This window comes from Pinus tabuliformis, chromosome 9 (genome assembly GCF_031772625.1).
Source record: "Pinus tabuliformis cultivar Carrire ecotype Pingquan chromosome 9, CPIR1, whole genome shotgun sequence".
In the NCBI taxonomy this organism is placed as follows: domain Eukaryota; kingdom Viridiplantae; phylum Streptophyta; class Pinopsida; order Pinales; family Pinaceae; genus Pinus; species Pinus tabuliformis.
The window spans coordinates 1332858338-1333002516 of NC_142307.1; the positions used below are offsets into that span (position 1 = coordinate 1332858338).

The 144179-nt window shown below is 37.1% G+C and overlaps 1 pseudogene; it reads right to left on the bottom strand.

Annotated features, from left to right (window-relative positions):
• Window positions 1-11603: 11603 nt before the first annotated feature.
• LOC149153437 (protein NODULATION SIGNALING PATHWAY 1-like) lies at window positions 11604-111853 on the bottom strand (annotated as a pseudogene).
• Between the last annotated feature and the right edge of the window lie 32326 nt (window positions 111854-144179).

Consider the following 144179-nt stretch of genomic DNA (forward strand, 5'->3'; position numbering starts at 1 on the left):
TGCTTCTATATAGGTTATGTTATCCTTATTTGAAACTGTGGGTGATGGAGTTTTTGTATTCTGATCATCTTCATCATCCAAGAACTGTTGCTCACATGATTGCCATTGTTTTGGTTTTGTTTTGTGCCTTTGAAGTGTCATCTTGTCTAAAAGACACAATGATGGTGTTAATCTAATGACTCAAGCATATGTGAAAAAACCAAACTTAATATGCTCAAGAATTTTTTTTTTTCCCAAGGTATTGACAACATCTTCAAAGACTAATAAATTCCAAACTAGTATTGGAAAATTAGGACATGAAACCAAATCTGCACACTTAGATTGGGTTACTTGTTACATGGATGCATTTAGTTTGATCTATAAATATTTTTATTTTCCCCAAATTGTCACAACTTCATTGTGATTTTAACAATTTTCATTATAGAATAGGACCATTAGCTGAAAGTCCTACCCAGTTGATGCTTGAAGAAATAATTTAGTTTGCCTGGATGTACTTGGTTGAAAGTCTTGCCATGTAAATTAGTGCATGATTACGTAATAAAAGGCATGCAAGTCCTCAACTGCTTAAGATACTAAACAAGAGAACTAAAGAAAATGTTATGAAGAACAAAGAGGAAAATAATCCTTGATCCTACCTTTTTTTCCCTTTCTTCCTTTAAACCTCAATCCACCCTCTTGGAAAAGGATCCACAAGGACTAATTGTAAATAAAAAATCAAATTTCCAGGATTTGTCTGCAGTAGCAACTCTGTATCCAAATCAAAATCATTAGATTCATAAATTCTCTTCATTCCTCGTGATGGGGTTTGATTGAAAATTATCAGTCTATCACCCTCGAAGGGAAAATATTGGTATTCATATATTTTCCTCTATCCACTAAAGGAATATTTGATTCCTCAATCTATGCTTCTATATAGGTTATGTTATCCTTATTTGAAATTGTGGGTGATGGATCTTTTGTATTCTAATCATCTTCATCATCCAAGAACTGTTGCTTACATGATTTCCATTGTTTTGGTTTTGGTTTGTGCCTTTGAAGTGTCATCTTGTCTAGAAGACACAATGGTGATGTTAATCTAATTACTCAAGCATATGTGAAAAAACCAAACTTAATATGCTCAAGATTTTCTTTTAATTTGTTCCCAAGGTATTGACAACATCTTCAAAGACAAATAAATTCCAAACTAGTATTGGAAAAGTAAGACATGAAACCAAACTGCCATTTTGGTGATAGACATAGTGATTAGGTTGAAGTGTGGAAACCATGGGATAACAAAAGGATATGCTCTGCCCTAGAACCAAGGATCCTCTTCAAAACCTTTCGGACAATCATTCAGTTATGAAAATTGAATAATAAAGAAACCTTCGGAATATAGATACACTTCATAGTACATAACACTTTAGTAAAGTTTAATCATTTTTATTTTTATTTTTCTCAGTTTGAATAGATCCACCTATATAGTTCTGATATAGGTGTTGTGAATCACTGCATGTGATTGAACAAAGAATGAGGAATATTTGATTCCTCAATCTATGCTTCTATATAGGTTATGTTATCCTTATTTGAAACTGTGGGTGATGGATCTTTTGTATTCTGATCATCTTCATCATCCAAGAATTGTTGCTTACATGATTTCCATTGTTTTGGTTTTGGTTTGTGCCTTTGAAGTGTCATCTTGTCTAGAAGACACAATGGTGATGTTAATCTAATTACTCAAGCATATGTGAAAAAACCAAACTTAATATGTTCAAGATTTTTTTTTAAATTGTTCCCAAGGTATTGACAACATCTTCAAATACTGATAAATTCCAAACTAGTATTGGAAAATTAAGACATGAAACCAAACTGCCATTTTGGTGATAGACATAGTGATTGGGTTGAAGTGTGGAAACCATGGGATAACAAAAGGATATGCTCTGCCCTAGAACCAAGGATCCTCTTCAAAACCTTTTGGACAATCATTCAGATATGAAAATTGAATAATAAAGAAACCTTCGGAATATAGATACACTTCATAGTACATAACTCTTTAGTCAAGTTTAATAATTTTTATTTTTATTTTTCTTAGTTTGAATAGATCCTCCTGTATAGTTCTGATATAGGTGTTGTGAATCACTACATGTGATTGAACACAGAATGAGAGAAGGTTTGTGACCTGTTTCTCATATAACTATAAATTGTGACCTCTGTGGCTTGGGTTCATCAGGCAACATGCACAAATAAAGTGCATGCTAATAGAGGGCATTGCTCTACAACAAGTTTTGTGTTTTTTTCTTAATCCCTTTATTAATGACACTTATGATTAATAACTCTTTAGTAAAATTTAATATATTGTAAACTTGATGACAAATTATAGTAGCTGAAGTGGAGGGGTTTATTTGAGACGTTATCCTTGAAAGAAATAGTCTATGAGGATGAAAACACACATTTTCCCATCACTCCTTTTGTCTAGGCACAACACCAAAATTAGAAATTTGTCTTTGCATATGTCAGACAATAGATAATGGTCATCAAGTTGGTTTCCTGCAAACAAAAGTTGTTGTTGGTCCACAAGGATCCTATGCGTGAGCTCTAGTTTTTTCTTTGTATTTACTATAAAATCAAGAAAGTTCACCCAAAATATTAATGTTTTCCATATGATAGACTTGCCCATAATTTGAAAGCTTTCTTTTATTTCAAAACCCTCTCGAATTAAGTTCCCCTAACAGTTACATTGTTAGCAATGTTTTTGTCAAATACTTTTTATTCGGATATTTTGTTGAAAACTTGGCATGCAACCTTAGGTTCAAAAGAAATCCTTTGTTTTTGGCCTAAGTGACCTTGATTGAAACGTGTTAACTACCAATCTACCTATGATTACATCTAGGAATATTACTTTACCATATCCTTAAGCACACATCTAAGCCATTAATTTTTTTTCTTGGACTATCATGTTAGTCCCTAAAGAACAGTTTGGGTTTTTCCATTTCTAATAGAAATAGTCACAGAGCTCTTGCCATATGAGCCATGTTGTCAAATTTTCAAGTTTATTTGTGTCTGTCAGTTCCTTTGAGTAGACTCAAACCACCAACAACCTAGGCGCCTTTGTTTGCACTACCTTTAATCTCTGACACTTTATGATTGTCACTTCAAGGCATTCCTTCATTGTGCAAGGAAAGGGTTGTGTTGATTAGTCAGTGACCAATAAACACCCCAATATCTATGGTGTTCTTGGCCTTAATAGATTTAGTAGAAGGCTTAGAAATTGACCTTCGCCTAGAGGAATGACCATAAAGCTCTAAGAAAGTTTTGCATACACTCACAAAGTTCCCTCTATGGCTTGGGCTCATAAGGAAAAATGCTCATTTAAAATGCATGCTAATAGAGTGCATTTCTTTGTAGCAAGTTCTGTGGTTTTATCTTGACCTCTTAATTAATGACACTTACGATTAATAACTATTTAGTAAAGTTTAATCTATTGTAAACTTGATTACATTAAATTATAGTATTGGAGTGTTAATACTCTAAGAATTTGCACTTGAAGGCTTCATTATATTAGAAGGTCCCCTTATATGGTCTTTTAGGGATGTCTTTTAGAAATTGGCATTCATGGGACACCTACCCTAGTGGTCAAGATGTGTCCTTCATCCACATGTGTTTGTATGTGAATGTGTGTGTTAAAGGGATTTCCAATATGCGATGAGTTGCATTACCCTTGAGATGCATTATCCAGTCACTTCTAGATATGCACACTTAGATTGGGTTAATTGTTACATGGATACATTTAGTTTGATATGTAAACATTTTTATTTTCCCCCAATTTTCACAACTTCATTGTGACTTTAACATTTTTCATTATAAAATAGGACCAATTTGTATTGTTAAATTGTATTGCACACACATAGTTTTCATTTCCTCTGAAGGAGCCAAATTTCTTGGATAATGCTACAAAGGACTGAATTAGAAATTTAAATAGAAAACATAAACTCGCATCATTTAGACATAGCTAACATAAGTTTTTCTGAGACATGTTAGGATTTGCAAAGAAAAAGAAGCAAGTGCCAAACATGCCATGTGTTATGTTATTTGTTATAACTTATTTTGTAGATTTCTTGAATATTGATACATTTTGGCATTTTTTTGTGGCTTGTATTAGTTAGAAATTGTAAGTAAAATATTATCTTAATCTTCCTTGCCTGCCACATGAAAGACAAGACTAGTCTAGGTACGACTCCAAAGATGTTTCATAGAATTTATAATCTATTATTTCTTTAGTATTTACATGAACTATCAATGGTATTAAATTAATCTAATAAGGTATTATTTTACTTCTGTCCTCAACATGTCTATTAAGAGTTATCTTTGATAGCTAAACAATTTCATTTTTGTCATGGTGTTCAATGTTCCTTTTCATGATTGAAGGTTGTATTCATTGATGAAAGGAGAGTGGGTTAAGGGGTTGTTACCACAAAGTAGTGCTCGTGCAGATTACACAATACAACGGATTAAAGGTAAAAACATATTTAAGTATGATTTTGAGTAATATCAACCTGGATTTCTAACTTTCTCAATCAAGTGGTAACTTCCAAAGTACAGTTCTAATTTATATGGGGAAATGTGCAGAACTTGTAGAAGGAATATGTGTGTGAGTTTAAGGGAAGATGGGAAATTTATAACAAGTAAACAAAAGATGGTCTGTGAAACTACCCACAGATTCACATCTTCTTATGTATCTTTTATGTTCACTTTTGGAGCATCCACAGTGGATGTTGCATGTGGAAACTACTTCTTATCCAAATACACAGTCAAGCACTGATCATTTATTTGTTAGTATCCTGCTGCCTAAAGAAATATTTCTAGAGAAGTATCTTGCAGTTTTGTCCTAGGTTCCTATTATTTTTCATCATGTAGAATGTGTGCTATTAGTGGGAAAGTAAAGTCATCGTGTTTTTCACTATACTGGGATAAAAAGTTGCAGTTCTCTCTTTAGGTACATTGACCAAAGCTAAATTATCTAGGGCCTCGTCAATATCAATGGCCTAGATTGGAGAGGCAAGATGTGGGTGTTAACAACATTTTGCCATTCACTACTCCAGTTGCAAATAGATCACCAGGATCTCAAAGTACTCGATCCCTTCTAGCATCGCAAGTACCATGCCAAAGCACATTCTCTTGGGAGAGACAATTTTCAACACCATGGTCTGAACCAAGGCCTAGTCTTACAAAGGAGGAAATACTTACGAAAGAAAAGTTTGAAGAGTTTTTGGAAAATGTGGAAGAAAAATTGTTAGAGTCTGTTTCAAAAACAACAACACCTTCAAACAGAGGTCTTACAATGCCATCACCAAGCCTTCATGAAATAGGTGGAAGCACTCCAAGTCATGTTCCAAATTTAGGATATTTCTCTGGCACTCCAAGAAATGCCTCCCTGAGGACAGTTAGGATGTATCCAATATCACAAATGTTTAATGCACCACCTAAACAAGGATATGGAAACCTACCCCCTTCGATGTCATTAGAGAAATCCATGGAAGCCTTTCAAAACTTGGGTGCTTAACCTCATAATGAGTAATGGAGAAATCAGATAAGTTAGTCGTTATCTCAAGTTTTGCTTAATCCTCTTGTTCGAAAAATTGAAATAAGTCATATCCAAGTAACATATTGCTCAAAATATACTTACTCTCAAATGTATGATTTTAATTTTTTACATATCAAATTTGATTTTGAATACATGATATTTCTCTCGCACTCCAAGAAACACCTCCCTAAGGATAGTTAGGATGTCTCCAATCTCACAAAATTTTAATGCACCACCTAAACAAGGAGATGGAAACCTCCCCCCTTCATTGTCATTGGAGAAATCAATGGAATCCTTTCAAAACTTGGGTGCTTCATTTTCATTTTGTGTTTTCTAGTAATTCCATATTACCATGGCATTATATATTCATCTTATGATTCTATTTCTAGAAACAATTCATGATAAACTACTTTAAATTTTAGTTGGGTCGAAATAATCCAATGAACAAGGACCATACTACTGTAGGATTCAATATCTACTTCTTACACATGCGCCCAAACCACCTAAGTGAGAAAATTATGTTCTATTTTTACTTCCTAGATTATGTCCAAGGAGAAATATACATATGAACAAAGCTCTTGTTACCTATGGACTATTCTTCAAGGTTAGTAAGTTTTCAAGTGTTTATGTGACAAAGTGATTTTCATAAATTGTTGCAGGGAACAAATGGTTGTTGAATTGATAGTAACTGTAGGCATCCTACAATACATTTCTTGTGATTTCATTGTTCTAGCTTCCTATCTTATAGATTTTAAACGTTTTCAGGGTGAAAAGAATGGATTGTAAATTAGAATATGACTAGTATTGTTCATTTTTCTAATTGTAGATGGGGTTTTCAGGGTGCTACAGATAATAGTAGGGTTGTTGTTCCTTGCAGGTATTGTGGCTATCTTAAAAGCATTTTTGTTGTAGTGAATGGAAAATTCAAATGGTTATGATGTTTTTCAAACCCCTTCCTCAAGATTTAGCAACAAGATCAACATCAAACAAACCTACACAACCATTTGGTTTCGTAGAACATCAACAAGAACTTCAGGGGTTAAGGAAGAGGAATATTGAGGAGGGAAATACATACTTCCCTTGAAATATTGGTAGTAGAAAATAGCCACAAAGATCAAAGAAATCATCAACTCCATCCCCCTCATCTCTATTAGCACCTGTACAACAATCGCCTTCTAAAAGTTCTCGTGGACTAGGGCCTGGTCAATATCAATGTTCTAGATTGGAGAGGCGAGATGTGAGTGTTGGAAACAATTCTCCATTCACTACTACACTTGCAAATAGGTCATCGTGATCTCAAGGTACTCAATCCCTTCCAGGATCGCAAGTACCATGCCAAAGCACATCCCCTTGGGACAGACAATTTTCAATACCATGGTCTAAACCAAGGCCTAGTCTTACAAAGGAGGAAATACTAACAGAAGAAAAGATTGAAGATTTTTTGGAAAATGTGGAAGAAAAATTGTGAGAGTCTGTGTCAAAGGCAGCAACACCTTCAAACCAAGGTCTTACAACGCCATCACCAAGCCTTCATGGAATAGGTGGCAGCACTCCAAGTTTCCAAATTCAGGATCTTTCTCTGGAACTCCAAGAAACACCTCTTGAGGATAGTTAGGATGTCTCCAATCTCACAAAATTTTAATGCACCACCTAAACAAGGAGATGGCGACCTCTACCCTTCGATGTCATTGGAGAAATCCATGGAAGCCTTTCAAAACTTGGGTGCTTAACCTCATATTGAGTAATGGAGCAATCAGATAAGGCAGTGGTTATCTCAAGTTTTGCTTAATCCTCTTGTTCAAAAAATTGAAACCAGTCATAGCCAAGTAATATATTGCTCAAAATATACTTACTCTCAAATGTATGATTTTAATTTTTTATATATCAAATTTTATTTTGAATACATGACCTTTCTCTCGCACTCCAAGAAACACCTCCCTAAGGACAGTTAGGATGTCTCCAATCTCACAAAAGTTTAATGCACCACCTAATCAATGGAAGCCTTTCAAAACTTGGGTGCATCATTTTCATTTTGTGTTTTCTAGTAATTCCAGCTTACCATGGCATTATATATTAATCTTGTGCTTCTATTTCGAGAAACAATTCATGATAAAGTACTTTAAATTTTAGATTGGTAGCAATAATCCAATGACAAAGGACCATACTACTGTAGGATTCAATATCTACTTCTTACACATGAGCCCAAACCACCTAAGTGAGAAAATTATCTTCTATTTTTACTTCCTAGATTATGTCTAGGGAGAACTCTGCATATGAACAAAGCTCTTGTTACCTATGGATTGTTCTTAAAGGTTAGTAAGTTTTCAAGTGTTTCTGTGACAAAGTGCTTTTCATAAATTGTTGCAGGGAACAAACGGTTGTTGAATTGATAGCAGTTGTAGGCATCCTACAATACATTGCTTGTGAGTTCATTGTTTTGGCTTCCTATCTTATAGATTTTAAACTTTTTTAGGGTTAATAGAATGGATTGTAAGTTGGAATATGACTAGTATTGTTCATTTTTCTAATTGTAGATGGGGTTGTCAAGGTGCTATAGATAATAGTAGGGTTATTGTTCCTCGTAGGTATTTTGGCTATCTTAAAAGATTTTTTATTGCAGTGAATGGAAAATTCAAATGGTTATGATGTTTTTCAAACCCCTCCTCGAGATTCAATAACAAGATCAACATCAAACAAACCTACACCAACATTTGGTTTCATATAAGATCAAGAAGGACTTCAAGGGTTAAGGAACAAGAATATTGAGGAGGGGAATACATACTTCCCTTGAAATATTGATAGTAGAAAATTGCCACAAAGATCAAAGAAATCATCAACTCCATCCCCCTGATCTCTGTTAGCACCTGTACAACAATCGCCTTCTCAAAGTTCTCGTGGACTAGGGCTGGTCAATATCAATGGTCTAGATTGGAGAGGCAATATGTGAGTGTTGGCAACATTTCTCCATTCACTACCCCAGTTGCAAATAGATAGCCATGATCTTAAGTTACTAGATCCCTTCCAGGATCACAAGTACCATGCCAAAGCACATCCCCTTGGGACAGACAATTTTCAACGCCATGGTCTAAACAAATGCCTAGTCTTACATAGCAGGAAATACTAATGGAAGAAAAGCTTGAAGAGTTTCTGGAAAATGTGGAAGAAAAACTATCAGAGTTTGTGTCAAAGGCAGCAACACCTTCAAACCAAGGTCTTACAACGCCTTCACCAAGCCTTCATGGAATAGGTGGCAACACTCCAAGTCATGTTCCAAATTCAGGATCTTTCTATGGAACTCCTAGAAACACCTCCCCGAGGATATTTAGGATGTCTCCAATCTCACAAAATTTTAATGCACCACCTAAACAAGGAGATGGATACCTCTGCCCTTCGATGTCATTAGAGAAATCCATGGAAGCCTTTCAAAACTTGGGTGCTTAACCTCATATTGAGTACCTCATTTTGAGTAATCGAGCAATTAGATATGGCAGTGGTTATCTCAAGTTTTTCTTAATCCTCTTGTTCAAAAAATTGAAACCAGTCATAACCAAGTAATATATTGCTCAAAATATACTTACTCTCAAATGTATGATTTTCATTTTTTACATATCAAATTTTATTTTGAATATTTATTTGTGTTATTTCCAAGATAGGTTATGAAAACAACAAAATAGCTTGGGATTTCTATCACCTTAACATAAGTAGGTAGTAATGTACCAAATTTTGGAGTCTCTTCTGCTGCTTCATCTGATAATGTTGCTAATGAGTGGCAGACAATATTTACCATTGATGAGGATGGAGTTCTTCATCAATTGCATGCTACTCTCATACAAGCACAAGATGCTCCTCCTAGTAAGTTACATTACTTAAAAGTGTTGGGTGCGTATTTTATGTTGTTAAAAGGTTGAGCACTACGTTATAAGTCACTCTAAAACCTCAATGTTTCTATCTCTGATGAGTTCTCTGCAAGCTCAATGTTTAAGTCCTTGATGTTGGGTCACTTTTAGGCTTGAAATGTTTAGGTTTCAAAGAAATAATGCAGTTCTCCACCTTTTAACATGTTTTTTGTTTAACATATTTGAAGAATTTCTATTCAAATTGTATACTTTGTATCTATAATTATTGTGTGTTGCATTCTATCTTGAATGTAGCTCCACAACCATCTTTACTGGGCCTTCAACCTCCAAAAGAGAAACCTTTCAATCCTCTTATTCAAGAATGTTTGGATGTTGTGACTGAGCATCAAAGGTTGTGTGCATTAATGAAAGGAGAGTGGGTTAAGGGGTTGTTACCATAAAGTAGTGTTCGTGCAGATTACACAGTACAACGGATTAAATGTAAAAACATATTTAAGTGTGATTTTGAGTAATACCAGTCTGGCTTGCTGACTTGCTCAATCAAGTGGTAACTTCCAAAGTACAGTTCTAATTTGTATGGGGAAATGTGCAGAACTTGCAAAAGGAACATGTGTGCGAGTTTGAGGGAAGAGGGGAATTTTATAACAAAGTAAACAAAAGATGGACTCTGGAACTACCCACAGATTCACATCTTCTTATGTATCTTTTTTGTTCACTTTTGGAGCATCCATAGTGGATGTTGCATGTGGAAACTAATTCTTATCCAAATACACAGTCAAGCAATAATCATTTATTTGTCAGTGTCCTACTGCCCAAAGAAATATTTCCAGAGAAGTATGTTACAATTTTGTCCTTTGTTCATATTATTTTTCATCCTGGAGCATGTGTGCTAGTAGTGGGAACGTAGATTCGTTGCGTTTTTTCACTATATTGGGATAAAAAGTTTCATTTCTCTCTTCAAGTACATTGACCAAAGCTAAATTATCTAGCGCCTAGTCAATATCAATGGTCTAGATTGGAGAGGCGAGATGTGGGTGTCAATAACATTTCCCCATTCACTACTCCAGTTGCAAATAGATCACCAGGATCTCAAATTACTCGATCCCTTCCAGGATTGCAAGTACCATGTCAAAGCACATACTCTTGGGACAAACAATTTTCAGCACCATGTTCTAAACCAAGGCCTAGTCTTACAAAGGAGGAAATACTAATAGAAGAAAAGCTTGAAGAGTTTCTGGAAAATGTGGAAGAAAAATTGTCACAGTCTGTGTCAAAGGCAACAACACCTTCAAACCAAGGTCTTACAACACCATCACCAAGCCTTCATGGAATACCAGTATGGCTTGTTTATTTTCTCAATCAAGTGGTAACTTCCAAAGTACAGTTCTAATTTGTATGGAAAAATGTGCAAAACTTGCAGAAGGAACATGTGTATGAGTTTGAGGGAAGAGGGGAATTTTATAAAAAAGTAAACAAAATATGGACTCTGGAACTGCCCACAGATTCACATCTTCTTATGTATCTTTTCTATTCACTTTTGGAGCATCCGCAGTGGATGTTTCATGTGGAAACTACTTCTTATCCAAATACACAGTCAAGCAATAATCCTTTATTTTTTAGTATCCTGCCACCCAAAGAAATATTTCCAGAGAAGTATGTTGCAGTTTTGTCCTTTGTTCCTATTATTTTTCATCCTGGAGCATGTGTGCTAGTAGTGGGAAAGCAGAGTCGCTTGTTTTTGCACTATACTGGGATAAAAAGTTGCAGTTCTCTCTTCAGGTACATTGACCAAAGCTAAATTATCTAGTTTGAATGAGATCAATTCTCTCACATATAATTGGAATAAATCCCTGTTGGATTATGTGTAAATTCTACTAGAAAATATGCCCAAAAAAGCTCCAAAACATATAACAGGTAGACTACCACTTGTATATATAGGGTGAAGGTAAAACAATTGACAATGATGTTAAGGTTCTTATGTGAAACTACAACACAATGATTTTAATTGAGCATCAAATGATAAATAGATGAAATTTTCATTTTTTCTTTATTATTTGTATCCTTTTTGTTATCAATTAAATATAAGCATTGAATTTGAGCCAAAGTACAAATTCATGGGGCCAAAGTTTATGTACATTTCTATGTATGATATGTATGAAACTAATACGTATGAAACAATAATATAGAAGTTAAAGGAAGAAAATATGGATAATATTTGCAAAATGACTCTTCCAACACAGAGAAATATACCCATCCTCCAAATGCATATCCCAATTTGAATCGTGTTTATGAAAAATGGCTCTTGCACAATGAATTATTTTTTCGCTAGGGATATGACACACAAATCCCCCTTCCCTAACTCTAGTGACCCACTTCAATTAGCTCTCTTTTCTCTCCATACGAGAAGCACCATCATATCCTACATTATTAACTAACCCTTGCCAGCCTCACCTTCAACCATACACCTCTCCTTGCACTCTTTCCCCTTCAAACATATGGCGTTGGAATCCAATAATCTCCATAGGTGATCTACAAAGTTCTTATAACTTTCTATGAAATGAAGAGATGAATGGTCTATATCATTATCAATCAAGAAAAACACTTGGAGACTTAGGTCCTTTATGAATTTGATGAAATTGTCACGAGGGTGAACTGATGTTAACTAATTGTCTTTTACTTCATTTTTGTCCAAGCCCTCTCCTAAGAGTTGATGAAGATGAAATTGTGCACAAATAGCTAATGCCTTGTCTTCTTTAACCTCGAGGGATTTCATTGGTAAGGGAATCTAGGGGTTGTGCAATGACATTAAATTTCATATCAAGATTTAAAGTCTTTGCATACCTCTTTAAATGGTTAGGGAAGTCATTAGAAGGATCACCAGCTAAAAAGGGTTCCCCAACAGTGTCTAATATGATAGTTAGCCTTTGGAGACTAGGAGGCCCAAGTGGTCTTCTATCCAATGCCTCCATGAATGTGGGCCATTGTATTCCATGAGAAACACCAATATCTATTAAATGAAGATATTTATTGGTCTTGTCTTCAAAGTCTTCGAGCAAATATTTATTAGCTATGGTTTACAACAACTAATACCATGGACTTACCTCATGAAACTTGATGAGAGCCCTATGAAAAAACTTTGGATCTACAGAGAGGAATTCCGAGCAAGGAAGAGACGTATCATGATGCATGATCTCAACAATGAAAGCTCTCAGCCCATGTGTTGCAAGTATATGGTTCATATCACCTGATACTAATGCAAGATCATGGAAGACCCATATGAGATGTTGAATGTGAACAATGTTATTGTTGGCTATAGCTACTACATAAGATTTTAGTAGTTGTTCAACCCATCTCGATTCCTTGGGAAGATTAGGTGGATTACTCTAGCATCCACCTGATCTGCCTTTGTTGTTGCTATTGCTACCGTTGTTATTATTGTTGTTGTCGTTTCCTTTGGTGCCCAAATATAATTGATTTTTTTATTCTTCTCCATGCATATAACCTAGTTTATGGAGCCAGGTAGTGGTTTCCATGACCCAAACTCTCTCCTGTGTCCACATTGCACAAGAACTTTTAAGGTGGGGAATTTAATAAAGTACATGTTTTTTTAGCTTTTGTAATTAATATTGATGAATGCACTATGCTAGATGAGATTTTGTACACATTATATTCTGCAAAAATTATTATTGATTTCACTTACTTCACAGGGTGGTATGAGTCAAGTGCGATTTCAAATAGGAGTTGGCATATTTCTTGCAGCCACTACAAAAAATGTTGTACCATTTTTTTATGTTGAGACTGAGCACTATTTGCATACTTTACAGGTATGTTTGTGTTATCATGCATTCACATTCAGTCTTTTGTTATGCACACTAAACTTCTAAGTAATATTGGATGAATATTATGAGTTTGTTGATTCTCTTAGTTTTGCTTAAATTGGTTTACTTAAGGTATCTGCAGTTTCCACATGTGATGCTTGTATCTTCTAAATTTTTAAATATATTTTGGAAATATCTTCAGTGGTTGTAAACATTTATCAGATTTAGATAAATAAAGGCTTGGAAATGATTAGTATTTTTAATATATTTATTATTTTAGGAGCATACAAAGCTCGTGCAGTCTGATTGTTGGGATACAAGTGGAGAATATTTTGCAGCTATAGTATGGTCTTTTGTTCTAGAAAACAAGGTGAACGTGTACATGAACTAAGATATAGTGGAAATAAATTCCATTCATTGTTCTTTCATCCAAGCTATCCAAAACTTTTGGTAATTGGATGTCAAGTATTGTTTTACCTTTAAAAATTAAGAGATGGTTCAATTATCCCCTCTCAAATAATGCTCGTTAAGGGACTTGCAAGATAGGTTTGCTTCAGATCTTAGCAACACATTTGATATATTGTTGCATCTGTTTAATGATCAAGGGCCTTGCATGATAGGTTTTCTTGAGATCTTAGAAGCATATTTGATATATTGTTGCAGCTTTCCAATACTATTGTCCTCTTAAGACAAACAATTCATCCTCTCACAAAATGATGCTTGGCTTTTTCATTTTCTCTTGTACTTTTGTGACATAATGGGCTTATAATTTTGTTTTCCTCTAGATCTTAGCATTGCTTTTGTTATAAATTCAAGAAAATTATTCCATTCAATGTGAAAATACATTTTTCTTGATTAACCATTTCATAAATACTAACCTTGGTTTAAATAAATTCTAAGTACTCTAGTTTCTAGATGATAACCATCTAGCACCTGTTGTTGCTTGCATTGATTGGGCTGCTTTGGTACCTTCTTGGCACATGCAAGCATTTGAATTTTATTTTATTTTAATTTTTGATAATATATTTGGGTGGATCTGGATGGCCATTATAAGTTGATGTCATCCAAGCATTTACTCAATGGGCATTCTCTCTTAAAGAGTGGCATTGATAATGTTTACTGGTCATTTAGGAACTGTTGTCTCTTGATTTCCATCCAAACAATGATTTGCTCTACTCTTGTGATGGAGAAAATGAAATATTTTATTGTAGTGTTAATTAGGGCATTTGCACAAGAACATTTAAGGTGGAAAATTTATAAAGTATATGTTTTTTAGCTCTATGTAATTAATCACGATGAATGCACTATGCTAGTTGAGATGTTGTACACATTAAATTCTGAAATAATTATTCTTGATTTCAATTACTTCACAGGGTGGTATGAGTCAAGTGTGATTTCAAACAGGTGTTGGCAGACTTCTTGCAGCCATTGCAGAAAATCTTGTATCAATTTTTGATGTTGAGACTGAGCACAATTTGCATTTTTTACAGGTATGTTTTGTGTTATCTTGCATTCACATTCAGTGTTTTGTTATGCACACTAAACTTCTAAGTAATATTGGATGAAGATTCTGAGTTTGTTGATTAAATTGGTTTACATAAGGTATTTGCAGTTTCCACATGTGATGCTTGTATCTTCTAATTTTTTAAATATGTTATGGAAATATCTTCAGTGGTTGTAAACATTGATCAAATTTAGATAAAGAAAGGCTTGGAAATGATTAGTATATTTAATATATTTATTATTTCAAAGGCATACAAAACCTGTGCACTCAGTTTGTTGGGACACAAGTGGAGAATATTTTGTGGTTGTAAGTGAGGATTTTGTTAGGGTATGGTCTTTTCGTTCTGGAAAAGAAGGTGAATGTGTGCATGAACTGAGTTGTAGTGGAAATAAATTCCATTCATGTGTCTTTCATCCAAGCTATCCAAAACTTTTGGTAATTGGATGTCAAGTATTGTTTTACCTTTAAAATTAAAAGATGGTTCAATTATCCCCTCTCAAATAATGCCCATTAAGGGACTTGCAAGATACGTTTGCTTCAGGTCTTAGCAACACATTTGATATATTGTTGTGTCTTTCTAATGATCAAGGGCCTTGCATGATAGGTTTGCTTGAGATCTTAGCGACATATTTGATATATTGTTGCAATTTTCTAATATTGTTATCCTCTTAAACTTTGAAGACGAACAATTCATCCTCTCACTAAATGATGCTTGACTTTTTTCATTTTCTCTTGTATTTTTGTGACATAATGGGCTTAGAATTTTGTTTTCCTCCAGATCTTAGCACTTATTTTGTTATAAATCAAGCAAAATCTTCCATTCAATATGAAAATGCATGTCTTGCTTGATTTACCATTTCAGAAATACTAACCTTGGTTTTAATAAATTCTAAGTACACTAGTTTTTAGATGATAGCCAGCTAGCTAATGAAGAAATTGGATGTCCCTCAACTTGATTTTATCATGATGAGCCTGAAGCTCAAGGAGTAGATTGTTGATGGAAGAAAAGTTATTATGCTTCTCTCAACCAATTCCATGAATCTCACAGGGTGGGTGAGATAATGGGACAAGTTGTCTGTCGTTTTACGCCCTAATGTCAGGTAACTGATTAAGATAGAATTTACAGGCTTTTATATCATAAATAAATTTATTTACATCAAATATAAAACAACAATTAAAACAAATCTATACAGAAATATGATAAAATTTTTTGTAAAATTGTACAAATAACAATGTACATAGCAGTATCAGCAAACAAAATTAAAAAAACAGACTTTAATTAGCAGCAAACTAATCAGTATTCGAAGCCTTACAACCCCAAAGAACTGTAGAGCCTCAACTACAATTTAATTTTGTAAAAATCAAGAGAACAAATTGCAAATAATTATGAGTAATTCTGAGAGAAATATGCACAATAAATGGGGTAGAAAATGGTTGATTTTATTAAAAAAATATGTTTGTGAGTACAACGGGTCGCAATCGCAGATTCCTATGAAGTATATTTGGCCAAACTAAATTCTAGAATATCTGCAATGTAACGAAGATCATATACAAATATTATGTAAAGTAATAAATTATAAGTTAACTTTCAAACACCCTCAAGCAATTTGATATAACTTCGGATACCACGTTTCTCTGCAATATTGATAGTTGTTACCATGGGTTGATGACAAACTAGACCTTCTACCAGCAAATAAATTATAGGAAATTCAAGTTACCTAAAAAATGTACTTATAAATTTAAGTGGAGTTGCCTTCACATTGTGTCTCCCCTTCAGATATAGCCTGCTACCACCTTTGGATCAGCCTCTTAAAATTCATAGAAAAATGAAATTAAAAATAAAGAATGATAACTAGAAATTGTTTAATGCATACCTCTCCTCATGGTGTTCTCTCCCTCTCCTTCAACTGTCACAAGTATTCCCAGTGAAGTAACCAAAAATGATCGGGAAAATGGCGAGATTCTGTTGTGCCCTTATATTATTATTGTTATGTCGACTTTGATTATATTGTGACCCCTTAGACTCTTATGTATAGAAAGTAGGTTTTGTCATTTGTATCATCCAAGAATTGTTCTTTTGTGTAATGTAAATGAGGTTTCCCCCTCGAAGAGGCTTATTCGGAAGTCGTTGATTTGTCTTTTCTATCTTTTTGTGAGCTGGTTTCTTAACATTTGGTATCAGAGCTTTGGATTCTTGGGTTTCGCTACTCCAAACAAGCCATCGTGGAATTTTCACTATTACTTTTTCTCTACAAATTTTCAGAATCTAACAAAAAAACCCATTTGATCCAAAATTGTTTTGAACCTCGGGTCCAAATTTCAGATCTTGTCACACTATATTTTCATAGATATGATCTGAGGAAGTTAGAGTGTTTGAAAACTCCCGAATTACATTCCAAACAAGTGTTCTTGGGAAAATCGTCATAACTTTCTGTCTGAGCATCATATTGAAATTTTGTAAGAAGTTACAGAAAGAGGATGGACTTAGTTTTCTTTTTATCTTTTTTCAGATCCGAAGGTCGAAATAGTGACACGTGGCATGTTGTACAAGTTCACTCTACTGAACAATTATATAATTAGGTCATCTTGGGAATTTGGGCATAACATTTTCTTGGAGAATCCAATTTTTATAGGACTGGTGGAAATTGAAAGAGGACTCAGAGGGCTACAACATGAATAAATTTCAGACCTTGGAGATCTGGAATTATAGAGATACAATAGATTCAATATCGAACTTCTACAAAGCGAAAAAGGGTGTGTAGTCTCTTTAAAATTTTGCGTAAGTTTGGGTTGAAAAATTAGTTTGAATTTCAAAGGGAATAGTGAAGCATACTTATCATTAATTGATGCACCGAAGAAAGAAAATGGAAACACTAGCAAGAAACCAGAAAGCTCTAGCATGACTCACGAAGAAGAGGAAGAAATGCAACTTAATATATCAAAATTATGAGACCAAGTGCAACAAATTTCACTCTCACAAAAGGTAACAGAAGCTAAGATTGATGGTCTAAAGAAAGGTGTGGAAGCTAATATGAATGGCGTGGAAACTAAGATGAGTGGCGTGGAAGCTAAGATGAGTGGCGTGGAAGCTAAGATGAATGGCGTGGAAGCTAAGATGAATGGCATGGATGCTAAGATGGATGGTATAGAAGAAAAACTAAAAGGCGACATGGAAGATTTGAAGATAGATTTGACTAAGTTGCTACAAGAAATGCTTACTAATGGTGAAAGGGTAGTAAAGGAAGCTCATGAGGAGAACAAAAGAAATTTTAATCATGATTTCATAGACTATAACGTTGGATTGAAGACCCACCATGTTCTAAAGATAAATATGAGGAAGTTTGATGGAAAGGATCATGTAACATGGATACTACAGATGGAGCAATATTTCGATCTCCATAATGTGCAAAACACACAAAAGGTACACATTGCAACATTATATTTGGAACCAAATCAGTTTGTATGGCATTGATGGCTTTGCTCTCGTAAACAAATTGTCACTTGGGAAATTTTTACGGAAGAAATGATAGCACATTATGAGGATACAAAAAGCAACACTTTTTTTAGCCAATTGATAAACCTCAAACAAAAGGATTCAATGATGGAGCACATTGAGGACTTCCAAAAATTGAATATAAGGGTAAAATATATTCCAGAGGAGCATGGGATTGATGTGTTCAAAGGGACTTTAAAGGATAACATCCAACATGAAGTTCACCTTTGGGAATCTAACTCATTGGAGAAGGCATTCAGGTTGGCATGAAAAATGGAAAGAAAAATTATGGCAACAAGGAAGCCTACTACTCACAACTATAAGGATGGAAGTGTTGTTTCCCCTAGCCTTCCACAACCTACAAGGTTGAAACCCCAACAATTGAAAGAAAAAATAGCAAAAGGGCTTTGTTACAGTTGCAATAGCAAATACACTAAAGGTCATAAGTGTGCTGAGAAGAAATTATTTTACATAGATTGTTAAGAGGAGGAAGAAAAGGAATAAGAAACATCAAAAGAAGAGGATATACACCAGGAACAAACCCTAGAGAAAGAAGAAATGAATTTGACAATATCTTGTAATGCATTGGCCGGAATTACCACTCCTCAAACTATCAAGATAGAAGGACATATCAAGAAGAAAAAGGTAATAGTGTTGATTGATTCAGGAAGTACCCATAATTTTATTCATTGTAAGATAGCCAAGGAATTGAATTTCTTCCTATATCCAAAACCAGAGTGTCAAGTGATGGTTGCAAGTGGAGGAACCACAAATTGCTCTAAAAAGCTCCATAATATTAAGCTATCCATGGGAGAATATGTATTGAATAGCCCAATTCTTTCCATTCCAATGGGTGGTGTTGATGTTGTACTAGGAGTCCAATGGCTACAATCCTTGGGTACAATAGCTTTTAATTTTCAAGAACTTTTCATGAAATTTTCTTGGAAGGAAAGGAAGTTGAATTAAGAGATATCGCAGGGAAACTAGGAAAGATAATTAGCTCTAATGGAATGACAAAGCTTCTAAAGAAAGAACAACGAGGTGTAATTGCACAATTATGTTCGCTAGAGGTTCCCACATCAAAATCATCTATTTCTCCAGATATCCAAAAATTCTTGGACAATCATTCCAAGGTATTTGAGACTCCCAAAGGTTTCCCACCTATTCGTGATCATGATCATGCTATTCATTTGATTCCAGGAAGTGTTCCTCCAAACATTAGGCCTTACAATTATCCCTATGCCCAAAAGAGTGAAATTGAACGTATGGTTGTAGAAAAACTAGACGTTGGTATAATTCAACTTAGTCAAAGTTCTTTCTCTGCTCCAATAATGTTGGTGCATAAGAAGGATGGATCATGGCGCATGTGTCTGGATTAAATATAAGCTCACTATTAAATATAAATTTCCCATTCCCGTCATTGATGAGTTATTGGATGAATTGCGTGGATCAATTTACTTCACCAAGTTGGATCTTTGTTCAGGATATCATCAAATCAGAATGAAGACTGAAGACATTCCGAAAACAGCATTTAGAACTCATGAGGGTCATTATGAATTTTTGGTCATGCCCTTTGGCCTTACCAATGCACCTTCTACATTTCAAGGTTTGATGAATTCCATTTTCAAACCCTTAGAAAATTTGTGTTAGTATTTTTTGATGATATACTAATCTATAGCAAGTCTTGGAAGGATCATGTTCAACATGTTGAGAGGGTGTTCAAACTATTGGAGGAGAAACAATTATATGCAAAAAGCTCCAAATGTTTCTTTGGAGTACAAGAGGTGGAATATCTGGGTCATATTGTATCTCATGAAGGTGTTAAGGTATACCCTAGAAAAATTAAAGCCATTAAGGCATGGAAAATCCCCACATCCATAAAGCATTTGCGAGGATTTCTCAGGTTGACAGGGTATTATCTCAAGTTTGTTAAGAATTATGGGAGAATAGTAGCACCTCTAACAACATTATTGAAGAAATATGCATTTTTATGACCTCTTGAAACAACGAAAGCCCTTGAACATCTTAAAGAGTCAATGTGCCAAGCACCAGTCTTAGCTCCGTCGGACTTCACAAAAACCTTGATTGTGGAATGTGATGCCTTCAGAAATGGAATTGGTGTTGTTTTAATGCAAGAAGAAAGACCCATTGCTTTCGAAAGTCGTCCAATTAAAGGAAAGTATTTACACAAAGCTATTTATGAGAAGGAAATGTTGGCAATACTACATGCACTTAAGAAATGGCAACCCTACCTAATGGGAAGACACTTCAAGGTAAAAACAGATCATGATAGTCTTAAATACTTTTTAGAATAAAGATTATCTTTAGAAGAGCAGCAAAAATAGGTCACAAAGATGTTGGTTTATGACTTTGAAATCATCTACAAAAAAGGGAAGCAAAATGTTGTGGTAGATGCACTCTCAAGAAAGGACGAGGATGTGGAAGCATTGCTTTGTGTCATTTCTATTATCCAACCAGATTGGATAGATGAAGCAAGGGATGAATGGAAGAATGATGAAGAAGTGTGGGCACTCATCCAAATGTTACAACAAGATCCCGTACATCTGATATATTTAGCTGGAAAAATGATTCGTTATGGTACAAAGATCACTTATACCTATGTCAGAATTCCCAACTCAAACAAAATATTCTTATGGAACTACACGCCTCTCCCTTAGGAGGGCACTCTGGATTTTTAAAAACTTACCACAGGGTTAAGAAGGATTTTTTTTGGGATGGCCTTAAATATAATATTCAAAATTTTGTGGCAGAATGTTTGGTTTTCCAACAAAATAAATTTGAAACATTTAAGACACGTGGTTTATTACAACCTTTATCCATTCCAAGTCAACATTGGGAGGAGGTTTCAATGGATTTTATCACAGGTTTACCCAAGTCTGAAGGAAAGAGTGTCATCATGGTGGTAGTTGACAAACTTACCAAGTATGCACACTTTTGTGCATTCTCTCATCCATTTAAAGCCAGTACATTTTCTACTCCATTTATGGAAACAATTCAAAAGCTACATGGAAATCCAAAGATCATTGTAAACGACAGAGATCCCATTTTCATTGGAAATTTTTGGATAGAATTATTTTCTTGTCTTGGTACTCAGCTAGCTCATAGCTCATCTTATCATCCTCAATCTGATGGGAAAACTGAGAGAGTAAACAAAAGTTTGGAAGGATATCTTTGTTTCTTTATATATGATAAACAGAAACAATGTGTCAAATGGTTTCCTCTGGCTGAATGGTGGTATAACAATTCCTTCCATACTGCAACAAAAATGACCCCATTTATGGAACTTTATGGCTATCACCCACCATCCATCACATCATATTTAAGAGAAAAATCTAAGGTTCAAGCAGTGGAATATCACATCGAACATCAACAACAAGTTCTCCAACTCTTAAAGGATAACCTAACTTTGGCACATAATAGAATGAAACAATAGGCAAATCAACATCGCAGTGAAAGAATATTTGATGTAGTTGACTAGGTTTTTCTATGGCTACAACCATATAAACAAATCTCCCTAAAGCAAGCTAAGAAAGATAATAAATTATCACCAAAGTATTATGGTCCGTACAAGGTGTTGCAAAATATTGGTACTATGGCATTAAAATTGGAGCTTCCTACAACTTCCCGAGTGCACCCAGTTTTCCATGTTTCATGCTTAAAGAAGGTTATTGGTGACAAGCTCCCAGTTCAAATAATATTGCCAAAAATTGATGAGGAAGGAAAAATCATATTGGAACCTGAAGCAGTCATAGAAACAAGAACTCGATAGCTACGAAATCGATCAATTTCAGAGTATATCGCCAAGTGGAAGAACTTACCCGCTGATGATTCCACATGGGAGGATGAGAATTTTATACATAAGCATTCAGAACTACTCAAGCGTTGAGGACAACACTTTTTTGAAGGAGAGGGGCATGTTAGGTCCCTATAATACTAGTGATTCCCCCATTACTATTGTCATTGTAGCCCTTATTGTTATTGTTGTGCCCCTATTGTCCCCATATTGTTATTATTGTGCCCCATAGAAGCCCACTATTGTTATTGTTGTGCCCTTATATTATTATTTTTATGTCGGCTTTGATTATATTGTGACCCCTTAGACTCCTATATATAGAAAGGAGATTTTGTCATTTGTATCATCCAAGAATTATTCATTTGTGTAACGTAAAGGTGGTTTCCCCCTCGAAGAGGCTGATTCTGAAGTCGTTGATCTATATTTTATATCTTTTTGTGAGATGGTTTCTTAACAAGGTCTACAAAGTAGTGGCATTAAAACCAAAGGCATGTTTCCCTTTGACAGTTAAAGAGGTGTACTTTGCGAGTTAATGTCCAGCCAGATCAAATTATTGGCATGTTTCAATGATGTTGGGAAGCTTACGTGGGAGCATAGGCTGGCATGTGGATCATCTAATAGTTTTCACAATCAAATACACACATAAAATTACATAGAGTTATAATGTTGTCAAGTCTACAACTTCACGTGATAATTTTCCAATCTTTCCCTATCACTTGTACAATTAATGACCCTTATTAAATTCACCACCTATGGTGCCATTGAGAGTGACTTGGAGCATCAATAATGATATAAGCATTCAATTATGTGGTTAAATATCAAATGGAGCATCAACATGATACATAAAATTATGACGTGTCACGAGCTGTCAAAGTGACCATACACTATACCATATTTACAATCTAGATGTTTGTGTTAAATTATCATGTTTGCAACCATTGCAATGGCGTACATTCATTATTATAAACATCATTTTATGTCTAATTCCATATCATACTCGCACCCATTTTTATCCTTCGAACAACTATGTCTCACGTCATTAAAATTTTGACACATTTCGGTGTGTAGGCTAACCATGTTGTGTACCATAGCCATGTTGGACTCCCTTTGACCAACATCGTGCCATCAAAGGGAGATGGAGCCTAGCGTGTAAATTATATTCATTGAAAAATTGAATTTAGGCCATCGCAGAATCAAAATATGTGTGCTTCCTATATTTCCATCATTAAAATTTATATTTTTGATCCCACCATACTCACGTTAAAAATCTCCTTTGCACATCTTCATGGGGTTGGGTTTTTATAGTGACCCTGTATCCTTGCATTGCCTCCAAACATTATCGCATTCATAAATTATATGCATGGGTATATACAAAGTTTGGGCATCATATTTCATACATGTTATTCGTGTTCACAATGGAGATCTATGAGTATTTCTTGAGAGGAAAATAACTTTCAAAATGTTACCCATAACCATTTATGATGGAGTATGAAGGAAAAATGTGATGGCCAATTCATATGAAATTGGTACTTGACAGACTTGCGTTTTAATTGGTCATGATGCTCATTTAGGTAGGGCCTAACGTACTAATGTTTTTGTTTGTATTTTCTTGTTCTTATCTGAGATTTTGTTTGTTTGTTAGGGAGAGGAATTTTAATTAGGGGTATCACGATGGTTTGGGAAATTAACAAATTACGTGTGTCAAAATAGATGATGAAAATTTTGCAAGAGATGGAGAAGGTCCAAGCCCTGTTAGAGAAGTTAGCTAGGTAGGAGGATGAGATAGAAATGCATTGCCAACAAATAGTAGAATTTCCAGAACAAGTCCATCTTTTGAATACTAAACTAAGTGACTATGACAATGAGAAATGGAGCCAAGGTAGGCAATGTCTGAATCTAAACATGCCATCGATAGAGGCGGTGGATAACCTCAATTGAAGTATGTATGGCTGCAAATTTTATTTTTTGTTAGGAAGTTTTTCTAAGTTGTATACCTATAGAAATGTAATAAATTATGAGGCAATATGTATCCCTTTAGGAGTGTCAACAGACAATCTCAGACATAGGGACAAGAAAGAGGAAAATCAAAATGTAAAATTTCCTGAGTACTTGTTGTGACCAGGCACAGACTTAATAAAATTTATACTCATTCTTGTTAAAAAAAGGTAGTCTAGGGAGAATTATTTCATCTCATATATTACTTAGAAGCCATTATAAGTTGGATTTCATCTTCTTGATCATGGAATAGTCAGGTTCACTATGTGGCTTTCCATGGTTGGGAAGTTACATTCAACCACATGCCTTGTTGTGTATACAACACAATTCTCCCATGATGCATTATTTTGTTGGAGTCTCTGCTCAAATCTAGGCTGCCACCTATGTTATTGTATTCTAGATTTTGTAATGCCACATCCCAAATGTAATGTTTGAGCCCTTTTTAAAAATAGCTACAAGAAAACTTAAACAAGTCCAAAGCACTCATAAATGCAATAAGAACACAAACTTAGAGTAGAGAGGTGAGGACTCCCTCCTTCACTTAGTTGTTTTCCCTACAAAATTCTCAAAACATCCAAAACCATAGTTGTAAAGAACAACTGCAAACCAAATAAAAATTAAAGAGGATGCATGTCCATAAAATTTAACCCACATTTCTTGTTGGATTATCTATAATCACACAACTCATAACAATTCACATAAGTGGGAAGGGATGGAATATAGTAGTGTGATACCAATTCTTAAATCATTATTGCTTCAAACTTTAATTACTTTCCAAGAAGATGGTTGATGTATATCACATCAAAACCTTAGAATCATTGCAAGAATAGTTGGAAAGGGCACCCTCTATTTGCATTATAGCAACCTAAACTACATCAAAAATCTAAATTGGTTTTCTCATCTACTAATGAATCATGATACCTCATAATTTGGAAAAAATCAATCTTGTAGAATACTAGGAAAACTAGTCTTGGAGCTTGTAAAGGGATTTGCAGTGGATTGCTTGTAACACCTAATGAATACATTGAGCTTTCAAAAGAAAAATGACTTTGAAGTGAGTAAATCATTAACTTCATTATTCAAGGAAGTCCCAACTCCCTAAGCATATTTTGTTTCTTGATTTCTCCTCGAGTCAACAATGACTCCCTCTGCACCTACCAACCTAACATTATCTAACAATTATGTTCTTGTGTCTATTTCTATTATTTCTCTTACACTTAAAAGAGTGGTTAATTTATCTAGTTTTTCTTTTGACCCCCCTATCTTTAGTTTATTGGAGAAAGTTCTAAATTTTTCCCTAGCTCCAAGAAAAATCCTTGTGGAGGAGATTATTTGTGGCATCGAATATGGGATAAAGGACCTTCCTGATAACACTAAGGATATCATAAGACAAGATTGTGCAGTTATCCTTAAAAAGGAAAGGCTCCATAAGAACAACATTAGCAAACAAGAATTTGATGCCCTCAAGTCTTTGAACAATAACCATGACATCGTTATTCTCAAAGCCGACAAGGGTGGGGTTGTTATAATCATAGATAAGGAGGATTGCCGTGGAAAAATGTTGGATCACCTATGTAACAATGGGATCTATAGGAAGATTGATAAAAATCCCCTAAAGAGGATCTCAAAAGTTGTGGCTCTTGCCATAAAATCCAGTAGCATTGTTGGCTCCATTAGCCATAAGCTCATTGAGAGTAACCCTCTTACTCCTAGGATCTATGGGCTTCCCAAGATCCATAAGGAGGGGGCTCTGTTGAGACCCATTGTCAACACAATTGGTGGACCAACTTATCTTCTAGCAAAGTATTTAGCTCAAAAGATAAAGCCCCTTGTTGGCTAGACGGAGTCATTTGTCAAAGACTCTTCATCTTTTTTCAATGAGTTAAAGGGATTAAAATTTGATCCTGAGGATATTCTTGTTAGTTTTGACATAGTCTCCCTATACACTAATATCCCTATTAATGAGGCTATTGAGGTTATCAACTGCATTACAGATCCAAATACAACTAGGTTGGTTGAGATTTGTCTTACCTCAACTTTCTTTAGCTTTGAAGGGGAATTCTATGAGCAAACTTGTGGCATGGCCATGGGTTCTCCTCTTTCCCTAGTCATGGCTAACCTATTTATGGAGGAATTTGAATCCAAAGCATTGGCCTCAGCCCAATTCAAGCCAAAGCTTTGGAAAAGGTTTGTGGATGACACCTGCATCATCTGGCCTCATGGACGAGAAAAGTTGGATCTATTTTTTCAACATCTTAACAATCAATCTAGCTCTATCAAGTTTACTATGGATTGTGAAATCAATGGTAGCCTTCCATTCCTTGACATTCTTATATCAAAGAAGGATGATGGTTCTTTCTTGCAGTAAGTCTTTCGAAAGAAAAATGCCACTCGGCAATATCTTCATGCTAAGTCCCATCATTATCCTGCTCAAAAATTGGGAGTTCTTAACACTTTAGCTACTCGTGCTTTAAGAGTTTCTAATGATAATCATCTTGATGATGAGAAGACCCATCTCCTTGAAGTTTTAAAAAATAATGGCTATAGTAGACACTAGTGTCTCAAAGCTTTCCTTAAAGCAGCCCAAGGTCCTAGGATGTTAAAAGAGCCCAGAAAGTGGATTTATGGAGTTCTCCTTCCCTTTATCCAAGGAACCACTGACATGATTGCTAGGATCCTTAGGAAGCATGATGTTCCTTCAACCTTTAGGCCCCTAAACACAATTAGGAGCTCCCTAAGGTTAGTCAAAGACCCCGTGGACCCTAAGAATATGAAAGGTGTTTATATGATCCCATGTTCTTGTGGGACCCCCTACATTGGTGAAATTGGCCGCTCAATAAATCAAAGGATCCATGAGCATGTTGTCGACATCAAGCATGGGAGGACCCACTCCTCGACATTGGCAGAACATGCAGAAAAGACAAAACACCACATATGTATAGAAGAGGCTAAGGTGATTGCAAAGATTGATCATTTTCATCACCGAAAGTTTAGGGAGCCCATAGAGATTGAAAAAAGGTCAGATAATCTCAATAGAGACGATGGCTGGAAAATTAGTAGTTGTTGGATCCCGACTGTTTCTTCTTAATTGATTTTTTTTCATCCTTGCTTTATTTAACTAATTAAATATTTGTTGTTTTTTATTAATTAATTTTTTATCATATATGTCTTTCTATTTTTCCTCATTTTAATATTTAATCCTAACTTCTAATATTAATTTAGTTATATTGATATTATTTCTTTGGTCATTTTGGTCTCTTTATTGTCTAATAATCCTATGCACTTTTTATTTTTAAATAAGTTATATTTTAGAATAAATTAGTTATTAAAATTTTTACTTTATCATGTATTGTATTCTTAACTTAAATTATTTTCTTTATATTTTTTCTCTTTTATGTTATGTTTGACTTTTCCTCTAATGATCCTTACTTATTTATTTATTTATTTAATTTAATTTTGTTTATTTATTTAATTTAATTTATTTTTATTTGTTTATTTATATATATTGGTACTTGTCTGTTTTGATTTATTATTCATTATTTTGGATCTTTATTTTTCAAAGTTTGTTGAAAATTGTTTTTAAGATTTTTAGTCTCCACTTTTTCTTGATTTTCAATTAATTTTAATTGTTATTTTATCATTTTTATGTTCCTTGACTGACTATATATATATATATAATTTATTTATTATTTTTTGACCTTGTAACATGTAGTGTTATGTTTGACTTGATTTAGTCATTATATTTTTATTAGTTCTATTTTTTCATTCTTGTATTAATTATTTTAATTCAATATTTATTGCTTGAACATTATTTCGTTTCTAGTATATTTTTTATGACCATTTTATTTTTGTTGTTTGACTCAATTCTTTGTACATCGCCTTGACTATTTATTCGCTCGCCCTTATCAAACTTTCCATCTTAGTCCTGCTGATGAACCACACTGGATGGTTCGAAACACGTAGACTAAAGAATTCCATTGTGATTTCTACCAAAAAATAATTATTTTACATGGATCAAATAAGCCTAAATTCAAGAATTAGAGATCCTTCAAGCTCTAAGGTTTAGCTCAATCAATTAAACCATGTGCATAAGGCATGTTTCCAACAAAGAGACAATAGGTTCAAATCTAGTTATGTCTCTCAAGATTATCAACCACTATTATGACTAGAGGTTGAACTAGATATCCAAGGGAAGAGGTAGCAATGTCACAAGGTTTTCCTTTAGTAAAAAAATATATCGAACATTAATTCCCATTCCCATTAATTTTTAATAAATCTATATTGCATGGGAGAACTCATGAAAGAACCACTCTTCACCTAAAGCAATCATTTTTTCCAAAATGGGCCTTTTAGGATGACATAAGGAAAATCTTAAGCATAACGTCATAATCTTAGAGGTGACATTAATATAATCTTGGTACTTTAAATCTAGATATGCAAGGTATGAAAATGTTCTTGCGGTACAATAAGTGGCAGAGAAAGGTCTAGGTTCTTTTATGTTCTCCAAGTTTCTAAAAAAAATACAATGTAGCTAGATGATGCGATGTAAGGAACATTTAAAAACTATTTACTTGAATTATAACAAGATAATGTAAAGTTTGGGAGAAAAATAAGAAAATTGACATTTGGATCTAAGTATTCATTGACAATTTGAAGAACCAAAAGGTTGTGTCAAGAGGAATATTTCTCTTTTATTTGAAGGAGGTCGTGTTTTGGCTTCTGCAATACTCTAGTTTGACTTCCTCGTAGATAATAGAAATGAACTTTTATTAGTTTGACCTCCTTGTAGATAATAGAAATGAACTTTTGTGTAAGCACTGAGAAAGGGTGGCTTATCTATTTTTCCTCGATGACAAGTTGAGGGTAATTTAGTTACAATTACATGTATATATATGTTAACACACCAATACATAAATTCCTAATGACAATGAATATGTAAATAATGTATAGATTTTGTTAGCTTTTGTTGCAATTGAAAAGATGCAAAAAAGTGTCTTTGAATTTAAATAAAAAGGACATGGAATGGTCAAAGGGAACATGAGGAGGGAAATGTGATAACTAACAATAGAGGTAAAAGAGAGGAAATGAAGTGAGGAATTCTTCCTTTTTCATGTAACGAGTGAGAAAAAAAAAACATAGAGAATATATGCCATGAGATAACATGACAACACCTAGCCTATCCATGCAAGCATGTATAAAAGTCAAAATATTTCATTAGCAAAGGCCCTTATTGATTATGTTAATCATCTCTAAGTTCTTAGACATCATGCTCTATTGCATTGAGTATACCCATTGTTGTTGCACTATTATTGTTCACTCATATTATACCTCAAAAGAAGGATTCTCATGGAGAGATGACGAGATAGAGTTGTATTTAGTACTTCTCTAGACATTATTATTTTCTTCTACATTTGTGGAGGGATCATAATGAACAACATTCCTCCACAATGAACAACATATGTAGAGAAAAATGAGAAGCATCTACAAAATATCATTTTAATGCACAAGTTCACAGAATAAAAACTTTCTCTAGTGAGAGGGCTAGCAAGGAATGCTTATCTAGTGTAATTCCCAATAGCCTTTTCAATTCGTAGCCTCGAACTAGAGGTGGCAATCATACATAATCATCAATGGTTGAGAGCAATATTGTTTTACAATAGTAATTCTATGTGATTTAGGATTTTATAGGTTAGTGTCATTGTGTATATGTGGTTAATGTAGTGTTGGTTGTGATAATATTAGTTGCATGGGTGTAAAAAATACAAAGTTGTATTCCACGTGTTTAATTATATAAACAATATGATTATATTTATGTGAAGCTCCATATGAGGAACTGGGCTTAGGATTACTATTTGGTATATCACCAATGTAGATTCATCTTAAACCTAGATCTATTAACCACAGAAAGGCATCAAATTATTTATAGATATAGAAGTCCCTATTGATATCCGTCCTACTAGTGAAACTGTAATGTATCCAATTTTTTCAAAGCGGATTCAGTGTCATCGTGATCTTCTTCTGAAAATTAATTAGTGGTGCAATGTTGTGTGATGGGTGTTTGAGCATCTTATGCCATTTAATAACAACAAATTAATTTTGATTTGAAGTATATTTGTTTTAAAGTACATTGTTAGTTGGATATTTATGTTTATTATTAAGCAAATTGATTATTTGTTAGATTTGTTTCTTTCAAATATTACATTAGAATGAAATGTCGTATAATCATAAAATTAAGTAGAAAATATTAAAATGAAATGTTGTATAATCATAAAACTATATGGAAAAGTTGGATTTATATAATTACATATTTGTTGGATATTTATGTTGCATATTTTAATACAAAATATACTTTGAATATATAGTTAAAAAGGAGTGGATTATTTAAAAAAATTGTTTTTTTGCCTTTTGTGTACAGGAAATATAGACTATATGTAATAATGAAAACACCTTAAGTTACTGCACGATATTACAATTAAGATAATTGTTGTAGCTTTTTTATGATTGGAATTTTATACTTATCCATTTTGAAGTTATGGCTAGGTGTTTCAACAATTATGAGTCTCATCTATATCGTTGTTATTGGATTGTTTTAGAAAAAATGGTTCATTCTCAATTAAAGGAAATCTGATATCAAATCGATAAATAGAAATGGACAGAGAAGAAGTTATGTTTTGTCTTTAGCTTGTTGCACAATCTCTACTTTTCATTAAATGTTCATCGTTGTTCAATAATTATCCTACGTTCCTTACCAGTTGATCTGATAATGAGGTCTTAAACAATTATTAAGGTATTACAGACTCATGTGCATGGATTTGCCTATGTTACTTTGTGCAATGGATCGATAAGATTGAGAAATACTTAGACAATGAAGCAGTAAAAGAAACATAATAGACAACACACTTAAACACAACAAGTTTAATAAAGAGTTCACCCAACACTCTTGGGATACATCTCCTGGTCCAGCCTTCAGTGGTGACCTCTCTATTATGTCTTCAAAACAGAGTTTTACAATAGTGATCTCAATTTTAGCCTCACACAACAGATACCAAATAATAAGGCTTTACTTGGATCCCCCAAGTCTCTTCTGAGTACACCAACTCTCCCCCCTAACTCTCTGTCTCTGTTACTCTGTCTCAACACTGCCTTTCTCTGTTTTCTCTCCATCTGTGGCTTTAAAGCCAATCGGCGATGTCTGCTCATTTCACCTTCTCGGCCTCTCTGGCTTCTCCACCTCTATCCGCTCATATCCCCCTCTGAGAGTTAGCAATTATTGCTAAACGCTTTCAGGGATGGTGGCCACATGTTTTGTAATGCAATGGGTCATCGGGCCTTTGAAATCCTTCGAAATCGCCATTCTCTGTTTACACAAAGAAATACATTCAAACACAGGAAAATTTCGCCAAACATTGTTTATCAAACTTCAAATATCCATAAATCCGCCTTATGCTCCTATCGGGTCCGCCTGTATACCGACATCGCATCTCCACCGTTGATTTGGGAGATCCAGATCCAACGACTGTGATTCATTTCAGGTGGCCCTTTCGTACGGGGGTTAACTTCCCGATAAGGGTGGTTTTCTCCCTCCTCAGCCTGGACACGTGGCAGCCAATTACCACCTTTGGTCCTCCCGAAATCCTGCCTGTTTTGTGATTTCCCTTTTATATTGAAAAATACATTAAAACATGAAACCCCGCTCATATCGGACTTGAAATAGTATTCAACAGTATTAATAAACCCTTTCGGGTCCGTAATATCGCATCGGGTGCATTTCCTTTGTAATCCATTCATTTGGCGGAAATGCAAAATACAAAGGAAATTTCCACTTCCCGGATTTCAAAATATATGGAATATTGTCTATAATCTTATCGGGTCCGGCTATCATTGTCATCGTTATTATCGGCCCCACTCCATTGAAATGTGCCGACGCGATATTGCGATGTGATTGATCGCAATTGCATATCGCACATACCCCAGGCCGATTATAATCGCTCCTCTGTGTTTGCTGATTGCGATATTGCGCATTAACATGGGTCATCGGTCTACTCACTTGATCGACGGTCCTCATTGACCCGCGCTGATCATGATCGCAACTATCATGTGATAGCCCCCGATTGCCTCTGCTTGCCATCGCTAATTACGATTTGCCGATCGGATCTGGACCGTTGATTGGCTAGATCCGACGGCTCTTATGCAAAGTTGCTTTAAGCCTCCGATAAGCCTGCTTTCATTGATTTCTTCATGTTTTTGCCTCCCGATAGTGTAATCCAACTTTTTAACAAGTTCTTATTATGCGATAGTTTCGAGTGTTTGAAGACTTAGAGGGTTTCTAGGATCCATTTGGATCACGCCTTCCCACTGAAAAAGGCTTTTGGACCACCAAAAGTTGGTTTTTAAGCATCAATCAAGTGAGGATACAGCTTCATCACTTGTTCAATCTCTATCCATCTTTCACTGCTTGGTTTTGAACCTTTGAGTCCAATTCTGAGGTACTCAACATCCCCTCTGCGCATAGTTCTCACCTTCTTGTCTAGAACTGCATCTTCCTATAACTCATTGAGATACTCAGGCAATAGATCATCAATAGAAGGCAACTGACTTTGCTCTTCAAGATCTTCAATTAATGAAGGTTTAAATAGTCTCAAGTTCTCTGCATTAACTACTGAATAGATGTGCATGTAAGCTGGAAAATCAAGGTGAAAATCATTCTCACCAATTTTCTCAAGTATCTTGAAAGGCCCATACCTTATTGGTTTCAGCTTCTTACCTTCACCTTGCATTCTGTCTTTGCTGATGTACAGCCAGAATTGATCACCAACTTGGAAGCTATGCTCAATTCGATGCTTATCATGCCTTGCCTTGTACTTGGCTTGGCTCTTTTCCAGTTGTTCCTGCACTGCCTGGTGAATTTCTTGGATCTGTTCAATGAACTTGGTTGCTTTGTCCACATCACTGTGTCCATCAACTGCTATGTCTTTACTAAAGACAAAATCCAAGGGAGACCTTGGTATAAAACCAAAACAAGTCTCAAAAGGATATCTTTGTGTAAAAGAATGCTTAGCATGGTTGTAAGCATGTTGCACATAACATAAATGTTCATCCCAAAGCTTGGGATGCTTGCTGCAATAGCCCCTGAGCAACTGGATCACTGTCTTGTTGACCACCTCTGTTTGGTCATCTGTTTGCAGATGAAATGTTGTGCTCTTCTTCAATCTGGTGTCCATTAACTCCCATAGACTTGAACAAAACTTCCCAACAAATCGGGAATCTTGATCAGAGACAATAGAAGTGGGTAATCCAAAATGAACCCATACATGTTGAAAGAACAACTTTGTTGTTTGTTCAACTGTAATCTGCTTGTTACAAGGTATTAAGATACACATTTTTCTGAACCTATCCATAATAACATATAAATAGTCATAATCTTTTCTAGATTTTGGCAGTCCCCCAACAAAGTCCATGGAAACACTTTCCCAAGGATGAGAAGGAACTGGAAGTAGGGTGTAAAAGCCTAGTTTTCTATTGCTGGGCTTTCTCTTAGCACACATAGTGCACCCTTTAATATATCTAGAAACTGTTTCATGCATTCTTGGCCAATAACAGAATCTTTGTAGCTATGCAACTGTTTTACTTACACCAAAATGACTTGATATTAGAGAAGTATGTGCTTCTCGGATTATGTTAACTCTTTCAATTTGAGGAATGCATAACTTTCCCAAATGATACAAGAGTTGGTCCTTAACATGATAATCCAATTCTTTTACTTGTTTGCCCTGATTTAAATTTGCATATACATCTTTAAAATCTACATCTTGAGCATATTGTTTAATGTAGGTTTCATGAAATACTGAATTATGCTTAAGTATAGTAGATGCATTTATGATTGGTCTGGATAACATATCTGTAACCTTATTGTGTATGTCTTTCTTATATCTGATGACAAGATGAAATTGTTGTAGAAAACCCATCCACCTATAGTGTCTTGATTGCTACAATTTAGTTTGTGAGTGTAAATATTGAAGTGGTTAATGATAAGTATGTATAACTGTTTCTTTGCCCATTAGGTAATGCTTCCACTTTTTCACACTCTGTACTAATGCATACAATTCTTTATCACATGTGGGATAATTAACTACTGCAGAATTAAATGTCTCAAAATGATAACATACGGGTTTACCATGTTGCATCAACACTACTCCCATGGCATAGTCACTAGCATCGGTTTCAATCTCAAATGGTCTTTGAATATCTGGCAATGCTAGTACTGGTGCTGTACTAATATTTTCTTTCAAGTTGTTGAAGGCTTTCTGCTGTTTGCCTCCCCACTAAAACACTTTGTTCAATCCTGTTAAATCATGTAAGGGAGCTACAATCAAGGAAAAGTTAGCAATAAACTTTCTCCAATACTGTGTTGCTCCTAACTTCTGTAGTAGATTTGGGTTTAGGCCAGTTTATAATGACTTCAACCTTAGAGGGATCTATCTTCAATTCACCACCCCCTACAATATGACCCAAATAATTCAAAGATGTTTTTCCAGATTCACATGTTGATAATTTAACATAGAGATTTTCTTTTTTCAAAACATCTAGAGTCTGCTTTACGTGCTTCAAATGTTCTTCCCATGTTTTACTGAAAACAAGAATGTCATATAAACATACAATTACAAAATCATCAATAAAAGGCTTGAGTACATCATTTATTACTCTCATGAAAGTGGCAGGAGCATTAGTTAAGCCAAAAGGCATAACTAGCCATTCATATAGCCCTTGCTTTGTTTTGAAAGCAGTCTTCCATGCATCTTCTTCTACAACTCTGACTTGATGGTAGCCACTACGCAAGTCCAACTTGGAAAAGTAAACAGCTTCTTTCAACTGATCTAATAGATCATATATGCAAGGAAGAGGATAATGATTCTTGATCGTTACTTTATTTAGTGCTCTGTAATCAATGCACATCCTCCACAAACCATCTTTCTTTCTCACCAATACGATTGGAGATCCGCATGGTGATGTGCTTGGCCTTATGAACCCTTTGTCGAGCAGCTCCTGTACCTGCTTCTTGATCTCTACATTCTCTAAAGTGGATAACCTATACATTCTGATGTTAGGCAATGGAGCATCTTGCTGCAAATGAATATCATGTATTATTTCCCTTTTGGGTGGCAGACCTTTAGGTTCTTGAAATAGGATATCATATTCTGAAACAACTTTTTCTAAACCAACTTTCTGTTTAGCATCACAGCCTTCAAATACACTGGTTTTATTAGGGGTCTTTTCCTTTACAACCATTAGTAGAAATTGCTTGCATTAATTTACAATTCTTTTCATCTACCCTGAGTTTATGAGAGTGCAGTTATTTTTGAGCTGATGAGCTCTTACAATATATTCTATTCCATCTTTTGTGAGTTGATACTTATTTTCAGTTCTATAAAAATGGCTTTTCTATCATACAAGTAAGGACTTCCTAAAACAATACCACATATATCTAGGGGAACTATATCTGACTCAACCTCATCTACAAAAGTTGACCCAAAAGCAAACCTAAGTTTACATTGTCTAGTCACTTGTAGCTTTGCTTTATCACATACCCAACCTAATGGATATGGCTTCTTGTGAGGTGTGGTTAGTAGTCCCAACTTCTTTACAATTGCTTCAGAAATCAAGTTTACTTGTGAACCACTATCAAATAAAGTATCAATATTTTGATACTTGAAAATAACTCTAATATGAAAAAGCTCATGTTTTTTCCTCTCATTTTCTTCATTATCAATAGATTGTGTAGAATTACTAGTAGATGCTTCAGAATTTTTACCTTTTATATCTGTAGCTGTGACTGTTGTTTCATCACCTGAGTCTGACCCCAAATCTTTCTGAATAGCAGCAGTGGTCTTCTTCTTCTTGCCATCGAACTTCTTGGGTTTCAGCTCCGGATGCAAAGACCAACAGTGTTCATCATCATGTCCAACCTTCTTGCAGTGAGTGCATGAATTTTTGTCTTTTTGTACAGCGTTTGCCTTCCTCTCTTTCCATTTCTGCTTCCTCTTTTCCTTGTTCTTGCTTGCAGTGGGTTTTGATGATCCCCCAATCTCTGGGTTCACATTCTTGCCTCTAGCCTCTAGATGTGTAGCCTGAACGGATACCTCATCTATGCTAGTAGGGTTAAACATGAGAATGGTGTGCCTCAAATAGTTGTATAGACCACCTATATACTTCAACAAAGTTTTAGGTGAGTCTAGAGAAATGCATGGAATTAAAGCTCTTTTTCTAAATTCCTGGGTATAACTTTGTACACTTTGCCCATTTATCTAGCGAAGAGTTTGCCAACTCATCATTTCTTGCTGCATATAAGCTAGTGGATAGAATTGTTTTTTAATGGTAGAAACAAATTCACTCCAAGTAGAAAGAATTTTACCATGCTTCTTCAAATCAGCTTGTGTCCTGCCTTCCCACCACACTAGGGCAGTTCCTCCAAGGCGAATCCTGGCTAGCTGAATCTTTCTCCTTTCTGAATCGATGTTCTACACCTTGCAATATACATCAATCTATCTAATCCAGTTATCTAACTTTTCTGCATTTAATTCTCCATCATATATTGGCAAATCAAATTTTACATCTAATTTAATCAAAGGGCTAGAAGGAGGTGTTGATAGAGGAGGCTCTTTCCCTTTCCCTTTGACTTCTGAATGGCCATCTAGAAGAGGTTCCTCTGTTCTTTGTCTTGTTTGGAGGTTGGAGTATCTTCACCTCGACCTTTCTTAAATTCTCGATACATCTCTTCTACCATGGCTCTCATGGTCATGAAACTATCCATGAACTAAGAGTCTGATTCCAAGGGAACTTCTTCTACCATTTTCCTCCTATGATAAACTCTTCCTATTTCTGGGTTAGTCTCAATCAGTTCTCCTTCTCCTAATTTGAGCTTTGAGCTAGTTAGCATTCCACAATCCAGCACAATCTTGTCTAACCTTAGCAACCTAAAGCTCTGATACCACTTGATCTGATAATGAGGTCTTAAACAATTATTAAGGTATTATAGACTCATGTGCATGGATTTGCCTATATTACTTTGTGCAATGGATCAATAAGATTGCTAAATACATAGACAATGAAGTAGTAAAAGAAACATAATAGACAACACACTTAAACACGACAAATTTAATAAGGAGTTCACAAAACACTCCTGGGCTACATCTCCTAGTCCAGCCTTCAGTCGTGACCTCTCTATTATGTATTCAAAATAGATTTTTACAACAGTGAGCTCAATTTGAGCCTCACACAATAGATACCAAATAATAAGGCTTTACTTGGATCCCCCAAGTCTCTTCTGAGTACACCGACTCTCCTCACTGACTCTATGTCTCTATTACTCTATCTCAGCACTGCCTTTCTCTGTTTGCTCTCTGTCTGTGGCTTTAAAGCCAATCGGCGTTGTCTACTCATTTTGCTTTCTCGAGCTCTCTGGCTTCTTGACCTCTATCTGCTCAGATCCCCCTCTAAGCATTAGCAATCATTGCTAAACGCTTTCAGGGATGGTGGCCACCTGTTTTGTAATGGAATGGGTCATCGGGCCTTTGAAATCCTTCAAAATCGTCGTTCTCTATTTACACAGAGAAATACGTTCAAACACAGGAAAAGTCCACCAAACACTGTTTATCGGACTTCAAATATCCATAAATCCGCCTTATACTCCTATCAGGTCTGCCTGTATACCGACATCGCATCTCCACCGTTGATCTGGGAGATCCAGATCCAACAGTTGTGGTTCATTTCAGGCGACCCTTTCGTACGGGGGTTAACCACCCGATAAGGGTGGTTTTCTCCCTCCTCAATCTAGACACGTGGCAGCGATTGTATGGGATTGGGTAGAGCCCGGCCCAAACCATTTACCGCCTTTGGTCCTCCCGAAATCCTGCTTGTTTTTTGATTTCCCTGTTATATTAAAAAATAAATTAAAACGTGAAACCCCGCTCATATCGGACTTGAAATAGCATTCAACAGTATTAATAAACCCTTTTGGGTTCGTAATATCGCATCGGGCACATTTCCTTTGTAATCCATTCATTTGGCGGAAATGCAAAATACAAAGGAAATTGTCGCTTCCTGGATTTCAAAATATATAGAATATCGTCTACAATCTTATCGAGTCCAACTATCTCTGTCATCGTTATTATCGGCCCCACTCCACTGAAATGTGTCGACGCGATATTGTGATGCGATTGATCGCAATCGCATATCGCACATACCCCGAGCTGATTAGAATCGCTCCTCTATGTTTGTTGATTGCGATATCGCGCGTTAACATGGGCCGTCGATCTGCGCGCTTGATCGATGGTCCTCGTTGACCCACGCTAATCACGATCACAACTATCATGTGATAGCCCCTGATTACCTCCGCTTGCCATCACCAATTGCGATTTGCCGATTGGATCTGGACCGTTGATCAGCCAGATCCGACGGCTCTTATGCAAAGTTGTTTTAAGCCTCCGATGAGCCTGTTTTCACTGATTTCTTCATGTTTTTGCCTCTCGATAGTGTAATACGACCTTTTAACAAGTTCTTCTTATGCGATAGTTTTGAATGTTTGAAGACTTAGAGGGTTTCTAGGATCCATTTGGATCACCAGTGCAAATTTTATAATACTTTTGAGACAAGAAAGAGATACAAATATTATTTGAATTAGCATATTACAAATTTCATATAATAATGTTAGGTTTACCTTTTGATTGTCATTTAATCTCGAGAGAATCTCTCGTAGCATGGGGCCATTTAGGAATTTGGATTCCAAGGTGTGTATTTAACGACTTTTCCACTTACATGGAGGACATGAGATGAGGACTCTCACCACTCATTTGTTTGATGGGAAACTTTTGTACCATCATAATTAAATACTAGTAATTGCCCAAAAGGTGAAAAGATACACCGAAGGAATAGAAGGTTTGGGAAGATCATATCCCCAAGAATAGAGCCAAAAATAAGCTCATAATTAAATTTTAGAATTCGAAATCAGCTACATAATTTAAAATTTAAAAAAAAACACACACACACACACACACACACACAAAATCATAACTTTTTAGTTATAAAACACAAATAACTAAAAAAATTTAATTACATTCAACATAATGATGACAAACGAATATTCATTTTTAATAAAACTTTACATTCACACAAAAAAACAAAAACAAAAACAAAACAAAATCTTACACCCTGTTTAATTTTATATATAGAATTTATAATGATTTTACTGTCCCAACATGATGAACAACAAATAATGTCAAGTGACAAAAATAAATGATATGGAAATTTGACAAAAAAAATGATATCGTAATGTGACAAATAACAAATTCCATCACCCATGTGATGAAAAACAAATGACTTTTCAATGTGATGGACAATGAATGTTGTCACAATGATGAGCCCCAATTTTTGGTACAAATTGGGCTCATTTGGCCTACTTACCTTGCTCAACCATTCATCTTTTATCACTTATGCATTCATTTCTTAGTATATTCGTGTTATTTGTAGGAAGAAGGGCAGGCATTATATCTATGTGGCTAATACATGATGATTTCAGGTTTTTGGCATTAAAGAGAGCAAAAGACCACGCAAATCGAGACAAGGAGACAGCAAAGGTGACATTGCGGGTTCATAGGGAGGTTGTCCACAGTCTTGATGACCTTCCTCGTGATTTTCACCTTAACTCCGAGCTCCAACAGCTCTCCCCACCGAGCTTAAAGGCAGCCAACAGATTCTACAGGATCAACAGTTTGACTTTCAGTTGGACAGCCAAGCTCCACGAATGGAGGAAGCCAGCTTGATCTTCATTGTGTATAAATATGAAGGTCGTAGCCTTTGATAGAAGTTTTTTGAACTTTTGAACTAATATTGTAATTTCTGAGCACAGCTCGGTGTTTGTTTTTGTAAGCCAGTTTTGGCATGACATTAGACTCTTGATTATGAATAAAGGCAAGCAGATTTGGATCTAATTCTGAGCTTTTAAGGGAGCTATAGCTGTCAGGTTAGGGCCCAACCTGAGAGAAATAGACCTCCTCTTCTTTGTAGTGTTATTTGCCTTTCTTTTCAGCACTTTGTTTCTTTGTTTTGACATGCATTTCAAGAACACAGTCTGCTGATTTGATTTCTTTAATGAGATTGAGTAGGATTAGCTTATGGTTAAATCGCTTTCAGTTGCTTAGATTATTGGAGATGGCAGTCTGTACCAACCACCAAAAAAACGCAGTCTTTTTCTACTTTTATGCAAGCTGCAACACAGTCATTTTAGTCATAGAACCATCCACGCACTCTGATCTTGAGCCACACTTCTTCATTACAACTCCATGCACGACTTCTCTTCACGATTTACATTGTTGTTCATTGGTTTAATAGCACAGGTAGCACAGGTTAATGGATTCTCATTTTTGGTGCAAGACATAAACAATTTGTTTTATTTACACTGCTCAGTATCATTCCACTTCCTTCTTCTTCTTCTTAACCACACCTAAAGCCACCTACTCGACCTCTGTTCAGCTCGTTTACCTTCCAACTCTTCCATTGCCCACGTAGCTCCATTTTCTTGACCTTTCGTTGCTTCCATCCTTCTATCCACCAACCAACTTCGTGCACTCTTTCTCCATCTTATTTCTCTACCCCTGAGCCATCACAAGCTCCATCTCCATCTTACCTACCCACCCATACCGCTCCATCACTTCACCATCACCCAAAACTCCCACGGTAGAACATCCTGTAGAAGTTAGCAGACTTCCTGTAGAATCCCTGAGTTTCCTGTAGGATCCCCTGCAGACATCCTGTAGAAGCCTGCAAACTTGGTTGCCGAGCACCTGAACGTTGTGGACTTCTGTGGACTGATGCTAGGGATCCTCTGGGACCTCTCCTAGCCCTCCTGACCTTTCCCAAGCTTTCTCTCCCTTCGCACCACCTCTGCACAGCCAAACCCTAATAAGAAACAAAACCATAATCACTCCATCCACTTAAGCAAAAATACAAAAAAAATGTTCTTTTCAATGGAAGTAGTTTGAGTTCATGCATTTCACATCACTAGAAGTAATGGCATCATTTTTAGACATTTGCACTCTCACTATTGCATCATAGAGGGTAAACTAGTCAGATTAGGGTTTACTAGGGTTTCCATGTTTTGGTTGGCTTTCAGCTCATTTTTGCAAAATAAATTAATTTCCTTTGAGATAGCCTTCGTCCATCATTTAGAAAGCTTCTTCTGAGAGCATATAGAAGTTGGCTTGAGCCCTAGCGGACTTGTGCCAGCTGACCAAGTGACAGCTGCGACAAGAGCTAGTACTTGTGCATACAGCACCGTCGCTTCCAAGTTTGTACGAACTACCGGGTTGATAAAATTAGAGATAGGAAGCCCCAGGAGTTGTAGCATTATTGCTAAAATAATGGAGCTCACCACACAATGTGATGAATAACAAACAACATGGCAATGTTGGCGTGCTCATTGAGGCGCAGACAGAGAGGAGTGGGAGAAAAATGCGCAGCTAGGGTTTCTAAGAGTTTCAGTGCTAGCTCCTAATGGAGGGCCACAGAGGAGGGAGCTCCACTCCCTCCTACAAGGAGGCCGTAGCCAGCAGAGGCAAATCCCCATTAGGAAATGTCAGAGGTTCTAGTGAAGAGGAAAAAAATAATAATGAAAAGGAGACAAATGGGATCAGGCCCAAGGAAAATTTCAGCACTAAAGACAAGGAGGAAGAAGACAAAAGCCAAAGAACAAGGGACAATAAACAAAAGGGACCATGCAAACCCAAAATGGAGACTACTCCTAGAGTAGTGTTAAACGATCCTGCACTGCAGGCACACAGGGAACACATGGGGACTTACGCTATAATCTGAAAATGGGACTATGGCCCACAGAAAAGGCTTTACAGATGTGGATCAAGTACCACTAGAAACCCAAAGGAAGCGATCTGCATCTTGGGTCAAAGGGATTCTTCACCGTGGTGATCACAAGTATCGAAGACAAAGACAAAATATTCGAAGGAGGACCCTACTTTTATGCAGCAGCTGGCCTCTATATGTGGCCCTGGATGATGAAATTTGTTCCAGAGCAAGAGACTTTCACTTTGGTTCCTGTCTGGGTAAGGCTCTATTCTCTTCCTCTTGATTACTGGCAAGTTGAATCGCTTGCTGCCATAGGCAACAAACTAGGTCATTTTGTCAAAGCTTCCGAAGCCACAAGAAGGGGCAAATACACTTCCTATGCAAGAATCTATGTAGAAATGGATTTATTAGGAGCCCTTCCGGATGAAGTCATCCTGGAAGTTTTTGATGAGGATTGGGTGCAAACAGTGGACTATGAGCATATCCCGTTCAGATGTCGTAAATGCCATGAACATGGACACTTGTTCAGAGATTGCCCTCTTAGCAGAGTAGATAATAGAAGCAAACAAAATGCAATGAAGGACACAGAGAGCTTTCAGAAAGTGGTAAGTAGAGGAAAAGGAGGCAAAAAAGGACCAAAGCATCTTCATAATGAGGGTCAAAAGGCCAGTCAAAATAGGTATCAAGCATTGGAAGAGAATGAAGAAATGGCAAATGAAGATCAATCTATGGAGGACGACCCTAATGAAAAGGAAAAGGAAGAAAACTGTAACCCAACACAAGAGATTGGTAATAAGAAAGAAATTAAGATGAGTGAAACAGATCTGGAGGACCATGAACTTCAAGAAATTCTAGAAAAGGAACACCTAGATCTGGAAGGGTTCTTAATGCAGGGAAGCACGGGATGGATAGATTCACTACCCCAAGAAGATTGCAGCAAAATTCAACAATTGTTTTTATGGAAAACTCAGGAAAATGGGTTAGATAAAGGAAAAACCATTGATAAGCAGGAGTACAGAGGTGTGAAAACAATTAAATCAACTCCAGGATTAGCTACCAGAAATGCAGGAAAGAAAAGGGGTAGGAAAAAGCAGAAGGACCTCTTGATGGAGTGTGGAAAGTTAATGATAGACTCAGGTAAGATGAAAGATCTAACCAGTTACTCCTTTACAAATCTTGAATTATGAAGTTCACATCCTAGAATATTAGAGGTCTAGGTAGTAAAAGAAAACAAAGAATGCTAAGTTACAGAATGAAACAAGAAATGCCGGATATGATCTTCATCCAGGAAACCAAATGTTCCATTCAGAAAATAAAACAAATTCATAGCAAATGGCTCAACAGATTTGAGTTTTTAGAAGTTAAAGCTGAAAGCACAGCGGGGGGCATTCTAACTCTTTGGAATCCCCAGAAAATCAACATAATAGATGTTGAAGCATCCAGAAATTACTTATCAGTGGTCATGCAACCAGTGGGGGTTTCGGAAACCTTCCTGGTCACAAATGTTTATGGCCCTCAAAAAATAGATGACAAACTCAAATTGATAGACTCCCTAATAGATCTCAGGAATAGATAGGATGGGATTCCTTGGATCTTGGGAGGTGATTTCAATATGATCAAGTCTCTTTCGGAAAAAAAAGGAGGAACCAGAGTGCTAGCCAAAGACTCTTTAGCGTTCCAATCATTCACAGATGATATGAAATTGGTTGATTCAGAATTGAGCAATGGATTTTTTACTTGGAACAAAAAAAGAGGAGGTGAGGCACAGGTAGCCTCTAAATTAGATAGGTTCATGACTTCGGAGGAGTTGATGATTATAGACAAAGAAATAACAGCAAGAATCCTTCCCTTCGGAGGGTCTGATCACTGGCCAATTCAACTGGAAATCAAGGGTATGGCTTCTCCCAAAAATAGGCCCTTCAGATTCAAGAATATCTGGCTCTCCCACCTGGATTTCATCAGTAACATTGAAAAATGGTGGTCTGAAGACTTACAATTACAAGGATCACAAATGTACCTCCTTCATAAAGGACTAAAACATGTCAATTTCAGGCTCAAAGAATGGAACAAGAAGGATTTTGGAAACATTTTTGTGAACAAAAAATATTTGGAGATCAAAGTGATCAGGCGAACAAACATCATCAAGAATGGGAAAATTTATGCAAACAAGAGGAAATATTTTGGAGGCAAAAGTCTAGAGTTCAATGGCTCAAGGAAGGATAGAGGAATACAAGATTTTTCCACAGATCCACCATAGCTAATGGAGCACACAACAGAATCTCTTCGATAAAGAACGAGAATGGGGAGCTTTAGAACACTCATAAGAATATTGAAGCTATGCTTGTTAAGCATTTCCAAAACATCACTCGGGAAAACAATCCAAATAGGGAATAATCCATCAAGGAAACAATAAGGCATATCCCTAAGTTGGTGTCTAGAGAGGACAATTTTAACCTCAATAGACCTGTTACTGAAGAGGAAGTAAGCGAGGTTCTCAAAGACATGCAAAATTGCAAAGCACCAGGCCCGGATGGTTTCAATGTGGATTTTTTTAAAACTTGTTGGCATATTGTCGAATAGGATATTCTAAATGTGGTGGAGGATTCCAGATGTAGCAAAACCATCCTAAAAGCCCTCAACACCTCCTTCATCTCCTTGATCCCCAAATAGGATTCAGCACAAACTGCAGATAAGTACAGACCCATAGCCTTATGTAATGTAGTATACAAGATAATATCCAAGGTTGTTGCTAACAGACTAAGACCTCTCCTTCCTCACTTAGTGTCAGAGGAACAGGCAGGTTATGTGGAGGGCAAACAAATTTTAAATAACATTATTCAATCCCATGAGGTGGTTCACACGCTTACTAGTAAAATGCAGGCGAGGATGATCATGCACTTGGATATTGCCAAAGCATATGACAAGGTGAATTGGATTTACATCAAGAAGGTTCTCACTGCTTTTGGTTTCGATCACAACTGGGTCAGATGGGTCATGGCTCTAGTGACTTTGTTGGGTCCCTATAATACTAGTGATTACCCCATTACTATTGTAGTTGTATCCCTTATTAATATTTTTGTGCCCCTATTGTCCCCATATTGTTATTACTGTGCCCCATAGAATCCCTCTATTGTTATTTTTGTGGCTTTATATTATTATTGTTAGGTCGACTAGGTTATATTGTGGCTCCTTAGACTCCTATATATAGAAAGGAGGTTTTGTCATTTGAATCATCCAAGAATTGCTCATTTATGTAATGTAAAGGAGGTTGCCCCCTCGAAGAGGCTGAATTCTAAGGCGTGGATCTCTCTTTTCCATCTTTTTGTGAGCTGGTTTCATAACATTTGGTATCAGAGCTTTGGATTCTAGGATTTCGCTGCTCCAAACAGGTAATCGTGGCATTTTCACTATAATTTTTTTTTCTGCGACATTTCAGAAGCTAAAAAAAAACCCATTTGAGAAGAAATCGCGCTGAATCTCGGGTCTGAATTTTAGAGCTTTTCGCACTACATTTACGGAGATATGATCTGAGGAAGTTGGTCTTTTTGTAGACTCCTGAATTACATTCCAAACAGGTGACCTGGGGAAAATCGTCATAACTTTCTCTCTGAGCATCGGATTGAAATTTCGTAAGAAGATATAGAAAGAGGACGAACTGTAGTTTCTTTTATATCTTTTTCAGATCCAAAGGTCGAAACAGTGACTCGTGGCACGTCATACAAGTTCGATCTACTGAACTAGTCTATAATCAGGTCATCTTGGGAGATTGTGCATAACTCTTCCTTGGAGAATCCAACTTGGATCAGACTGGTGGCATTGGAAAGAGGATACAGAGGGCTAAAGCAAATCACAATTTCAGAATTGGATGATTCGAAATCACAGAGATACATTAGATTCAATATCAAGCTTCTACAAAGTGAAAAAAAGGTGTGTAGTTTTTTTAAATTTTTGCATAAGCTTGGTTTGAAAAATTAGTTTGAATCGGTAATTGATGCCCCGAGGAAAGAAAATGCAAACACCTAGTAAGAAACCTGAAATCTCTAGCATGACTTATGAAGAAGAGGAAGAAATGCAACATGATATATCAAAATTACGAGACCAAGTGCAACAAGTGTCACTTGCACAAAAAGCAACAGAATCTAAGATGGATGGTTTAAGGAAAGATGTAGAAGCTAAGATGGATGGTTTAAAGAAAGGTGTAGAAGCTAAGATGGATTGTTTAAAGAAAGGTGTAGAAGCTAAGATGGATGGCATGGAAGCTAAGATGAATGGCATGGACGCTAAAATTGATGGCATGGATGATAAGATGGAAGAATTGAAGATAAATATGAATAAGTTGCTACAAGATATGGTCACTAATGGTGAAAGGGTAGTAAAGGAAACTCATGATGAAAACAAAAGAAATGTTAATCATGATTCCATAGACTCTAATGTTGGATCGAAGACCCACCATATTCCAAAAATCGATATGAGGAAGTTTGATGGCAAGGATCCCGCAACATGGATATTACAGATGGAGCAATTTTTCGATCTCAATAATGTGCAAAACACACAAAAGGTACGTATTGCAACTTTATATTTGGAACCAAATCAGTTTGTATGGTATCAATGGCTTTGCTCTCGTAAACAAATTATCACTCGGCCAATTTTTACAGAAGAATTGACAGCACATTATGAGGATACAAAAAGCAACACTTTTTTTAGCCAATTGATAAGCCTCAAACAAAAGGGTTCAATAATGGAGCACATTGAGGAGTTCCAAAAATTGAACATAAGGGTAAAAAATATTCCAGAGGAGCATAGGATTGATTTGTTCATAGGGACTTTAAAGGATAATATCCAACATGATGTTCGCCTTTGGGAACCTGATTCATTAGAGAAGGCATTCACGTTAGCAAGAAAAATGGAAAGCAAAATTATGGCAACCAGGAAGCATACCACTCACAACTATAAAGATGGAAGTGTTGTTGCTCCTAGTCTTCCACAACCTATAAGGTTGACACCACAACAATTGGAATAAAAAAGAGCAAAATGGCTTTGTTACAGTTGTGATAGCAAATACACTAAAGGTCATAAGTGTGCTGAGAAGAAATTATTCTACATAGATTGTGAAGAGGAAGAAGAAAAGGAGCAAGAAAGGTCAAAAGAAGAGGATATACTCCAGGAACAAAGCCTAGATAAAGAAGAAATGAATCCAACCATATCTTGTAATGCATTGGCGGGAATTACCACTCCTCAAACCATCAAGATAGAAGGACAAATCAAGAAGAAAAAGGTAATAGTGTTGATTGATTCAGGAAGTACCCACAATTTTATTCATTGTAAGGTAGCAAAAGAATTGAATTGCTTCTTATATCCAGCACCAGAGTGTCAAGTGATGGTTACAAATGGAGGAACAATAAATTTCTCTAGAAAGTGCCATAATATCAAGCTATCCATGGGAGAATATGTATTGACTAGCCCAATGCTTTCCATTCCAATGGGAGGTGTTGATGTTGTACTAGGAGTCCAATGGCTACAATCCTTGGGTACAATAGCTTTTAATTTTCAAGAACTTTTCATGAAATTTTCTGTGGAAGGAAAGGAAGTTGAATTAAGGGGTATTGCAGGGAAACCGGGAAAGAGAATCAGCTCTAACGGTATGCCAAAGCTTCTAAAAAAGGAACAAAGAGGTGTAATTGCACAATTATGTTCGCTAGATGTTTCCACATTGGAATCATCTATTTCTCCAGATCTCCAAAGAGTCTTGGACAATCATTCCAAGGTATTTGAGACTCCCAAAGGTCTCCCACCTATTCGTGATCATGATCATGCTATTCATCTGATTCCAGGAAGTGTTCCTCCAAACATCAGGCCGTACAAATATCCCTATGCCCAAAAGAGTGAAATTGAACGTATGGTTGCAGCAATGCTAGAGGCTGGTATAATTCAACAGAGTCAAAGTTCTTTCTCTACTCCAGTAGTATTGGTGCACAAGAAGGATGGATCATGGCGCATGTGTCTGGATTATAGGGAGCTCAACAAGCTCACTATTAAAGATAAGTTTCCCATTCCTGTCATTGATGAATTATTGGATGAATTGCATGGATCAATTTACTTTACCAAGTTGGATCTTTGTTCAGGATATCATTAAATCATAATGAAGACTGAAGACATTCCGAAAACAGAATTTAGAACTCATGAGGGTCATTATGAATTTTTGGTCATGCCTTTTGGCCTTACCAATGCACCTTCAACATTTCAAGGTTTGATGAATTCCATTTTCAAACCATTCCTTAGAAAATTTGTGTTAGTATTTTTTGATGATATACTAATCTATAGCAAGTCTTGGAAGGATCATGTTGAACATGTTGACAGGGTGCTACAACTATTGGAGGAGAAACAATTATATGCAAAAAGATCCAAATGTTTCTTTGGAGTACAAGAGGTGGAATATCTGGGTCATATTGTATCTCATGAAGGAGTTAAGGTAGACCCTAGCAAAATCAAAGCCATTAAGGAATGGAAAATCCCCACATCCATAAAGCATCTGCGAGGATTTCTCGGGTTGACGGGGTATTATCGCAAGTTTGTTAAGAATTATGGGAGAATAGCAGCACCTCTAACAACATTATTGAAGAAAGATGCATTTTCATGGACTCCAGAAGCAACAAAGGCCTTCGAGCATATTAAAGGGGCAATGTGCCAAGCACCAGTCTTAGCTACACCAGACTTCACAAAAACCTTTATTGTGGAATGTGATGCTTCAGGAAATGGAATTGGTGCCATTTTAATGCAAGATGAAAGACCCATTGCTTTTGAAAGTCGCCCAATCAAGGTAAAGTTTTTACACAAAGCTATTTATGAGAAGGAAATGTTGGCAATACTCCATGCACTTAAGAGATGGCGACCCTACCTAATGGGAAGACACTTCAAGGTAAAAACGGATCATGATAGCCTTAAATACTTTTTAGAACAAAGATTATCCTCTAAAGAGCAACAAAAGTGGGTCACAAAGATGTTGGGTTATGACTTTGAAATCATCTACAAAAAAGGGAAGCAAAATGTGGTGGCAGATGCACTCTCAAGAAAGGATGAGGATGTGGAAGCATTGTTGTGTGCCATTTCTATTATCCAACCAGATTGGATAAACGAAGCAAGGGAGGAATGGAAGAATGACGAAGAAATGTGGGCACTTATTCGAAAGTTACAACAAGACTCCAGTACGTCTGATACATTTAGCCGACAAAATGATTCGTTATGGTACAAATATCGCTTATACCTCTGTAAGAATTCCCAGCTAAAACAAAATATTCTTATGGAATTGCACACTTCTCCCTTAGGAGGGCACTCGGGATTTTTAAAAACTTACCATAGGGTTAAGAAGGAATTTTTTTGGGAGGGCCTTAAATCAGATATTCAAAAGTTTGTGGTGGAATGTTTGGTTTGCCAACAAAATAAAGTTGAAACAATTAAGACATCGGGTCTATTACAACCTTTATCCATTCCAAGCCAACTTTGGGAGGAGGTTTCAATGGATTTTATCACAGGTTTACCCAAGTCTAAGGGAAAGAGTGTCATCATGGTGGTAGTTGACAGACTTACCAAGTATGCACACTTTTGTGCATTATCACATCCATTTAAAGCCAGTACAGTTTCTACTGCATTTATGGAAACAATTCAAAAGCTACATGGAAACCCAAAGATTATTGTAAGTGACAGAGATCCCATTTTCACTAGAAATTTTTGGACAGAATTATTTTCTTGTCTTGGTACTTAGTTAGCTCATAGCTCATCTTATCATCCTCAATCTGATGGGAAAATTGAGATAGTAAACAAATGTTTGGAAGGATATCTTTGTTGCTTTGTATCTGATAAACAGACACAATGGGTCAAATGGTTGCCTCTGGCTGAATGGTGGTATAACACTTCCTTCCATACAGCAACAAAAATTACCCCATTTATGGCACTTTATGGATATCAGCCACCATCCATCACATCATATTTAAGAGAAAAATCTAAGGTTCAAGCAGTGGAACATCACATCGAACATCAACAACATGTCCTCCAACTCTTAAAGGATAACCTCGTGTTGGCACAGAATAGAATGAAACAACAGGCAGATCAACATCGCAGCGAAAGAAGTTTTGATGTAGGTGATTGGGTATTCCTACGGCTACAACCATATAAGCAAATGTCCCTCAAGCAAGCTAAGAAGGATAATAAATTATCACCAAAGTATTATGGTCCGTACAAGGTGTTGCAAAAGATTGGTACTATGGCATACAAATTGGAGCTTCCTGCAGCTTCTCGATTGCACCCAGTTTTCCATGTTTCATGTTTAAAGAAGGTTATAGGCGACAAGCTCCCAGTTCAAACAATATTGCCAGAACTTGATGAGGAAAGAAAAATTATATTGGAACCAGAAGCAGTCATAGAAACAAGAACTCGACAGTTACGAAATCGATCAATTTCGGAGTATCTTATCAAGTGGAAGAACTTATCCGCTGAAGATTCCACATGGGAGGATGGGAATTTTATACAGAAGCATCCAGAACTACTGAAGCGTTGAGGACAACACTTTTTTGAAGGAGAGGGGAATGTTGGGTCCCTATAATACTAGTGATTACCCCATTACTATTGTAGTTGTATCCCTTATTAATATTGTTGTGCCCCTATTGTCCCCATATTGTTATTACTGTGCCCCATAGAATCCCTCTATTGTTATTTTTGTGGCTTTATATTATTATTGTTAGGTCGGCTAGGTTATATTGTGGCTCCTTAGACTCCTATATATAGAAAGAAGGTTTTGTCATTTGAATCATCCAAGAATTGCTCATTTATGTAATGTAAAGGAGGTTGCCCCCTCGAAGAGGCTGAATTCTAAGGCGTGGATCTCTCTTTTCCATCTTTTTGTGAGTTGGTTTCATAACAGACTTCATCCAGCTTTTCAATTTTGGTGAATGGTTCTCCCTAAGAGATTTTCATTCCTTCTAGAGGCCTCAGGTAGGGAGACCTGCTCTCTCCCTTTCTTTTTATTCTCATGATGGAAGGACTTGGCAGATCCATTAAGCATGCCAAGGATTCGGGAAAAATCAAAGGTCTTCAATTATCTGAGAATGGTCAAGCTCTGACTCACCAACAATTTGTAGATGACACCATGCTACAAGGAATCCCCACAGTCAAAGAAGCTTCAGCCTACAATCAAATCCTGAAGGAATTTGCCATGGCTACAGGTATGGAAGTCAATCTCTCTAAATCAAAAATCTTCTTCTTTAACACTAATATTGCTATTCAGAGAAATATCTCAAGAATTCTTGGCTTCCAAAGGGATTCCCTCCCCACAAAGTATTTGGGAATCCCTCTCACAACCAGACCTATGCACAAGAGTACCTAGGAACAGGTGCTTAATAAGATGCAGGACAGAGTCAAAAATTGGACCTTCAGAGTCTTGAACTTCACAGGTAGGTTGGTTCTGACAAAGGCGGTTTTGCAATCCATCCCGGTTTTTATGTTATCAACCCTCCCAGGTCCCAAAGGGGTTTTAGAGAAATTTAGGAATATCCAAAGAGATTTACTCTGGGGTAAGGAAGAAACAAAGAAGAAGTGGGCCTTGATTTCTTGGGATAAAATCTGTAAACCCAAGAGTCATGGGGGTCTAGGCTTGGAGGATCAGGAGATTCTCAGTAAAGTGCTTGGAGCCAAACTTTGGTGGCAATGGGTTCAGGATCCAACAGCCCAGTGGGCAAGGATTTGGAAAGAGAAATATGCAAACTCTTGGCACACTAATGATCTCATAAGGATGTCTGGAAATTTAAAAGGATCTCACGTCTAGAACAGAGCCTGGGAAAATAGAAGCCTAGTTCAAAAAAATAGTTTTTGGGAAATCAGAGCAGGAGATCTTACACTCTTTTGGGAGGACAAATGCTAACAAGAATCAACGTTGTTAACAGAGGATTTTTTAAGCCTTAAGCAGGAAATAGATTCCCAAGGGTTAAAAAAGTTAAGGATTTTTGGGATCCTACTCAGAACTCCGAAAAGTGGAGAAGCTGGAGGAAAATTGACTGCAAAGATGATAGCCCAATTAAAATTAAAATAGAGGCTCTTGGGAGCTTGCTAAAACAAAGAATGATTTTAGTAACAGAGGGGCAGGATCAATTGAGATGGGGCAATAACAATAAAGGCACCTTTAACCTTAAGGAAGCTAAAGGTATTCTTCTTGAGCTTGATTCCAGTGTTCCAGAAAATACCTGGAAGCACCTTTGGAAGCACCAAGGTTGGATGAAGATCAAGGTTTTCATGTGGTTGGTTCATCATAAGAAAATTTTAACTTGGGACAACATTAGGAAAAGGGGGGTTATGGGGCCTTCCAGATGCCAGCTCTATGAAGAGTAGGAGGAGACCATGGAGCACATTCTTAACAACTGCTCTTACACCACCTGGTTGTGGGATTCTTTCTCTACCATTTTCCATTAGACAGATAGGGACAGAAGTAGTATCACGAATACCCTGAACAAGTGGAGAGGAAACTATTCAAAGAATGAGTTTCTTAATTTGGCCTGGGCCTTCACGCCAAGCTTCATTATCTGGAATGTTTGGAAAGAAAGAAATAAAAGAATTTTTAAGAATGAAAAGGTTATTCCTCTAAGACTATTTGATCTGATCCTAAAACAGCTCAGGGAGACAGTTAGTATCACAGTTCGCAATCTCCCTAAAAATCCCCCCTCTGAGACTGAGCTCAGAATTCTCAGACAACTGGGAATGAAAGGAATTATTCCCCAAGGACTAATCAAGAAGAACATAACTATGGATACAGAGAAGGACTTCTGGCAACCACCACCGAAAGGCTATCTGAAATACAACATCGATGGGGCTTCAAAAGGCAACCCGGGAACAACTGGTTTTGGAGGAGTTTTAAGAGATGATAAGGGTAGTATTATCTTTATCTTCCACTGCCATTTTGGAAGAGCCACAAATAATATGGCTAATGGCTCTTGAATAATGTCTAGAGTTTCCGATCCAGTACCATGGCTCAAATGTCATTGTTGAAGCGGACTCAGAGATTACCATTAACTCTATGAAAAGAATCAATTGTGGTACTCAACCAGAGAAAGTCTCCACTCACTAGAAACTAATCCAGGTCTACCAAAGAATCCACGTTCACCTCCAGGAGCTTCGAACGGTGAGTTTCAACCATGTTTGTCGATCTGCCAATAAACTAGCGGACCTTCTGGCCAACCAAGGGGTGAATAATGCTAATGGCGGAATGGTGAAAAAGTGGCAGGAGATACCTCAAAACCGTTTAAAGGTTCTCTGCGAAGAACAAGCCGCAGAAGATAAAGAAGTGTTTAGATATTGGGCCAGGTTGACTAGCATGAATTGATTTCTCCGGCTAGATTTGTTTTTCCTTTCAGTATGTACTCGGTAGAAAGGCAAGCAAAAGTTTGTCTCATTTTACCCCGGAGTCAGTTGAACGAGGTTCTTAGTTCATTGGCAGATAAGTTGCATGGTCTTTTCCCAAAAAAGAACAATATAGGAGTCCGGTTCTGTAGCAGGAATAAACAAAATGCGTGGTCCGTTTTTCCGGCAGCCAGAATTCTCCCCCTTTCCGCTTTCGGGCTTGAAAACCACGGCATGGTTGGTTTTATGGTGATCGCGCGATTCATTAGTAGTTTATGGTTTTGCAGTTTTGGGAGCGATTCCATAGAGATTGTAACACGTGGCAGGTTGGTTGACTTTGAAACCGCCTTCGATCGCACACTATCTCTCAGTCATGTTAGGCCGCACGATATGATTTCTGGCCATTGGATCCAGCAGCCAGGATCAACGGTTGGGATTGATCGTGCTGTTTTTGTGGGGCCAGGTGGGCTCTATCCTTTCATCCGGTTTGGCGCGTTTTCTCCCTCTTTCGTGGTGTGTGGAATTTTCACGGTCGAGGGTGTCTACGGTCGTAGGTTGGCTCTGGGAAGTATGTTTTATCCGGAAGTGTGGGTGGGGGATTTTGTAGACTTTCCGTGTTTATTTCTCAAAAAGTTTGTTGATCACTATAGTAGCTTGGGGGGTCTTGATCATTGGTAGGAATTCCTTTTTCCCAAATTCTTGTAAAGCATCGGGTTTTATGTACAATATGTAACTTTTTCTTTTGATTTAAAGAAATAGAAGGATCTGCGCTTGCTTCAGCAAAAAAAAACAAACAACATGGCAATGTTATGACATCAAAATGTGATGAACAATAAATGTCATCACAATGTGATAAACAACCAGTGTTGTGACAATGTGATGAACAGCAAACAGCATTGTAAAGTGACTACCACCATGTGACAAAATATAAACAACATTGTGATATGATGAACCACAAACGTCTTTGTAATTGGAAAAAAATGGTGTCAATGTGATAAACAAATATTGATATCGCAATGCATTGAAAAAAACCCATTGTCAACCATGGTCAAGCATGTTTAACTATGTGAGCCATGATCAACCTTTGGTAGACCACAATCAGACATGATGAAGCATGATCATCCATGGTTAAGCATAGTCAACTATGGAGAACATCGTCAACCTGGTCAAGATACCCAACCATGGTCAACCAATGTCAAATATGGTCATCATATGTTCAACATTGTTAATTGAGGTTAATTATGGTCAACCATGCTCAACATGATACATGGTAAACTATAGCTTTTATGTGCATCTTAGTTAGCCATAGTTAATAATAGTCATCTACACAGAAATGCTAACATCCTTGGTCAACCATGTTCACCACAATCAACCACATGTTGGCCATTGTCAATCATAGTTGAACAAAATCAACCATGGACAGGCATAATCAACAAGTACAACCATGTCTAACCTTGCTCATCCGCAGTCAAAAGAGGTCAAACATAACCAAATATGGACAACATGGTCAATCGTAGTCAACCTTGACAACCCTCTTCAACCATTAATGTACATTAACACTAACATTAATGCAACATTAGCACTTACATTAATGTAACATCATCCATGGTCAACCACAGTAGACAAATATCAATGTGACAGGGATCAACATTAATGTGACATCAACATGGATCCAAGTTAACCCCAGATCTATCAACCATTGATAAGAATCAAATCTCTTAATGTGTAAACCTTTTTTAGATTGCAAAACTTGAAGAAAGGTTTGCACATTGAGAGATTTGATCGCTTTCGTTTCTTGATAGTTTCAGATTTAACATGGATCTATGTTGGTTATATATATACATATATGCCATGTGTCAACTCCATGCTAAGCATGGAATGAATTACACGTTTCCTTTCATCTTGAACAAAACACTAATAAAATGTTTTAACCATAAATTATTTTATTTTGTTTTGTTTCATTTGCTTTATAGAATATATATAGTCTCGCTCTTTTTATATAAATAGGCAGATATTTCATTGATTTTTTTTGTATTAATAATTATTATAAATGTTACATCTCAATATCAATAGAAGGAATTACATATCTCATTCATGTTACGCAACACAACAATATGTAATGTTTTAACCATTATTTTTTTTTTAATATATTGAGTCTTTCTCTCTTTTTATCTCTTTATACACACACTTCTCCTTCATCTTAAGCAAGACACTAATAAAGTATTTTAACCATTATAACTTTTTTATTTTCATTTACTTTTTATAATATATGTGATACCTCTCTTGCACACGCTCGCTCTATAGATAAAATAATATTTGCATTGACTATCTTTTATTATTATTATTATTAACTTTTTTTAAATGTTATATTTCAATTCCATATTAAGCATTGAAGGAATTATAAATTTCCCCCATACCCTGAATTAAGAAGTATACACTTAAATATTTTAAGCATATTGAAATATTTCATTAATAATCTACATTCAAATTTATTTTCCACTAATATTTTTAAAAACTACATATCAACTTCATATTAAGAATTGAATAAACTACACATCTAGTCACAATGGAAAGTGAAAATATAAGCATTTTTTTTTTATTTCCCCATATATATATAATGTAAGTCTTTTAAATATCACATGTCACCTGAACACAAAATCAAGTACATGTCTCCTTGACACTAAACTGTAAAATCAATATTATTTTTAAATGCCATGTGTTAGTAATGTAGGAATTACACATCTGCCTCACACTCACACTCAAAAGTTAAAAGTAATTATAATTTATTTTTTTTTGCTATCAATTTTAGTTTTATTTCTCCATGGAAAAAACATAACTTTCTATTAACTATAAAAAGTTACATATGTAGATGCACATAGTGCATTCCTTGACTGTCCCAAGCGGCACCACTCAAGAAGTTGGTGCCCATATAATCAAAACCAAAGAACAAAAAAATAACAAACAAAAAATAAAATTGGGCATAAGCAAATAAGCTTAGTCACCCTTTTCTCCCTTTCTTCTTTTCTATTTTTCGCCATCCTCCTTGATCAAGAATAGTTGTAACAATAATTAGTTGATTCTCTTTTGTCTTCCTCAGATGTTCCTTATCTGAGTCAGAGCTCTCAGAAGTATAAGGGCGTTTGAAACCTCCTAGCTTTGTCTCCTTTGACAGTTCTTGGCCTGTGTTTCATTCTTCTCTTGGATTTTGTGAGGCTAATACCACTGTTCCTTCTTGGTTAAACTCTTCATTCGCTGAAGATGTATGTGGATTTGGATTGTCCTTAGTGGTGGGTGGTCCCAAATCCTCCTTTTCCTCTTCATCTTCAAGATGTGGTGTTGGGAATTTCCATCCCTTGTGCTTTTACACTGATTTATTTTTCTTCCTAGGGTCTTTTTTTGCCAAAGGACATGTGGATTGTAGATGTTCTCATAATCTAAGAACTAGGTCCAACATTGGTTGTTGTGTTTTAAGAGGATACAGTCAGGTAGTCCTTTACTAAGGTTTACCTCAAGACATATCCTGGCAAAAGTATAAATTGCTTCTTCAGTTCTTTGTGTATCCATATTGATGTATCTGCCCAGCATGTTACTAATTCCTTCCAAAACTTTTGGATTTCGGAAATGAAGGAGTAAGTTATGTAGTCTTACCTAGACTGGTATTTTGGAGACCATCATTGAATTAGCATTAAAATCTGGGAACCATGGGATGAAAAACAGTCCCGCATTTTCCCAGAACAATGGACCCTCATGTAAAACTTGGTCTCTGATCTCTGATGATTCAAATTTTACTATGAAGAAACCCTTGGAGCATAAATGAATCTCACATTTTACCATCCAAGTCATAAAGATCCATTGGAAAAGCTCCACACGTTTTGGCTAGAAACCATTGAACATGCAAATGATTGCCTGGGATTGATAGGTTGTACTAATATTATTGATCTTTGTTAGATCTATTGTCATTACCGAAGTTTATATAAATTTGATGTAAAATTAAAGTGAAAAATGAAGTATTTCTTATTACTATTTTCTAATAATATTTTATTATTTTTAAATAAAAAGTTAAGGGACAAATCTCCATGAATGGGAGAGAACCACTTTGCCCAAGAATTTAACTTAGATGAAATATTCTAGAATATTTATGGTTGAGATTTATTTCTAAAATAATTAGATTATTTTTTTAAATTAAAATATTCATAATTGAATTTATTTATAAAATAGTTACAGGGGTTTTCCTTTTTAAGTAAATTGATTAATTAAAAATACTAACACTCTTTTTACATCTTTCATATAACATTTACATCTTTCATATAACATGTATCATTTTCCACCTTTCATATATGTATTCACAACATCAATTTCCAAAAGTTGACGCTACAATGCAACCAAAAGTTGACGCTACACTGCATTGTTTTTTCCACAAAGAGGCAAATGATCATGGCGCTAGAAATTGAATGAAGAGAAATTAAAGATAAGCAGGACATTGCTCCGAAGGTTTGTCAATATGCTAGGTTTAACCATTTGATACAATCTATGTTTAAATATTTGATACAATTCCCTATTAAATATTTGATACAATTCTGACAATTCAACTAGAAAAAACATAAAAAAAATTCACATGAATTAGCACCTTCCAACTTTATCTCATCATTCGTAGAGCCAAAATCCTTTGACGTGCCCTCACGGAAATTTCAATGGAAACAAATAGGAGCTACCAACGCCAACAAATCTGCACCTCGCAGCACGAAGCACAACAAAATTTCGCCTTCACAAAACATCACCAACCAATTTCTTCTAAAATTACTCACCTCATTGAACAGAGGTCATTTAATGGGAAAAACAACAGATGAATAGATGTCAAACAGAGATGAAAAGGGTAGACAAATCTCTAGCCTGACTAATTTCAAAAGGGACACCTTGGGTGTATAAATAAAACAACTTTTTGGTACATTGTTTTTCAAATTTATAACTCTTTCTAAACTTTTTCCTTTTTTTCATTTCTTAAAATCTTTATGTTGAAGGTAACAACTGCTTTTTTTCATTTTATCACAAAAATGGCGTATATTTAATTAATGCAATATGGTTGTTGGTGGTTGTTGATACCTGAATGTGAGCTTTCATAGTTCAAAAGCTAGTGCGGTCATAAGATTAGTATGGGTGGATAGGCAACCAATGATGTGTGATAGGTGGAAAATCCATGAGAAGAATGAATGTTTTAGGTCCAAAAATGAAATGTTTTTTCAATTAATTGTATGGTTTATTTAGGGGCTAAGTTGTGCTTTAACTAGAGGTTTATTTTAATGGTGAGACGGAATTATGAAGATTTGTTTTATTATCTATCTTTATAACTAGTGCAGTCATATAAATTAAATCGTATCGTTGGTACATGTTTATAAGAATCAATCCATAATAAGCATCAAAACTCTTACTTAATGATACATTTCAAGTTGTTAAAATTGAAAAAATCATAAAAACTAACTAAATTATAAATGTATTTTAAATTATTATCATTATTATTAATTATAAAAATAAATAATATATAATTTAAATATATAAACATTTAAAAAAAATCTTAATAATGGAGATTTACTTCCACTTTACCATGGATATTCTTAATATGTAAATAGCCTTTGTTTCAATACCACAGGTCAATACCATGGTTTATCAATACCACATTCCAAAAAAAACCATAACTCAATCTATATGACACTTGTTCATATGATATTTTCCTTTTTAATTAATCAATTTAATTAAAAGCGTAAAAATAGCATAAGAACTTTGGAAATAAATCTCAACCATTGATTTGTGTATACTACAATGAATATTCTACTACCATTGTAAATCCCTATCATCCACCTAATCCACCTACAAATTATTGATAAATAAATCAAAATTGTGGAATTCGTATACTTAGAGTGAAGCCATATTCACCCTACACGTGGCTCCACTCTAAGTATGCCACGTGTCACTCGTTTTTAGGTCATTTTGTCCCACAAAAACCCTAAATTCAAGTGACATGTGTCCTGCCTCCTGGGTTTCCATATGGCTTGGAGATCACATCACCTGCCATGTAGATCATGGGTCCCACCTAGTCTTCTTCTGGACAGAAAAAATGCATTTCCATGTTATATGTGATGTGGGGGGGGTCCTCCGCCTTGATGCACCAAACGCTTAACATCTGACCCCAGCCCGCCACATCGTCTCGAAGTTTCAATCTCGGTGGAATCACCTTGGCATACCAAACCTCTGAGACACATGGATAGCTCTAACACTTGTGACATCCGACAGCTACGATCTCTCCTGCTTACGCCCTTGGTTGTGGCTCCAATTCATATGGTTTTAATAAGGCTTAACGTACTTCCTCCAAAGATCTAAGGGTTACTACATTGTGCAAATACATGGGCTTACACACATTTGATTTTATGCATCTGTTTGGTCTAAAATGCGGATGCAAATCAGAGTTCAATTAATGTCAACCAGGGAAGGTAAACCTTAGAAGTGCTTATCTAAAATATATAGATCTAGAAAGATTCCTAATTTGTCCAAGATCTTAAAGTCCCCTTACAAGAACATATTCATTAAGATCTCTTTCAATAACTAATCAAACTTAGATCTAACAATTGTTTGAGATCTATGATTCTCTTACAAGAACATATTCTACAAGATCTCTTCCAACATTAGAACATCTAATAAGAAATTAAAAGCTGAAATGAAATAAAACTAGATCTAATAATTGTATGAGATCTTACGGTTCTCTTACAAGAACACTTTCAAATAAGATTCTTCCAATATTAGAACATTTAACAAAACTTGAAAGCTGAAATCAAACAAAAACATAAAATAAATTATACCTAAAATAAGCAAATAAGCATGCAAGTGAGGCCATGGGGGGCCTCCATAACTCCACAAGCACACCACTTCAATGGAGACTCAGGTGTAGAAGCAAAATTGAAGTATGATCCTTTATTCCAAAATCTTCATTACAACTCTAAGCTTCTAAGATTACATACTCCAAAATTCTAAGATTACAAAAACTTCAAGATTACAAATGGAGGAGATTATACTCCTATTTATACAATGGGATGAGTAACAAACTCATAATGATCATCCACTAATCTCTCTTTTAGTTCCATACATCTCTCAACCATCTAGACACATAACCCCCTTTTGTCCTTGATCTTCTCCATGAGGTTTATCTCTTAAAATTCGACTTTGATCCTTCAAGGCCACATAAAGGTGTCTTGGAAGCTTCCTTGGCACCTACACATGTCACAAAAAACAACCCACTTTCCATATATAAAGTAAAATATATTATTTTCTAATATTTAATCAAGAATTTCTCTCAAAAATGCTTAAAAATAAATAATATTTGGAAAATATAAATGAGACCCATTAATGGTGAATAATAGGGAAAATGGAGTGACAAGGTGGTGAATAGTGAGTGATATAATGTAAGCATAGGTGAAAAATGTATGGTAATGAGTGATATTTGCATGACATTTTGAAACCCCAACAGCATCTCTTTAGAGTTATCCCTAGTTGGCTTGGTTTCTTTTCATCCCAAACCGGCCTACGACCTATATATGGAACACCTGCATTGAATATGCCTTTACAAGCCTCCCACCATCACTTCTGAGCTTATAATTAAAATCCAACCTATCTCAATCATATATATATATATATGGGTTGGACTTGACCACATAGATATACACATGCATATATAGACAATTTTTCCTTATGATCTTATAGGATTTAAATCAAGGTTGAATAGCCAATTCATTTCCAATCTAAACATCTATTTAATTAATATAGATGTGCCCCTCTCACCATACAGAGACCTTAAGCCAAATTCCAAGCTCAGGAAGAACGCATAAAATAAGCTCATTCCTGAAAACATATTCTAGGCACATGTAATACATTTCCATGCCAGATTGACATCCCTCGTCCTTAACTTGACCAAATTAATAGTCTGGTGTCAACATATAAATACCATTACATAAAAACATAATTAAACGTAGATATATCATTCCTCCAGTGTTATATTATCACAACTATATATATATATATATATATATATATATATATATATATATATATATATATATATATATATATATATATATAGAGAGAGAGAGAGAGAGAGAGCTATCCCTCTTAAGCTTTTGTATGGTCGCAACCCAACCTATTAATTATATATATACATATAAATATGGATATTATAACCATATATATTTCCTGAGCATAAGAGTAAGTATTGACTTAGCCTATCCATGTATATACATTAATATGAACACACTATCTCTCCTAAGCTTATAAATTTTAAACCAAGGCCTAATAGGAAAAACATTACACATAACAGGGATCTATTTGTCTCTCAATACACAGGAAACATAGACAATATTCAAACTTAGGAAATAGCAGCTAGATCATGTAACCATTGCATACAAGCTATTCAACTAAAATCTATGCTCGGAAATAAAACAGGAATTTAATTCATTTCAAACCATGCAAGAACTCCACATTTCTCATCCATGTAGAAATCACCATTCCTCAGCATTAACTAAAGCCATTATCGATCAGCAAATTAACAATATATAACATTCAAATCATAAGAGGATAAGGAGACACTTATATTTTATAGTATGAGCCTAGAAACTAATATTGGTACTTCAACTCTCCACCCAACTTAGATGCACTGTAGGCAATCCTTTCTTGCAGTAGTCACCCCCGAGAAAGATTCAGGAGCTTGAGAATGAGTGCTTAAGGGATTTAACCGATTCTTCTAGTTGAAACAAGAACTCCAAAGGACCATCCAACCACCCATCAGCTACTTCATGTAGTCAATATCTCACCTGGAATCCAAAAATCCACCACCTCTACCCTTCAACCACTTCAATAAGAGTTATAAATTTACTATCATAGGTAAAAAAAGGGAATCCAGATGTCCACCACCTCCACCCTCAAAACAACAAGGGAATTTAGAGGATTATTCCTTCACCCTCAAATTAGTAAGGGAATCCAGATGCTATACCTCCACCCTCAAATCAAAAAGAGAATTCATAGGCTCATACCTCCACCACCAAATCAGCAAGGGAACCTCCACTCTCAAACCAATAAGGGAATCCAGAGTGTAACATCCCTAGTGAAAATTCCATGTAAAAATATATATATGGCCACAGTGATGGGACACGTATTCCAAAATGAATGGTGGGTAAAACATCCTAGTGGGTGTTGATTCAGTTTATTATGACTTAAGAAATTTGCAAAGGCAATGCCAGAGGCTTTGGAAAGGAAAAATGGCATTTTTGGCACATTTATTTATGAAAATAAAGGAAATTAGGAGAAAAGGAAAGTGAAAGGTCACGGGTTGAATGTGAGGAGGAAATTGAAGGAAAATAATGGAAAATGGAGAAAATAGATGCCTCATTCATAAAAAGGCTTTTGAGGATCAGATGGAAAGTTCTTGGCTCAACCTTTTGTTAGTTCAGTTTTGGAGTTCTCTCATTATTCTCTCTTTCTCTCGTACTCTTGGACACTTAGAGTTTTCTTGGAGCACTCTTGGTGGGTGTGGCATGCTTGGATTCTTGGAGCAAGAAGGGAAAGGAAGAGCAGGAAATGCAAGAGGGCATCGGGATTAGTAGTTACTGGTGGGCCCCAGTATTGCAGAAATAATGCTGCAACTCCTGGAACTCCCTTCTTTAATTTTATCAACCCGGTAGTTCGTAACAAAATTGGAAGCAACGGTGCTGTATGCACAAGTACTAGCTCTTGCCGCAGCTGTCACTTGGTCAGCTGGCACAAGTCCGCTAGGAGCTTAAGCCAACTTCTATGAGTGCTTAGAAGAAGCTTTTTAACTGATGAATGAAAGCTAACTCAAAGGGGCTAATTTACTTGCAGAAAGAAACTGGAAAGTGGAAAGGAAATGCAAACCCTAGCAAACCCTAATTTTACCAGCTAGCCCTACTGATGCGAAAAAGAGGATGCAAGCTATTGAAAGAGATGCCATTGACTTCTAGGAAGGTAAAATACATGTGTCTAAGTTATCAGTATCTGAAGAAAACATCTTTTTGTATTTTTGAATAAGTTGTCACAATTATCATGCATACAATTTAACTGTTTTTGACTGGCAGAGGTGGATTGGCGAGAGGAAATGCTTGGAAGAGGTCGGGAAGGTTCAGAGAGGGTCTAAGGGGTCCCTAACACCCTTCCAGAGAGTTTCACAGAGTTTGGCCATCAAGAACCCTCATTCGTGAGCTTCTACAGGAAGTCTGCAGGGGTTCTACAGGATGTTTCAGGAATTTCTACAGGATGTTCAGAAATTTCTACAGGATGTTTAAAAATTGGATTTTGGAGGATGGGTGAGTGAGGGAAGATGCATGAATGGATATGGAGATAGGATAGGGGTCTGAAGTGGCCCAAGGACTGGTGGATGGAGTGGTGAGAAGGTGTAGATAGCTAAGTTGGCTCAAAGAAGGCTGAAACAATGATGTACAAAAACTAGGGTTATGTGAGCAAATGTGGCAAACGTGAGGTAAGGATTTTAAGTAGAGGGTGGAATGGATGGTGCTAATGGAGAATAAGCAGATGAAGGAGTGGTACAGGTGCTCTGCAAGTCGTTTTTCCAATCTGAACCAACAAAGACTTGTAAATTCAAAGACCTAGTTACGTTGACCTAATTTGCTAGCTGTCAGTAAAGAGAATGAACAGAAGTGTGACCTGCAATGGAACCATGTATTTTAACTCATGCAACTAAGCAAACGAAAGTCTGAACTTGTAATCAACTTCTACACGTGAAGATCAAACACTAGTGATTGCATGGCAAAGCAAAATCAGTGTTTTTGTGGGCAGCAAAGTCATCCTAGTCACAGCTCCTGATCCCAATGAGGGAGAGGTGAAACCACAGATGTTTGTTGGCCCTTTTCTTGAAGCTTTTTCTGTTAGCAACTGATCAACTAAATCTGAGCATGAAAAGTTATTTTACTCATAAAAAACAACCTAAATAACAAAACAAGATTTAAATCTAAATAGCAGATTTTATTCTAAGAATGCAGCAAAGACACATGAAAGTAAACAAAGGAGGTATTGGGCACTTGAGATGGGCCCAACCCCAAGAGCTACAGCCTCCTAAGAGAGATTTAGAGCTGGTGCAAAGCTGGATTCATCTTTATTGATCGAAAGAAATGTTACATTCCAAAAACTGTCCACAAGGAGAACTTGAAAATGTGTTTAAAGCAAAGCTAATCTACTGCCTAATTATCCATTTTTGGGGCTCATTAGTTACATCAGATTTTCTTGCAGGTACCGAGTTGCATGTATGATTTCTTCACTTGTTTTGGCATGCATGGCATATGCATGTGGATTACTGGTTGTGATCCATCATTGGCATGGATGTTGGATGGAATTGATGATGGATTACCTAGCCTTGCCATTTCCTGGATAGCCATGGTGATTGTCGGTTTATTTTCATTGTTGTGTTTTTGGTTGGTTCTTGTGTTTCCTTAGCTTGGGTTGAGTCATTAGCCCCATAGCCTTGGTTGGACAAATGATTTGGAGCCTTATAATAGCTTGGGTTGAGTTACTAGCCCCGTAGCCTTGGTTGGATAAATGCTCTAGAGCCCTTGGTGGGTTGAGTTACTAGTCCTGGAGCCTTGGTTGGACAAATTTTCTGGAGCCCGATAAAAGTTGTGGGTTGAGTTACTAGTCCTGGAGCCTTGGTTGGACAAATGCTCTGGAGCCTTGGAAGGCTTGGACAAAGACCGATCTGAGAATGGTTTTGTGATGTCCGACCATGAGGTGGAATCACTGTTTGATGGGTTGAGGTGGATGGCCTCTGGAAGCCCTAGATGCATTTTGATTGATGTGTTCTATGAGATCCCACATTCATGCTTGGAATATGTCACAGGGGTGAATAGCTGAAGAGAGATTTGGCTCAGCCATTCTACAGTCAGGTGGAATGTGTAACTCCCATCCCGGATTTGGGTATTGCATCATTAATGAAAGGTTATTTCTCCTTGTATCTCTATGAGAATTTTGGTGGATTATATGTGGTCTCTATGGTTGTATTTTCATGAGTATTTTTGTTGATATTATGTTGGTTCTATATGTGTTTTATGACAGCAGCCATGTATGACTTTCATCATGTTTTTACTTGTAATTGAATGATAAATGTATCTATGACTTAATGGATGGAATGGCAGTTGATGTTTTGAGGCATCAATGGTCCTTAGCAATTCTCAGCTAAGTATGAGACCCCTATGCTCAGATCTGTTCTTTACACCTATAGATTGCATATTCATGATATGTTTAACGAAATTCCTGTCATGGCTAGTAGGGGTCTAGTCAATGTCTTAAACAAGTATTTGCTTTATTACTGTCATTTCCATGTTATTTTACTATTATAAAGAGATGGTTCAATTCTAGGTAGTGACCTAGAATATGGGCCTGAAAAAGTGGCTCAAATCTTGGGGACGTTGGCATGACACTGACTAAATGAATCTCTAGATGCTGGCAAGCAAGCCTGTGAGAGCGACTCTGGGTTTTTGGATGATATCATGCCTATATAACGAGAGAAACTGAGGCTTAAGTTATCCAAAAGCTTAGTGGGACCCAAGGGCAAGTTGTCTAAAGTGTTGGACTGGTTCCTGAGGGTCTTGAAGCTGATGTTGAATGTCTGTATGGTGTGTTTTTGTCGGTTCCACTTCCTTAATGTGACTTAGGAGGTCGAATCATATCATAGTGGCCTCTTGTCGCATGTTTACCCCAGTTGGTTGGTTTCTTGGGTAGATGTGGGAGGAGGGTGTTACAGAGTGGTATTAAAGCATGGTTCACCCCTTGGACTAGATGGGTTGTGTGTTGGTCATGCATTCATGTTGGTTGCATGTGTGTTCCTTATGTTTGTAGTCCATGTGTTTGTTGCATTTGGATGGTGTTGATAATGGTTGTAGTGATGTCGCCATGTGAAGGTTGATGATGTTAGGATGCGTCATCATGAGTGTATGGTTGTATATGCATGTGTTATGCACGCCAGTGTTCACATGTTATTAAGTGCATGTGATGCGGTTGTTGTTGTCATGCATGAGGTCATGGTTTGTGTAGTTGTTATGGTCATGCATTGATGATTAGACTCTAGCTATAATGATGTGTATATGGTTTTATACTCATGTGTTATATGTCTATATGCAGTTGTTATGCATGTATGGTCTTGGTTATAGTTATGCATGAATAGTAGGTCAAACATGCCTTGTGAAGTCATGTTATGCAATTTAGGTTATCATGATGCTATTGGTTGTTATGATGCTAATGTGTTGGCTAAGATAGAGCAAGAGATGCAGATCATCATAATGAGGTTGCATCATTAGAATTTGGGGTAAGAGAAGATCGTCATACAAATATTATATGTTTGGCATGCAGGTATGTAAGTTAAGGATTTTTGTATGCATTAGGTTTATATACATTAGGTTTATGTACATGTCTTTTGATATTATGGTTACATGATAGATGATAGTTGATTAGTATAGTCATAAGCACATGTGTCGAATAGTCAATAATGATAGTAACATGTGGTTGTATGCATTGTTATTTTTGTTTCATGTTAGATAACTTGGTGATTAGGTTATATGTTGTTGATGAGCATGATATATAGATTATTGTTGTTATATGCTTGTAACTTGATGACTAGGATTGTGGCATTAAGATATTGATGATATATGTATCATACTAAGTTGGATTGATCTATGCAAATGGTTAGGGTTATGACGTTCAGGTATGGGTTAATATGTTGTGATATTATGTCATACTAATCTAGATTGACAGTGCATATGTGATTATTATGTATGAATGATAATTGTTTATGAGTTTTAGTGACTATTATGGATATCATGATCTTATTTATGTTTAAGTTTATGTGTTGAGACAATTGATATGTACTTGAGTGTAAGTAGGTGACAGTTGTAGCATTATGTGGAATGACTATGAGTTGACTATGGATTATTACAATACTGTTATTCTTGGTAAAGGTTGATTCCAAATTGATAGATATGATTGTCTTGATATTTGGAACATGTGGTTGACATGTGTGAGCAGTTGCAGGAAACATGCTTGGTATTAGTATGACAAGGTAATAATTGATATGTTTATATAACTAACAATTGGGTGATGTGGCAGTACATAGTAAGCCTTGATTGCAACAAGGTAAAAAAGGGTAATAGAAAGGAATTGGACAATAATTCCTTTGGCTACATTTAGAAACCCTAATTCCAAATGAATGAGTGCCTTGCATACAGGAAGTATTCTTAACCTTAATTTTGTCTGACATTATGTGGATATGTTCTATAGTCATGAACATGTACTTGACAAGTATATTATCCAGTCTCTAGTTACAGGTGGATTTGTCAAGGGAATTGGAGTCCCTTGAGAGATGGCGTGGATGTGTTCAGTTGCAAGCAAAGTGCTTGGCACAACAAGGTAAGGTAACTAGTGTATTGTTATATTTATTTATGCACTAACAGTTATGCATTTATGGTAGTATGATGCAAGAGATTGCATGGTAAAGAGACTGTCATGAAATCTTGAAGAAGGCTCTGGTTGAGCTTTCCTTTGGGAGCACTGGGAACCATGGGGATTTAGTCATGGTGTCTATTATTAGTCTTATGCTTTTGGTCTTTTGTGATTTTCTTGCGCTTGATTTACATTTTTGTTGTGTCTAGTTCATGATCATGCCACTTCATTGCAGTGTCGCTTTATTATTGATTTTCATAGGCTTCTTCTTGTTTCTTTCTTGTCTTGCCTTTTATGTGTTGAGTCCTAGGAATTGGTTTGGGAAAGAGGAAAGTTAATGGAGTTCAAGAAGAGTCGTATGAAACCCAATAGGTAATGCAAGGCTTGGATGAAGTTGGTGCATGAGTAAGCGCAACGGAAGGTAAGACTATGACAGTCGATTGGACTGGTTGGGTCCATTGTGGTAAATGAACGGTGGTAGTACAAACACGAGAAAGGTAACCAAAAAAGGTAAAGTAAATGGACTTGAGGTGCTAGATGCCTTGGCTATGTTGGGAATTGTTGTTCTCAACATTGTGCAGGTTGTGCAAAGATAAAGGGAGTTCTCTTAACATTTACCTCGTGTTATCTGGAAATTATGTTATGATCGTGATTATGTTGATGTTTATATGTATACATGTTTGTATGTGTGCATATCGTTGTCTGACAGGACCATGGTTGTTTTATTCTAGTGTTTATGTTTATGTATGTATGTATCCATGTATATATGTCACTATTTGATAGGGTCATCATGAATCATTATTGTGTAGGAATGATTGCTTATGCAAACGAATGGCATGACGAGGTTCCTAGTCTTATGGGAATCAAGTGGGAAGAGTAGTCATGACAGATTTATGAGGTCAGTATCATGTGGTTATGAGTTGATATTATGTGATTATATTTTGTCTATGTTAAAAATAGTCTATATTGAGGGATACATCAGTGAAATGAAATTAGTGTGGTTTGCAGCATGCTGTGACAAGCATGGATAATACACTGGAAGCAAAGTTGCTTGGTAAAGACAGTGTGGTTTTGGGTGTGTGGTACTATTGTTGTGCATATGTTGTATATGTTGTACATATTGCATGTGTTGTTGTGTGCATGTTTTGTTATGCATATATAGTGTGTGTACATGTTGTTTATGCATATTATGTACAGGATGGTACAGATAGTGTTGTGTGAATATTGCATATGCAGTGATGGGTATAGATGGTGCTATGTGCAGGTTATATATGCAGTATTGTGTATAGATGATGCTATGTGCATGTTGGATATGCAATGTTATGTACATGTGGTGTTGCGTGCATGTTGTACAGGCAGTGCTAGGTACATATGGTGTTGTCTGCATGTAGTGTTGTTTACATGTCATACAAGTGGCGTTGTGTGCAGTAGTGTTGTGCACATGTCGTGCATGTGGCGTTGTGTACATGTAGTGTTGTGCACATGTCGTGCATGTGGTACTGTGTACATGTGGTATTGTGTACACATTTTATAGTTGGTGTAGTGTACATGTGGCGTTGTGTGCACGTTGTGTAGGTGGTGTCATGTACATGTGATGCTATGCACACGTTGTGTAGGTGGTGTGGTGTATAGGTGGTATTGTGTACATATGGTACTGGTGTACGTGTGGTATTATGTGCATGTCGTACATAATGTGTTGCAGGCCCGTGGTACTATGTATGTGCATTGTGTAGTCATGGTATCGTGACATGTGTATTCCTTGTGTTATACTTTGTGTAGTACATGTATGTTGTGTTTTACATCAGGTGTAGGTACATGTATTGTGTGGCATTGTACATCAGGTATAGATGTATGAGTTGTGTTGTATATCGAGTGTATGTGTATGCATTTTGAGGTGTCGCACGTTGTGTGTAGATGTATGTCTTGTGATGTACATTTTGCATGAATACGTGTTGTGTTGTGTCATACACCGGACGTAGGAATATGTATTGTGTTGTGTTGTACACTAGGTGTAAGTGTATGTGTTGTCTATCAGGTGTAGATGCATGTATTGCATGGTGTGGGATGTTGTGTGTGGTTGTATGTGTGGGATGTACACTACGTGTGTGTGCACATGGTTTAGGAGAAGGCACTGGGTGTTTGTCTGGTGTAGCAACCAATCTGGAATGTGTATGAAATAAGGACAAAGGTGGAAGCCAAGGATTGATTAAAGGATAAGTATCAATATTTTATTTAAGTTTTATTATGCATGTGATTTATGATTCTAGTCTATGATGATTACATGTGATCTATGATTGTGGTTTATGATGGTTACATGTGATTTATGATGTTGACCTATGATGGTTTTGTTTTGAGCTAACCCGATGTGATATGTTTATACATGATGATTTGATCAAAGATGCTAGTTTGACTTGTTGTGACAGGAAGTAAACAGGATCGCAAGTGTACCTTATTGACTAGCCAAAAATGAGGCATGATTCGAAGTTATTTCAATTTATTTTGAATCTAATGGATATTATGTGCTTGGAACAAGAATGCATGAACATGCTCGGTTGGGTGGTTGAAATCGACTACAAGAATTGTCAGCAGCATCAAAAGGAATTGGAAAATGTAGCAGTATTTTGGTAAAGAACTTCAGGAGCAGGGCCTTTGTGGGACACTGGTACCCAATAGTGTCCATTGATTTCCATGAGCATGTTATGACCGGTATGATGGTTTGAAGTAGGTATATGCCTTGGTTTTGTATCTTTCAATGCGAGGAAGCCTTGGCAAGGGATGGATTGCCCAAGATGGGGGTGCCATCGGAACTTGGAAGATGAGTGACTGCATGGAAGGGGATGACGGGATTTCTCGAGGGATTGATAGCAGAGAAGGGAAGATAATGGATGTATTTGTTTTGGTCATTAGCATTGCCAGATGGAATCATATGTACATTGGGAGTGCACCTTGGAACAATGAGCCGGTAACTGTTCACTGAAAGGACAAGTACCGCAGGATTATAGTGTTGGACATTGGATGTAGATTTGACTATGGCAGTGGATTCTGGACTTCTTGGGAAGGAGGTGAATCCTAGTATTACTTTGAGGATGGAGGTGTGAGCCTCTGGATTCCCCTGTTGTGGATGCAGGCATCGTATCCTTTTATTTGTTGGTTGAGAAAATGTGCATATGTGTATATGTGTGTATTATTGTAAACATTGTATCGAGATGGATTTATAAAGCTCCATAGACAGTATGGTTATTTGCTGGTTGAAGCAAATGTGTATGTGTATATGTGGTTATTGTAAATACCATAACGAGCTATGTTATAAAGCTCTAGTAAATGGTATTATTGTCATGTTTCAGCAGTGGTCATTGTACATAGTGCAACGAGTTGAATTATAAAGCTCCATCGACATTATATTTTCCTTACAACAGTCTTGTGGTTATATGTGTCATTGAACACCGAGGACAATGTTCTTCCAAGGGGGAGGGTTCTGTAACAGCCCTGGTGAAAATTCCATGTAAAAATATATATATGGCCACAGTGATGGGACATGTATTCCAAGTTAAATGGTAGGTAAAACATCCTAGTGGGTGTTGATTTGGTTTACTATGGATTTGAAAATTGGCAAATGCAATGGCTAAGGATTTGGAAAGGCAAAATGGCATTTTTGGCACATTTATTTATGAAAATAAAGGAAATTATGAGAAAAGGGAAGTGAAAGGTCACAAGTTGGATGTGAGGGGGAAATTGAAGGAAAATAATGTAAAATGAAGAAAATAGAGACCTCATTCATGAAAAGGCTTCTGAGGATCAGTTAGCAAGTTCTTGAATCAACCTTTTGTCAGTTCAAGTTTGGAGCTCTCTAGTTATTCTCTCTTTCTCTCATACCCTTGGAGACTTAGAATTTTCTTGGAGCACTCTTGGTGGGTGTGGTTTACTTGGATTCTTGGAGCAAGAAGACAAAGGAAGAGAAGGAAAGTGCAAGAGGGCATCGGGATCAACAACTACATCATATTTTCTTGCAGGAACCGAGTTGCATGTATGATTTCTTCACTAGTTTTGGCTTGTGTGGCATATGCATGTGGATTATTGGTTGTGATCTATCAATGGCATGGAATATGGCTAGGATTGACGATGGATTTCCTAGCCTTGCCATTTCTTAGATAGCCATGGTGATTATAGGTTTATTTTCATTGTTGTGTTTTTGGTTGGTTCTCATGTTTCCTTAGCTTGGGTTGAGGTGTTAGTCTTGTAGCCTTGGTTGGACAAACACTCTGGAGCCCTGTAATAGTTTGAGTTGATTTACTAGTCCCGTAGCCTTGGTTGGACAAACACTTTGGAGCCCTTGGTGGGTTGAGTTACTAGTCCTAGAGCCTTGGTTGGACAAATGCTCTAGAGCCTGGTAAAAGTTGTGGGTTGAGTTACTAGTCTTGGAGCCTTGGTTGGACAAATTCTTTGGAGCCCTGGAAGGATTGGGAAGAGGTCGATCTAATAATGGTTCTGTGATGTGCGGCTGTGAGGTGGAATCATTGTTTTATGGGTTGAGGTGGATGGCCTCTGGAAGCCATGGATGAGTTGTGATTGATGTGTTCTATGAGATCCCATATTCATGCTTGGAATATGGCACGGGGGTTAATGGCTAAAGAGAGATTTGGCTCAGACATTCTATGGTCGGGTGGAACATGGAAGTCCCATCCCGGGTTTGGATTTTGCATCATTAATGAAAGGTTATTTCTCCTTGTATCTCTATGAGAATTTTGGTGGATTATATGTGGTCTATATGGTTGTACTTTCATGAGTATTTTTATTTCTAGTATGTTGTCTATGTATGTATTTTATGACAGCAGCCATGTATGGCTTTCATCATGTTTTTACTTGTAATTGAATTATCAATGTATCTATGAATTAATGGATGGAATGGCAGTTGATGTGTTGAGGCATCAATGGTCCTTGGCGATTCTCAGCTAAGGATGAGACCCCTATGCTCAGATCTATTATTTACACTTGTAGATTACATATTTGTGATATTTTTGAAGAAATACCTGTCAAGGCTAGTAGGGGTCTGGTCAAGGTCTTAAACAAGTATTTTCTTTAGTACTGTCATTTCCATGGTATTTTACTATTCTAAATAAATGGTTCAATTATGGGCAGTGACCTGGGCTCTAGGCCTGAAAAAGTGGCTCAAATTCTGGGGATGTTGGCATAGCACTGACTAAATGAGTTTCTGGATGCTGGCAAGCAATCCTGTGAGAGCGAATATGTGTTTCTGGACGTTGTCATGCCTATAGCATGAGAACGACTGAGGCTTAAGTTGTTCAAAATCTTAGTGGGACCCAAGGGCAAGCTGTCTAAAGTGTTGGATTGGTTCCTAAGGGTCCTGAAGCTGATGTTGAATGTATGTATGGTGTGTTTCCATTGGTTCCACTTCCTTAACGTGACTTAGGAGGTAAAACCATATCCTAGTGGCTTCTCATCACATGTTTACCCTGGTTGGCCAGTTGCTTGGGTATATGTGGGAGGAGAATGTTACACAGAGGCTTATTCCTCCACACTCAAATTAAAAAGGGAATCCAAAGGCTATACCTCCACCCTCAAATCTGCAAGGGGATCCAAAGGATCATACATCCACCCTCAAATCATCAAGGGAATCCAAAGGCAATACTCCACCCTCAAATCAACAAGGGAATATGGAATCACATGCCTCCACCCTCAAATCAGCAAGGGAATATGGAAACTCATACCTCCACCCTCAAACATCAAGGGAATCTAGAGGCCCATACCTCCACCCTCAAATTATCAAGGGAATCCAGAGGTTATACCTCCACCCTCAAATCAACAAGGGAATCTAGAGGTTTATATCTCCACACTCAAATCATCAAGGGAATTCAGCGTCTATTCCCCCCTCCTCAAATTAGTAAGGGAATCAAAAGCTCACTATAAAACTAAGGAAATAAGAAAAGGGTGCTAAAGAACTCTCTCATTTTCCTTCATTTGTTATGTCTTTTCTTCCTTTTTCGCACATTCATCCCTGTTATCCCTCTTCATAAGAGTTTCTTCTTCTTTTTTGTTCGCATTCACCTTAGTGCGTTATAATGTCATCGATAATGTTCTCTTCTTGAATTCTATTTTCTAAGGGAAAAAACCCTATGTCGTAGGTCCTTTCACTATCGTGCTACAACCATTACGGTTGCATTGGAAAACACTCTTTGTCGCATCCTTCCTACTTAGTCACAATGGTTATATTCACGTGGTCATGGGGAATGTGGTTTAGCCATCACCTCCCCATCACTTCTTGTTGGTTGACTTCAACTGCCCCAATTGCCAATGCAACCCATCATTCATTATTTTTTGTCCTTTTTAACCTAGATCCATTAACTAATCTAATTAGTCCAATTAAAATCATACCTACCAACCATTGATGGATTGTATATAATAATTCAAGTTTCCTTCAAATCCCAAGAAATCTCCTTCCTCAAACTCTGGAATCTGTGTCCCAATTCTCAGGGCTTTTTTTAGTTAAAATCAAAGTATATGAAATATTTACAATGAAAGGGAATTAGCTTGGCGCTGTCACAAATCCCTCCCCCTTGGAGGAAAATTGTCCTCGGTGTTTTATAACCATATACAAACAACACATGCTTTAAACCAAGCACAATTGATATGGATCTTTATACACTCAACTTTGTACAACATTTGCAATGTATTTTACCATACATAGTTGCTTACCCAACAACTCAATGGATATATATATATATATATATCCATTGCAAGAAAATTAAGCCACAGCTTGAAGATATCAAAGTGTTGCTTGCTTGTCCTGCAGCCAGCTCCATTCACTGAGATTGGGTGATTCCCATGCTTTCCTATAACATGGCATACAATCTCTCATGAGATTCATCATAAAGAAATTGCAATAATTTAAATTATACCTCTTTTCTTGTCCATATGTTTATCAAGGGAGTCCATAGGTGTCCCACCTCCACCCTTTTCAAATCAAGGGAATCCATAGTCCACATTGTCTCCACCTGATGTCCAGGAATCTAGAGTGCATTGTGTACACCTACAACTCCACCCCAAAACTGATTCAAGGAATCTAGAGTTCTTGCAGCTCCACACACAATCAATTCATGGAATCCAAAACTAATGGTTCTCCACCCAAACTACAAGAATATAGAGGCCCAATACACTCCACCCACTTTGCACATTAGGAATCTAGAATCCATTGCCTTTGCATGTCTCCTATAGGAATCCAGAGTAAACTATCCATTCCACCAGATATCTTCCATGGGAGTCCAGAGAGTTGACCTCCACCTGTTCACAAAAGAATCAAGAATTTTCATAACTCTATTTGAGCTCCACCTAATATGCAACATGAGTCCATAGCACTTTCTCCACCTATGTGCCTTTTCCTCATTGTACCACATGCACTCACAGCCCAAACCTTGGGTTTGTGGTCCCTTCAATTGTCCATGCTTGTCCTAGCATGATGCAGATCACACTGCTCTTTATCTATTGATATATATTTCAACATTTCTTGTTCATAGTGTAAACATGGATGTAATATAAGAATCACATTCACATGTTATTAAAATCATAATCAACCAGGGCTACTTTTTCCTAATTTATTCCTCGCACAACCAGAAATTTTACATGCCATTTACATTACATTAAATAAATATAAACCATCATTCTTCCACAAGAGTGACTCCTGAAAAAACATGTCTGCCATAATGGCATTCATATATGTATATAAACATTGACATCATCATGAACATATCTCATATTTACATATGTAAATTGAGTTAAGTTCAAGAGAACTTCATTTATTCATGCAAAGCATGCACAACATTGAGAACAACGATTTCCAATTTGGCAAGGAGTTTTTTACCCCAAATCCATTTATTTTACCTTTCCCTTTCTACTACCATCAACATTATCAATTGAAATTATTGCTACTGCAATGACCAACAGTTCCGTCAACTTTGTATTTTCTTGTTCAAGCCATTCACACTCAGGAACATCATTCCCACAGAGTTTCTAGCAATGGCCTTTCCTACCCACTTGTCCAATAGTGTTCCATGTTGTCGAGAACCCATTAAGTAACCTCACTAGTTACCCAAACATGGCAATCAAAATTCTTGCCATTCGCATTGTCATATTTTAAAGGATAACTTACATATCTTGCTACAATGGTGGTTCGTGACTAAAATACTTCCGTACTAGCCAACATCAGTATTCATTCACTGCATCATAATAAAAGGGATGCATTTGTGTGTGTGTATGTGTGTGCACGCGCGCGCATGTGTGTGTGTATTAGCCATGCAATTTAAATATTAGAGAACTTCCCTTTGTGCAATTTTTCATGGTTGTCTCGCAACTATCCATTTCTTCCTATGGACCCAACCATCCCAATTGACTATCATATTTTTCATTCATGCCTTCAATTATCCTTTATTCATGTGATGGGATTCATTCGGGTCTTACATTTCCTATTTGGTTCCACTCATCTCTCCTTGAGCTCCATTAGTGTTTTTTTATCCTTAACAATTTCCCAAGACCCCAGAAACATAGAAGGAAAGACCAAGAAGAAAATGAAGGGAAACATAATAAAAGATCATAACAAAAATACAAAACCATATATAAGGTAGCATGGAAATGCACAATCAATATTTAAAAATGGAAAATCGAACATAAAATTAATTGAGGAACACAAAACATAAAATATTCAACAACCACAACCACTCAATCCCAATGAATTCTAGTGTTTTCAATTCTTCTTGAATAAAATCTTAGTCCTGTCCTTCTTGAATATTTTATGGCATCCCTTTTAAACTTCTAGTTCCCCACCAATTTCTCCCAAGAGGAGTCCTTCAATAATTATCAAAGGGTCTTGAGGTAAAGGCCCCCTCCTCTTCCCTCTCTTCTAGAATTAAACTTTGTTGTCTCAAGTGCTTGAGAGCTCTTGCAAGCCACTCTCTTATTTTTGTACCAATCTCTTTAAGAATTTTCATTTTCATTTGACTGTTAATATTATTAATGTAGAGAACATCTTAGTCATTTCCCTACCATGCTATACTAAGCATGTTGTCCTGCAACTAAACAAATATCTCGATTTATTTATTAGCCATATGTCTCAAAATCCAAGGCATATTTTTATGCATAATTTATATCTCAGCATAATTTTAAAAAATAAGAATTTATATGCACATGCATATACCAGCTAAATTACAATCATGCCTTCCCCGATTTGAAAGGTTAGTCTTTTAATAGACTCTCAACATTAACTCAAATGAGCCTCTTGACCGAGACTATTATTATCAGTATGAAAAATAGCCTTTGAAATTTAATATCAACTTTCTTTTCAACCAACATTATAAGTTTTAAGATATTAGTCTTCTTGCTAAGGCCAGTAATGGCTATTAAGTTCAAACTCTTTTCCAAGGCCATCTATAATCCTTAAATTCAGCCTCCTTTCCAAGGCCAGTGATCAATGGCATATGTAGTCCCAAAAGGTCAGTTAAAACCATTTAACATATAAGCATCTGCCATTTTTATAATTTACAATTCCACATTTATGAAATGTATCATGTATATGCAGGAAATATTACAATCAACACATATCCATTCAATCACAGTGCTACTCCCAGCACCCACTCACATAAGAAAGCAATCATACAGTCCATGATCATAGTGTTATAACCAGCACCTACAACAAGCAATCATCAAACCACTTGAATCTCTAATAGAGTCACCATTATCATGCCTCCAATCCACTGAGGCTCTCTATCATATAGCATACATACCTTTGGCTTCTCCCATCCAATCATCATATACATAAGTATATAAACTCAACCTGAAATACAAGCAACATAGGGATTTCCACAAAATCCATCATGTCATATGAGCATTCACATGTACATTCATCCCCAAGTGTGTAAGAATACACCACTTAAGGAATCATGCGCAAAACCATGCAGGTAGTTCTACAAAACTAAAGGAATAACAAACATCCATATCCATAACAATAGGTTATAAATACCTTCAAGATGCCAAATAATAAACACAGGCAACCTCATTTCATGTCAAAAGCATCCTTGCCATCAACATGCAATTCCACTATTGAGTGTTATGAGTAGCACACAATCATCTTTACATTCGATTATTATGCTAGGAGCTAGAGCTCCACTCATCTCAAAAGGTCCAGGCATGGAACCTACTACTCTGTAAATTCTATAACAGGGCCAAAGGTCTAGAGTCAAACCTTTGTCAACATTTCTTTTTTTATAGAGTCCATCCAAACCAAGTGTTGAACCTAGAAGCTTTGATATCACTCTTTAACATACCCCCTACTATCCCTAGCCCCTACTGAGGGTAGAAGGGGGTAGTTACTCTAATAACCCAACCTCCAATGTCCTATCATGGAAATGGGGTATAAATTTTTCTACCTTATTCGACTTTCTCAAAACTTAAAACACATGACATAATTGTTTTCAACTCATTGAGACCTTTCCAACAATATAAAATTTCTCTTAATTCGACTCCCAAATCAAAATATGTAGTTGTTAAAATATTAGCCTATCAGACAGTGCCACGTCATTGTCACTTGCCATGTGGTGCCCACGTGGCTATCCACGTCATCACCACTTGACAACACAACCCTAGTTGTCAGCCCATTCATACCATATCACATATTGTCCCCACTCCATAACTTACTAGGACCATAATATATATATATATATATATATATATATATATATATATATATATATATATATATATAATGCATACAAGATAAATATATGCAGGTGCAGGCCCCTCTATGGCCATGTCACCTCATGATTAAAATCCCGACGGATTCCATAGCATTCCCCCATCGAAACTATTGGGGCGGATCTTCTAGGGTTACACAAACCCCTTGCAAAACCCTCCTCCACATGTCCCATAGTCATTTGTTGTAGTCGTGTGCATGGTCTCCAACCTTGCCACATCGTCCCAGCCCATCCTCTACCGTGAAGCATTCTAACTGCCAGGATGATGTGTAAGTCCATTTAGTTATCCGCCTCAACCAATATTCTCTCTAACAACTGTGTAATTGGACTCCACCATTGCTACCTCACCGCGGGTATTAAACCCCAACGGGTTTGCACCCAACTCCTCAAGAAATCACTAAGGACAAAGCATCAAGGTGACATCACCCTCCACGTGGCTCCACTCTAAGTATGCCATGTGTCACTCATTTTTATGCCACTTGGCCCCACAAAAACCTCAAATTCAAATAACATGTGTCCTACCTCCTGGGTTACCATGTGGCTCAGAGGCCATGTCACCTGCCACAGAAGTCATGGGTCTCACCTAGTATTCTTTTGCATGGCAAACATTTCCATTTTATATGTGATTTGGGGGGTCCTCCACCTCGATGCGTCAAATGCTTAACATCTGACCCCTCCCTACCATGTCCTCCCAACGTTTCAAATCTGGTGGAATTACCTTGGGCTCCCATCGAAATCTCTAGGGTACCAAACCTCTAGTACATGTGGAAAACTCTAACATTGTTACATCCAATAGCTAGGATCACTCTTGCCTATGCCCTTGGTCATGGCTCTGATTCGCATGGTTGTAACCAGGCTTAACACCATTCCTCCAAAGATCTAAGGGTTACTACCATGTGAAAATACATGGGCTTATACACATTTGATTTTACGTAACTCTTTAGAGCTATCCCTCCTGGACTTGGTATCTTTTCAGCCCAACCGTCCTGCAACCTATATATGTAACACCTACAGTGAATATGCATTTATAGGCCTCTCGCTATCTCTTCTATTCTTATAATTAAACTCCATCTTATCCCAGCTATATATATATATATATATATATATATATATATATATATATATATATATATATATATATATATATATATATATATATATGTTAGACCTGGCCACATAGATACACACATGCATATATATACAAATCTTCCTCCTGAGCTTACAAGATTTAAATCAAGGTCGAATAGCCAATTCATTTCTAGTCTAAACATATATTCAATTAATAGTGATGTGCCCATCTCACCATACACAACCTTAAGCCAAATTCCAAGCTCAAGACAAACACAAAAAATAAGCTCATTCCTGAAAACATATTCTAGGCACTTGTAATGCATTTCCATGCGAGATTGACATCCATGGTCCTTAACTTGAGAAAATTAACAGTATTAGTCTTGTGCTATCATATAAATATCGTTACATGAAAACATAGATATATCAGTCATCCAGGGTTATATTATCTCGACCATTTACACATATATATATCCATATTCTAGAGTTATCCCTCTTGAGATTTTATATGGTCTCGGCTAAGTAAGTAAGTACCAACTTAGCCTAGTCATGTATATACATTAATATGAACACACTACTTCTCTTGAGCTTATAAATTTTAAACCAAGCCCTGATAGGAAAAACATTACATAGAATACAGATCTATTTGTCTCTTATTATACAGGCAACATAGACAATATTCAAACTGAGGAAATAACAGCTAGATCATGTAATTATTGCGCACAAGCATTTCAACTGGAATTTATGCTCAGAATAAAGCGGGAATTTAATCCATTTCAAACCATGCAAGAACTCCATATTTCTCATTCATATAGGAATCATCTTTCCTCGGCATTAACTAAAGCCATTATCAATCAACATATTAGTAGTATATAACATTTAAATCATAAGTGCATAAGGAGACACTTATCTTTTATAATATGAGCCTGGAAACTGATATTAAGACTTCAACTCTCTGCCCAACCTTATATACACTAAAGCCAAGCCTTTCTTGTAGTATTCACCCCCGAGCTAGACTCCATAGCATGAGGATGAGTGCTTAATGGATTTAAATGATTTTACTAGTCAAAACACGGACTCCAAAGGACCATCCACCTCCACCCACCAACTACTTCATGCAGTCAATATCTCATAGGGAAGCCAAAGGTCCACCACTTCCACCCTTTAACCACATCAATAACAGTTGTAACTTTACTATCACAAGTTCAAACGAGGAATATCCACCACCTCCACCCTCAAACCAATAAGGGAATCCAGAGGCTTATTCCTCCACCCTCAAATTAGCAAGGGAATCTAGAGGTTATACCTCCACCCTCAAATCAGCGAGGAAATATAGAGGATCATACCTCCACCCTCAAATCATCAAGGGAATCCAGAGGTTATACCTCCACCCTCAAATCACCAAGGGAATCCAAAGGCGATACCTCCACCCTCAAATCACCAAGGGAATCCATAGTCTTATACCTCCACCCTCAAATCAGTAAGGGAATCTAGAGGGTATACCTCCACCCTCAAATTAACAAAGGAATTCATAGGTTCATACCTCCACCCTCAAATCACCAAGGGAATATAGAGGCTCATACCTCCACCTTCAAATCAACAAGGGAATCCAAAGGCGATGCATCCACCTTCAAATCAACAAGGGAATCCAGAGCTCACTATAAAACCAAGGAAACAAGAAAAGGGGGCTAAATAATTCCTTCCTTATCAGGAATCCTAGGAACGAGCCTCCACCCAAGCTGGCAAGGGAATCCAAAGAAATTCATCTCCACCCTCCAATCTTACAAGGAATCTAAAGACTATTTCCCTCACCCGAGAGATATTCTTATCTCCTTCCAATGCTCAATTGAATGTTTGCTTTGCTCCTTGCATTCAGATAGTAGCATAGAGATTTCTGCTCCTTTTCCTTCTTGTGTTGTGGCTTTTCTTCCTTTTCCACATAGTCATCCATGCTCTCCCTCTTCCTAAGAGTTTCTTCTTCTTTTTTGTTCTCGTTCCCCTTAGTACATGAGAATGTCATCGAGAATGTTTTCTTCTCAAATTTTGTGTGTTAAGGGAAAAATAGCTTCTCCGTAGGTCCTTTCACTATCGTGTTGCAACCATTATGGTTGCATTAGCAGACACTCTTTTTCACCTCCTGCTAACTTAGTCACAATAGTTCTCTTCACGTGGTCGTGGGGAATGTGGTTAATCGAGCACCTCCCCATCACTTCCCTTTAGTCTACTTCAATCGTCCCAACTACCAATATAGCCCATAATTCATTAATCTTTGTCCTTTCTACCCCAAATCCATTAACTGATATGATCAGTCCAATTAAAAGCATACCTACCAACCATTTATGGCTTGTCATAAAACAAGTCAAGTTTCCTTCAAATCCGAAGCAATCTCCTTCCTTAAACTCTGGAATTTGTGTGCCAATTCTCGGGCCTTTCTTTAGTTAAAATTAAAGTATATGAAATATTTATAATGAAGGGGAATTAGCTTGGGGTTGTCATACTAACCTACTTAACCCATCTATTGCACTAATCTACTTGACCCACCCAACTCTTAACATGCCCCTCTAATCTGATTATCCCACTAACCCACTACCATGTCAACCCACTTAGCCTATCCTAACACATTAGCATGCCTAACCCATGTACCCAGTTAACCTATAAAAACATGTTAGCATGACTAACCCATGTACCCACATAACCCTTCAAAGCTAACCTCCCCTACTCACATAATCCACATAAGCTCCTATGACAAAGGATACCAAAAGAAAATTGTCATAACTTTGTTAGGTAATAATTTGCATGATTTGTGTAACATTTTTTTATCAATTCAAAGTACGTAAACTTGTGAAATGAAAACAATGTGTGTACAATTATTTATTTGTAGTGTTATTTTCCTAAAATGCTTAATGTTTATTCTATTGATGCTTAAATTTGTGAAAAGAAATCATTGAAGCAAAAGACAGATCCATTACTTAATTCTACCTTACTTTATCAACAAGTGTTGTAAATTAGGTTGTATTTAAGTATTCAAGATTAAAGATTTAAAGCTTCTAAACCAATACTCTATTTGGTATATTTCATAATCTAAATCAATGAATATATATTAACTATGAAAATGAAATACACCACACTTCATCAATGAAAAGAAAACTCATTCGTTCCTAGCAATGATCATGTACTTGAAGACCAATCATGTTATTGGGACCTTGCTATCTTCAAGTTGTCTCTTGCCATGATTTAGGCACTTCATGTTTCCATGAATCATTGTTGAAGGAAAAATAATCTAACTTGTGAAAGGAAAAGATTGTCCATGAAATCAAATTGTAGAAGTAAATGAAGATATATAACATGCAATAAAACACCACCATGATCTATTTGGAGTGAGCCCAATCTCCCATGAATAATGCAGCAAATTAACTATAATATCATAAATTAAATCAAAACATACTACATCAAAAACTAGAGAATGACAATCTATGTGAAAGAAAATATCAATTAGTTTTATTATATTCCATCATAAGTTGGACATATGCTCCAAGAATCCTCCTTTAGAATGAAAAAAGAACTCTTATTTAGACATTAACTTGATTTGAAACTAAAATAACAAATATTAAATGAAATTCCACAAGTTTCTCGTGTGGTTACAACAATTTGTTAATAATTCACAAGTTAATAATATCTCCAAGATGTTTGCTAATAAATCACAATGAATCTCATCAAAAGCTTTGTGATTCTTTCCATGTTCAAGTTAATTCATTAATGATCTCAAATCCATGAAATATCTTTAATAGTTGAAGATCAAATTTGAATTTGGCGAAATTGGTTGAAATATACATTATTGCAAGATCCACCTGTTCTTGTAATCACCTACAAGCTAACCCAATTTTCAAATATAAGTGAAAGCATGTTATTTTTCTAATATTTAGTCATAAATTAACTTTAAAAATAAAATAAATGCACTGGAAAATACCTTGAACCTAATCCTACACAAAGCATTAAACAAGACTTAATACAAAGTTATGGGAACTTTTGGAAAAGCATTAAAACAAAGGAAAAGCTTTGAAAAGATGGTAATTTTTGTGACTCAACATATTACCCATTAATTGACCTAATCTTCTCCATTAACCCACTCAATCTCCATATCCCACTAATACATAACCTACCCTGATATTCCCTAATTGACCTAACCCACCTAGCCCACTAACCTAAGTTATCTAATATGACCTAATAACCAAATTAATTTAACCTACCATATTGACCCATCTAATTTACTTAAACCACCCTAATATTCTCCCGTCACACATTCTGCTTGATCTCTTGAAAAAATGGGGAATGAAAAATGCATGTAAGATACAATTATGATGCAATAAAGGACATTTGTGTATGATGTCGATAAGAACCTATATTCAATAATCCATTAATGATTACAATTCTAATTCCTAAGCTCATATAAACAGGTGTAGAAAAATTTCAATGTGACCATCATCTTATTTGGGAAAATTCCTCTCGTATTTTATATTTTCCATTTAATATTTGGGTTCTCTTTTGTATTCGAGTAAATCAAGGGTCTCAACAATCCGTATCAGAGTGCTTCTATGGGTAGCTATTACACTATTATGTGGAGATTCTAAACCATTTATCTATTTGGATTGGTTATTATATATGATTGAAGCATGCCTAGATTGGATAGACATGCAAATAAACAATACTCAAAGGTTATTTTATCTTGTTTAAATGCATTGTGAGCTCAAGACAATTTGGACCTACTTAACTAATTTTGGTAGGAGGTGAGTTTAAACCTAAAGGTATGTATTAAATCACAACAAACACTTTCCAAATAAAGACATATGTAAATGCAAACTCTAAACCCATCTATAATTAGTCACACACAAACACTTATTCTAACCATACAAGGGAAAAAATCACTTCACATCACACATTTGATTAATTTTTAGGGTATAATGAAAGTGCAATGTAAAACTCCAAAAATTAGTGTGCTTGCTTGCATAATGCAAATTTCTCTATTTGGTGGGTTCTTCATATTTTATTTTTCATTTTTTCTTAGATACATGTCTATATATTCCATATATAGACATGTCTAGATATTCCATATTCCATCCATTACATCAAAGTTCAAGATGTCACTCACGAGAATTGAACCTGGGTGGGGAGGATCCCAATCATTCCTCCCAACCACGCGAGATAAACCTAATTGATTGGCTGGTGCTTCATATTAGGATTTAAGATGTGATTATTAATCATGTACCGAAGAGAGAGACACCACCATTGTCACCTTAACCACAGTGGTATTGTGTTTCTTGCATGTGGAAAACAATTAGTCACACTCACAAGACCTCTGTTTAGTCATATCCACCAACATAGTAGTTGAATTCTAGCTTATACAATGAGGTGGATCCCATGCAAATGAAGGAAAATTAGTCGCAACTAAAAGCCAAACTTTGTTTGAAGAAGTAAACTTGGAAAAAACTTCAACCAAAAAAGGGAAATTCACTTATTTTGAAGATAGTGTTATGCTAACTTATTGCATAACTTAAAAAACTAATTATCAACTGAGGTTAGTAAACTTTTGAAGTAAATCCTTTGTAAGTGAGGAATTAATTTTAGTCTTTTCTAATGTTGTACTTAGTAATTAGTACAATTTTTTAATATGGTTAAAAATGAGAATGAAATTGAAACTGAAACTAGAGTTGTAAAGAATATAAATGTTGTTTATTCTTAAACTACCTCAATGCAAAGCACTAAAACTTCAAAATAAAGCAATAATTAATATTTCAATCTAAGGCTACAACAATTTCATTGTTAGAAATTTGGACTATAAAATTCCATTGCCTCAAAATGATCAATGGCTCTCACAATAGTACTATGTTAACTATGTCGTTTAGTCATTTGAAAAGAATCTTAACACTTGTTCAACAATTGAAAATTGCTTAACTAAACTTAAATGAAAAAATGCTTGATCAACTTTAACTTTTTGGATTCATACGTTGTGGTATCTAATGGTATAATCGTTAGTTAGAATGTGTTTGTTCAACGCTATGGATGAAAGAATATTATAAAAATACTCTGAAGACCAATTTAGTCCTTGCTAATAAAAACATATTCAAACTTGATTAGAGATGAAGCTACAACTTAAACAAGTAAAATGTGATCACAAAATCATAGCTAATCAAATAAAAATTTATCTAAATCTACAATTTATCAAATGTAATGTGATATGAAGTTTAAAACAATAAAGAGATGATATATAAACAAAACTTAAAAGAAACAAAAAGAAACTTTTACCTATAAGTATGCACAGTAGAAATAGAGCTATTATCTATGAGAAGTATGCACAATAAATATAGAGTTGTTGTCTACACATGAAAACGAGTGCACACAACAAAAACTCACTAATAGTTGGAACTTAGAACTGATATATATTGAGAATAAAAAATGGTATAGAGGTTACATAAAAGTTTGTGTATAGGAATGATCTCCTAGTTTTTAATCCCTCTAGCTATTTATACAAATAAAAAAGAAACCAATTGAGCTAAGACTTCTCCTATGGAGTAACTACACATCTAGATCCCAAACATAGGCAAATTGATTCCTAAAAAGAGTGATTATGTGCCCAGTCATGCGTTTTGGAAGAAATGTGAATTTTGCCCTTGTTGTTGTGTGATCTTCCTTGTTAGCATTATGTTAGTTTATGCATTTATCAAAGCCTTCTATTCAAGTTTTTGCGAATCCAATAGGTATTTCACCATGATGTGAAAACAAGGATCAAAACCCATGTTTCCATTTTGCTCGAAAGTATCTAGAAATATCTCAATGGATGATGATTTACCAAATTAATTTTACTCTTGTAAATGATGAAAAAAAACAGATCTTCAATGTTTTAATTTGTTAATTAATCAAAATTAAATAAATTATTAAGAATACCTCTTTGTGGCTTTATTCAAATTTGTTAGGGAATGCAACCAAAATATATAAAAGTCGGCAAAAAGAATGTACAAATTGGAATTAATTAACCACACTATGTTGGAAAGACCGAATGAATGGATGCAAAAAATACATTGTAGGGAATGGTAGACATGCTCAAGCACATGTGAATCATGTTATGCTAAGCTTATCTGTATTTCTAAAATACAATCCACTTGGAGGGGGGGAAACATGGAGCTTTCTACATAGTAGGAATAGAGGAGAAAAAATCATCATATGGAACAAAGAAATAATTGACACCTAATGTAAGGATGTGCAAATGATCTAGTATAATGGATCGACCAAATGGAATAATGACTGGAACATCAACAAGTTCCCCTTACATAAAGCGTCAAAGTGGTTTATTTTTATTTAGAACTAGATCAACATTTGTGATATCTTTGATTATACAAAAGCATAACATAGTCACGTGGTCATGCCTTTTAGAAGCACTAGTAGAGCACCTTAACGATAACAAAAGCAACCACTTCAATCAACTAGCCAAGCTTTCTCAAATATGATTAATAGTGGAATACATTCATCAATTCTAAAAACTAACTTTAAGGGTAGAAGGTCTCTTGGGAGATAATTTCTTAGACCTTTTAATAAGGTGACTAAAAGAGTTTATACAACATGTAGTTGTAAAAAATTGGTGATAGAATTGCATCTACTCAAGAAATTTTAATCTAAATCAAGAGACACAATTCTACTATGCTACTCTGCAGAATTCAATTCACAATTTAGAACAACAATCAAATACATTCAATAAGAAATAATACACATCCATAGTTTTTTTTCTAGGGGGGGCCAACTGGGAAAAACCACTCAAGCCTCTTTGCATTAATGAGATGAATAAATATGTTTACAACTGTTAGCTATGTCTATGCTCAACATGCAAGTGAATAATCTATCTCTCTACTCAATGAGAAGATCTGGCCCAGACTTAGTCAATTTTTGCCTCTGCTTGAACCCTTATTTCCTTGCGCAATTCCTAGAGAATTATCCCTTATCTTTTAGGAATTTTCATCCAGTTGATTGCGCAATTCCCAAGGCTTGATCATCTGATTGTATGCAACACCTGTACACTCAAACTAGTTTACAACTGCTTGTTACACTGCCTTGGAATCTCCACCACAGCTGGGAACTCAAATTCTCTGCATGCACTAGTTATTTTAGGTTGATTGATCAGTTAACTGGATGACCACTTTGTTAGATAGTTGTCCCATTGCACAACTGACCTTCCACTAGTTCCTCAACCTGTTAGAACTAGTTTAACTTAACACAATTGGCTATAATTGAACTGGAATACTAAAATTTAGAAATCACACATGCTTAACTAAACTTCAAGCCTTTTAACTCGAATTTACTAAGCTAACTAAGTGACAAGAGACATGTCACACAAGTTAATTGCATCCAAGTTGTCTGTTGACGTGGAAATTTGAATTTTCTCAATTTGAACAAGGCAAAGTCAAATTGAGACTTTCTTGTTGCACTTCTCAACACTCCCTCTCAGCAAGAAAGGGATTATCAACCACCTATGGAACTCGAAATTCCCTCTTGATAAAGACTTTGTTAAGATGATAGCATCTTGTTCCTCTATCGGAATGTATTGTAGCAACATTATCCGCCTCTACACACATTCCCGTAAATGTTAATACCAGATATGTATATGCTTGGATCGATCGTGAAATACCAGATTCTCTGAGAGCTTAATGCAACTAGGATTATCACAATAAATCACAGTTGGATCCATCATCTCACCAAACAATCCTACAAGTATCTTTCTCATACCATCTCAGAGCCACAAACCTTTGCTTCATGTTGTACCAAGAAACCACTGCGGACCCAACACTAAAAAATCCACCTGATGTACTCTTTCAGTCAGATGGACTCCCTGCCCAATCTGCAAATTTGAAGCCACACAACTTCACTCCCTTTGTCTATCTGTACCATAATCCATATTGGGTAGTGCCTCTGAGGTACCATAAGACATGCTTAGTCGCCTTCCAATATAATCTAGTTGGCCTAACCATAGCTTGGATCAACTAGTTGACTGCATAGCACATATCTAGATGTGTGTCCACAAGATACAATAGTCAACCTACTAATTGTCGGTAAATGGTAGCATCCACCTCTTCACCTGAAGTTGCAGTCTCCTTCCTCTATTTGGTCGTTGGAGGTGTCTTCATGGGTTTACAACTCTCCATGTGGAATCTTTGTAGTATCTCGATGACATACTTTCCTTGAGACATAAACAATTCCCCATCACCTTGCCATACTTCCAGCCTAAGGAAGTAGTGCATGAGACCCATGTCCTTCATCTCAAATTCCCTTGCAAGGTCCTCCTTGCAAGAGTTTATCAGCTGCTCATCACCTATTAATATTAAATCATTAACATAGAAAACAATGATAATCACTTTATGCATCAACCAAAATGTGATAGAGGTTCACATCCACTTCACTTTTGGTGAAGCCCAGACTAATGAGATAACTATCGATCCTGGTGTACCAAGAACGGTGTGCTTGTTTGAGATTGCATAATGCTCGCCTGAGTCTGCACACATGGGACTCCTGATCAAATGTCTCAAAACCTTCTGGTTTCTCGATGTAAACCTCCTCCTCAACAACACCATTGATAAATGTTGTTTTTACATCCATCTGGTGGATCTTCTACCCCACCTGCGCAACCAGTGAAAAAATTAATCTAATGGATGAATACCTTTCTATAGGAGTAAATGTTTCCTCATAGTCAATTCCCTCAACTTGATAGAATCCTTTGGCCACAAATATGGCCTTATACTTCTCTATGCTTCCATCTGGTGCATGCTTAGCCTTGAAGATCCATCTCCAACACACAACTGATTTATCTATTGGTCTTGGGAACACTTCCCAAACATTGTTCTTTATAACGGATTCATATTTCTCCACCACTACATCAACCCAAACTGGTTCCTCAATTGCTTCCTCAAAAGAGGATGGCTCAGTCTCTACAAGCTTATTCATTAGAGCCATGTAGCCAATGTGCCTCTCAGGTGACCTCCTTTTCCTACACAAATTTGAAGGAGCTCCCACATTTTCCCTCGCATCTTGAACCAATATATCAGCTTCCCTGGTTATTTTTTTGCCTTCTCTGGAGGGTTCAAATTGAGTGTATGTCTCCACTCTCTTATCCTTTATTTTTTGATGCTTCACAACTTCCTTAGGATCCTCCTTTGGAGCTAAAAGCTCCTCTTCTGGTGGGATATAAAGCTCCCTCTCAAGAGAGCATTGCATCAGTTTCTCCTCATCAAACTTTGCATCCCTTCACACAACTGTCAATATGAGGGAAGGTAAGTACACACGGTAATTGTATGGAGTTTCGGTGTAGCCCACAAAAACTGGCTTAAGCTTCTTCCTCAAATCTTTGGAGACATGGTAGTAAATAGAGGCTCCAAAGTCCCTGAAGTGTAACACATCTTCCTTTCTCCCCGAGAAATCCTCCTCTAGTGTAATCATACCAACAATCTCATGAGGACTCCAACTCTGCAAGTAGAGTGTTATGTTAAATGCCTCTTCCCACAAATGCATTGGTAGGAATTGGTCATGTAGCATAGCTCTTGCAGCTCCAATAATTCTTTGGTTCTTTCTCTGAGCTACCCCATTATGTTGTGGGTTGTTGGGTGTTTTCATCTCTCTTCAAATGCCTTCTTTCACACATTGCTCTTTGAATTCATTCAAAACATACTCACCTCCATTGTCACTCCTGTGAGAACCTTCACCTTCTTGTCAATCTATTTCTCAACTATTACCTTGAATTCTACAAACTTTGAGAATGTCTCATCCTTCTTTTACATGAAGAAGATCCAATTCTTCCTTGAGAAAATCATCAATAACAATAACAAAATATTTTTGTCTTGCAGTGGAGGCTATCGAGAAAGGTCCACAAACCTCAAAGTGGATTCTTTCCAAGACTTCTTGTTCTTTGCTTTCTCTCTGATGGAATGTGGATTTCACATGCTTCCCCAAGGTACAACCTTTGTAGAAATATTGCTGCTCAAGTGCTCCTTTCAGGAGGCCCATGGTTATTTGTTGCATAAGTTTCAAGGTGCCATGTGAAAATGGCCCAATCTTATGTGCCAAAGTTCACTGACATCGCGGATCTGCATTTTATCAACCTTACTACTTAAATCAGCACAATCTTCCACATCCAACTTGTACAGGTTTGTGACATGAACCTTGATCTGCTTCACCTGTCCATTGGCTATGTGTCTCAGGAATGTTTTCCATTTCCTCAAGATCACATCATAACCACATCTTCCAAAGATGCTACAGGGATGAAATTATTCTTTAGGCCTGGAACAAACATGACATATTTGAGGCGAAGAGGGGATCCCAACTCCCTCTTAAAGGTTACTGCATTAATCCTGGTAGAAATATACCTTTCATCGTCCCTAAGCTCAATATGCATCTAGAGGTATTTCTCCTCCAAGTCAATGAAAAAATATCTACACCGTGGCATGTGGAACAAGGCACTAGATTCCAAGTACCTCCACTTCCCATCACTATGTTGGCCATGCATGCAATAAAGGTTAAGTCTAGCTCAAACTATGAAGCCAATGCCTCACCTACTGCTCCTCTTAAACTCTTCCTGCCAGAATTTTTGCATGGACACTTTGTAGCATAGTGCTCAAATTCATGATAATTGAAGCATTTGATTTTGGACAAGTCTTTCTTCTTGCCCCCTTAGCTGGATTCTGGTTTGGTTTGAGACTTCTTCCATTTTCCCTTCTTTCCTTTTCCAAATAATGAAAAATTTTCTTCATCCTCTCCATTAGATGAAGTTCCATCTCTAGTGTTTTGCCTGATCTCTTTGTGTACCAAATCAGACCACAAGCATTCCTAATTCAGTAATTTTTCCCTCCCATTCACCAAGTTATGGTAGCTATTCCAACTTTAGGGAAGGCCCAAAAGATCTAGGCTTGTCGAGTCATCTTCTGCAACATTCACACCAACCCCTCCAAGCTCATCACAAACTTGGCTAAATTAGTTGAGATACTGCGGAATAGTATCATTCTTCTGCATATTAATGTTTTGAAGTTTGTCTTTGAGGGCTAGTTTTCTATGATCACTATTATCTTCGAACAACTCTGTCAGTGTCTTCCACATTGTGAAAGGAGTTTCTTTCCCATGGAGATTTGAGACAATGTGGCCTCGCACTCACTCCCTCCAAGATTATTCTCCTCACCTTGGCTACATCTTTCTTCCATTGAGCCAGGTTTTTGGGATCATTTGATCTTGGTTTTGAAATGTCTGCCTTGACATATTCCAACAATCTGTTGTCATCAAGCACTACCTCCATGTGATCCTTCCATGCAATGAAATTTGAGTTGCCTTCCAAGGGATACTCTAATTGCAGCTCGTTGAAGGTAATTTTCCCAACTCTGAAGAGATCATGCTACACTGAAGCTGCAAATTCAAACCTCCTAATAAACAACTTCGAAATTCATGTTCTAATGTGAATCCTCCTCTGATACCATGTAGAATTTGGTGATAGAATTGCAACTGCTCAAGAAATTTTAATCTAAATCAAGAGACACAATTTTACTCTCCTGGTCTATGGAATTTAATTCACAATTTAGAACAACAATATCAAACATGAAATAAGAAATAATACACATGAACAATATTTTTTCTAGGGGAACCCAACTTGGAAAAAACCATCAAGCCTCTTTGCATTAATTAGATGAATAGAGATGTATTTCAACCTACAAGTGAATAACCTATCTCTCTACTCAATGAGAAGCTCTGACCTAGACTTAGTCAATTTATGCCTTTGCTTGAGCCCCTATTTACTTGCGAATTCCTAGAGAATTACCCCCTATTTTTCATAAATTTTCCTCCAATTGATTGTGCAATTCCCAAGCCTTGATCATCTGACTTCATGCAACACCTGTACACTCAAACTAGTTTACAATTTCTTGTTACACTGCCTTGTAATCTCCATCACAATTGGGAATTGAATTCTCTACATGCACTAGTTATTTTAGACTGATTGATCAGTTAACTAGATGATCATTGAGTTAGACTGTTGTCCCACTGCACAACTAACCTTCCACTAGTTTTGTCAATTGTTAGAACTATTTTAACTAAACAACTATGGATATAACTGAACTAGATTATTAAAATTTAGAAATCACACATGCTTAACTAAACTCCAAGCCCTATAACTCGAATTTATTGAGCTAACTAAGTGACAAGAGCCATGTCACACAAGTTAACTACATCCAAGTTGTTTGTTGATGTGGAAATTCAAATTTTCTCAATTTGACCAAGGCAAATTCAAATTGAGACTTTCTTGTTGCACTTCTCAAGACTTCCCTCTCATCAAGAAAGGGATTATCAACCACCCTATCCTACACCTATGGAAATTGAACTTCCCTCTTGAAAAATCCTTTTTCAAGATGTCAGCATCTTGTTCCTCTGTTGGAATGTATTGTAGCAACATTATCTGCCTCTACATACAATCTCGTAAATGATGATACCAAATATCTATATTCTTGGATCGATCATGAAATACTAGATTCTCAAATCGCTTAATGCAACTCTAATTATCAAAATACATCAAATTTGGACAAATTATCTCACTAGACAGTCCTACAAGTATCTTTCTCATCCAGATCACCTCACATGCTTCTTGACTTTCAGCCATGTATTCTTCTTCTACTGAGTTGAGCTCCATATACCTTTGCTTCATGTTTTACTAGGAAACCGTTGTGGACCCAACACCAAAAATTCCACCTGATTTACTCTTTCATTCGGATGGACTCCCTACCCAAAATGCATCTGTGAAGCCACACAGGTTCACTCCCTTTGTCTGTCTATACCATAATCCATACTGGGTAGTGCCTCTAAGCTACCGTAAGACATGCTTAGATGCCTTCATATATAATTTGGTTGGCATATCCATAGCTTGGCTCAGTTGCTTGATTGCATAGCACATATCTAGTTGTGTGTTCACAAGATACATCAATGAACCCACTAACTATCGGTAAATGGTAGCATCCACCTCTTCACCTAAAGTGGCAATCTCCTTCCTCTAGTTGGTCGCTAGAGGTGTCTCCATGGGTTTACAACTCTCCATATGAAATCTCTGTAGTATATCAGTGGCATACTTGCCTTAAGACACAAACAATTCCCCATTGCCTTTCCATACTTCCATCCCGAGGAAGTAGTGCATGAGACTTGTTTCCTTCATCTCAAATTCCCTTGCAATATCCTCCTTGCAAGAGTTGATCAGTTGCTCATCACCTATTGATATTTAAATCATCAACATATAAAAAAATGATAAGCAATTTACCTTCTACCAAAATATCGAAGAGGTTCACATCTGCTTCACTTTTCATGAAGCCTAGACCAGTGAGATAACTATCGATTCTGGTGTAACAAGCACGGGGTGCTTGTTTGAGACCGTACAATGCTTTCCTGAGTCTACACACATGAGACTCTCAATCAAATGTCTCAAAACCTTATGGTTGCTCGATGTACACCTCCTCCTTGATAACACCATTGAGAAATGCTATTTTTACATCCATCTAGTGGATCTTCCACCCCATCTATATAGTCAGTGCAAAAATTGATCTAATGGATGAATACCTTGCTACAGGAGAAAAGGTTTCCTCGTAGTCAATTCCCTCAACTTGAGAGAATCCTTTGGCCACAAATCTAACCTTAAACATATCTATTCTTCCATTTTCTACATGCTTAACCTTGAATATCCATCTCGAACCCACAATTGATTTATTTTTCAGTCTTGGGACCACTTCCCAAACACTGTTTTTTATGATGGATTTGTATTCTTCCACCATTGCATCAACCCAAACTATTTTTTCAATTGCTTCCTCAAAAGAGGATGGCTTAGTCCCTTCAAGCTCAATCATTAGACCCATGTAGCTAGTGTACCTCTCAGGTGACCTCCTTTGCCTATGCAAATTTGAAGGAGCTCCCACATTCTCCCTCGCATTCTACACCAATATTTCAGCTTCCCTAGTTCTTTTTCTTCCTTCTCTGGATGGTTCTGCTTGAGTGGATGTCTGCACTCTTTGTTCCTTTATTTATGGGTACCCCACAACTTCCTAAGGATCCTCCTTTGGAGCTAAAAGGTCCTCTTCTGGTGGGATCTGAAGCTCCCTATCAAGATAGAACCGCGTCGCTTTCTCATCATCAAAATTTGCACCCCTTCACACAACGGTCATTTTGAGGGAACTTAAGTACACACGGTAATTGTGTGGAGTTTCGGTGTAACCCACAAAAACTCCCAACTTTGTTGTTGGCTCAAGCTTCTTCCTTGAATCTTTGGTGACATGGCAATAAACAGAGGCTCCAAAAATCTTGAAGTGTGACACATCTTGCTTTCTCCCTGAGAAAAAATCCTCTGGTATAATCATACCAAGAACCTGATGAGGACTTTGGTTCTGCAAGAATATTTTTGTGTTACATGCCTCTTCCCACAAATGCAGTGGTAGGCCTTGGTCATGTAGCATAGCTCTTGCAGCTCGAACAATGCTCTGGTTATTTCTCTCATATACCCCATTCTTTTGTTGGTTGTGGGGTGTTGTCAGCTCTCTTCGAATGCCTTCTTTCACTTATAACTCCTTGGAGTCATTCGAAAAATACTAACCTCCATTGTCGCTCCTAAGATCCTTCACCTTCTTGTCGGTCTCTTTTTGTACTAGTGCCTTGAATTATACAAACTTTTAGAATATCTCATCCTTCTTCTACATGATGAAGATCCAACACTTCCTAGAGAAATCATTAATAAAAATAACAAAATATTTGTGTCTAGTAGTGGAGGTTGTCGAGAAAGGTCCACAAACATCATAGTGGACTCTTTCCAAGATTGCATGTGCTTTGTTGTCTCACATATGGAATGTGAATTTCACATACTTCCCCAAGGTACAACCTTTGCAAACATCTTGTTGCTCAAGTGATCCTTTCAGGAGGCCAGTGGTTATATGTTACATAATTTTCAGGATGCCATGATGCAAATGGCCCAATCTTCTATGCCAAAGTTTATTGACATTGTGGCTCTGCATTTTCTCCGCCTTACTGGTTAATGAAACACAATATTCCACATCCAACTTGTATAGGTTCTTCACACGAACCCTGATCTACTTCACCTATTCATTGGCTATGTGTCTCAAGAATGCTTTCCCTTTGCTAAAGATCACATCATAACCACAGTATTCCAAAAATGCTATAGAGATGAGATTCTTATTTAGGCCTAGAACACACATGACATCTTTGAGGTGAAGAGGGAATCCCAAATCCCTGTAGCACTGTACCTTCCATCATCCCCAAGCTCAATATGCATCTAGAGATCTTTCTCCTACAGGTCACTGAAAAACTCTCTACACCCTATCATATGGAACGAGGCACTAAAGTCTAAGTACCACACACTCCCCATCATTGTGTTTGGCATGCATGCAATAAGGGTGAAGTTTAGATCAAACTGTGAAGCCAATGCCTCATCTACTGCTCCTCCTGAGCTCTTCTTACCAGACTTTTTGTGTGGACACTTTGTAGCATAGTGCTCAAATTCATGAAAATTGAAGCATTTAATTTTGGACAAGTCTTTCTTCTTACCCCTTTGGCTGGATTTAGGTTTGGTTTGAGACTTCTTCCCTTTTCCCTTCTTTCCCTTTCCAAACAATGCAAAATTTTCTTCATCCTCTCCCTTGGATGAAGTTTCATCTCTGATATTTCGTCTGATCTCTTCTTTGTTGGAAATAATACTGAGAGGGGGGGGTGAATCAGTATTATCCCATTAATAAAACTTTTTCATTTCCATAATCAGATTCATATATGCTACTTCCACAACTCCTTATGATTAAGTTAATTAATCTTCAATGAGTGCATTAGAACTTTATCAACCATATTATCAGTTAACAAATGCAGTAACATAGAATAGATCATCACACATAAGACACACACATGAACACCATGATATAAGGTGGAAACCCAATGCGGGAGAACCTGCTGCAAGTCATCTCAATCTTCTTCTTAATAAGAAAATACTTTTACAATATTTGTACTGGTGCAGTCTTATACCAGTACGGGAGCTACAACCCCCTTTGCTCTTGTACTAGCTGATCCATTTACTAGTACGCAGGCTGCTACCTGCTACAATGCTCCAAAGATCTCCCTTAGCTTTTGTACTAGCTTAGATACTAGTACGTAGGTGCTGGCCTACAATCTTTTCTCCTCCAGGTACCATGTTTCATCAATTTTCAGACTAGATACACTGAAGCACAACACATAATCTGAAAGGCCACATTTCATCCAATTTTCATACTGAACCCAACAACAACTTTGAAGCTCATAATCAAACAACCTTCTGAATCACCCAATCATCCATACATATACAATGATATTATGAGAGTTATCAACCAGATCTAGTACATCAGATCACATGAAGATAAGTCATTTTAAACCGATCCATTCATCCAACAAAACTGAAGTTAATCATAATCATTTACTCAATTACTGTTGTTATCTGAACATAATATCAGAACCAAATATCACTTCAACAACCCAGATCATAAGAATGATAAGCAGAGATTTTAAGAGAAGTAAGCAGCTTCACCCATGTACTGCCTGCTTACAGTAAGCACCCTGCTCAACTGCTCGCCTGCTTACGTACGCACCCTGCTCAACTGCTCGCCTGCTTACGTACGCATTCTGCTCAACTGCTCGCCTGCTTACATACGCACTGTATCCATTGAACTGCCTGCGGACCTCCGCACCTGCAACCCTTCTGTGCATGCGTACCGACGCACCTGAAACGCTTCGTTCCTGCGTATGTACGCACTTTTTCTTTCACTGTACCTGCGTACCTCCGGGCATAGATGATTTCAAGACTTCAAGAATAACCCAGACAGTCAGATCTACAGATCTGATCATGCACCGAATAGATCTCAATCCATCAGTAGATTCGCCTTATTTAGATCTAGACATTGCTCCCAAGAGATCATAATATTTCAGATCTAGCTCTCATAAGATGTTCAACCCAAAAACATGCACAAGCCAAATGATCTCCTTTCCTTTATATAGGAAAGCTCTTCCTTAAATCATGGATCAATACCACGGGCCGACACCATAATAACACAAATACCGTCGGCTAAATACCAAGGGTAAAACATAAGAAACCCCACATGTGAATTTCTTTGCCTTGAAATGTGTGCACTGGGGGTACGCACCTCCTGAACGGGATAACTGTGGGTATGTACGCACTTTATGTAACACCGACCTGCGTGTACGCACCTTATGTAAGGTGTACCTGCGTACCCCTTATTTTCTTCAATATTTGATAGCTGATCATCAATCTCTGCTGCTGACTTGAAGTACTGTGATCTATCACCTGAATGGGTTGCCATCAAGGACAACACTTTAGCCATAATGCCAACAATCTCCCCCTTTGGACTTGATGGCAAAGCTTACTAAGAACTTGCCATTTGATTCCTTTGAGCTGTCCTGCATCTATGTATTATGTCACATCTGATATCTCTTCTGTAGATTCATCTGAATGTATGAGATGATATTCTATGAGAGGGTTGCCATCAAGTACAACACATGCATCATAATGCCAACAATCTCCCCCTTTGGACTTGATGGCAACAACACCAAATCACTCTCCCCCTTTGACATCAAGGGCAAAGGGTTATGCTCCCCCTAAGAACATGCTCTATAAACCAGATCTGTTGAAGTCTCTGAATGAACTCCCCCTTTGTATATGCCATGGTGCTCCAATCTGATAATGCTCTTTCTGAGAACAAGCTGAGATGTCTGCTCTGCTATATAGTGTTGTTCATGCTCAAGCTCCCCCTGACTGCAAAAAGATGTTCTACAAGAAGAACATGACTCTATATATCATAAATGACCTTCCTATCACCAAAAGACTCAATACATACATTCATTACAATGGTGATACATCAAAAGTTTACATATGATATCATTCATCCCAGGCATAGTGGGGAAACAAAGGCCGTTACATGACCTGAAGAGATAACTACAAAAGAGACACACTATTACATAAAGACCAATCACCTAAGATAAATATCAGCAATCAACATTGTATGATCTGCTTCATAGTATCTGTCAACATCAACTTACATTAGTGCATGAATCTCCAAGGTATGAGAAACACCATAGCCATCCAGATCTGCATGAACTAAGAGTCATCAAATGGGAGTATCTGCATCAATCAACATTTGAATGAAACCTATCATCATATAGGTAAGATCTCATCATCATCATGTCTCCAACAATGCAACTTTGAATAATCATCCATGTATCCAGCCAACAATCTTCATCCATATATGTGCCAAGAACAATAAAGACTCCATGCAAGCACCATTAGAGAATCAACCACAAATCTGATCCAAGAACCATGTGACCAACTCATAACCATAGCAAGATGAATCATAAGCATCATCACCAAGGACCATAATGCCAACAATGCATTAAGAACATATGCTCCCCCTAAACCTGTGCCATTTGTCAGATCTGATCATGCATATCAATAAGAAGAGTCAGCCAATAAATGCTTTAAGACAGGTACGCAGTTTTTCTTTATCTGCCCTACGTAGCCACGCACTTCACCTTCTGCTCCCCTGCGTACACCCGCAGATATCCTTCTACCGCTCTACATATCCACGCACTGTTTCCTCAACCGCTCTGCGTACTGTCACTGCAGGTACGCAACCAACGACACTACTATGCCGCGTGCTTTTGCTGTAGGTACGCGCCCATAGATACTATCGCGCCGCGTACAGTTACTCTGCATACCCACGCAGTTCTCCTTCTTCTGCTCTGCGTACCCACGCAGCTCTCCTATTTATGCTCTGCGTACCCACGCAGATCTTCTATTTCTGCTCTGCGTACCCACGCAGCTCTACTGTTAAACACCTGCGTACTTCTGATTAGGCCCGAATAGGCAGTCCACCAGAGTGGCACAGATGCTCAGATGCCCAGATCTGATCAATTCACTTCCAACTTCACTTGCCTACTGCCTTCAAACAAGCATATACGCGATTGTGCAGTATCCAATTCGCGTATATATGCGACTTCCCTTTATGAAGTTTGCATATGAGATTCAGGACACTGAAGTTTTGTACTTTCAGCTCCCTCTGATTCTGGTATGTCTGTACATTGTGCTTTGCCACCTTTTTCTGACTGTACTTCCTTTTTCCTCCATATCTTCAAGCGTGACATTTTCTCCTTTTGATATGGTGCCCACACTTTGTTCCTGCATTCCTTAGCTATATGTCCAAGCTTGTTACATGCATAACATCTTACATGTTTCATATTCCTCATGTAACAATCAGCAGCTTTATGACCAAACATGTTGCAAGCAAAACAATATCCATAAAAATACCTTGATTGAGATGACTTGTCTGCATAATGGTCTTGAACTCTTCTTCTTCTACATCTAGCTGCAACATGTCCAAGATTATGACATACATAACATTCAACATTATTCATAGGAGGAGTAAAGGATTTTCTTTGAGGAATCTCTTTCCTTGGTTGATGATGAGATTGAACTTTCATTTCTTCATTGATCACTTTAGATTTCTCTCTAGAATTCCTTGCCTCACCTTGTGAACTAGATTCACCTTCAACAGATTCATGGAAACCAAGACCAGTCTTTATAGCAGGAGACCTTTGACTACTAAGAATATCATCCAAGACTTTAGAACTATCTTGAAATCGTAAAAGCTTATCCTTTTCTTCTAATTTTCCTTTCAAGATATTTACCTCAACCTGAAGCTGTTCTTCCTTTTCAAGAGATTGCTTTTTCAAATCTTCTTCAGCTTTCCTTCCTTCTTCCATTTGTTCCCTTAGTTTGAGAATCTCCTTTTCTTGTTCTTCATTCAGATCCTGCTGCATTTGACGAACTCGGAAAGCACATTCTAGTTGAGATTTTAAGCTGGTGACTTCGTTTTCTTGTTTTGCAATAGCTTGGAGTAGATCTGTATTCTGCTTCTTTGATTCTTCAAGATCTCCTTTTAGTGAGAGGATTGTAGCTTCAAGATTTTCATAGTAGTTGGATCTATCTTTGAGTTTCTTGATGGTTGTGCTTCTTTCGTTGACTTCTTTTCTTAATGATGTCACTTCATGCTGCAATTTTTGACATTGGTCTTCCTTGTCCTTGAGTAGCTTTCTTACCTTGTTTCCTTCTTCTAGTTGGGCCTTTAGTTTGGTAGCTTCTTCTATGAAATCACATTCCCTTTTGTTCAATAGATCTTGTTGATCCCTAATTTTGTCTGTCAGCCTTTTAAATTCTGCCTCTATTTGATATCTTTCTTGTTCACCCATAAGAGCAAATTCAGTAGTTTCGCTATCACTTTCATCTCTTCCAAAAGGAAAGATAGCTGGAACATCAGAGGATAATATATTCATACCTGATAATGATTCTGAATCTGAAGAGCTTCTTATACCTAATCCCCAATCGATTCTCCCACTGTCATAGTTCTTCTGAGATGACTTCTTTGTCTTAGGTGCTTTCTTCTTAAGCTTCTTTCCCATTGTTCCACGGATCTCCTTCAAGTGATCAAGCTTCTATCAAAGGACCTGCTCTGATACCAATTGTTGGAAATAATACTGAGAGGGGGGGGGTGAATCAGTATTATCCCATTAATAAAACTTTTTCATTTCCATAATCAGATTCATATATGCTACTTCCACAACTCCTTATGATTAAGTTAATTAATCTTCAATGAGTGCATTAGAACTTTATCAACCATATTATCAGTTAACAAATGCAGTAACATAGAATAGATCATCACACATAAGGCACACACATGAACACCATGATATAAGGTGGAAACCCAATGCGGGAGAAAACCACCTGCTGCAAGTCATCTCAATCTTCTTCTTAATAAGAAAATCCTTTTACAATATTTGTACTGGTGCAGTCTTATACCAGTACGGGAGCTACAACCCCCTTTGCTCTTGTACTAGCCGATCCATTTACTAGTACGCGGGTTGCTACCTTCTACAATGCTCCAAAGATCTCCCTTAGCTTTTGTACTAGCTTAGATACTAGTACGTAGGCGCTGGCCTACAATCTTTTCTCCTCCAGGTACCATGTTTCATCAATTTTCAGACTGGATACATTGAAGCACAACACATAATCTGAAAGGCCACATTTCATCCAATTTTCATACTGAACCCAACAACAACTTTGAAGCTCATAATCAAACAACCTTCTGAATCACCCAATCATCAGATCCATACATATACAATGATATTATGAGAGTTATCAACCAGATCTAGTACATCAGATCACATGAAGATAAGTCATTTTAAACCGATCCATTCATCCAACAAAACTGAAGTTAATCATAATCATTCACTCAATTACTGTTGTTATCTTAACATAATATCAGAACCAAATATCACTTCAAAAACCCAGATCATAAGAATGATAAGCAGAAATTTTAAGAGAAGTAAGCAGCTTCACCCATGTACTGCCTGCTTACAGTAAGCACCCTGCTCAACTGCTCGCCTGCTTACGTACGCACCCTGCTCAACTGCTCGCCTGCTTACGTACGCATTCTGCTCAACTGCTCGCCTGCTTACATACGCACTGTATCCATTGAACTGCCTGCGGACCTCCGCACCTGCAACCCTTCTGTGCCTGCGTACCGGCGCACCTGAAACGCTTCGTTCCTACGTATGTATGCACTTTTTCTTTCACTGTACCTGCGTACCTTCGGGCATAGATGATTTCAAGACTTCAAGAATAACCCAGACAGTCAGATCTACAGATCTGATCATGCGCCGAAGAGATCTCAATCCATCAGTAGATTCGCCTTATTTAGATCTAGACATTGCTCCCAAGAGATCATAATATTTCAGATCTAGCTCTCATAAGATGTTCAACCCAAAAACATGCACAAGCCAAATGATCTCCTTTCCTTTATATAGGAAAGCTCTTCCTTAAATCATGGATCAATACCACGGGCCGACACCATAATAACACAAATACCGTCGGCTAAATACCAAGGGTAAAACATAAGAAACCCCACATGTGAATTTCTTTGCCTTGAAATGTGTGCACTGGGGGTACGCACCTCCTGAACGGGATAACTGCGGGTATGTACGCACTTTATGTAACACCGACCTGCGTGTACGCACCTTATGTAAGGTGTACCTGCGTACCCCTTATTTTCTTCAATATTTGATAGCTGATCATCAATCTCTGCTGCTGACTTGAAGTACTGTGATCTATCACCTGAATGGGTTGCCATCAAGGACAACACTTTAGCCATAATGCCAACAATCTCCCCCTTTGGACTTGATGGCAAAGCTTACTAAGAACTTGCCATTTGATTCCTTTGAGCTGTCCTGCATCTATGTATTATGTCACATCTGATATCTCTTCTGTAGATTCATCTGAATGTATGAGATGATATTCTATGAGAGGGTTGCCATCAAGTACAACACATGCATCATAATGCCAACATTCTTGTACCAAACCGAACCACAAGTGTTCCCAATTCAGTAATTTCTCTCTCCCATTATGGAGTCCCAGTAGCTATGCCAGTTTTTGGGAAGGCTTAGAAGACTTAGGCTCACTGGGTCATATTTTAAAACATTCACACCAACCTCTCCAAGCACATCACGAACTTGGGTAAACTTGTTGAGATATTGTGAATTAATATCATTCTTCAGCATATTGATGTTTCGAAGTTTGTCTTTGAGGGAAAGTTTTCTATGGTCACTGGTATTCTCAAACAACTCTGTCAATGCCTTCCACATTGCGAAATGCTTTTATTTCCCATGGAGATTTGAGACAATGTGGTCCTGCACTTCCTCCAATATTATTCTCTTTGCCTTGGTTACATCTTTCTTCCATTGAGGTAGGTTTTGGGCATCATTTGATCCTAGTTTTGCAATGTATGTCTTGACATATTCTAGCAATCCATTGTCGTTAAGCACCACCTCTATTTGATCCTTCCATGCCATGAAAATTGTGCTACCTACCAAGGAATACTCTAATATCAACCCATTGAAGGTCATTTTCCCCACTCTGAATAGATCCTGCTACATTGAAGCTACAAATTCGAACCTCCTGAGAAACAAATTCAAAATTCTTGTTCTAATGTGAATCTTGCTCTGATACCATGTAGAAATTTGGTGATAGAATTGCAACTGCTCAAGAAATTTTAATCTAAATCAAGAGACACAATTCTACTCTACTACTCTGCAGAGTTCAATTCATAATTTAGAACAACGATCTCAAACTTGTAATAAGAAATAATACACATGCATAGTATTTTTTTTAGGGGAACCCAATTGGGAAAAACCCTCAAGCCTCTTTGCATTAATCAGATGAATAGAGATGTATTAAAATTGATAGCTTTTTCTGAGATCAACCTGCAAGTGAATAACCTATCTCTCTACTCAATGAGAAGGTTTGACCCAAAATTAGTCAATTTATGCCTCTGCTTGAGCCCCTATTTCCTTGTGCAATTTCTAGAGAATTAGCCCCTATTTTTTAGAAATTTTCCTTCAATTGATTGTGCAACTCCCAAGGCTTTATCATCTAACTGCATGAAACAACTATACACTCAAACTAGTTTACAACTACTTGTTACACTGCCTTGGAATCTCTACCACAGTTGGGAACTCGAATTCTCTGCGTGCACTAGTTATTTTAGCTCGATTGATCAGTTAATTGGATGATCACTGAGTTATATTGTTGTCCCACTACACAACTAACCTTGCACTAGTTCCTCCAACTATTAGAACTAGTTTAATTTAACACAACTAGATATAACTGAACTAGATTACTAAAATTTAGCAATCACACATGCTTAACTGAGCCCCAAGCCCTCTAACTCAAATTTACTGAGCTAATTGAGTGACAAGAGCCATGTTGCACAAGTTAACTTCATCCAAGTTGTTTGTTGATGTGGAAATTCGAATTTTCTCAATTTGATCAAGGTAAAGTCAATTTGAGAGTTTCTTGATGTGCTTCTACACAGTAGTAAGAGTGTCAAAACCACCATCCATTGAAGAAGCCATTATGGTAACAAAGTAAATATAAGAAAAGTATTTATATTCTAGGAGCGAAATCAACCACGCATTCAAATATTGATGAATCCTCAACCTTATTATCCCCAACCCTTGACATTAACTCCTTAAAGATCAGAAGAAAAAGTGGCTAAAGTATTATGCTATAACTATGGAAAAAATTATGGTAAGGGGCACAAACATAAGGAGAAGAAGTTGTTTTTCATAGATTGTTAAAAAGAACAAGCTAAAGATCTGCAACTAAAATTAGTTAAGCATCCCAAAGTAGAAGAAATTATGCCAAGAATATCATGTCATTCATTAGACAACATTATCACACCTCAATCACTCAAGATAGAAGGGTTCACTAAGAAGCATAAGCTAATCATATTTTTTGACACTAGAAACACTCACAATTTCATTAAAACAAGTTAAAAACATATATAAATTGTGCCATTTACCAACACTAAAATTTCTAGGGCAAGGATGGTAAGTGTGAGGGGGATCATTATAGATCCTAGAGGAAAAATTGAAGCAACCTCAAGATGAAGCATATTCCTTGTTTAAAGAATTGCATATAGATGTTGATTGAACTCAATCTCTAAAAGTTATAGGAGACTCAAGTGCAATAATTAGTCTAGTGGTTTCAAAATTTCCTCCATCTAATTATTCCTTTGAGTCTTTGTTTAAGTCTTTGGGGATATTAGAGATTTTGAAGAGGTATCATTTCACTAGGTTTGAGGGAGAATAATTTAGAAGTGGATAAATATGCTACGGAAGTTGTAAAGTTAAAAGAGGGTTTTTTTATTTCCAATTGTATCCTTAGATGCCATCCAATTCTTTAATTAAGTTTTAATGAATCAACTTATGAGAATCAGGGCATTAAATTTCCACATGCCCAACACATATGAGTCACACTTCCACTGTAACTCTGACATCCCAACAAGACTACTGTACCTAACACATGCTTGTTGTCATGGTTTATTCTATATTTGAAGTTAATGTTGGAATTTGTCATCTTCATTATGGGATAATGAATATACAGATGTTGGCATTTAATGAAATATGAATTCCAACATCAATCCACTAGCCAATATTCAATAAATGGTTTAACTCTCATCCTATGGTGCTACTACTGCTTGGTTTGGTGAATTTTTTACCAAGTGGATTCTCTAAGGGAACCATGTGTCAATTCTTTATCATTCTAGGTATTCTTCAGTCAAGTATGATCAAATTTAGCCTAGAAGATTCTCTACGGAATAATTATGTATTTTTTCCTTTTCATAGTAGGTATACACTAGTTTGTTCTTGGTAGTCATTCTTTAGGATTGGTTAGTATGATCTCAATCGAAAAAAATAGTTTTTGTGGGTGGTCTAACCTTCTAGGTGGCTTCAATATTTTTATGCTTCAATTCTCTCAATTGCATAGCATTGTTCATGTTTAGTATAGTGAATTTTTGTTAAGAGGTTTTATAGGAGGAATCATGTCCCTATGCCTTCTCATTCTTGTTGCTCTCCAATATGGTATAGTGAAATTTCACCCAAGATATTCTCTTGTGGGAATCATGTCTATGAGCTTTTCCATATCAGGTATTCTCTAACATATTATGTTATTCAATCTGTTGTTGTGGTTACAACTTGTTTTACTATGCTTGCAATCTAAATTAGCAAGAATAGAGTTTACGAGTAGGTCTAGCTTTCTATGGGGTACAAGGTTTATACACTTCAATTCTTGTAACTAGGAAATATTGGAAGTGATCTAGTGAATATTAAGGAAAACTTTTTGGTTGACAACTGACTGGTGACCAAATTGGCATCTTTTCATTACTCGTCCAATACCTATTTGCACACCTTTTCCCATTTCCTTACCACTTCAACACCCCTTTTTCTTGCAAGAATGCATTTTTTATTAAAGTATATCTGTCTCTTGATTATTTCATTTTAATGTTTATTCTTGTGTAGTTATGGAAGAATTTGTATATTTATGTTAACTTGTGGAAAATCGTGAGAAAATACTTTAGGCAGGTTATGCAAGCACACACTTCTATTGTTGTTGCAACAACACCCTAATATTGCTACAATGAAAAGTGTTGCATCTCCCACAGATTTCCACGACATCATCAAGACCCACTGATGCAACACGCTTGTATTGCTACAACTCCCTTGAGCACATTTTCGCAACACCATTGTGACCTTACTGCTGCAACGCAATGGAATTCAGGAGCCTTTCTATAGCACGTTTATTGTTGCAATACCATTGTTGTAACATGCTTTGCTTGGTACTACAACATGCTTGTCATGCACTGGAACTCACTTGAGGTTCGATGTCATAAATAACCTGGAAATTCTTGTTGCAACATGTTGACAATTAGTTATTGGGAATAACTATTGTAATTCCTAAGCAGCTAGCACAACTCAAGAGTTGTTCAACCTCCAATTGTCAATAGTTTATTTCCCGACAGCTTATGTACCCAATAAAGGAAAGTGACAAAGACTGAGGATCATCAAGTAGAGAAATCCAACCACCGTTTAGGAAAGTGACCCATCAGTCACTTGTCTTACAACTCATAGAGTCAACATTGGTTTACCTTTTATATATTTTTGGAAATTTTAGTGTATTAGAGGGAAACAAACTAAGAATCTAAATATTATTGTGAATGCCCCTTAATTTCATAGATAATTCAAGATAGAAATCAATATATATAAAAACCTAGCTCACTCAAACAAAGGGAGATAGAGAAAAGATAGAGAGAAGCTCTTGATTGTAATCTGCATTCTTAATTATTAATATAAAATAATGTCCCATTTTCATTTCATATGCTTGAATGGTGTGTTTATTCATTAGTGTTTTGTTGCTCTTATGACCATTGCCTCGACTAAGGAGGTAGGGCCCCCTCCTTATCCAGGTACTACCTATAGCTATATAGTTTAGTTCCTGGTATTTATTTATATTTCAATTAGATAAATAATTTTTATTTTTCTCATTCATTACATTACTACAACTCACTAATCAAATAGGTACAATACTCTATTTTCATAATTATGTTGTTTGCTTTATTTTTAGTTTACTTTGTTTTATAGAAATTGCAATTATTTTTTATGGTTGTAATTAGACTCCTTACAACATTGTTGTGGATTTAAATCTTCTACATTACAACTTGTGGTTTATATTGTAGCTTTCTAGCATTGCATCTCATGTGCATTTTTGTTACATAATTCATGATCTTCCAAACCATGAGCAAGCCACCTCTTTGATGCTTGTGTGATGTGTTCTATCAGTGTTAGGGGTTACATCAACAAGCTTCCTAATCCCAATAGGTAGATAAGTGACCTTTCCTTTCTTGCACCTTACATTAGCAATTATAACTCTATGGGGGGTTACAACAATAACTTTCCTAAGCCCACTAGGTAGAAGCTTTCTATCACAATTATGCAGGTGTGGTTTGGTTTTCTTGGTGCCTTGCGAAAGAACTTTAATATATTGCTCTTTGACATTCATTTAGAATACTAGAACCTCATCAACAATTAACGTTGTTGTACTCGCATATATGGTGCATGAGATTTTGGAAGTTCATATGAACACTACATTAAATATTGAATGAATAGTTCCTCAGTTATTTGATAAATAATTAAAAGGTAATTGACAAACCTATCATTTTGGTGTCATTGTCAGGGAACTGTCAATGGTATAATTATCTTTTTTCTATTTGAATTGTCAATAGAATATTTTTTGTTTGAATTGTCAATAGCATAATTGTTGTTTGAATTGTCAATAGTTTGATTTAGCTAACATATTTTATTTTTTTATTTTTTTACAGTAATCTATGTGATATGCTTCTTTTAAGTTTTTCTTTTGAACAGTTTGTTTAGAAAGAATGTCCTTTTAATTATTTCATGCACAAAGTTAGAGATCGGTAGGGTAGATTCCTTAGTTCCACCAAAAATCCCCATAAAGCTAATAATGCAAGTCAATCTCAAGAGAAAAAGGGGCACAGTAAATGGAAATACATGACTCACAACATGTTCCCTTGCCATGAAGAAACCCTAAACCTTTGTCTAGGAACCTAAAATTATACCAGCTTCATCCTCTGAACAAACATAAATTATGTTCCCCAAAGGTTTGGAAAGTGACCAATTCCACTCTGGAGTGCTAATATTTCCAAACTTTTCTAAAGCACCTTTGAAAGTGGATAACAAGTCTCAAGAGATGATGATCCATGAAGTTAAAGAAGAAACATCCACCTTTGGATTCCCTATTCGAGAATCAGATGAGGACACCAAAATGAAGAATATTCCTCACTTATACTTGTTCAACTTTCATGGTCTACCCAAGGAAGACCCTAACACCTTCCCCATTGATTTTTACATATTTTACAGGAGTTATGATTTTGTGTTCAATGCCCATAAATTGAGGCTTTTCCTTGTTACACTCAAATGTTGCACTACACTTGTTCATGGGCCTTGGTAAGGACAACATTTGCACTTGGAATCGGATGAAATAGAAATTCTTGGAGTAATACTATAATTATTTTAAATACAAATAAAGCAGGGAGGAAGTCTTCAAAATGACGTAAAATGAAGATGATTCTTGAAGGTTACAATGAAATATTCGACTATAATTTGCAAAAAGCAGGGCAGGAAAAAATGGCTTTTGAGACACTACGTGTCTTGTTATTGAGAGGAATCTAAGATGGTTTTACTAAAATTCTCAACCTAATGGGTGGAGGATATGTCTCTCATCAATCCTATGATTTCATCATTGAGCTATGTCAAAGATATTCTAGAGGTAATTCTAAAATTGGCAAATGGCCCGGAGATGTATTGAAAAAAGAGTTGTCAATACTTCTAGAAATGGGGTTACAGGAGCATAAATTGGGAATATGTTAGAAGATTTTAAATCTAATATACCCATTTCATTGAGCTCTCAATTAGACACTTTACATATGAAAAAAAGGAAAGGGGAAGCAAAACTATCTTTAGTAATTTTCTGTCTAAAGTGCAAAAGAAAGCACTCGTTGAAGGAATTTCCATTACACCATATCAAGGTATGCACAATATGTAATGAGAATCATTTTACCAGTAAGTGTCCATCCCTTCTAGGATTAAAAGTTTTCTATCAAGAAGCTGAGGAATCAAAGTAGTTATGTTTCATCTCTTATAAATGACCAGGGAAGCCAAAACCTAAGGTATAGTTAAAGATCAATCACAATATTTTAATTCATATTGGACTAACCCTTCGATGTCATATTATTATCCAAAACATTTCTTTCTTTCTCAACCATAGATGGCTCCTCCTCCACCAAGTTAGCTTTAGGAACAAATGTGGAGAAATACCACTTGTGGAGGCCCTCAACAGGCAACAATGCAACCACCCATGCAACTTCTTCCCTCTCCAAAAATGCAATAGTGCACATCAGTCCCTCCTCAACCCCAACTACCTACATAGCCCATTCCTAACCCTAATAATGGTAAGGAAACTCAATCGTCCCAAGAAACTAGGCTCGCTTCTTACCCAATTGTTGACGGTGTTGGACCTACCAACATGTCAGGGGATCTCCCCGGTAAGAAGTCCCAACTAGACCTCAAACCGTTTGGAGTAGGAGTCCCAACAGTGGATAGTACGGTATCACCTTAACTGCGGTTGCGTGTAGAGGGAAGTAAGATGTCTGTGTTGGAAGAAAGGGTGTGACCTTGCAGCAAGTCAAGGAAGGTGCATGAAAAGGCTCTAACACACATAAGGGGAGAGGAGTGCACCCCTTAGAAGCCTGTGATAGCACGCAACTTGAAAGGGAACACACGAGCTGAAAGACATCATGAGATGGAAAGAAGAATAGTCGACAATCCAAAGTGATGAGTTATACCAACAACACGCTTCAATAAGATTCATACAAACACATATGGAATAGTCCATACATACATGCGTAAATTACAACTACATACATCGTTAGAGTAACCAGAATAGTCGAACTACAATAACAATATATGCATGAAATGTGTTGGATTTGTTATATTAAAAGAGTGAAAGATCCAATCATACATACAACCATGACAACCACTATCCCCAATAGTGGAATGTTACAGTCACTGTCGCCTCCTCCTCCAAAGAGATGTACTCGCCCTGCACTGGGGAGAAGCCAAGGCTCATTACAATACACTCCAAGCTTTCTCTAAGTTATATATATCAGAAGCTTGGCTCCCAAAAGCCAATACAATGATTTATGAGGTTCTATGTATAGAAAAGTGTGGGGCGAACCTTGACATTCCCCTTTGTGACTCTTCGACTACCCTCATGACTCTTCAACTCACACATGACTATTTACATTCTACTATTAACACTTGATCTTTCACTTTACAACATGTTTACAATACAATCTGCACACATGTACCCATGTGAGACAAAAATGGGATTGAGTAAGTCATACAAGACATCACTGAGACTCGGACAGCTGTGGGAAGACTAACTTGTTGACATCCTCTTGGTGATTGATGGTGGTGAACTGATGCCAAGCTTGGTAGTTAGTTATGGTGTCTGCGTACTCCATGGTGACATCCTTTGTGAAAGTGAACTCTTGCCTCTATTTCATCCCAGTACACCGATTTGGCACCTTTTTCCAACTCGTCATATAGCATGTGGATCATGGTCTTGAGTGTAGTTGGACCAGCGACATACTAGTGCATAGTGTTTGCGCTCATCTGCAAATCTGTGATGGTGGCTATGTACATCAACTGCTCGAAGTACATGTCTAGCTCCAGTCAAACTTGGTTCTTCGCTTTCACCTCAGTGAGTGTGCCAATGGATGGGATCACATGTGTGCGCACAATGACATCCATGCTCCTGAACACTCATGCATGTGAAGCCTGTAAGTTGGTGATGAGCTGTGGGAGTTCCTCATAGTTCCATATCTGACTCTAAATGCATGCCTTCAACTCCACTGCCTTTGGCTTCATCATATTTGGAAAGTACAACGAGGCTCCCTTATACCTCATTGTCCATATCTTCATGTGATCGATAGCAGTGTGTATTTCTATTAAGATGCATGCTCTCCTAGCATGGTGGTGTTGCCAACAATTAAGATGGACAATTGACTTATGCACGATGACGAACCTGAAGTACAGCTTCCGCATGATTGTTTCGAGATATGATACTTCGTCAAGTATCCCTTTCTTCAACTTTGCTCTGGAGGATGTTGTAGCTTTCTCTTCTCTGTGCTTGGCCGCTTGCAATTCCTTAGCCATGCGCTCCTTCTTAGCTATCAAGAATCTCACACTTGAACTGGTGGCTTTGGCATATGCCTTTGTAGCATCGTCCAATGCAGTTGGATGTCTGCGCACATCGTACATGATCACTCATACCCGAAAATTCACAAGAGATGCATGGACATATGGAGTGGGCACTCTGCGCAACTGCACAACTCTGTGTTGTGACTCGTCAAAGGATATGTTGTGCACGTATACTTTCAAATTGTCCTCAAGGATTTCAGTGTCTCCTTGATCACTTGGGACTTTCTCTACTCCTGTATCGAGTGAAGTTGGTGGAGTGACATCTTGGTATTTTGGCATAAGGTCTTTATCCTGATCCTGCTCTGGTTGAACCACATCTATGTCCATCTGCTCCAACATATGTTCAACCTCTTGAGCAAAGTCCTACTCATGTGATTGCCCATCCTGTTTGCTATCTGCCAGCTATGATGAGTCAATAACCTGTATTTGCATAGTTTCATCAATGTGTACACGTTGTGCTTCCTGTTGTTCCTGTTCCTGCTGTGCTTCCTTCTCCTTTCTGCACAGCTTATGTTCCTCCCTTAGTTGTTGTTTCACATCATGTAACTTCTTCTCTGCCTCCTCCAGTTTCTGCTTCTCCCTCTATCTTTGCACAATCCTTCTGTTACGATGTTGCTTCTTTGCCTGAATCTCCAAAGTTGCTCTTAATACAAGTGGAACTTCCTTGAACTTGTAGCTATTCTTTGCCTCTACATTATCGGCAACCTTCCTCTTGCCTTTGTCATGTGCAGGTATGTTGCCCTCTACTTCTTTTGATGTTGTTGCTCTCAGAGATGTTGTTGCCTTGTGCACTACTAACCATTCTATAGCCACTTTGACTGGTTCATTGAGCCTTGAGGAGTTGTAGCAATATCTCCATGGGTCTTCCTCAGGCCAATGACATGCCACGTGGAAACAAGGATGATACACTCTCACATAGTGGTCCTCCACTAAGTGATGCAGGTCATATGGATTGAAAATTCTAGTGCCGAAGGTGAATCTCTTGAATTCCTTCGTCTCAGCTTCAGCATGCTTGAGACTCTGGATATCATACAACCGTATCTGCAAAGGAAGAGTGGGCCAAGGTGCCTTCTTCTTCCTAAGTAGTCTCACTGATAACCCTATCTAGATGTGGTACGCAACCTCTTTCGTGACCAACTTGTCCATGGAAAACTTCGGTAACACATGTGGATCCTTCTCTATGTTGTACATCCAAATGAAGTTGTCAAGGGGTGAGGCATACCAATTTGCTATGTTAACCAATGCCTCCATTGCTACCTGTGACATGCAAGACGGATCCTACTCAAAGTTCATCCTATACACCAAGGTGACAAAGTGGTATGATAGTTGTAGTATAACTCTGCGAAAGTTGCACTCGAAGAACAACCTGCAATAGATATGCACAGAGGTTTCTACAGGTTTCCATACCCAACCCAAGCCAGGGAACTTTTGACGGGCACAGATTACATCAAGCATGTAAGCGGACATGAATAGCTTTGCTTGCTAACCCTTGGGTAGATGTCAGGCATATGTTACTTGCCCCTTTAGCTAGAGAGCCAACATGTCGAACCAATTGATATTTTTTCCTTCATTTGCCAGCTGATCCAACACAATCACACAAATCTACGAGAAGGTCTATGTACTCTCCTGGCCATATAAGCGGCATGCGATGATGACCAAGAACTGATAAGCCTTCCACATTATCTTTGTCTTGTATAATTGGTTGGGTGTTGTCCTAAACTTAGATGGCTCTCTCACCCAGCTCTTCAAGATGTCTCTTGAGTTTGCACTACTATTAGGATTGGTGAAGAGTGCATCCATTGTGTTCACCGACTCCGGCAAGTGATACATCTCCTGAAATTTCTCTGCCCTGAATGTAGCAAGTTATGTTCCACTGACACTTCTCAACACCATTGTCTCTAGATCACTATGCGAGATAATCCATTAGATCATGTCCACGCATGGAAATGTGAGATACCTGTATGCAACCCAGTATAAGCCAGACTTGTGTATGTTGACATAGACTCTGCGGTCTTCCAGATTCTCCTCAAAGGTGCCTAAAAATATGTCATTAATGTCCTACAATTTGATCTTGATCTCCTTTTCTATGAACAGCTTAGTGTCTTCATAGATGGGAAAGCTCATAGACACTTTCTCGACCACATCTCCAGTTGCACTCTCAATGATGTCCTTTGACCCTGCTCCCTTGGAAGCCATTGTACTTGTACTGCTGAAAGACTAATGAACACCTGCGATACTTGGAGATAGAGAAGCACTCATGGAAAGAAAATTGTCAGTTGAAAACCAAAAGCAACTTGAGGAATGACATGCAACACACTTGGGTGACTGGCTGAGAAATTTGCGTAATTTTCTCTAGCAGAGGTTGGGAGACTAATTGCCAGAACTGTGGAAAGCACAATCTTGGCTACCAATGAGATGACTAACTATTGAAACTACCCAGAGCGTAGTCCATCTTGGCCTGCTGAGGACTGGAACTGCGCAATCCATAGTTTTAGTTAGCATGACTACTACCCGATAAAATTGTACTACGCAATCCCGGGGGCAAACTGAGGCATTGCCTCTCAGAATTGTGAAGATCACATCCTGGGAGGCCAATGTGAGGTAGGCTCTACACAATTTCTGGGATCAAGGCAAGGCCTTCCATCCCAGAAATGCATAGTGCAAGCCGGGCAAGGCAAGGTCTAGGCCAAGGTAGCTTAGACCCACCGATGGGCGACTGAAAACAGTAAGGATTGAATTCATGTGCAAAGCTAGGTGTAGACATGAGTGAATGAACATGCATGCAATCAGTAAGTGTAGGATTTAGTAAGAAGGGAAAACAATGAAGTGTGTAAAGTGAGTCGTCACAACGACGACTGTTAGTGCAGAAACAATGTCATGCATGCAACAACAAGGAAATGTAATGGAAAACTTGAAACAATGCTTCTACAAGCTAACATGCATTGAAACGAAAGAAAGCATTCAATCAAACCAAGAAAACAACACTCACACAAACTAAAATACAAAAAGCGACAGAAAAGCAGCAAAATACATGAAAAGTGAACTTACCCGGAAAAAGTTGCAATAAGTGTGTCGAAGGTTCCTAGATGTGTTGCGTATGCCAAAGCTCCAAGATCAAAGTTAAGAATGAGATCTGAAGTGTCGAATAAATAGTTTTGACAAGATCGAGGCTTATGATGCACATGCCACAATTCTACGAAAAAGCGACACTTGGTGGGAGGTTTCTAAAATGGATTTTTCATGTAACCCCCAGCTGCTAAAAATAGATCCCTAAAATCTAGGGATGCATTTTTTCTTTTTGCGTTTTTGCTTTTTCAGGAAAACTTCCCATGCATGCAAGGAAAGATTGCACAGTCTTGGAGGGAACCAGTCAACCTATGAGCACATGCAATGGACAGCAAGCCTTAGTATGACTTTTGTGCAGTGTCTGGGTTGAGTGGCTATGGCTGCCCCTCAAGCTTTGTGCAATTTCTGGACTGAAGCCAAGGTTTCCAGCCAGAACTGCGCAAATTCTAAGAGGAAGCCTGGTGATGGGCTGCTTTGTGAAATTTTCTTGGGGAAGGCAACATGCATGCTTTGTGCAATTTTGAAGCTGGTTGCCATGCTGCATTGCACAATTCTAGAGAGCAAGGTTGGTTGCCCTCCAGTTATGTGGAATTCTCTAAGTCAGCACAAGAATCGGTTGAAGACCGAGTCACAAGAAGTCAGCTTGCAGGTGAAAGGAAAACAAGTTAGTGAACACAAGCTGTTAAGCCAAAGAAACTCAATTGAAAGCATAACTACCTGGGCAATGCAAGACATGATGCTAAGGATGGTTGGTAGGGAGGCTCCAAAATTAAGCTAATGTAAAATTTTGGAGGATGGTTGTAGCCGCTACGACATTGGCGACACACTAGTAGAACTCCAGCTCTCTCAATGGACCTTGTTTCACGAAAATCAAGTCTAACTCCTCCAAAAGTATTGTTCGATTCTTTGATCATCATGGTTTCCACACTAGCTTGAGTAAAATATGTAGTACCTACCATGCTCTTGATTGATCAGCACATGTTCCAAGCCAAGTCAACTTAGTTGTTCTGGTTGGGGATGAGGGGCATATTGGTGCACAAGTAATATGATTGTTAGAGTTTAAGTTTCATCTTTGGTGTTGCTCCGCTGCCAGCAGGCCTGGACAGTACCCCGAGGAGTCACACAGCAACACAAGCATCGCTCCGCTACCAACAAGCCTGGTCACTACCCCGGCGGATTTACTTGCATCACCTCTCTGCGTAGGAAGCATTTCTCTTCTTTTGCCTTATTCATTTCTTCAATTTTTTCATATTTTCATTTTTTCATAGAATTGTGCATAGGCACTTATTTATTTCAAAGGCAGAAGAGGGATCTCGACTTATTGAGAGTAGAAGAGGTTGTTCCATCAGAGAAGTATGTTATGTATACCTCTGACATACTTGTTAATGTTTTCCCCCTAACCTTAATCTACTTGACTAAGCTGACAAGGATTAACCCAAAAACAACTTACTAGAGTAGGTGGTACTAGTTAGAGTGCAAGTGTTATGTTTTCACCATGATTCACTTTGAACAGAACGTATTTTCCATTGGTGTATTATTGATTAAAGAAAACAGGTTCTGCATAAAGAGAGAGGATGACAGATAACCAAGTGTTGATAGTTGTACAAGTCCTCTTGTACTTTTCCCTGCTTGTCTTAAGAGTCACACACTATTTCATGTGAAACTAACCTATGGACGTAAACAAGAAAACAAAACAATAAAGCTAAGAGCAGAAGAAAATATGAAAGTGAAGCAAGTAAGCAAAGCAAGCAAACAAACAAACAAACAAACAAGACATAAAGCAAACACTACTCCTAATCCTAAGCTAACAGTGCATGGGTTTGATCACGTGAAGTGATATTTCCAATGCATCCACTGGCGCATTGGTTGACCCACGTTGGTGAAGGCATGGTTCGCGAACAGGATAGTCAAGCGAACCAACAAACATGAAAGATATAACAATGAAGACCAACACACTCTGAGTTTAAACGCGTCCACAGTAAATAAAAGAGTGAAAGCACATGGCAAGCATTCTGTGGATTTAACATGGTGCTGAGACACACTGTGTGTAGATGATAAGCATACGCACTCTCTTGACTATGACAGACAAGCAAACATGAGAAAGAGAGACAACTTACGCCTTGAAATTATGCTTGATATGTATGATTCCTCCAATGTATGAGCGATAAAATCATGTGATTCAGGTGGAGGAAGCGAAATCTGTGTATTGGATTGATCTTCAATGCATACAAATGATTGATGAGGAGCCTTGGGTGTTTCAACAATTTCCTGATCAGAAGTGAAACTAACCTCAGGATAGCGAGGGCCTGACATAACCATCATCTCAGGCTGAACTCCCTAGATAGCCTGCAGGGTTTTGACTTCATTGACAAATAGGCCATCATAAATGGGTGGCTTTGAAAGATCAACAGCGATTAAATCAACATCGTGATCGAATATAGGAGTAAAGAGATCACGACAGCTATGATCAGAAAAATCAATGAGTTCGTCGACATCCTCATGATCTCATGAATCATACAAAGGGGTAGATGAGAAGAAAAAATGTTCACCCTATGCATTTCCGAAAAATGTAGATGGAAAGTCAAGTGGATTCTCAATGAAAGATTTGTTCTCTCCGCTATCAAATGATGGACTGACATCAGGTGTGTTCTATGAATGATTGGAATTACATGCATCCGTGGATGGATTTACACAAGGAAAATCAGAGATAGCAGAATCACCAAAGATGTTAGGAAAAAGCGGAGGAGGTGCGGACAGAAGGAAGTCATCCTTCACTACAGGTTCATGCTTAGATTCCCAGTCATACTCATCGTAAATGATAGCATAGGTTGGTTGTGCAACATCAACTATGTCGATAGCTCGATCCTTGTTCACAACAAGCGTAGATTCCGGAACGAAAGAACACAAGACAGTACAATCAGGAGGATCAACAAAACACGAGGATGAAGGTTGAGGTAACAAGTGCATATGACACCCCATGGGCTTCCCAACCAAATATGTGTAGAAATTAAGAGTAATGAGGGTGGGAGGATGTGACGGTTAAATAGACTTATGTGCACGCTCTCCTACATCACTCTGTGGGGGTGGAGTTGTTTGATGAGGGGAAGGCAGACACTCACTTGTGACAGCGACTGTGTCCACTTACGATTTTGATCTTTTTCTTCACTTTTGGATAGAGCGATTTGTAATAGACATACTCATATCTTTCAACACGATATTGGAACTTCATCTGAATTTTTGAAGCTTCAAAAGAGAGTTGACAGAAGCGCCCCCAAAATTCCTCTAGAGATTCATGCGGGGCCTTCCGTTTTAACATTTTTTTATCAAGTGCTTCCGGATCAAAATGGTGAAAAACATATTCGATTAGATCACTGAACTGCTTGAATGAGTGCATTGAGTTATGTGGCAGTACGCTACACCATAGTAATGGGTAGTCACGATGTGTGTGTGCGAGCAGCATACAGACCTCTGTTTCATTAAAACCTTCCATGTTCTCCATGAGTGCATGGAAGTCATCTAAGTGCTCAATCCAGGCTACTTCGCCTTCACCATCATACGTGATTTCTGACAAGTCCTCCATAACTCCCTCTTGAATTCAAAGATATGTTTGTTGGACAAACATTTCGGAGGGTGAACTGTAACATACTCCATGATAGATGTATGAAGATTCAAAACAAATTGAGAGGACTCAGCTTGTAATTTGGCCCTCCTTCTAGCGCCAGAAATGTTAACGGTGTTGGACCCACCAACATGTCAGGGGATCTCCCTAGTAAGAAGTCCCAACTAGACCTCAAACCGTTTGGAGTAGGAGTCCCCGCAGTGGGTAGTACGATATCGCCTTGACTGCGGTTGCACGCAAAGGTAAGTAAGATGTCCTTGTTGGAAGCAAGGGTGCGGCCTTGCAGCAAGTTAGGGAAGCTGCATGAAAAGGCTCTAACACACAAAAGGGGAAAGGAGTGTGCCCCTTAGAAGCCTGTGATAGCACGTAGCTTGAAAGGGAACACACAAGCTAAAAGACATCACGAGATGGAAAGCACAATAGTCGAAAATCCAAAGTGATGAGTTGTACCAACAACACGCTTCGATAAGATTCATACAAACACATACAGAATAGTCCATACATACATGCGTAAATTACAACTACATACATCACTAGAGCAACCAGAATAGTCGAACTACAATAACAATATATGCATGAAACGTGATGGCTATGTCATATTAAAAGAGTGAAAGATCCAATTATACATACAAGCATGACAGCCACTAGCCCCAATAGTGGTTCATTATATTCACTGTCGCATGCTCCTCCAAAGAGATGTACTCACTTTGCACTGTGGAGAAGCCAAGGCTCGTTACAATACACTCCAAGCTTTCTCTAAGTTATACCTATCAGAATATTGGCTCCCAAAAGCCGGTACAATGAGTTATGAGGTTCTATATATAGCAAATGGTGGGGAAACCCTTGACATTCCACTTTGTGACTCTTCAACTTACACATGACTGTTTACATTCTACTATTGACACTTGGTCTTTCACTTTACAACATGTTTACAATACAATCTGCACATGTACCCATGTGAGAAAAAAATGGGCTTGAGTAAGCCATACAAGACATCACTGAGACTCAGACAGTTGTGGGAAGACTAACTCATCGACATCCTCTTGGTGATTGATGGTGGCGAACTGATGCCAAGCTTGGTAGTCTGTTATGGTGTCCACGTACTCCGTGGTGACATCCTTCTGAAAGCGAACTCTTGCCTTCATTGCATCCGAGTACAATGGTTTGGAAACTCTATCCAAATCGTCATATAGCATGTGCATCACGGTCTTCAGTGCAGTCGGACCAGCGGCATACTAGTGCATAGTGTCTGCGCTCATCTGCAAATCTGCGCTGGTGGCCATGCACAACAACTACTCGAAGTATGTGTCTAGCTCCAATCGGACTTGGTTCTTTGCTTTCACCTCGGTGAGTGTGTCAATGGATGGGATCACATGCGTGCACACAAGGACATCCATGCTTCTGAAACCTCATGCATGTGAAGCCTGTAAGCTGGTGATGAGCTGTGGGAGTTCCTCATAGTATTGGATCTAACTCCGGATGTGTGCCTTCAACTCCACTACCTTTGGCTTGATCATCTTTGGCAAGTACAACGGGGCTCCCTTGTACCTCATTTTCCATATTTGCATGTGATCGACAACACTGTGTATGTCTATCAAGAAGCGTTCTCTCCTAGCACAATGTTGTTGCCAACCATTAAGATGGACAACTGACTTATGCACGGTGATGAACCTGAAGTACAGATTCCACATGATTGTCTCGAGAGACGATACTTCATCAATTATCGCTTTGTTCAACTCTTCTTTGGTGAATGTTGTAGATTTCTCTTCTCTCTACTTGGCCGCTTGAAATTCCTTAGTCATGCGCTCATTCTCAACTATCAAGAATCTCACACTTGAGATGGTGGTTTCGGCATATGCCTTTGTAGCATCAGCTAATGCAGATGGATGTCTACAAACATCAGATGATCAAGTGAGTCATGTTAAAAAGGTGCTTTATGTTTTGCAAAAATAAAAATTGTATGTCAAGTTGTCTAAGTCTGATTTTGGGAAGACCTCTTTGGTTTACTTAGGGCACATTGTTGGAGGTGGACAATTGAAAATATATCCTTCTAAAATTGATGTGATTGTAAAGTGGCCTAAACCCACCAATGTTATAGAGGTTTGTAGCTCTTTGGGTGTAGTACAACACTGGAGAAGGTTCATTTCCAACTTCTTTGTCATTGCAACCCCCTTACATGCATTGGTGAGTGTGAAGCAAACCTTTCAATGGGGAGGAAAGCGACATAAATCCTTTGATACACTAAAAGAGAATATCAACACCGCACTATTTCTTTTACCTTTTACCCTATTGCAGGGGAACATGCTTGGTATTAGCATGACAAGGTAATAGTTGACGTGTTTATATAACTAACATTTGTATTATGTGATAGTACATAATAAGACTCAATTGCAATAGGGTAAAAGGTAAAAGAAAGGAATTGGGTGAGAATTCCTTTGGCTATATTTGGAAACCGTGGTTCCAAATGAAAGAGTGCTTTGCATACAAGAAGCCTTCATAACCTTGATTTTGTCTAACATTATGTGGATATGTGCTATATTCATGAACATGTATTTGACAAGTATATTAGCTAGTTTCTAGTTGTAGCTGGATTCGTCAATGGATTGGAATCCCTTGAGATATGGCGTGGATGTGTCCAATTGCAAGGAAATGTGCTTGGAACAATAAGGTAAGGTAATCGGTATATTGTTACGTTTATTTATGCACTGGTAGTTATGTGTTTATGGAAGTATGATGTAAGGGAGTTCCATGGAAAAAGATACTACCATGAGATCTTGAAGAAGGTCCGGGTTGAGATTTCATTTAGAGGCATTGGCAACCCATGGGGATTGATTCATGGTGTTTATTGATAGTTTTGTACCTTCGGTATTTTGTGATTTTTTTGAGCATGATTATGGGTTTTGATTGCGTCTGGTGCAAGGCCTTGCAACTTTGTTTGTGATGTCATATTGCTATTGGTTTTAATGGTTTTCTTCTTATTGTCTTTCTTGTTCTTTCCTTTATGTTTTGAGGGTCTTGGGATTTGATTGGGAAAGAGGGAAGTTAGTGGAGCTTGGGGAGAGATAAATGAATTCCAATAGGTAATGTAAGACCTAGATGAAGCTTGGTGCATGTATAAGGGAAGTTGAAGGCAAGAGTATGATGGTCAATTGGATTGGTTGGGTCCATTGGGGTAAATGTACAATGGTAGGACAATCATGGGAAAGGTAACAAGAAAGGTGAAGCAAATGGATCAGAGGCGTGAGATGCCTTGGCTATGTTGGGAATGGTTGTTCTCAATGTTGTGCATGAATAAAGGGAGATCTCTTAACCTTGACCTTATGGTATCTTTAATTATGTTGTGATCATGACTGTGTTGATGTCTATATATGTATACATGTATGTATGTATGTATGTATGTATGTCATTTCTGAAAGGGTCATCATGGATCATGATTGTTTTATGCTAATTTCTATATATATGTATCTATGTCACTGTCTGACAAGGTTGTCAAGGATCATTCTTATGGAGGAATGATTGCTTATTCAGGTGAATGGCATGAAGATATTCCTAGTCTTTTGGGGAATCAAGTGGGAAGAGTAGTCTTGACAAATATAAGAGGTCAGTATCATGTGGCTATGAATTGATATTATGTGATTATACTATGTCTTTGTTATGGACAAACTATGTTGAGGGATACATTAGCAAAATGCAAGCAGTGTGCTTTGTGGCATGTTGGGACAAGCATGGATAAGACACTAGAAGCAAGGTTGTTTGGTAAGGATAGTGTGGTGTTAGGATGTGCAATATTGTTGTCATGTACATGTAGCATATGTAGTATTATGTACATATTATGTTGTGTGCATGTTGTATATATGGTGTTGTGTGTATATTGCATATGCAGTGTTCGGTATAGATGATGTTATGTACATGTTGGATATGCGGTGTTGTGTACATATCATACTATGCACATGTTGGATATGTGGTGTTGTGTGCATATGGTGTGTGCACATGTTGGATATGTGGTGATGTGTACATATGTTGTTATGTACATGTTTTATATGCAGTTTTATGTACATATGGTGTTGTGTGCATGTTGTACATGTGGTGCTATGTACATATGGTGTTGTGTGAATGATTGTACATGTGGTGTTTTGTGCATGTGTTGTTGTGTACATGTTGTACATGTGGGGTTGTGTGCATGTGTTGTGTACATGTTGTGCATGTGGTGTTGTGTACATGTGGTATCGTGTACATGTCATGCATGTGGTGTTCTATACATGTGGTGTTGGTATTGTGTGAACATTGTACAAGTGATGTGGTGTACATGTGGAGTTATGTACACATTGTGCAGGTGGTGTCGTGTACATGCGATGTTGTGCAGGTGGTGATGTGTACATATGATGTTGTGCAGGTGGTGATGTGTACAATGTTGAAAATGGAAACAAGAAATGCTAAAAATAGCACTGTTATAAATAGCAGTTTGGGTACCAGTGCTGGATTGGGCAACAGGGAATGAAAAATGGAAGTGCTAAAAATAGCATTCTATTTTTAGCAGTTCAGGATGGATTCCAATCTTAGTCAGTTCCTAGACTAAAAATAGGAAGTAAAATTCGAATTTGATATTAACAGCAATTTGTAAATTAATTAATTAATTCATCTTGAGTTAATTATTTAAGGAAAAACAAACTTGAAGTCTATGTGAGGACATGCAACAATTTATCTATTAATTGAGTAATTTATCCATCAATTAAAGGGATAAAGATGAGTTCTAATTTGAGTAGTAATTAGTTGGCTCAGTTAACAGAGTCAAGTCCAGTTATATTTGATTTAAACAGCTTCTTTAAATTAAGTAAGTTCGGTTAGTTAATGCATGCTTGCATATAACTGCTACACTTCAAATAACTAAAGATTCTCTCATGAATAACTCATGCATGTCAGTTTAGACAGAGACCCAGTTGAGATCAAAGAAGGGACAGTGTACTATCAGTTGGATGAATATTTTTCCTATAAAGGAAGCTCATCCATGATGAGGATTTATCTCCTTCAGGACTGCGTACTTGGATCAAAGGTTAGTGAGTGTGTGAAGAGGCCAATTCACACAAGTGGCTGCACTGGACCCCAATCAGAATTGCGCAAAGAAATAGGAGGCTTGGAGGGCAGACCAAAGGTTTGAGAGAGGCCTTTGATTGTCTATGAGCAGCAAAGGTATTGCAGAGAGAGCAAGATAGCTTTTGAGCTGATTCTTTTTGTAATACTGGCTATATTTCCACTTGTATGATAATACAGAGTTGGGGTTTTAGGTTGAGGCTTTCCCCGGGTTATATCTTCTGTGTTATGTGTGATTGATTCCTTCTTATCAGTGATATGTGTTCTTATTGATGTTGCTCATGTTCGATTAAGCTTCTACTAAATTGGTTGTAGAAGTAGATCAAGTATTTTGCTTTAGTATAATGCATTATCAAGTGATCTACAGTGGGAATTTCTACATGGTATCAGAGATAGCAGGTTTGTAGAAAAGTTCTACATGGTATCAAAGCACAGGTGATCAAGGAAAAATAGTATACAAGAAGGGAGAAGTTGAAGTTTGTGATTCCTGAATATATAAATCGAGTTCTTATCACATCTCTATTTCACCTATGTCGTTCTATGGTTTGAGACTCGAATATGCCCTTGATGGCAGTTCGAATTATATAGCCTGAAAGGATCTCATGGAAGCAATACTAGAGGATAATGGTCTAAAGGACTTCATTGATCAAGAAGTCCTCAAGCTGAGTAGTGCTGCTGAGTTGGCTAAATGGAAGAAATGTGTGGCTAGAGCAAGGAGAATCCTTCTGGAGGGAGGTTGAGATCACATAGTCTCGAGTCTCCATGGGAAGGAAACGTTGTTTTCAATGTGGAAAACATTGAAAGATCTATATCAGAATAGCAGTGATCAAAGGAAGCTAGCACTGAAAGACAAGCTTCAGAAGATCAAGTGTGGAAAGGGCAACATGATCTCTACGTATCTGAACAAGCTCACCACATGCAGGGATGAGCTTGGAAGTGTAGGGATCATGAAAGTTGATGATGACATGGTGAGTATTGCACTCCTCGGTCTTCCTAAGAGTTGTCATAGCTACCAGGACTCGGTTAATGGAAGAGAGAAACTACCAAATTGGGAACGACTTTGGTCGGATTTGATGCAGGAGGAGATAAGAAGAAGCACCAGAGATGGTTCTTCATCCATGGAGGATGAAGAAAACTGTGCCTTAGCGAGTAAGGCGAAGAAGGGGAAGGAGAAGGTTTCTCTTTCCGAATCCAGTTCTTCCCATGGTGGGAAGAAGTTTGACAAATCGAAAGTGCGATGCTTTTGTTGTCATGAGGTGGGCCATTTTGCTACAAATTGTCCACAGAGGAAATCCAAGAAGGGATCCGGGGAAGGATCTAAAGGTGAGGCACTTGCTTCACAGTTCAAGTTGGATTTCACACTCTTCGCGTGCATGGTTTCATCCATGGTGGGAAGTGGTTGGTTTCTTGACAGTGGAGCTTCTTTCCACATGACCGGCAACAAGAGTTTGTTCAGTACTTTGGAGGAGAAAGATCTCCAGATACTCATAGCGATGGGAAATGATGAAATGTATAGTGTCTCAGGTGTAAGAATGGTTATTTTTTAGAGGGAGCATGGAGCTCGTCTTACCTTGACCGATGTCAAGTATGTACCAGGACAGAAGAGAAACTTGGTGTCGATTGCGATGCTGGAAGACAGAGGCTATGATGTAGTCTTCAGTAAGGGAAAGGTTTTCCTTAGACACATCATCACTAGACAGGTGAAGCAGATTGGTTCACGGGTCAAGAACCTGTATGCTCTTGAGGTTCAATATGCATGCAAAGCCTTGAGCAGCAAGGCAACTGATGGAGACTTGGTGGTTGAGAGGGAGAGTATATTACCTCTCAACATGCAGCGCCAGAAGAAGTCTCAGACGATTGTGGAGGAGCCACGATTGGTGCAGCAGCTTCAGGAGGTTGTGGAGCAGCCACAATAGGGGAAGCTGAGTGGAGATTGAGTAGAGAAATCTACTCATGCAGAGATCTCCAGTAGGGGGAAACTTCGAGGCAGGTGGGCTGAGGGATCACATGCAGCCATACCTCTAGGTAGGAGGTGGGGCGATGTGGAGTGATCATCCCAAGGAGGAGGGGCAGGATCCTTGAGGTACCCAACCTCTTTGATTCGACTTTGCTACAGGAGCCCCGATGAGGAGTAGCAGGACTGACTGATTGGGTAGAGATAGATGGGGATGGAGCGGAAGAGAGAGCTACAGTCCAAGAATCCCAAGACAATGCAGAGCGAGTAGGTTGCAGCAATGCGAGAGGCACAAGTGTGTTGCACCAGTGCGGGATGGCACAGAGAGGTGTGAAACGGTGCGAGATGCATGGAGATGTTGTAGTAGTGCAAAGGTCAGAGAGGGAGCATTTGTCAGTAGCAAGTAGAGCTTCAGTATCAGAGTATGTTTCTAGCCCAACAGAGAGGTCAATTAGGAGTTTTTTTGTTCTAAGAGTTGCTGGAGCAACCACACTTGGTAGAAGTGTTGCATGCAGAAAATTCTGAAGGTACAGGATCGGTTCGAGAGGAAGCCTTTCTTGTTGAGAGGGAGTGTTGAAAATGGCAACAATAAATGCTAAAAATGGCACTGCTATAAATGGTAGTTTGGATACCAGTGCTGGATTGGGCAACAGGGAATGAAAAATGGAAGTGCTAAAAATAGCATTCTATTTTTAGCAGTTCAAGATGGATTCCAATTTTAGTCAGTCCCTAGACTAAAAATAGGAAGTAAAATTCGAATTTGATATTAACAACAATTTTTAAATTAATTAATTAATTCATCTTAAGTTAATTAGTTAAGGAAAAACAAACTTGAAGTCTATGTGAGGACATGCAACAATTTATCTATTAATTGAGGAATTTATCCATCAGTTAAAGAGATAAGGATGAGTTCTAATTTGAGTAGTAATTAGTTGGCTCAGTTAACAGACTCAAGTCCAGTTATATTTGATTTAAACAGTTTGTTTAAATTAAGTAAGTTCAGTTAGTTAATGCATGCTTGCGTATAACTGTTGCACTTCAGATAACTGAAGATTCTCTCATGAATAACTCATGCATGTCAGTTCAGATAGAGACCCAGTTGACATCAAAGAAGGGACAGTGTACTATCAATTGGATGAATATTTTTCCTATAAAGGAAGCTCATCCATGATGAGGATTTATCTCCTTCAGGACTGCGAACTTGGATCAGAGGTTAGTGAGTGTGTGAAGAGGCTAATTCACACAAGTGGCTGCACTGGACCCCAATCAGAATTGCGCAAAGAAATAGGAGGCTTGGAGGGCAGACCGAAGGTTTGAGAGAGGCCTTTGACTATCTATGAGTAGCAAAGGTATTGCAGAGAGAGCAGGATAGCTTTTGAGCTGATTCTTTTTGTAATACTAGCTATATTTCCACTTGTATGATAATACAGAGTTGGGGTTTTAGGCTGAGGCTTTCCTCGGGTTATATCTTCTGTGTTATGTGTGATTGATTCCTTCTTATCAGTGATATGTGTTCTTATTGATGTTGCTCATGTTCGATTAAGCTTCCGCTAAATTGGTTGTAGAAGTAGATGAAGTATTTTGCTTTAGTATATTGCATTATCAAGTGATCTACAGTGGGAATTTCTACATACAGGTGGTATTGTGTACATGTTGTACATGTGGTATTGTGTGCATGTCGTACATGTTGTGTTGTATACATGTGGTACTACATATGTGCATTGTGTAGTCATGGTGTCATGACATGTGTATTTGTTGTGTTGTACTCTGTGTGTGTATATGTATTGTGTTGTACACCGGGTGTAGGTGTATGAATGTGTTTTGTTGTACACCAAGTGTAGGTGTATGTATTGTGTTGTGATATGCACTGGATGTAGGTGTATGTGTTGTGTCATATGATGAATGTAGGTGTATGTATTGTGTTGTGATGTAAACTAGATGTAGGTGTATGTGTTGTGTTGTATGATGAATGTAAGTGTATGTATTGTGTGGTGGTGTACGTTGTGTGTGGATGTATGTGTTATGATGTACATTGTGTATATGTATGTGATTGAAGAAAAGAAAAAGGCATTGGCTGTTTGTTGGGTGAGGCAACCGATCTGGTGTGTGTACGAAAAGGACAAAGGCATAAGAAAAAGACCGAATGAAGGATAAGTATCGATTTTTATTTCAGTTTTATTATGCATGTGATCTATGATTCATATTTATGGTGGTTACATGTGATCTATGATTATGGTTTATGATGATTAAATGTGATTCATGATTTTGATCTACAATGGTTGTGTTTTGAGCTAACTGGATGTGATATGTTTATACATGATGATTTGATCAAAGAGCTATCTTGACTTGTTGTGTCAGGAAGTAAACGGGATTGCAAGTGTACCTTGTTGAAGAGCTACCAATAACATATGATTTGAAGTTATTTCAATCATTTTGAGTCTAATGGAACTTATGTGCTTAGTACAGGAAAGCATGGAAAATCCTTGTTTGGGTGGTTGAAACTAACTACAAGATTTAGCAGCAGCGGTGAAAGAAATTGGAACAAGTAGAAATATGTTGGTAAAGCACTTAAGGAGTAGGGTCATTGTGGGGCACTGGTACCCATAGTGTCCATTGATTTCCATGATCATGCTATGACTGGTATGATGATTGTAACACCATCCTCCCACATCTACCCAAGCAACCGACCATCTAGCGTAAACATGTGACGAGATGCCACTATGATAAGACTGAACCTCCTAAGTAACCTTAATCAAATGGAGTCGACAAAACAAGACCTTACAGACCTCCCTCAGATCTTTCACTTTCCTTTTCTCCTAATTTCCTTTATTTTCATAAATAAATGTGCCAAAATTCCTTTCCAAAGCCTTAGCCATTACCTTTGCCAATTTCCCTTAGCCATAATAAACTGAATGAACACCCCCTAGGATGTCTTACCTAACATTCAGTGTGGAATACGTGTCCCATCATCCATGGTATTATATATATTTACATGGAATTTTCACTAGGGTTGTTACAATGGTTTTGAGGCAGGGATATGCCTTGGTTTTCATACCTTCCAATGTGATGAAACTTCTCCAAGGGATGGGTCACCTAAGGGAATGTGTAGCAGAGAAGGGGATGCCTGCGAAACTTGGAAGGTGTGTGACTGCACGAAAGGGGGTGACTGGATTTCCCGAGGGACTGTGTAGAAGAGAAGAGTAGGTCAGGGGATGGATTTTTTTTGGTCCTTAGAATTTCCATATGAAATCAAATGCATATTAGGAGTGTGCCCTGGAACAATGAGCTAGTAATTGTTCACTAAGAGGATAAGTGGCACGGGATTGCAGCATTGGACATTGGATGCAGCTTTGACTTTGGCAGTGGATTCTAGACTTCTTGGGAAGGAGGTGAATCTTGGTATTACTTTGAGGGTGAAGGTGTGAGCCTCTAGATTCCTTTGTTACTGATATGGGAATCGTATCCTTTTATTTACTGGTTGAAGCAAAGTTGCATGATTATATGTGGTTGTAAATACCACCGTGAGCTATGTTATAAAGCTTCAATAAGCGATATGGATGTCATGTCATTATGGTTTTCATGTTGTTATGCTTCTCATTTTGGTTTGCTTCTTAGTAGGATGATCAGTGTAAATACTACAACGAGCTAAGATATAAAGCTCCATAAGTAGTATGTTTTGCTTTTCCGGGGTCTTGCTGGTTGTAGGTGTCGTTGAACATCGAGGACAGTGTTCCCCCAAGGGGGAGGGTTCTGTAACATCCCTGGTAAAAAACCCATGTAATAAAGTTAATAAAGAAAAAAATATATAAGACCAAGGTCATGGGGCATGTATTCCAATCTGAATGGTGGGAAAAACATCCTAGTGGGTGTTCATTTCGGTCATTAATTGGCATTTTATTTATGAAAATAATGGAAAATAGGAGGAAAGGAAGGTGAAAGGTCACATGTTGCATGTGAGAAGGAAAATGAAGGAAAATAATGTAAAATTAATAAAATAGAAGCCTCATTGATAAAAAATCTTCTGAGGATCATTTCATGGCTTTTGTGAGTGTTAGCTTTTGTCAATTCAGTTTTGGAGCTCGCATTCTATTCTCTCACTCTCATACTCTTGGACACTTAGAGTTTTCTTGGAGCACTCTTGGAGGAGCATGTCATACTTTGTATTTGAATAAATAAGGCAAAGGAAAGCAAGAAAGTGCAAGGGAACAAGTGGATCGACAGCTACAATTGGATTACTTGTCGATATCGAGTTGCATGTATGGTTTCCTTTGTAGTTTTAACATGCATGGTACATGCATGTGGTTTCTTGGTTATGAGTTGTCATTGGCATGGAGGATTGCTTGGATTGACAGTGGTTTTGCCTAGCCTTTCCACTTCCTAGATAGCCATGGTGTTGTGGGTTTTGTCTTTGTTTTCTTGTTGATTCTTATGTTCCTCATGGTTGTGGGTTGATTTACTAGTTCCTAGAGCCTTGGTTTGACAAACGTTTTGGAAGCCCTATAACAACTTGGGTTGAGATACTAGTCCTGGAAGCCTTGGTTAGACAAATTCTCTCGAGCCCTTGGTGGGTTGAGTTACTAGTCCTGGAAACCCTAGCTGGACAAACGCTCTGGAGCCCGGCAGCAGTTGTGGGTTTAGTTACTAGTCCTGGAAGCCTTGGTTGGAACAAATTCTCTGGAGCCCTAGATAGCTTGGATAGAGACCTATATGGTGATGGTTATTGATGTCCGACAGTGAGGTGGAATCACTAGTTGAGGGTTGAGGTGGTTTGGCCTCATGAAACCTGGTTTGATTTTCTTGGTTTATTCCATGAGATCCCACATTCATGCTTGGAATATGGCATGAGGGTGACTAGTTGAAAGAAATATTTGGTTCAGCGTAATCTATAGTCAGGTTGTGCGTGGAAATCCCTCACTTGGTCGGAATTTTCATATATTAATAAAATATTTTTCTATTGTGATGTATGAGCATATGTATTGGTTATGATGATGGCATTACGGTTGAGTTGCCATGGTTTATATGTTGGTTATATGATGTATATTGTTTATGGATCTTGACATGTTTGATGAATATGTGATTAGTTATCGAATGCATGACCTAATAGATGTTATTGCAACTAATATGAGAGAGCATTAGACCTTCTTGATGATTCTCATATAAGTATGAGACCCCTACGTTCATATGTGTATTTATGACTTGTAGATTTCATGTACGTGATATGTTTGACGGAATGAATGTCATGGATAGGCATTTTTAGGTCAATTTAGTGTCTAAGATTTGTATCGAATGCTTTGTCCTTGTGTCATTCATGGTTCTGGAAAGTTTCATTAAGTTCTAGGTAGAGGTCTGGATCCTAGCTTGAAAAAGTGGCTTAAATCTCGTGGTCGCAGGCACAAAATTGAATGAAAAAGACTGCAGTCGCTCCCTTGTAGGCATCATGCATGCGACTGGAGGGTTTCAATCAAAATCAGGCAGTATTGTGCCAGTGTCTGGGAGATTAAGGCACTAAAAAGAGGTTTAACTCAGGGTCTGGGTACCTGGAAGGGTGGTTTATCCCTTAGGGGTCTTGTAGCACCTTATAGGGAAGTCATTAAGGTGTTTGTTCTATCAATTCCACTTCCTTAAGGTGATCTAAGAGGTTGAAACATATCATAGTAACTCTTCGTCACATGTTTGCCCCGGTAGGCCAGTAACTTGGGTAAATGTGGGAGGAGGGTGTTACACCCACATAAGGTGTTGGGAAAAATGACACCCAAGGAGAATTTTATAGGGAAGATGCCAAAATTCAATCATTTCAGGATTTTTGGCAATATCATTTATTGTCACATTCCAGTCGAGAAGTGCACCAAGTCAAATTCAGCTACAAAGAAGGGGTATTTCATTTGTTACAACAAAACATCCAAGGACATACAAAATATATATTCTAGGGACTCAAAAGATCATCGTGAGACAAGACATTAAGTTTCAATAGGAGAAAGCCTTAAGGAGATCTCGCAAGTTGCTAGCAGTTGATTAAATTTAGCAAGAATAAGCTCCAAGGGTTGAACAACAATCTCAAGGCTTAGAGAAAAAGTACCAGTACAGTAACTAGTACTTGCACAAGTACAGGTGTTGAGCAGAGTTCACAGCATGTGGATTAGTAACACGATGAGGAGCTTGAAGCTCCACCCACTATAGGTGGAAGAAGGAATCATGAGGTGCTTTAGACATTGAGAGATGCACATGAGTTTGTAGGAGATCCTAGATCGAGCGCCAGGGACAAGAGACCACTAGAGAGATATTCCAGTTACAAGGCTTTGATGAGTCAGGTCTTTGATAGTGAGCCTTCGAGCTATGAAGAGGCTACACAACACCAGGTCTGGAAAGATTTTATAGTGGAGCAGTAAAATGCCATCATGCATAACAATGTTTGGGAGGTGGTTCCTAGACCATTGGATAGGACAGTGGTTGTTTCTTGTTGGATCTACAAGATCAAGCACATTGTATATGGAAACGTTGAAAAAATAAAAGCCAGATTCATGACCAAGGGTTTCTCTCAAAAAGAGGGAATAAACTATGATGAGATGTTTGCTCTCATTTCCAGGTATACTTCCATTAGAGTCGTGATCTCACTTGCAACACAAATGGGATGGCAGATTCATCACATGGATCTCAAGACGAAATTCTTGAATCGAGTCATAGAAGAGGAGATGTACATTGAACAATCATAGGGTTTTGAGATGCATGGGAGGGAAACCAATGTATGCATGTTGAAGAGAGCACCATATGGACTCAAGCAAGCTCCTAGAGCATGGTAGGGTCAGGTTGACAACAACTTGCAGGAGATGGGCTTCAATAAGGGTGAGGCATATTCGAACCTTTATTATCTTATGGTTGGAGGTGAACCGTTGATTCTCATGATATATGTGGATGATCTATTTTTTACTGGGCCACTAGGGCTCATATAAGACTGCAAGAGGGACTTAGCAGCATAGTTAGAGATGAAGGACTTGGGTTCGATGCACTATTTTCTAGGAATCGAGGTGTGGCAGATGGATGGGGAAATATTACTTGGTTAAGTGAGATTTACTTTGGAGATATTGAAGAAATTTAGGATGCTGTAATGTAGACCCATGTCTACACCTGTGATAACCAATTGAAAGAATATTGATGCATTGAAGCAGGAAGCAGTAGACTCCACCTTATATACACAACTTATTTGCCCTCCCATGTATTTGGTCAACACTAGGCGAAATATTGGCTTTGTGGTCAACACTCTTAGTCAATTCATGATGAAGCCAAAGGGAGTGCATTGGAAAATGATGAATCATGTGTTGCGATATATACGAGGTACAACTGAGTATGGGTTGAGACTTACTCAAGGTGATGGTGTCAAGTTGACAGGATATACAAATGCATACTGGGTAGGTAATGCAGTGGATCGGAAAAGCACTTCAGGGTGTTGCTTTAGCATGGGAACAAGGTTTGTCTCTTAGTACAACAAGAAGTAGAATTTTGTAGCATTAAGCTCCACAGAAATAGAGTACATGGAAAAAAGCATGGAATGTGAGGCCATATGGCTTCAAAATCTACTATTGGAAATGTTTGGGGAGAGGGTGGAGAGAACCATTATCCACTGTGATAATCAGATTTTCATCAAGCTATCTGAGAATCCAATATTTCATGATAGATCAAAACACATTGACATTAGATACCATTTCATCAGGTATTGTGTACAACATGGATCAATTCGACTATAATACGTGCCTACATATCAACAAGTGGCAGGCATCCTAATGAAGGCCTTGAATAAAGGAAAGTTTGTTTTCTTCAGGGATAGGATGGGTGTTATGGAGAACACCTTCCTCGCTAAGAGGGAGAGTTAATTATTATAGATCGAACATGTGTTTTAGCCTTGAGGCTTGGAACACATAAGGTATAATTATCCCCAAACGCATGTAATTTTTCCTAAGTTTCACATAGGGAAAATATCTCAATTATGTCAATTAGTGATTTTTAAATATTTCCTAAGTCTAAACTTACGGAAAGTGGATGACTAATTGACATTAATTGAGATAAGGTCGATTTACCTCTAGAAGCTTGTAGAAAATTTCTAAGTTGATCTTAGCCATCGATTGGATCAAGTGAACTTCTAATCATGGCCATTCATTTGTGAATTGTTGGAAATAATACTGAGAGGGGGGGTGAATAAGTATTATCAAGCCAAATATTTCCTTTTTAAATTCCAGAAGATATACGCTACTTCAGTTAATAAAAACCGCGTATATGCGCAACTACAGATAAAGAAACCCGCGTATATCAAGCAGACTTATAATTTGAATTATCTTTCAGAGGTCAGTTATTAATCTGTGATTCAGATGCATATAAACAGTATCAGAAACAGTGAAACAGAGCAGAAAACAGTCACACCCAAGAACACAAGATATAAGGAGGAAACCCAATGTGGGTGAAAACCCCCTGCTGCAATTCGTCTCTATCTTCTTTTTAATTAGAAACTTCTCTTACAATGTCTTGTACTGGTGCAGACTTTACCAGTACGCAGGCCGCAACCTAGAGAGAGATATAGCTCTCTCTCGTTTTCCAGCTTTCCTGGAAGGGAGCTCCAACCCCCTTAGTTCTTGTACTAGCTTGAGATACTAGTACGCAGGCTCCTACCTGCAGAAAGCTGCAACCTTCTCTTTGCTTTCAGGGACCTCGTTTCATTAATTTTCAGACTGGATCCACAAGTAACATCAATCAAACATCAAGAATTTCTGCATAACCCAAACTCCTTTTCACCAATCAAAAGCTGAAACAAATAAGCACTTCTCTGACCACTGAACCCAAAACACAGTAACTGTAATCAAACACCAATTCTGAACCCAGAGCACTGCAGCAATAAAACAGAAGCAGCTAGAACATAAATCAAGATATATACGCTACTTCACTGTTCATCAACCTGCGAGTATACGCTTCTGTATCACAACAAACCTGCGTATACACGTATTTCATTCACAGAAAACGTGTGTATACGCACCTTCAATTCACTGAACCTGCGTACAGATCTATAAAGGATAATTTATTCTTTTCAGACATTAGTTAGCCCAGATTTATAGATCAAGAGTGCGCCACATATAACAGATCAAAATCATACAGAGATACCAATGTTCAAGCCTTGAGATTTAGATCCATCAATAGTCCTTATCCTTCTTGCGCTCAGGTTCCTCCTTTATTCAGATCTAGATCTGCACCATAACCCGATCACCAGTATTCCAGATCTATCACGATATCAGATATTCAATAATTCAGATAATACCTTGCCACATGATCTCCTTCCTCTTTTATAGTTATAGGCCTTGCACAATACCACGGGCCAAAACCATAATAAACAATACCAAGGGCCCAAAACCTGGGGTCAACTCTTCTGACGAGATACAATGGTCCACAACCATGGGTTCAAATTCCAAGGACTAACAACCACGGACCAAAAGTAAGTTTCCCACCATGTACGCGCTTTTATGTGCATAAAAGTGCGTGTATACGCATTCGCGACTTCGGAACGTATAACCCGCGTGTATACGCGTCTTCTTCAAGGTGTACCTGCGTATACAAGATTTCCTTCATTCTGAGCACCTGAACTGAGATCTGACACCAAAGAGAGTTGCCATCAAGGACAACACCTGTGCCATAGCACCACACCTATGCTAAAATACCAACAATGAATGAGATATTATAAAGGGAATCGATGGGTGGCTTTGGAGACACATCGAGTGAGTGATTTTTAATGAAGACACTGAGAGGGTTTCAGTAGCAATGATTGGGAAAATATTTTCCATAGGTTTCTGGTATCAAAACGTTTTATAGGAGGCCGAGCTTTTCCAATGAAGCCATGAGCTTCAAGAGGAGGCCTAGTTGCTCAGTAAATTCGCAGGAGTAGAGGCTGAGATTATTTTCGGGACCTAGTGCGAGTCTTCCATAGGCTAGTGTGAGTTTTATAAAGGAGGTGCGAATTTTCGGGAGGGAAGATTGAGTTTACTAGAAGGTAGATCGAGCTTCCAGAGAGAAGTGCGAGTTTGTTAGAAGACAATGTGAATTTCCAAAGTTCTAGTTCTAGTGCGAGTTGCTAGAGACAATGTGAATTGCATAAAGGGAAGTCGGGGGGTTCTCTAGGTTGATTTGATTAGTAAAATTGAATATAAAATATTGCCAAAGCATTGTTAGTGTCAGGAAAGCAATTATAATTTCTCAATAGCAGATTTTGCTAAAGTTAATAATATAAACCCTCGGGGCTCAAAATTGGTTTTCCCCCAAATTGGGGTTTTTTTAGGGATGTTTGTCCAAAAATACTTTTGTAAATTGTGTGATTGGTTTCTCATGTATTTTTCTGCAATTTTATTTTTTTGAATGGTGTTGTTACTAATATTATTCATTATCCAACAGAATAATTAATTTGTCATGAACAAGTAATAGGAAATAAATAATTGGGTTAATAGAACCTTATGGGTAGCTATAAATTTCACAAACAATAGCGTGATGATGTGAAGATGGATATTATGGACTAGAACTATGTAAACAATGGAATTCAATAGGAGGAAACTTATGGACAATTGGGCACCATACAATATTGTTACATGTTTTTTAAAGTATGCTTGTTAATACGAATCTTTGTATGAGTATATACGTATAGTAGCTTTCATGAATCACATAGTCTGGAAATTTCAAATTTGAGAATTAGCCCCATTTAAGGGATTTTAGTTGTATAATTTTATTATATGTATTCACATGTTAGAAAATAGGTTACTAAAATAGCCTAAAAGTAACAAGAGAAGAAGCTCCACAACTTGAGAAATAGGTATAAGAATGCAATATAATCCTCTACAGTGGGGAAAACTCCTTTTACTGTAGAACACATGTGAAATAATTATATGAGCTAATTCTAAAATTATGTCTCCTTAGTGTATGTGTGTGGGGGGGGGTGAGAGAGAAAGGAGACAAGGCGTACAATTACAATTGAAGAGTCTAGCTGACAATAGTAATGTAACAATAGAAATAAAACTCATTATATAGGGATTTATATGGGGCTTTGTCTAGGGATTAACATGCCCCTACCATTCAAACAAGTGTTGTCCTCGACATTTGAATAATTGTGGGTGTTTCTACATTAATAACTCATCTTCCCACGTCACTTCTTCTACTATTAGGCTTTTCCACTTGATGAGGTTTTTTAAGCAAGAAACTTGGAAAACTAGATATACACATGAATGTGAAGGACACTCCAATTTTGAAAGCCATGCTTCCAATTATTTAAAACACCTTATAGGGACCATAATACATGGGTCCTAATTTATCGCCCTTCCTTTGTTGCTTAAAAGACATACATGTGTATGGTTGTAGCCTCGAAAACCTAATCCCCCACTTCAAATTCCATTCCATTGTGATGTTAATATGCTTGTTATGTAATCCTATTTTATTCTATAACCAAGTTGTCCTTTAGTAGTTTGAGAACCTCTTGTTGATGCCTTTTGTGTTCCTCCAATGTTTTAACCTTTGCATTCCCTTACAAGGTTGATGTGATGGATGGAGGATGATATCCATAAATTTCCATAAATGGGAACATTTTTTACGAAGTATGGAATGATGTGTTGTACCACCATTCCACCAACACCAACCACTTAACCCATTGTGTCTATTTATCATATTCAAAGCAACAAAGATATCCTTCTAGATATTTTTTCACAATCTCAATGTGTATGTCAAACTAAGGATGGTAACATGAGTTGTGAACCAATTGAGTACCTAAACGAGAAAAAAATAAATCAAAAATTTATAGTGAAAATTAGATCTCTATCACTTACAATAATCTTGGAGATTCCATGTAGCTTTTGAACTATTTCCATGAATGTTATGGATACAACAATGTAAACTTTGAAACGGGAACTGATACTGTTACCCGTTTTGTAGAGATAGCAAAAAAGTGACCTGATTTTGAAAATGGGTGATACAGAACACACATATTTTTTTTAGAGCATAGTTTTTGGCACTTTAATTTTTTTTATGTACATTGCATTTTAGAATGGTAGTGATTTTCATGCTGATTTAAAAAAGTGGTAATTCTGTGTTAGACCCTTTTTTTAAAAGACCTATTTTTTTTACTTTAAATTTTCTAATGTATGAAATGTAAATAATTATTTTGTAAATTTAATAATTTTTTAAGTGGTCGTTTTCTTCATATTTTCTTGTTTTTATTTTAATTTTAATTTTTTTGTAGTGAAGTTTTTATTGTTTTGCATTTTTAAATTAGAAGGTCGATATTTTGAATTTTCAATATTCTACATATTTATACATCCTTAATTAATTTTTCAATCCACATGAAATAATTGTTTCTAAAAAACAATATTTTTTAACAATGGACATAAAAAGAACCATTTTTAATATAAATATAACTAAAAAACTACACGTTTTGATAATTTTTTGCTAGCATTGACATGTCAAAATCACAATTTTTATATGAAAATTTTAACTAAAAATGGTTAAGTAATAGTTTTTTTTTATAAATTTCATGTCAAAAAAATAATAATCATTTTTTCTTCAAAAAATAATGATTAACTTAAAAATTAATGCGAAAATCACATATTACAAATATTGAACGCATAACAGTATCAGTTCCTATAATCAGAATAGAATAACCACCGCCCGACTGTCCATGGGGGTACCGCCCGGCCAACCCCACGGGCGGCCGAGTGCTCGGAATCGGATAGTCATCGCCTAGCCACCCGTGGGGGTGGCCGAGCGGTGGCCATCTGATTCTCAGAATCAGATGGCCACCGCTCGGCCACCCGTGGGTGGCCGAGCGGTGGCTATCCGATTCCGAGAATCAGATAGCCACCCCCATGGGAAACCGGGCGATGGCTATTCGATTCCGAGAATTGGATAGCCACCCCCACGAGCATCCGGGCAATGGCTATTCGATTCTGAGAATTGGATAGCCACCCCCACGGGCAGTGGAGCGATGGCTATTCGATTTCGAGAATCAGATAACCACCCTCATCGGCTGTCAGGCGGTGGCTATCCGATTCTCAGAATCGGATAACCACCCCCTGACCGCCCTTGAGGTGGATATCCGATTCTGAGAATCAGATAACCACCACCCGGCCACCCACCCCCTGACCGCCCTTGAGGTGGATATCCAATTCTGAGAATCAGATAACCACCACCCAGCCACCCCCACAGGTGGCTGAGTGGTGGCTATCCGATTCTCGGAATCGAATAGCCACCGCCCAACTGCCTGTGGGGGTGGTCGGGAAGTGGCTATCCGATTCTCGGAATCGAATAGCCACCGCCTGGCCATCCGTGGGGGCGGTGGCTAATAAAATTGTTTTTTTTAAATAAAAAATAAATTTTGTTAAATATGTTTATTGTATGTGTGTGTGTGTGTATATATATATATATATATATATATATTTGTAAAATAGATATATTTTAAATATTTTAAATGTTATTTTAAAAAATATCAAAAATATATTTAGCTTTTTTAATTTTAATGTTTTTTTGAAAATGATGTTTAATTTGAAAATATGTATTTTTTAAAAATTTAATTGTTTTTCGGGTTTTTATTTTATTTTTAATTTCAACATATTTTTGTTTTTTAGGGTTTTTTGAAAATGTTTTTAATCTTAATTTTTGTAGTTTTTTAATTTTTTTTTCTTTTTTTTTTGTTATTTTTCTATTTTTTTTAATCTAGTTTTTTTTTAATTTTATTTTATTTTTTCAGTTTTTCTTAATGGTTTTTTAAAATTTCCTATTTTTACTTAATTTTATAGTTATTTTATTTTTTTCCAAATTTTTTTATGGTTTACCACATTAAAAAAAAATGTTGTTTTTTAGAAAATATGTTTTTCTTATTATTTATTTCTTTAAAATAAATTAATTTTTTAATTCTTATATTTTATAGGTTAATTTTGTTTTTTTTTTGTTATATGTTCTGTTTTTAATATATATTTTTATTTACGTTTTGGTATTTTTTTTTTAACTTTTTTTTTGTGTTTTTTTCATTGTTTTTATTTTTGTTTTTATTTTTATTTTTATGTTTTCATTATTTTTTTGAAATTTTGATGTTTTTCGGAGTCATAACAAAATCTTTTACACCATTATTTCAAAATGTTGAAAATTTACCCAAAAAAAAAAAATGTTATTCGAACATCAACACTTTTTGTTTTGAGGGTGTTTTTTGCACATAAAAATTCGGTTTTAGTGGCATTTTTTTAAATGTTGAAAATTAACCCTAAAAAAAAAAAAAAAACCATCGTTCCATTATTAGCACTTTTCATTTTCAGGTTGGTTTTTGCACAATTTTTACACAAAAAATTTGTTCTCACTGCCATTTTTAAAACATGTTCAAAATTGACCCTAAAAAACAAAAAACCATCGTTCTAGTATACACACTTTTCATTTTTAGCACTGTTTTTCATGTTTTTTCGGGGTTTTTTTGGGCAGAGTTCTCGTTTTGAGTTTATAGTTCCCATTTCAAAGTTTACATTGTTATACTATACTTGATTTAAAGGAGGGAGAAAGAGAGCGAAAATGGGCATAATTTGTCAGTTGATCCACTATTACCATGATAACATTATTTCCTTCAAATTTGGGTAAAACTATAATAAAATATGAAACCTCTTCCCAATATTGACTTGGTATAGCTAATGATTGTAGGAGACCTAGGGTATTTATTGTCTATCCCTTATTCTATTGGAAGACCACACATTCAGCCACAAACTTTTGAACATTGGTTTTTAAGACCTTCCCCAAGAAAAATCCTTGTTGATCTTGGGGTAAGTTTTGAAGAACCTATTGAAGGCTCGAAAATATCTCCATACAACATTATAATGGAGACCACATGGTCGGGAACTTAGAGCAGTTCCTTTTCCGTTGAAATGGTGGTTCTAACTAGTAAAACTAGGTCCAGTTACCTTTTCTCTATCTCCACTAGCTTAAAATATGACTTTCACCTACCAATAAAGAAGAGACATCGGATCAGTCCTCTTGATAATCAAGCAAGAAAGTGATCCTTAAGCTTATTTGGGGCTCAACCAAGCCACAACTAAATTTTTCCTCTTTGAGAGAGGACTTGATGCAAACTAAGATGTAAATGCAAAACTAATCTAAAACATAAAAAACCTATCTCGAACTAGATTGGGGTATACCTCTCCTAATCTGAGAGAAAGTTAACTAAAGCAGGAGGAAGAACTAACATAATTCCTCATGTGATTTTGTATTAATTAAAGGAAGTAGTTCACATTAACTAATACAAGCGAAAATAAAATAAGCATGCAAATTAATAATAAATAGTTATTAATCACCATAGGAATACTTCAATGAATTAAGATTGATTACAATCTCATTCTACCCTACAAAGATAGCTTTAACAAAGTTTCAACAGCAAAAATGTCAATGACACAACAATAGTGCATAATATCAAATAAACATATTACTGTTTAGAATAAATATCAGAAACAAAAATGAAACTTTAACAGTGAGACAATAATCCTACATTCTGGTAATAGTACATAAGAATAAGAATTAATTAAAACCATGTCAAAATTTTATTACCACAGTTCCAAGAGTAGCTTTGACCCTTAATGAAAGTGCTTGTAATAGTGAAAACTCCCTTTATAACAGAGCCATAACTTCTCTATAATCTCTACAATAAAAAGCTTTGTGCTTTGCAATAGTGCGAAAGCACAAATTAAATTATTACAGAGAATCCCCCTATGTGTGGATCGTAGCCCTTCTCTCTGTTGAGGAGATTGTATTTATACAGAGCTTAAGGTGAAATCATGAAAATAACAACAACTCCATGTATCTCTCAACAACTGAGATAGAAATTAAATTAGGTGTCTGCTTCTTGTTGAATCATCAGCCAAATGTAGATCTCCTCTGTTTGATAAAGTGCCCAATTTAGCTTGTTGTTGAGTTCGATTTATTTTCTGTTGATAACCACTAAGTAGATTGGCCGACAAGATGATTCTCTTCACAGTTTTAGTCTTCGTTTAAGCTTTTTCTTCTATCTATTTTGGTTTGGATCTCGACACATGGTTGAGTGGATGTTGATCGAATGATCTATTTGATTCAAAAATCTTGGATTGAACTGTTACTTCCTCCTTATCGACCCTGGGTTCATCCTTGTTTCAAAATACAACAGAGCAATGAGTTCTATTATTAATTTAGACGAAAACCGAATTGAAAACTAAACAAACTTCCCGCAAAACCATTGAAAATAGATTTTTAATTATTATAACAGCGGCCCCATATGGAAGTGACAAGTGGCAAGAACCTAGTGGTATCGGAGAAAGGCTCATCACAACTTTTAAAATGAGACAACACAAAATACTTGCGATATTGGGTAGCTCCGATATGGAGTGGATGTGATATTCCATTAAATTATTTTTTATAAATATATCAAATCTGTAACCAAATCAAAAATCAGAGGATTAAGTCATATCGATGATTTCACATACGTGACATTTCAATAATTATGACTAGACAGGCAGACGCGATATTTCGATTAATCAAGGTTAATACGCATATCAAGTTCAGATATCAGAGTGAATAGCGTGTTAGAGATCGGAGATGGATAATTATCAGAAATCTGAGATTGAAGATGGATGATTATCGGAAGTCGGAGATCAGAGGCACCTGATCATCGCATATCAGAGCTCAGAGGTTTTGAGTGGAGACACATAACAAAACTTCGATAGGGATTCTTCGATATACAGGAGCGGAGGAGAATTATGAGATATGTGGGTATTTCGTCCAATAAACTACAACCACTATTAAATGAGCCCAAGACTTATGATATCGGGGATTTTGAAAGGAAACTTTCGATATTAATAAGTCTCAAGGTTCCGATATGTCATAGCCACTTTATCAAAAGACCACATCTACTTTATAATATAAGCCAAAGACACTTTTTGGAAAATATAGCCACTAATAATAATAATGAAGATCTTGGTCTCGGGGGCTATGTTTTATTAATCTAAGATGTTTTAAACAAAATTTATCTACAAAGTTTATTAACAAACAAACTTAAGCAAACTATAAAAATAAAACAACTGTAAATAAAAGGAAAATTAGTCTTAAAATGAAGTAAACGCACTCAAATCCTACATGCAATGCAAAAATGGTCCCCATAATTTTATTATATGACTAAAAAAAAATGGGGGGTTGTTGAGTACTACAACAAAACCCTAAATTTTCTACTATAGGAGAAGTGTGTGATTCCAAAAGAACCTTTTGTTTGAGTGGGGAATTCTTACATAAATATAAGTGGTCTTAATACCACAACAAATCATTCTTCCATACAAATTTATTTAACACATTTGTGTCATATTGTAATTTATGAATGACCTTGCATACTATTTATTCTTACTTCCATTCTATCCATCCTTTTTCCACTCAGTCAGATTGCAGAATGGAGATAGCACATACTACACCCTTTGTTTCTTCTTCTTTCGTTGAAATGCCACCATATTATGCTTTCCTTTTTTGCAGATAATTTCATATTCATAACCTAGAATTTTTGTAACCCATTTTTATTGCTCTATCACAACCTCCTAAACCACATCATCCCACCATAGATCCATTGCCACTAGACCCAATAAACAATCATTTTAATAACTTGTTCATGAGCCCTGTTCAATTGATCCTATATTTGTTATTCATGGACCATCCAAGAATATATTATCATATATATTATTTGTAAGTTGAAGCAATTATTTCAAATTTTAAAAAAGAACCATATGGAAATTTTGGTGTTTGTCCTGGTTTGCCACCAGGGAAACCAAACCAATGATAGAACCATAGTGTTAAAATTCATCAGAATTACCAAAATATTGTACTAGAAGTCCAGATATCATGAACTAAATTCTAACCTAAAATAAAAGGCAAAACATATGCAACTACGAAGACTTTACTGAAAATAACTTGTCATTTGGATTAAGAAGAATCTAAGGCGTCCACAATGATTATCTCTTTACTAATACTGGGAGAGCTTCCGGGGTCCAGGGGAATACCCAAGTGAACTTCAACCCACGGCAACTTGTTGTTTAGATTCTTCATGGTAAGTTGTAGCTCTTCTAAAGTTAAGAGGATCTCCTCCTTGGCTTCATTTCATTCAAGTAAGACTCAGCCAAGGAGGATATTAAGATGCTAATATATATCAACAATGTGCATGTATTGATTTTAGATCCCTTTGGTGTGTCCAATATTAGGTTCCCAATAAGAAATCTCCATCAACACCTTGAATTTTGTTAAGCATTCTCTATCCCTAGTAATTTCATGTTCTAACTGCGAAATTTTCTCTTGGATTTTCTTAGGAAGATTGACCCAATACCTTTGATTCAAGATATTTTCCTTTTGTTGGGCACGAGAACCACCTTGTTCCTGAAAATATGTTTCCCCCAACTTGCTTCAAGCATATTAATGTGACATTGTGGACGAAGACCACCAATGGACGGGGACCTACAAGGGTGTGATCTCCTTGAATGACCCAAGAGAAGGAATGCGAGGGACAATATAGAGGT